This window comes from Carassius carassius, chromosome 40, assembly GCF_963082965.1.
Source record: "Carassius carassius chromosome 40, fCarCar2.1, whole genome shotgun sequence".
NCBI lineage: Eukaryota > Metazoa > Chordata > Actinopteri > Cypriniformes > Cyprinidae > Carassius > Carassius carassius.
The window spans coordinates 22,068,017-22,212,195 of record NC_081794.1 but is presented as its reverse complement, the minus strand read 5'-3'; the positions used below and the strand labels follow the sequence as shown (position 1 = coordinate 22,212,195).

Here is a 144,179-nt window from a genome sequence, read left to right as displayed (position 1 = left end):
CACATCATGCATATGTTTTTACAAAGAAAACAAAGTCATGGTTTCTGTATGACAGACTCTTAATTCTTGTGCCTTACCCAAATTAATCAAGTACATTCTTTCAAATGTAGAACAAAGAAACGAGGGTATAGCTTCAGTGAATGTATATTATATTTAGCACATTTCAATATGCAATATATAAGAAGTTACCATTGAGTAATTTATATTTTATGAACAATATTGTAAATATTGCTCTACCAAGCAAATACAGCTTGGTAAGGCAAATAACAACCAATGTATATCAACAGCACAAATTAACAATATTTTGTTGCTGAATGAATCAGTGTTTTTGAATGATTCGGTTAAGTGAATGTTAACTTACTTGCATAACTATGTAATCTGCAGAAAGTAGCTGAAAAATCAAACCACTAATACACAGACTGACAGACTGTCTGGATCATGCAAACTCATATGATATGAACAGTAAAAAATCTCAATGATCAAATCACTCTTGGAACATACTCATATTAGAGTTTCAGTGTAAATAATAAAATAAATACTTTACCAGTGATGATCAGATGATATTATTCTGATAAGAGTCATCTAAAATCAGAACAAGTGTCTTTATAGTGTCCAACATTTGCTATGTTGTGTGTATGTGTCCGTGTATAGAGTTTCAACAAAGATCTGAACAATTTCTTAATCTAAACCTAAACATTTTCAATATGAACATTTATCAGAACTTTTCAAATGATGCAAAACGACCAACAAATCTGAGCTATATCTAGAAGTTATTTTACAGCTATATATTCTGTTCGCATCACTGATAACTGTAACTATAAATATAATTCTGTGAGAACAGAGAAGTAAGTCTACACCATAACTAATAATACAGACACGGCGGAACAATATTGTTTGAATCACTTTTACAACAGTTTCTGCTGATGTATGATAAAAACATTGAGCCAATCAGAATCCATCTGACAAGCATTTAAAGTGACAACATTACAATAAACATGTTATCATATATTAGTGCTGACACTAATAGTTATATTGTTGTTGGTGCACCTTGGGGTACACCAGCCTATACAAACAGACATTTTCTTGTCTATCCTATTCTTGAAAAAAAAAAAAAAACTTGCTACGGGTTCTGTGCTAGATTAACTGAGACTTGTCATGGCACTTGTATACTGTTGTTGTTCTCTTGTTGGTCTGATTGCTTCTATTGTTCTCATTTGTAAGTCGCTTTGGATAAAAGCGTCTGCTAATTGATTAAATTTAATGTGAATGTTTACTTTATGGCACCAACTCATTTGTATCTATCGTAGGAGAAACATGTGAGACAAAGTTTATACTTGCAGGAAACACAAGTGAGAACTCCATTAAGCATCTTGAGCAATGAACAACCAACCATTAAGTCTATCCAAACAGGCATTTGTTTTCAAATCTGTATCTTTAGAGGGCCATTAGGGGATTTTGTCATTGAATTCTGACAGATTTCAAAAAGAAGAAAACGGAGAAAATCTATCCGACATAAAATGTCACTGAACTACACCCCTCACTGATTTTTTCTTGCGATGTCAAAAACAAAATTAACCCAGAATAGGATCTTCACCAGTCCCACCCCTTCATCTGCCTCTCTCTCACAGTTTCTCTTCTCCTCCTCTCCTTTAGTGACTGTCTCAGCAGCTCTAACACTTAATTCACACAAAACCTCTGATGAGCAACAAACACACATAAACCCACAGAGCGCGCTAAAACCAACAAATAAACAGAAGCATGCAAGACTCAGCACATAAAGAACAGTGCAGGTTAAGTCCACAGTGAAACCTGATCGTATTACTATAGATATACAGTATATATATAGAGAGAGAGAGAGAGGACATGACTGAAGGTCAGCTGGCAACAGGTGAACATATGCTGACACTATTATTAGTGTTCCAACAGTAACTATATCAAAACCTTCATTCTAACACCCCAGCAACTCTCTATCAACAAAACAAATGATTTGTCTCACATTGCATGACCATGACGGCAGCTCCGTCTTTCATCCATCACTTCTATGATCCAGCTAGGAACACTGTTTATCACCACGGCAACAACACTAGATTGATAACATGCAGCTGCACGTGATTTTACTCAGATCTCAAATGATTCCAGTATTATGGGTGCATCAAAGGGGTCATGAAATGGAAATAAAAATGTTTTGTGAGATTCATTCCTCAAAGGTAACTCCTCCCAAGGTTAAAATATGATTTTTTTATTATTTCAAATCATGACGATTTTCCTCTACACACCCTTTAAACATTCATATGTACTGTAAATCGAGTAGGTGTGCTCTTAAAAACTCATCTCTGTCGTTCAATCACAAGACTGATCCTACTGTGCATACTTATTTGAAACATCAAATTGTTGGATAAACATGGCTGAAGTTTATTTTTGGAATGTTTTCTTAATTATGCGCAAACTTGGCTGCTGGTTATTTCAACTCTCTTTGTGTAGAAATCTAAGGCTGTGCCTTGGAGGGAATGCAAGAAAATACATGTATTTATAATCTTTAATTGTGTTTGGAATAAACATCAAGCCAGCATATACTACAATTAAGAAGTCAAGTGTACCAGTTAATGTTTTAATGAGAATGTTATTATATTGTGTGAAGAGTGGATAGGTAGTGGTGAAGTTCACCAGTCCCAGCAGTGGGTTTCTGAAAGACTTTAAAACGGAGTTTGTTTGTTTTGTTTAGTTTTTTTTTTTTGGGGGCATTTTTGCCTTTATTACAATAGGACAGATCACAACTGACAGGAAGTGAAGTGGGAGTGAGAGGGGCGGGATCAGGAAATGTCCTTGAGTCAGGGTTCGAATTTGGGATGCCCGTAGCATAACGGCACTGTTATGATGGCACTCTGCCCTGTATGAAGGCTATCAGCAAGTGTGTTTGACAAAGAATGAAAAGTTATAAAATATTTGAAGAGTTCAAATGCAAAAGTACCATTTCAAATTTTCTGTCTATGTTCGGTTATTTCACTTCAATGGCAATGAAAAGAATCTATTCATTGCTATTAAAGAGAAATTACTAAACCTAAACATAGGAGCCTAATAAAGACGCTCATTTCAAAAGGAAATTTCAAACAGCACTTAGAGGCTTTTGCATGTAAACTCTTCATTTTAACTTTTTGGTGAAGAAAACTTTATAAGCTAACCTCCTAACCTTCATAATATAAATATCTGAAAATGCATTTCATAACCACTTTAAACAGTCTGAAAAAGTCTCAGATTTCACCGTACAATGACTTTTTAAAGTTGTAAATAAAGCAAAGATTATTGGAGTAAATACCATTTCAGTCATTCTAATTCAAAACGTCACATTTAATTCAATGCGTTACTTGCTGTGAAATTCGCTTGCAATTTCTGAATGAAAATTGCTTCAAAGGAAATCCTACACCATTTTTTTTTTCAGCACATGCACATAATGACAGACCCACCTGCTGGAGGAGCTGGGCAAACTGTGGGACACAAGAACGCCTGGAAGCTCGACGCACAGAGTTCGCTCACCGTCCCCATATCTCAACCGTCCCCGTCTCACTTTGAATATGAAAGTGCGATTGTGAGAAGTCCCTGTGAGCGATGAGAGAGAAAACACCAGCTACTTCCCCTTTTGTGCAAAAGTAGAACTTGTTAAAAATCTTGATACTTTATGTAACACTTGTCTTTATCATATATCATTTCGCTGTCTGACAGATTCCTCTGACAGCAGCGCAGGTCCACAACGCTGCTCTCCAGTCCAATGTGCGCTGGTCTTGCAATCTCACTCACCGACTTCTCTCCTTGTATTGTCTCTCCTCCTTCTCTCTCTCTCTTCGTACTCACTGCCACTTTACCATCCAGAGCTTTCTGTGTCTGTGACACTGATTTCTATTGGAAAGTCTCTGCTGTGGTGCTGAAATAGCTGAATGATTTACATAGACATAAGCACAAGCTCATCAACACCTCCCATGAACACCTCCCCACTCACTCCCACAAGCACAGAGGGCAGTTTAGTCAGAGCTCAACCATCTCGGGCATCTGAGCCATGCGTGGTTTTGAAGGGCATGTATATGTTTACTCATGGAGAATCACGAGATCATAATCATCTATAAATGTACGCCTGCAGACACGTGTGCATTGTGCTAGGTTGAGACCCTCTGAAACCCACATGCTCCCAGATTGATGCTTTTGAATCAGTGCATTTTGCATTTGTGTGGTTGTCATTGAGGCATTTTAAATACTTTACATTACAAGAAATGCCTTTCATGATCAAAAATGCAACAAAATATCTTGGAAATTAGTAAAAATGTTCTGGCAGGATGCTTTAATTCAATCTGCTTACAGCCCAGTGACGGTTATGTTGAGGGACGGGGTTGACATTCATTTTCAAAAATAAAGGTTCTTTATAATCAATAGTTGCATGAAGAAACTTTAAAGGTTCTTTATAATAGAAAAGGTGTGAGGAAAAAAAAAAATAGTTTTCCCTGAAAGGTTATTTTGGGAACCCAAAATGGTTCATCTATGGAATCACTGTGAAAACTCCCATTTGGAAGCATTACAAACTCCCATTTGAACTACAATACAAAAATAAATACAATATAAATCACCACTTTACACAATTTATATTTTCATGTGAGTTTTGGTTGAAAATCCCTATATTCTGTAGATAAACATATTCATGCTGAACTTGCAACCTCAACAGAAACGTGGTTGCATGTGCGATGTTTCTAAGAAGTATGTGTGACTTGTGGGTGCAATACTGTTGAACTGAAAGACTGCTGATATCGCTGACTTGTTTCTGGTCATGTATCATGAAACGGGAACAGAACACTATACCTCAAATAATTTCAGCTTGTCAAAAAAAAAGAAATGTTTAACTTTTTAATGACTGGAGACCAGCTTGATTGTATGAATGCTGCAAGTTATTTATGAGCTAGGATCTTTTGTTTAATCACAATTTTAAAAGGACAGGTCACCCAAAAAATTTTATTCTTGTATTTTTTTTTTTTTTTTTTTATGAAACAAAATAATGACAAAATTTTCCTTTTAGATGAACTATTCTGCTTGTATATAACAACATTTTCATCTTCAAAGCAAATGTATTACAATTATAAGATCTGACAATGTTTTGCAGCCATTAAACCATCTGGGAACATCCCCAAAACTGTGGTCTCAGAGGAGAACCATTTGGGAGATCCTGCTGGAAAGTCCACACAGTACTTTCCAACTTACTTTCCTCATTTAATCTTCTTTCCCTCTTTTGTGGGTTGACACCCTTCCTCTCCTTCCATTCACACCCATGTGTTTAATCACACAATTCCTGTCAGACTTATCCCAAATATAAAATAATCAATTTACTACATTAGTTTAGAATTTTACATTGCCTATTAAAAAAAATAAAAATCTGACCTGTTTCTCTGGTTCTGCATTCCTGAAGGTGTAAGGTAACATGTGACCCTGGACCTCAAAAGCAGTCTTAAGTATAGCCAAATAGTCAAAAACACATTGTATCAGTCAAAATTATCGATTTTGCTTTTATGCCAAAAAAAATAGGATATTAAGTAAAGATCATGTTCCATGAAGATATTTTGTAAATGTCCTACCATACTGTAAGTATATAATTGAAGTAAGTTTGGTAGAAATATGCATTGCTAAGAACTTCATTTAGACAAGACTCTTTTCACCCTCAGATTCCAGATTTTCAAATAGTTGTATCTCGGACAAATATTGTCCTATCCTAACACACATACATCAATGGAAAGCTTATTTATATGTGTTTTACTAAATCAGTTCTTAGCCATTTACTAGTGTTTCCTGACAACATGCAATAATGAAGCATGATCAAAAACTTTTATCACGCTTAGAATATAGACAAATCAAACTGAAATTATTAATTTGACATTTAGCTGAAGCTATTATTCACAGTGATTCTCAGCACACGTTTTACAGAGAGTCCCTTTAGATGGGCTTACGGTGGAGATCATTCATAAACCAACAACTGTTTGGTCTTTAACCAACATGATCTTTAACCAACAGGCTAAACCACTAAGCAAATGAGCAGATTTTAGTTGTCCTTTTGTAGTCTCCTTTCATCTAAAAATTATTTTTACAAAATGTAATTTTAAAAAGACATTTAAAAGAATAAAATCATTATAGCTGATTTTGTTTCATGTTTCTTTGAATAATAGAAAGTTCAAATTAGCAACACTTATTTGGAATAGAAATATTTTGAAGCAACTTAAAAGTCACCTGTTGATCGTTGAATAAAAGTTTTAATTAAAAAAGCATAGCTGAAGATAATTTTATCGCCACAGCTTCAACAGCAAACATTAACAGTCACATTCTGTTGCATTGACTCAGGACTACAGAGAAATTAAAAGCCTTTTCCTTTCTCTCTTTTCAGTCTTTTCTAAATGAACGTTTGAGACTGGGAAGGCACCCCGCAGCTAGAGGAAAAAAGAACAGGGGAAAATGGCATGCGAGTTGTATTTGAAAGGTTAGACAGCAGGACTTTTATAAACACAGTTTTTCCCTGGTGAGTTGAGTGCCCAAACATCAGGACCAAGACATTTCACAACACTTCTGTTCCAAAGCCTTTTAACAAGACATATATGACTGTTAATATCTGCAGATGTGCTAAACAATAAACGATTCTTTGCACTGACATGCTCAAAATTAACCCTGAAGACCCTGTGTTTATTCAGCACACCAAAATCAGTCAAAATCAATCCATTTTAAGCATTAGAAAACACACCAACATAAACTGTCAATGTTTTTTGCTTCTGAAAAATGGCATGACGGCAGAGGAACAGTACTGTAGGTGCAGACTCAGGACTTTGCCAAGAATTCTATGTGTCTGCACAGCTGAAGAGCTAGAGGCCCAATAAACGCCTGCCCGGCGTCAGCAGAGTCCACTAAGCGTTTATGTCGCTTATTGGCCCCTTTGTTTCAAAGGCCCTAAGAACTGCAAAACTGAAACAATGGATTCTGAACCATAATGGTCAGAAGCTTGGGTTTTCCATCAAATATTTATTCCAAGAACTTTTCTGCTTCATCATTCTAAAAACGAAAACTTTTTTGGCCATATGTTCCAGTCATATGTGCCCCAAATACGTCCAGTTGTACTGTTAATTAACTGAGACTACAGATGCACAAGAATTGAAAATGAAAATGAGGATAAATCAAGACAAAAGTGCAAAAGAAAAAGAGTTTCTGCTAAAGAAAATCGCATACGCACTCATATATTTAAATATTGTTTTTTAAAAGATAGATCGGTATTATATTAGCATAAGTGTGCGTGTGTGTGTGTATAAAACATAATATGGGATTATTCAACTGTTTCAATATGTGACAACAACCCGATACGTGGTACTAATCACTGATGACAAAATTAGCATATTCTGGTGCTTTGCTTTGTAAAAAAAGTAAATTGGTAGACATTTTGTGATATCCTTTAAATACAAGTTTTACACTGTCTACTCCGCACACAAACAACAAAACAAGAAGACAATTATAATCAGTAAGGCTGTCTACACTGCATTATAATGGACACGCTGGCTTGCAGTTTGGACAGATTTGTTCATTATAATAGCTGGCTTCCTGTTTTCTGGTGTTGTGATGCTCAGTTGAAGTGCAGAAATGGAAACGCCAAATAAATTGCCCCTCAAATCCAGACTGTTGTGATGAGCCAGACTTTGAGTATCCCTGTATTATGGTCATTTCCGTTCCCCAGTAGATACATTGTACATTAGGGGACAGGTGAAATTACCGATGATACTTATCAGGTATAACGATACAATGTATAAGCACAGACAATAAAAATATGGTTCAAAGGAAGGTAAGTGTAAAGAGCTATTCAGCAGTAATGAAAGGCCATTTCCAAGCCAGCCAGCAGTAAAAGCTTTCATTTAAAATCTGTGATATGATATCTGTGGGTTTGTTTTTCCCTATAGGGACGAACCAGCTCACAGAATTAATAAGCCAACACACGCACACACAACCTCATGTGACTCTTAAAGAAACATTACCCAAAATATGAACATCTGTAATCACCGTAATCGATCTGAAATCATTTACTCGCCCTTATGTTGTACCATACCTGTATTACCGTAATACAGGTTTGGTACAACATGAGGGTGAGTAAATGAATTTGAATCTTGTGTTTCAATTGAATCTAGAAATTCGGATGAATATGACTGATTCAGTTTTTGATTCAAAAATCCATTTATTGTAATAGCATAGAAAAATGATCAGTGCATTGCTTAGAATTCCTTAATATATCTTCTGTAGAACAAAGAAAGTCTTCCAGGTTTGAAATGGCATTAAGGTGAATAAATAATGACAATCTTTATTTACAGATAAACTAAACTCCTTTAAATGTACTGACAAAGGAGAAATCTATACTTGAGGCTCAATAATCAAAGCATAACCTTCAGAAAGGAGAAGTACAGTAAAAGCAACGATATTAAAATCTTGTGAATAACAGTTTAAGTTGTTTATCTTTAAGAGATGATCTATTTCAGTAGTTCATTATATCGAACCGATTTCAATAACAGGACAAATGGGAAGTGTCATGGCTGCTGGTTGCTGCTGACCTAACACTCGTATCTTTGAGTCCCAGTCGTCCCGTGCAGGGAGACTGCCGTTTCATCTCAGTTGATCTTAAAACAGATCAGTCTTTTGAAGATTTCTCCTTCTCTGGAGCTTAAGATTAATGAGCGAGTGCTAGAGAGACTTTAGAAGGGGAAAAACATATTATAAAACACACTACATTTTAGATGAAATCAAAGGTTGCATAGTGAAGGAAGGGTGAATGATGTAAAACGAAACATGAGCATAATTCAAAGTTAAAAATATATCAAAAACACTGCAATATAACCTAACCTCTGTATTTTTCCACTAATAATGCAGGCACTTTTATGTCCCAGTGGGTTGATTTTTAAGACAGCCCTTATTCCAGACACAAAGACTCTAATTATAATGTGCAAAGGTCTATGAAAATGTACACTACTGTCCAAAGGTTTGGGGTCATTATTTTCTTTTCTTTGTAAGAAAAGAATTCTGTAACTAAGGACTGAAATTGATCAAAAGTGACAGTAAAGATGTTTAAAATTGTGGGGGAAAAAATAGAATTTAAATAAATGGTGTACTTTTGAAAATTATATTCATCAACTGATCCTGAAAAAAAATATTTATATCATAGTTTATAAATAAATAAATAAATATATATATATATATATATATATATATATATATATATATATATATATATTTATATTTGATCAAATATATGTAGCTTTGGTGAGCATCGGAAACATTAAATATTACAGTATCTTACCAAATCCAAACTTTTGAACAGTAGTGTATAAAATATAACTGCATTTTAAAACTATGATAATGAATAAAATAAAGAAATACACACGTATAGAAAAAAAAAATTCTGCTGAACAAAGGAGATATTTTGTCCAATGTTGTTTTGGCCCCAACTTTCTTTAAAATATATTTTTTTTATTCTTTTTCAAAGAAAAACGTCTTCTTTAGTGTTCCACAAACAAAAAAAGTCAGTCATACAGGTTTAAAACAACATAAAGGTGAGTAAATGGTGACAGAATTTAAATTTTGGAACTTTAAACTCTAGGGAAGCATGTCACCCGAGGACACATGCAGCATCGTTCAACATCTGTTTACATCTCACTTCCTCAGTGAAACAGCAACCTTATCTATTCTCTCGGCAGGAAATGATAGCAGACAGAGAATACATAAAAATAACAGATGACAATGACATAACCTAAACCTATGCTGTAAAATATACATTGTCTCTTATTCCACAAAATATATCATGACACAAAAACCATGAGGTTTGATGGACCTTGTTTTGGTGACAACTTAGATTCAATCTCAAACCTAGAATCCCAGATTATAGTCAGTGAACAGCCTACGTACCAGAAGCCCAAACTCTCTAGGAGAGCTGAGAGCTCACAGCGCTGTAACACTTGAGCATGAGAGGTCCTTAGGAGTTAAAAGCACACTCAGTGACCAACAAACCCCAAGCATCATGAGCGGTCACTATGCCAACCACAAATAAACTCAAAGCATATACGTAAGCACTACATCTCTATACAAACTTATATAAAAAATAAAATAAAAAAAGTACAAAACTGTCACTGGGATAATACCCTTTCAAAAGGTACACATATGTGCACTTTAGATACTAAAATGAATTTTTAAGTACATTTATGAATACTATTATGTACCATTTGGCTGTAAAGAAGGTACAAAGAAGCTAAGATTTACCTTTTAGCTTTGGTACTTAGGTAGGATAACGCTCCATTGACAACTGTGTACCTTTTTTTTCTGAGAGCGCATTCATGCATCAATCCACCAGTGTGTTAGAATGATATTAAACTTAGTACAGTTTAACAGTCTTGGACGAGGTAGACAACAGATTTGGCTACTTTTATGCTTTTCTAAGATAAATCATTACTGTTTATTATTATTTATCATATATATCTGCCAAATCTCAATTACATTTTGAATGAATTATACGGAGTAAAGAAAATCTAATTCTTTCATAGTTTCAGAGTTTGATTCTATTTATTTTATGCATTTTCTTCTTAAATTGTTTATGCATTTTTTTAGGGGGGTTGGTGTCCACACATTTTCATTTTTATTCTTACATTTTTTTTTATATATATTATTTAACTTGATTAATATTTGTATTTAATATGTATTTATTTATTTGGACCACACGGCCGGATATATATCATTTTATGACATGCTTGAATTTTGTGATTATTTCTTGTCCACATCACATCTCAAAATTTTGGAGCTGGATATTTTGTGGAAATATATGCCATCTACTGGCCATTTCTTGTAAATGCACAATTTGTGATACCAAACCTATCCACCTAGGAATTCTACATCTGAAGAAAACATTTACTACATCAGTTGGTTTAGTATCCTTTTTCTTTTTTTTATAGTAAATGATAAACCGTATAATTTTACGGACATTGATGTCTATGTAGTAGGGCTGGATGATTAATCGAAAAGTAATCGAAACCGAAATTCAGAACCTCTAACCGATTTAATTTTCCCATGTCGGCTATTTTGGTTTTTTAATCCTGTTAATACTTCCCCCTAAAAAACATACTAGCGCGTGTGTAGCCACATGACTCTGCCCCGTCCAGTGGCATAAAAGCAAAACACGGAGGTGAACGCTGGTTCAACACATAGTGATGGCGCGCGAGTGGTGAGCCTTGCGTCTCCACTAAACTTTGTCAGTTGTATTTGTTTTATGGTTTGTACATTCAATCGATTAGACGGTCGGATGCGTATTATTACTTCGAGCTCCCATGTTCGCGCAGCTGCATTGTGGCACGAACACTCATATAAACAGTAACGTTAGCTGTGAAGATCGCGCGCACAGAGGAACGCAAAAACTAGTTGTCAGGGCTGTTCTGTGATTTATTACTAAAGAAGCTTAGAATCTCAAAACGTATTATAGCATATTTTTCTACTTTTGACGGCTATTTACAACCCACAGCTTCACAATAATATAGAGACAGTATGACTAATTCACACACACAATCACTCGTACTGGTACTTGTGCCAATTTATCTTTATCTGATCTTTATTTATCTGTTACACCGAGCAATAATCTATAAGAAATGTTACGAACATAGATAAAATAACTGCTGATAGTGAGCTATGATGTCAGATCGCGCTTTCAATAGGAAAAAATATCCCACCTTTACTAGTCGATCTCAACCGTCTGGCCGAGGCCAGTCTAAAAAGACGCTCAGGACAGTTGACAGAATGCTGCTGCATGTCGTCATGAAACCGTATCATTTTCACGTGTTATTAAGCCTTGCCACTTGCCAATTTAACCATTCAAAAAACTTGAATTCAAACACAAAACGCGGAAAAGCTGAACTGAGCAGCTGGTTACTCGCGCTGTGTCTCAGACAGCAACACTGAACTGAGCTCTCCTTTGTTCACACCACAGACTGAACAAAATTAGGATCATTGCTTGGTAATTGGCCAACAAAGTATTGACTGTTGTATTAAGTTTTGTTTGATAGAAAGATATGTAATGGATTACAATCAAAGTTATCTGAAATTATCAAGATGAATTTGTTCTGACAGTTTAACTCTGAGTTCTTGTCATATTTTATTACCATTTTCTAAACTATAGCAAATAAACTGATAATGTGAGAAATGTTGAAGGTGTCTGAATAAATTTTGGTTTGACTGTATGTTTAATTTAATTTACAGTGCTATTTTACATTTAATTATTCGGTTTCTGTACCTGGACACTTACAAATTTGAAAAAACTTAAAACACTGTGTAAATAGCACAAACAAATAAACAGAACGAACATACAAATTAAACACTTTAGAAACAGGGCCCACTGGTACAACCTGCACCGGGGCCCCGCTGACCCCAGCTACGGCCCTGCTTACAGTACAAACCTTGTCAGTGAACTATGAGGGCAAAAAAACAAAACAGAAACAAAATAATCATTCATTAATCGTAATCGAGGTAAAATGTTCAATTAATCGAGGTTTTGATTTTACTCGTCCAGCCCTACTACGTAGGAAACAAATTTAAAGTGAATATGTTTTGTTAATGTATGCCTGCTCAAGTGGTGGTCAGAAAAGTAGGACACCGATAGTTTCAACTTTAGATGAAGCTTAAAATGGATCTTAATATGTGCGGTCATCACTCTAAACAGTCCTCTTGATTTGCAGCTCACAAGTAAACCCCAAAATGCATAGACAGCAAAAAGTTTGGCAGGGAGAGTACATTTAAAAACAAACCTCCCTTCAGACTCTTGCTATATCTATCTGGAGCGACAGAATGCTTGGGTGGAGTTAACATCATTGAGTGACTGCTGAAGGAGGTAAGTTGAGGACAAACGCAGAGGTTTCCTGTGCAGCTTTGCTCTTTCCTGGATGTGACACTTTGCCACGTATGCAGCTGTAACTGTTGAAACGAGAGACATATCCCAGTGCCACATACCTGTCCACATACACAGGGCTAGTTAAAATTATCATTTTAGAAGCTGACCTTGCATTTGGTCTTTCTTAAGTGACAGGGAGATGTAAAACCAAGTAACTAACTGATGCACAATTTAAAATTCTATACTGCTGTAAATCTGTGCGGTATAAAACCTCCTCCTCTGATGTTAGGATCCCCTGGCTTTAACATGCAGTCAGTCTAAATCATACTCCAGACACTCCTTTACATTCAGAAATATTAATATTATTCAGTAGTTTTGTTAGTAATCAAATATCAGGATTAATAAACTAAAGACAGGAATATAAGGGTCCACAAAGTTTGATTTTCAAAACATGCTTTTACAAAAACAAAAACAAAAAAATGCTAGAAATGTTAAGGTAATTTCTAAAGCTCATGAGTTTATCAGGGTTTTGTTTTCAATGGGCCCAGGCTGTTTTATAGTCTAGCACTGTTTGTTTGGTCCTCCACCACTATCATCATGTGCGAAAACCATTTGTTTTCTGTGGCCACTAGTGTTATGCATTCCCTATTTGTTATGGTTAATATGTTGCTTCCAAGTTGGTCTGTGTTTATCTCATCTTAAAGTGACAGTTCACCCAATAGTGACAATTTTGTCATCATTTACTCACTCGCATCGGAAACCTGTGCAATTCTCTTAGATGTAACAAAAATACATGAATGTCAGTGAATATCAATGGGCTCTAATGTTGATTTGGACCTGACTTTCATTTCATGGACGAAAAAGGTTGGAAAATTATTCGAAATATTTTCTTTTGTGTTGATAAGTAAATATAAATGGTGACAGAATTATTATTTCTGTACAATCCCTTTAATATACGCCTTTTTTATTTATTCATGTTTCTAGGTATTTGTAGAATTTAATGTTGCTTTCAGTCGCTATGCTAGGTATAATAGACTTGTAGCAAGTGAGATTAACACAAACCTAATGAAATGAAAAGAAACATTTACACAACATTTACTCGAAATTCACTAATTAAATCAACTTCTTCTAATATCCCTATTTGTCAAAGGTTGTCAGTTGTAAACCTCTGCCAATTCAGACATATCTATCATCTAATGATGTTAATCTCAGATTCAAAATTTTTATTTGTCATATACATGGTTATATGGAGAGCATATGACCAGCAGTGAAATGTAAGATGTCAGATGGTTATAATACTGACCAATTTATCAGCATGGCCGATATATGACGGTTTAACACTATATTATGGTCTGTCTGACTTACTTGAATAGTGAAATTTGAGTGGCACTCATAATTATTCACACTGCGACCACCACAAAGACCACAAAACACACTCCAATCAAAAGAGGTGAAAAGACAAAGCTCATAGTTGTGCAGTTTAACGGACTAACGAACAGTCTTTTCTGAAATGACTCAAGTTGATATCAAAATGACACAAAGTACAACTGTAAGAGTGTGAATTTAAGGTGGGTGTAGTTCATTAAGTTCCAGCTGCTCATGAAATCATTTCATTGTTTTCTAGAGTTTAAACTTTAGGAAATCTGTTTGGCATAGCCTAAACGTCTAGAGCTTAAATGTTCACTGCTCTTAAACAGGTGTCACTTTACCCAGTTTATGTTTCGCTCTTGTACAAAAACAGACATTTAACCACTCTCCGCAAGCTGTGGTGTGTCTGTTGTTTTCACACAGGATATCCTGTAACATCATTTCTGCTACTCTGACATTCTACTAAAAAAGCAATGAAAGGTGGAAAAATGTCACAATGTGCACCACATAGAAATAAAGTAAAATTCGAAAAAAATCCACCTCAAAACTAATTCAAACCAAATCATTTTGGATATATACAGCAAATAAGTGAATGAGATCAACTGTGCTTGTCCTTACATTTCTGAATTTATGATGTCCAACCCTAAATATGACTTTTAAAACACATACACAAATCTCTGACTAACTTCTTTCCAAAAAAAAAGAGACGCAAAGCAAATATTTGAGTCAGTAATAACTTGTCAATAGGCTATCTTGCCAATATGGAGCCCTACTAAAAAAAAAAACTTTGTAGGGTTAACATTGTGGTATTGTCTCTGCCATTATGTTTGAAGTGTGAACTTGTTATTTAGTATCGAGCTGTACGTTTACCTCATTTAGACTAAAACAACATTATATTAAGCTGCCAGTTTTTCACTATAATGCACTTTGACACAACGGTGTCAGTCTAAAAACGCTTTATAAGACAAAACTTACCATAATCGTCCGACTCCATTCTGCAGCGGTGTTTCACACAGCTCTAGTCTTCCTCCACTACACAGTACACACTCAACATCACTTGTCTGTTTTGTTGCGCGCGCGCGTGTGTGTGTGTGTGTGTGTGTTTCCTCTTCCAGGTTACATCTGTTCCCCTCACGGTGAACTGTACACATACTTAGGCCAGGTCTGAAAACCTACTGTGCCGCTTAGATATACCGCATTTCTGGGCATCATGAGCTCGCAGAAATGCCCTACAAGTCCTCCTATTTGGGACGCTCATTAGGTTAGACACAGCCAGTCTCTTTTGCGCTATGAACAAATATTTGTCTACCTAATATTACTGCCGTTAAAGTGTTACCGTTTTTAGTTAGATTTTGCATATATGTATATATATATATATATATATATATATATATATATATATATATATATATATATATATATATATATATATATATAAACACACACATTGAGAGTATGTCTGCACTATATATATAGGCAATTATATAGTATAGTAAATTATATAATTTTTACAGGCAGTTTTTGATAATTGGATTTTCTAGTCAGTCATTTCCTGTCTTTTTCCCGCCATGTTTTATTCTGTCCAGCAGGAGTCTCCCCAACCTCTTGAGAGATTGAAGAGAGACCTTTTAAATGACACAAAAGGTTAAAATGTGACTCGGTGCACTTTCACCAAAAATAAAATCAAATAAAATAATTATGCATTTGGAACGTGACTGCTAAAAATGCTGTTGTCACCCACCAGAAACCATAAATACAATAAGATTTTTTGATGTCCTTTACAAACGTAAAATTATGTTGTAGTTTTAAAACATGTAATTTCTCCTACGCATTATTATTTTTTTTTTTGTTAAGCATATAATTTTACTTCCTAGATGGTATCTTCCTGTTGCCCATAAAATATTGTCTATTTTCAGGATGCTACATCTAAATACAGGATTGATGCTTAATATAAATAACAGAGTGGGTCCACATTATAAGAGAATAAATGTTTTGCTCTTCTGCTTTAATTTTCATCCAGTATGTCTGCACTCTCACTTTCTATTCACTACTGGAAATTGTTTAAATGATTGACAGCAGTAATTGTTATTCCAAACTGCAAATGCACAGACCCAGACAATAATCTTGCTACATTCCTAATAGGAAAACTTTTGTTGGAAAAATGCAACTCTGTGATGGGAAAAGCCAGGCTGTAAACTGTAAATCACTGTGTAAATATTCCATATAGATGTGCAGATTAGTTCACTGCTGCCACTGTTTACTAATTGGCCATTACAAGAAAGTTTAGTTGCATTGTATAGCTGTGCATATTTTTAAGGGGGACAAAATAACAAAAACACTCTTTCTGGGCAACCAATACACATTTTTGACATAGTTTCCTGGTTAAGTATTACCACAGGCACTAAATTGCTTTTGTCTGTGCCACACACCATCAAACACGCAAAAGCAGACCAAGTCGCAAAGTTTCTTTACTTCACAAAAGGCAATACCAAGCTTTTTGCTAGAACTCATTCAGCTCAGTCAACTAGTACAGCCTATTTGACTAGTCTTAGGCATGATGATTTGTGCCTTGTGTTTGTATCAAAGATAAAACAAGACTCTTTTAAACTAAGGTTTTTTTTCTTAATAGGCAATTTTTTTTCTAAAAACAAGGTACTGTGACATTTGAATACATGAATCCACAGGGGCTGCTCTGCCACGGCCAGAGAGGTGATGTCACCAAAATGACGGAGTCATTGCCAACAAACTTGCCATGAGATTTTCCAACCATTGCTTTAATTAATTTATTTTACTTCTCTCTCAGAGCAGCACATTGTGGATTTTTGCTTTTTCCTCTAGTAAGAGTGGAAACAATGAGAATGTGCCAGCTGCAGACATAGCTTCATGGCAGACGAAGGAGCAAAGAGAGCCTTTTACTACTGTTCTGAGTGGGAAGAGAAACAATAAAGAGACTTCAGCAGGTTTATGACTACAAGAGCGAATTCCTTATAGATGTGATAGCAGCTAAAGTTCCCGAGTCAGCGTCTCTGGTGTGCTTTTGTGTATTAATATGAGAAGGAAATTAGTTTTTTTTTATTGAGGGATTGTAGTTCGGTAAGGGTAAAATACATTTTAACAAAAGAGTGTGGATTAAACATCAACAGGAAAGCGGAAAGAAAAATAAACTTTAATTCTGCTTTATATATTGTATTCTGTTATACTGACAGACTGGGAGTAGCACTACGGTATACCATCCATCAATGCACTTTATAATGATTTCAAGCTTCCAAAAAGATGAAATATCAGCATAAATCATAAAAGTGGCCCATCCAATATGGAGCTAATTTTGTGCCTATATTCAGCAAACAAATGCAGTGTTTTGCAGATCTGCACAATCTGCATTGCAGAGAAAAACTAGACTTTCAAATAAATGCAAAGTTATTTGCAAATACAAAATTCTATTTGAGAGAAAATGCAGATGTATGGACAAATATAAGTATTGTGTGTTATAACTGTGAGACTCATTTGCCTTTTTGGAAACTTGACTTGATTTTCTCACAAATGCATGCAACATTACGATATAACATTTCTGTAATCTATATAGCCTACTAGTCAACAGTTTTTTAACAGTAATATTTTTAATGTTTTGAAAGAAGTCTCTTCTGCTCACGAAGCCTGCCTTTATTTGATCCAAAGTACAGCAGAAGCAGTAATATTGTGAAATATTTTTACTATTAATAACTTTGTTTTCTATTTGAATATTTTTTAAATGTAATGTATTCCTGTGATCAGAGGTAAATTTTCAGCACCATTCCTCCAGTCTTCAGTGTCACATTAATTAGAAATCATTCTTAATATGCTGATTTGCTGATTATCAATATTTAAAACAGAGGAGTACATTTTCTTCAGCATTTTTTGATGAATAGAAGGGTCCACAGATCAGCATTTATGTGAAATAAAAAGCTTTTGCAACATTATACACTATATCATTCAAAAGCTTAGTCAGTATAATTTTTTTTGTTTTGTTAAATAAATGATAGAAATGAATACTTGTATTTAGCAAGTATTTTTTTTAATTGATCAAAAGTGATGATAAAGCATCATTTTACAAGAGATTTCTATTTCAGATAAATGCTGCTCTTCTGAACTGTCTATTCATCAAAGAAACCTGAAAAAATTATACTCAGCTGTTTTCAACATAATCATAATTCAAGGTTTTTTTTCTTTTTTTAGCAGCAAATCAGAATATCAGAATTATTTCTGAATTTTTCTCTAATTTCTAGATTTTAATTGGCTTAGAAATCTGAAGATTTCAGTTTCAGTTCAGTTTCAGTTTTCTTAGAAAACTGCTGGACAATAACAAATAATAATGATTTGTTTATATACACTTATCACATAATAAGGCAGAATAGTTTATATACTGCAATAAATGCTATGTCAATTAGCACTGCATTGTTCATATACTTTATCACCTGCTGGAGAAACAACTGTTTTCATGCAGCGATAGCTGGACACTATTGCCCATATTAGGAGTTTCCTGGTATGTCTTTCTGCGCGAGAGCGCCCTCTGGCTTCGAGTATGAATGAAACACGCACTGAGTGTTTAGCGCTCTGTGATGTTCATCTCGCTTTCTCGGTCCGAAAAAAACGAATTTCCGTGATGATAAAAGTGGGGGGACACGTCCCCCGCGTAATCTACTCCCCTGATCTATACATATGTTGATACAGTTGTTCAACATTCAAAACAATGCAGGTGTATAAAAATATACTGTCACAATAATATCTAATTTTTTATTAATAATTAATTACCTTTTGTGTATTACTATATCGAAAATAAAATAAAATTGTCTAAGCTTTCATTTTTGGTACATAATATTGTCGCTATCCATAATACTTTTGCATTTTAGTATTACAATATATTGTTATACCCCTGCATTGTTTTGAATGTTGAACAATTGTATCAGCATATGTATATATTCAATATCCCGCTATCCAACAGAGGATAAGAGGTACAGAGAATGGATCAGTTTTTATAGTGAAAGACTGCCTAGTGAAATGTTTAGCCATGTAACTATTATTAATTTATTTATTTTGGAACTAATCAATCATGTTAATAACTTTATAGCAATTATTGTGAATTTTACTGACATTGTAGTAGGGTCGCTTTGTGAAACATCTAAATGGTTAATTATAGATATAGTAAGACAGAAACTCACCTGTACCCCACTCATGCTGGTCTGCTGTATTCTCTGAAAATGTAAACAGGTGTTTTGGGTCTCGGAAAACTAGCATAAATTGACCGACAACACCATCTGTTGCACCATTGCATTTGTGAGAAAATCTGCCTGCACCATTTGTGAGAAAATCAAGCCAATTTTCCTCATAAAAAGGCAAACGAGTCACACAGTTGTAACTGAATGAATGAATATAGGCACAAAATTCACTCCATAATCTAGCTCTATATTCCAAGTCTACTGAATTTATACAATAGTTTTTAGTAAGAAATAGACGTTTAAATCACTGAATGAATGAATCATTTACACAGGTTTTGTGAAATGAATGGACGATTCGTTGAAAAGGTTTGACTATTAGTCAACGAGGAGCTCGAGGGTGAATGTCAAGAATGTTTTAGAGAATAAAAAACTTCATGAATTTCTTTCTAACCCAAAACTATCACGCGGCTTTAGAAGAATCATTCTTACTCTTCATTTTTGAGTGAACTACCCCTTTAATGTTTCGGTTGCAGTGATGGCAGTTTGTAGCCTACACAACGTAATAGATGTAGATAGAACAGTATGCTACATTACCATAATAACACGATGCAAAAATGTAAGCACGTGTCTTTATATATATATATATATATGTGTGTGTGTGTGTGTGTGTGTGTGTGTGTGTGTGTGTGTGTGTGTGTGTGTGTGTGTGTGTGTGTGTGCAAATAATAAAAATTGCTTATTTTATGCTATAAAATCATTTAGGATAGGTTTTATTTCATGTGTGTGTTTGTATAAAACTCTGTCCGGATGAAAGAGTGAAATAAATCTTTTGAAGACCTTCATGAAGCGCCCACCTCTGGTTGAATCTGGTTTAAAGGGAGGAGTCCACGCGCAGTATTAAGGCATGAACCTGGTCTCTCCATGAGAACACACCCATAGAAGGCAGTGGAAAAGAAAGAAGCCTGGAAAGACCATTAAAGATAGAGCAGCAGTTCACTTCCTTTATTACCAACAAGCCCGTTCGTCTCTGAGGAATTTAACAGCAGTAGTCGTACTAATACTCTACTTGAAAGCATCTCGAACGGCGGTGGACATTGTACTTTTCGGCTGTGTGAGGGGCTGGACCATTTTTGACATTGCAGAAGATCGTCTACCTGCTTCTAATTTTGCCATCAGATATTAAAGTGAAGCAATGAAGAGTATCAGGAGCTGTATTGGCACACTTGTGGTGCTGGTACTGTTTCGGGTGGGAGATATCGCAGAAGCGTGCAGTTGTTCCCCTGTTCATCCTCAACAGGCGTTCTGCAATGCTGATGTTGGTAAGTGCGTGTCAACAATCTCAACGATGCTACGTCACAATGCAAAATTGTTACTTTAGCGAGTTTATTGCAAATGCATTTACACCACAAAGGCTGCACGTATTTTGTCTAATGCTGCACAAATGTAAAGTAATTTTTATTAGAGAAACCTGAAACTACACAAATATCCTCTGTCATGACAACAACAAAGTTCAAGGCTGCTCTTGATGCTGCTTTGTAGATGAATCGCAGCATCACAACCACTGGGGCTGAGGTGGATATTTTATTACTCATTTAGAAACAAAAATGCTGCATAAAAACAGTGCTAAAACATGCAAACCCTGACCCTCCTTACTATTAGAGGCTGCTCTAATGCTGCTTTACTTCTTTGAATAAAATGCATCATCAGAGCAGCCTTAAAATTTGCAGTATATTATTATTTTTAATTGTATTACATATCTGTTTTTAAATTATTTATATTATAATTTTTTTTACAATATTCTTATTTTTATGTTATTATTTATATTTCTTTGTAATTAATTAATCCGATCTTATATTATTCATAAATTCAAAATGTCATAACATTTATTCTGCTTTAATTTATTCTGAACTTTAATTCCTATGTAAATGCATTTATGCTGACTGAGAAACTGAACAGCACTGAATCAGTCAATGACAGTCCAGATCTTGGAGATTCTGGGTTGTGAAAATTGAAAACTTTTATTAGCCTTTTATTGGTTGTACCTCAATGTGTTGTTTATCTTGCCAGTATTTTTCTACTTATGCATCTGTGCCCAGTGCCCAGTGTGGATAACAGCAGATAGTGTTATGTCTGTCGGTCTGTTATCTTCAGCCCACAAGTACCGCTTTTCCACCAGAACTGGTGGTGGGCTGGTGCTGGAGCTGGAGCTGGAGCTGGAGCCGGAGCCGGTGCTCGGGCTAGAGCTCACTCTGTTTCCACCGACAGGGGGGCAGAACCCTCCACGTCACCAACACGTGACCGGAATTGATTGTTCGCTCTTGCCGAAGCAGCATAACAGACATGGCGCCATACTATAAACTACTGTCATGACATACATACAGACACATTTTTGTTTTTTACTTGTTGACCACTCGGTTGGCGGTTCGGTTAAATGCCACTGTTGTCATTGCCCCCGCTATCTCCTCATTAATGTTATTTTTTTTCTCATGCTACTTTAGTTTGTCTTGGATTTCCTTCATTGACCAGATAGCGAGGAGAGCATAGGTCTCTTCTGCGGACCACTTAACTGACATTTAGTCGTTGTAGTTTACTTGCCTGATCTCCGTTAACCTTTTAAAAATGGATTCCCATGTTCAAGACCAGCGATGTTTCAGGGTCAGTTCAGAACCGAGATGTGGGCACCGGCCTAGGATTTTTTTGAGTGTTAAAGTGCAACCCGGTTCCCATTTGGGCTCCAGCACCGACACCAGCCCTGGTGGAAAAGTGAATACAGTCTTCCTGCTTGAGCTGTTTGACGTTTTGAGGCCTGTTTATATCTATTTATATCTGGCTTCTCTATTTCATTCCTCAGAAACAACTCATTATGTCTGCTTTCCACCAAAAGCTTTCAACTGCTCTGAATACACAGAGCCAAAACAGTACATTAAGAGTATACAATCCAAGATTAGACCAAATCATTTTGGCTCAGTAATTGTTGAAAGCAGATTGCCTGTTGCATGGGAAAATCACAGTGAGATGCACAACAAATGTGGATGTGACACTCTTGTCTACTGGTAAAAGACTGAAACCCAAACAGGATGATGATACATTCACACTATTCTTATTGGCTTGTAGATTCACTGTCAAGCTGCAAGACTCAAAATCATCCACAACACAATACAGTGTGACTAGAAGGCCTTAACAATAAGTGTTTTTTTTCTACTTACTTGTTCATAAAAGTATTTCAGATCAGATTCGACTATATCTGCTATATATATATATATATATATACAGTACAGACCAAAAGTTTGGACACACCTTCTCATTCAAAGAGTTTTCTTTATTTTCATGACTATGAAAATTGTAGAGTCACACTGAAGGCATCAAGGGCTATTTGACCAAGAAGGAGAGTGATGGGGTGCTGCGCCAGATGACCTGGCCTCCACAGTCACCGGGCCTGAACCCAATCGAGATGGTTTAGGGGTGAGCTGGACCGCAGACAGAAGGCAAAAGGGCCAACAAGTGCTAAGCATCTCTCGGGGAACTCCTTCAAGACTGTTGGAAGACCATTTCAGGTGACTACCTCTTGAAGCTCATCAAGAGAATGCCAAGAGTGTGCAAAGCAGTAATCGAAGCAAAAGGTGGCTACTTTGAAGAACCTAGAATATGACATATTTTCAGTTGTTTCACACTTTTTTGTTATGTATATAATGCCATATATAATTCCACATGTGTTAATTCATAGTTTTGATGCCTTCAGTGTGAATCTACAATTTTCATAGTCATGAAAATAAAGAAAACTCTTTAAATGAGAAGGTGTGTCCAAACTTTTGGTCTGTACTGTACATAGTATATAATTTTTTTATACTGACTACTAACTAAGGCCTTGATTTCCTATGCAAATAGTCTCTCTATTTAATATTTTTCTCAGATGGATAGAGCTGAGGCATAAAAAATTGCAAGAATGTTTTGCATCCCACTGGGGCTTTTCCTCCCAGTTAATGGTTAATTCAAACAGCTTTCAGAGATGATTAGCTAGGTGCGTCCACCTCTGGAACAGAGCCCAAGCCCCATCTTGAGCTGCTAATAGAAGATAAGACAAATACACACAGGCCAGTGGCCTCTTAAAGTGCTTTAGAGGGCTTATAGTTTGATTAGAACCCTCCAGCTCCGGCAGAAACCATCAGAGAGCATCCGACATCTGGCTGACAGCTCTGGATGTGCCAGAGAGGAAAAAGCAATGAAAGTCAAGGACCTTTCAGAAATATGCATGGCATTTTTCAAACAGTGAGAAAAGCGCACTCTTTGGCTGCACCGCCCACCCTTGCCTCAGCTCACTGGCTTTTCCACCAGTCTTTTTGGATCAAGGAAGAAGGTTTTTTCCACCTATTTGTGAAAAGTTAACTTTAGTGGCTGTTTCGAGAGGTTTGCGTCTTTCCTGCAGTCGAAATGAACAAGCTGTAAGCCGGAAATTAATTTAGCGTTCGTATTTCATGACAGAACTGGATCTCTGCATATTAATAAAGTAACCACCCAAAATGCGGTCATTTGTCCTTTGCGGTCTGTCAGTGTTTTTGCCAGTATTCTTTTTGAATCTGTACTTGCCATTAGTAAGGTTTCTACGTGTCATCTCAGTCATGTGGATCCAGTCTTCCATTCCCTATGGGAATGACACAGCCCCATTATTTACCTGGCAGTTCACTGTTATTGAGTCATAGACAAGCACAACATGCATTTAGAGAGTCTCAACAGTGACATGATTGTCTCAAGATTGAAAACTTGAGAATAACATGAGCTGTGCCACTAGAATTTCTTCTCCTTGAGCTTTTAAAGTATGTTGTTCTAAATGCATTCCAAAGCTCAGAATTTTTATTTGTCTGCAAAACCAAAATAAATAATAAAATAAAATAAATAAAATCATTCATTCATCATACAATAAAATAGGACTCCTGGGAAATATATGTTGATCAAAATTAATCTAATCTAATTTTTTAAGCAGGCAGTGGAAACCATGGGAGCTTGTTTTCTGCCACAAAAAAAAAGGTTACTGTGACTATTTATCTCACAATTATGACTTTTTTCTTGAATTTGCAAGTTAATTAGAATTGAAGTCAGAATTGCGAGACGTAAAAAAATCAGAATCACAATTTAGAGTTTATATCCTGCAATTCTGACATTATTTCTTGCAATTTTGAGATTATATCTTGCAATTCTGAGAAAAAAAAGTCTGAATTGTTAGATGAAAAGTCACAGTTATCGTTTCATTGTTTTATTCTATAGTGGAAGTCAAAAGTTGATTCTATTAACCTTAATAAATTCTTAATTCACATTCTTGATCTAACTGTTAATAACTCACTTGTGCATGTAATTCCAAAGAAAAATGTTTTCATAATCTTAAATCAATTCCTGTTTGATAAAGTCAAGTCTTGTCGAGTCCTACACTAAATATTAGGGATGCATCAATATTAAAAATATAAGTACAGAAAAGTTAAAAAGTAGAGCCCGACCGATATGGATTTTTGGGGGGCCGATGCCGGTGCCGATATTAACTCGAAAAGAGCCGATTTATAAGCCGATATTTTGATTTTAAAAATAATCTGGATATTAGACCCATTTCCTATAAACTGCACTTACACAACATTCAATAGCAAAATATCTGCCTGTTCTATGTATGTGGGCTGTATAAACCATTTTCCAGAATGGATTATGTTAAAAAAAAAGCCTTAGATTACAGTCTCAATGACTAAACAATTGCACATCAAAAGTATATATTTTTTAATGATCAAAAAACAGTCTGATTTTAAACATTTAACACTTTTACTTTCTTCCAGTTGAAGCTGGTTTTAACAGTCTGTGTGTGTACTGTAAATAAATTATAATACTAAAGTTAAAGTATTTGCAGAAGTAGTCCCACACTTTGCTGCTACAGCATACACCTTTTTCAGCCATCTGTAGGCAGAAAGAGAGACAGAGAAAGAATAAGCATGTGTATTAATAATATCACCATGTATTATTACTCATGTCATCATTAGAATTATAATAATAATAAACTGGGATCTCCTACATAGGCAAAAATGAGAAATATATATATATTTTTTATTTGTCAAGCAATAGGTATTACCTTCTTATATTTAACAATATTATTTCAACATTTTCCTGTTATGTCTGTAAAACTGCTTTGAAACAATATGTAAAAAAAAAAAAAAAAAGCGCTTGTTCAGCTCACATTTATTTACATGTCTCCTCTGGTTTAATCATTTCTGACGCACCTACTGTAGTTACTGTAACTACACTATATTTGCTCTCACAGACACATTCACAACAGACCCGTATATCTTCTGCTCTTCTCTTTGTGCAGTCTGAATCAAAACATCGTCTTGCCTACTATTACCGGAAGATTACGGAATCAATTCGAAGTTGAATGGTTAACGTTAGTGTCATGAACACACCGCTGTCAATTTTGAGAAGAACCATCTTCAAACAAGTTAATTGCAAGCATTTAAGGGGCCTGCTAAAAAGGAAGCTATTAGCGTTAGAGTAACGTAACCAGCCTGAATTCACCAAATTGTTCTCTGGACCTGAGGGTAGCCTCTTCTTCCTTGCTTCTCTCTTAATTCTCATCAGCAGGACTAGCGCTATCGCTCGCTTCTTACAACGGGACAGATACATGTTTGCTTCTGACCGACAGGAGGAACAACAGACTATGAAAGAGCTCCCGCTAAACGTTTTTAAAACTCCGCCTACGCCATAGCGCAGCGCAAATCGCGTTGTATCTGAAGGGCAACGCTGAACCCAGCGGCAAGCGCCGTGCATACCGCGTACTGTGTGAAAGGCCCAATTACGCGGTCATTATGTGGGAAACACACCGCAATAGAATAAGAATAAGTTAAACGCTAACGTTATAGTTTGACCTCCTATTAACGTTCGCGCTCTTCCACTGATAAACATGGTATTAGCTTTGTGGCTAATCTAATATAGCAATGCATTAGCGGCTGTAAGTGATGTTACAGAATATTTTGAAGTGATAATGATAGGACCGTTAGCTAGAACTACCACACAGTTTTTATATACAGGGTATGAACTAAATCTACAATCATTTCACATGACGAACGACAGACTCACCGTCAAAACAGTAAGTTACATCTCCTTCATCTCCTTGGCTGATCGCTTTCTTCTGTAGTGGACTTCTGGCGCTGTTGTTAACTCTGGAGCTGCAGAGCTCCCTCTGGTGGGCACACTATGCAACACTCATAACATGAGTGAAGCATGAGACTCTGTTTCTCATGTTTCATCGGCCGTTATAAATGCCGATGCCGATTTAAATGCAATTAGCTTATATCGGCTGATAATATCGGCCGGCCGATATATCGGTTGGGCTCTATTAAAAAGTCATTTTCATGTTTTTACCAAGAGCTGATAAACGATCTATTTAGTCTAAATAAATTAAAAAATAAAACACCAAAAACTAAAATGAATTTAAGTGAATACAGCAATCCTAACATCATAATGTACAGTATTAAGAATCAGAGATTGAGTTCATTCTGAGATTGAGTATACAGAGTAGAGTAAAAAATAGAGTACACAGAAAAATAAATCTCCTGTATTAGCAGATAGCCAAAATGGGACAGAGATACTGGATATCCTGTGTTGCATGGATATATGTCAAACTGTGCAAATAAAATGGGTTAAAATTCATGCTGACTACAGGATTACCTTTGGCCTTGAGGATTTAAACAGCCTCATTTTCTTTGGTGTACCCAGGGTTCTTTACACTGTATAAACCGCCCAACTAAAGGCCCAGTTATACTGGTCATCTGTTCAAAATATTTAGCTGTTCAAATGTACTGGAATCGTAGTCTGTCCTGATCCCTTTTGGCAAACTGTCTAGTGACAAGCCTGGTTTCTTGTCAGAGATTTATAGACAGTAAGGGTCTCAAGGGTCAGAGAGCGGGCTGGGGTGTGGTGCTGAACATTCCTGAATACAGAAGTGATGAGGATTCCTTTGGTGGAGGTTGAGGAAGTTATAAACTGAAAAAAAGAGGAATTACCAGTGGAGGATGCCAAATGTACAAACATTTCTCACAGGTAGCCCTTTGAAAAGGTTTAGTGTACCCAAAAGCCTTGTAGCAGGACCAGAGATTTTTTGACTGCAGTACTTGGACGCACTAAAACAATGCTGGTCATTTGTGTAGAGTAACAAGGGAACAATAATGTAAAGAAGCAGACATACTGTAAAAGTTTAACATTTGTGTGTTGTGTCTAGTCATGCTATGCTGTTCGGACAACCTAAATTGTTTGCCCACACACTTTTTAGTGAGTAATACATTTAGTGGGTGGTTTGGGTGTTGTAACATTAACTAAATAACATAAATAGTAACATACCTGTAAAACACCCTAAAATACATAACTGCAAAGAATTTTTTTTTACTTAAACAGTATTATTTAATAATTTACTGTAAAAGTAATATACATTAACTAAATATTATATTAATTTAAAGTGTAAATACAATTCATACTTCCATAAACCATGCAATTTACAGTAATGTCATTGATTTATTTGTATTTTTGTTAATTAACTTCAGTTAACAGTTTTTTACAGTAAACTATTTTTTTTTTATTTGCAGTGATGCCATACCATAACCTTTGCAGTTATGCCACAGAAAAAACATTGTGGATTTCCATGATTAAAACAGCCATTTAAAAAAAAAAAATTCTTAGTGTGAAGAAAATTTTCATAATGAAAAAGGTTTCATGGATGTTTAAGTCTTCATAGATGCAAATAAACAACCTTTATTTTTAAGAGTGAGCATTTTTATACTTTTTTGACGTAAAAATTCCAAGCATTATTTCCAGTGTACCATTTGTTGCTTTACGATTATAAACATACAATGTTTGTGTGACCTAATTCAATGATGTGTCCCAAGAGAACATGCTTATTTTGGTTATTCAATTCAAACATACCTAACTAGAAAACTGCTGCTTTGATGTCATAATCAAAGCAATCAGTTCCACCTGTTTCACGGTTTAAAGATCTCCTCTGGAAACTGTCATTTTCACCGGCTCAGTGACACATGACAGAGCTCATTGACACATTTAATAGCCCCAGACAGTAGCAATAAACACCGGAGAAGAACTCACACTGCTTTTCTTCGAGTCTGCTGAAGGTGAAACCACGTTTGAGCATTGTTTGCAGGTCCAAGCCAAGCACTTGGTTTCTCTTGGTTATAAAGAAAGAGAAAAACAGTTATCAAGAACAGATTGTTAGCTGGAAAGTTTCTAAAAATACTAAAATATGCAAGTCAGTTCCAGGAAATCTTCAACCTCCCACAGGCATGATATGCTCATTGCAAACACCTTGTGCATCACATGATTCGTTTTCAGTGATGTCTGTTCACCTCATCTTTTGGATCGCACACAGAATGCAAAGGATGAGAGCTTTTGAAAGCTGCCAGACGATTTGTTTGGTTCCTACCTCACAGGAAATGCTAGACATTTCTGAAAAAAACAACAAATTAAACATCCAAATGTGAAATCTTTCTCCACATGTATTTTGATAAAATGAGAAATAAATGGCAATAAATAAATAATAAATATCTAATAATAATTTATTTAATAAATAAATAAATGGCAGTCAGCAAACCTCACACAAACAAATCTTTCTAACAAAAAAATTTGCCAGTGTGTTAAATGACTAAACTTTACACACGTCTTTTAATTACATTGCTATGCTCTCATATGGAACAGATTGAAAATTCTATCATTATTATTTCACCCTCATGTGCCTCCAAACACTACAGGAAAATCTTCACACTTCTCTTTTCCATACAGCAATGCTCAACAATGCCCCGAGGCAAGTTTAATGAAAATATAGAAAAAAATAAAGAGGAAGATGATATAAAGAATAATACCTAATATAGCCTTAGTCTACATTGGCATTTTCCATATTGATATAGTAATTCCATATGGGTTTGATAAGAAAGTAATTAAATAATGAAAAAATATTTATTTTGGGTCAACCATCCAATTAAAAGCCCTTTTAATAATCCACAAGTTTTTTTCCAGTTTATTTTATTTCAGTTTCTCGGTACCTCTAAAGTCAACCAGCACTAAGATGCAACTAAACTAGGGTGGTCACGATATCAGATTTTTCACTACATGATTATCGAGGTCTCAAAAATTCATGAAAACAATATATCGTGATATCTATAGGATTTGAATGTTTGAAATAAGTTACATTTATGAGCTGATTATTATTTTATAGTATTCCATACAGTGATAAAGGCTATTACGATTAGCATTGCAATATACGTACACATCCATATAAAAATACCTGAGATGGCTTGAAGAATGCAAAAACAGACATATACTGTTGTTATCGTGCTGATTCTCATCTTTGGCGGCATTCTACTCCACATTTAGACATGCACTCGCAAACTTTCTTAAGCACTTCTGCCAGTAGTGGGCACTAATTCAACGTTATCAATGACATACATCCACGTAAACTAGACGGAGGGAAGTTAATGAGTGAAGGGCATAAAAAATAGACTGGAACGCAGCCTTTGTCCATATAAGGGATTTCCTAAAAAAGTAATTTGTTTCATTAATCCTGTGAGTCTAATTTGTGGACTTTCTCATGCCCTCTGGTGTCGAGTATGAATGAAACTGTGAAAATGTCGCAGTATTGTTGAGTCCTGTTATCAATAGTGTACTATTCGTTTTTAAATATAAACAATACTGGTATATTGCGACACCAAATTAACATGATAATGATATTTCATTATTTGAATATCACCACCTCAATACCGGTATCGCGACACCACTAATCTCAACATTGCATTTTTTTTTTCAGAGTATTTAAATTATAGTCATTGATTTTAAAAGTATACAAACAATATTTCTTGAGAAAAATACAAATTTAAAGAAAATGTATAAATAATTTGAAAGTACACAATAAAAAAAAAAGAGGCAAAACTTTCTATAGAAGAATATGTTGTTGCTTAACCTCCTGGAACGTTCATAATTTATCGTTAAAAAGCAGTTCATCTATGGAGAAAACAAATGGGATTTTTACTTCCGTAACCTGGCTGTTGCGCTCAATTACAGTGATAAATTGTGTCAGGAGTTCAAAAAGAAAGAAATTAGTTCAAAGAAACCGCAGGCAGAGTATCCAGAGTGGAAGCAAAACAGCTCCATTCTCCTGTTAATTTTTTACTCCTGTGGTGTGAGAACCACTTTACAAATTTACTTGCCATGTGGTTGTTCCATGTTTATTTATATTAAATGTCTTTTTTAAAACATACATTTTCCTTCTTGATATTTTGTTCATTAATTTAATGCTTGGTAAGAATCTTGGTTATCTCTATCAAATTATTGAAATTTCTTTCATGTGCATAGAAGAACTTTATCATACAAGAAAAAAAACAGTGCAGCTTTATGAGATGATTGCAACATGCTATGTTGAACCATTTGGTTCCTTCATATTAAATTATTTTTAAAAGTCACATTTTTCTATTTTAAGAAACCTTTTAAGGTCCTTATGTTTATTTTTTTAATGGTAAAGACAACTAAATGGCCTATTTAATAAATACTATTTTTATTTTATACCTGTAAGGTGGAATATATTTTGGTTGTGGTGGCCCTCAGTGAAGTCAGTGAGTGTGTCTATGAAGGTAGGAGTGGAAGATGGAGTTCGGGGACTTTTGGTGCAGTGGTCTGCCTGGGCTCCGCGCTGGTCATGATTGCTAAAAGCTGTGCAAGCATACGAAAACTCAGGATGTGGCTATTTGTGTGGTGGGTATATTTTGATGGAAACTATGACATTTTGATTATGATACATGCATATGAAAGAGAGTGTGTAAGTCATCTGTGGAGGGAGCAGGCGTTGTGGGACATGCATGATTATCGGGCAACAGGAATGTGGGTCAGGCAGGAAAAATGAAGCAGTGGGAATGAAGCTGAAGACAGACACTGCAGAACATCACTACATTTGTAGTGCAGGATTGTGATATAATTACACTTTAATTATTAAACCTCAAAGAAAAATACAATTTTGATTAATACTGTGAACCTAAAGCTATGAGGTTCCCACACAGAAATCTTTCTTATTTTTAGATTATCATATAGTAGGTTTATGAAACAGTTGTTGGTGCTGACAGTTCTCTCAAGAAATACTGGCAATATCACTGTCTGTTAAAAAAAAAGGAAAAAAAAGTCTATTCATTGAAAGTCAAAAAGGTTTAAAACAAAATTGTACCCTACTGACTCTCCTTTAATGAAAAAAAAAAACAACTGGAAAAAATTTTTCCCCAAAATATAATCTTTTGTAGTGATCCACGATCTTCTCATGACCGATTTCGATTAAAAAATTTTTACAAGCAAGTTGGCAGATACCTATTGCCCTTTTTTAAAATATAGATTTGATTTTTAAGCAAAAGACAAGAACAATTAATAATATGAGTACATCAACAAGATGTTTATTTGCTCTGTTACAGACCAAACTCTCTGTAGCCATTTAGGGGCAACCACTGATCCAAACAAAGATGCTACATGTAGCAGTTTCTGATTTTAACTAGATTGTATAATTTCAAAATCTGACGCAGAAACAGTGGTTTTCGTCCCGGTCGTGGAACACTGGACCAGCTCTATACCCATTCCAGGGTGCTGGAGGGTTCATGGGAGTTTGCCCAACCAGTCCACATGTGTTTTGTGGATTTGGAGAAGGCATTCGACCGTGTTCCTCGTGGCATCCTGTGGAGGGTGCTCTGGGAGTATGGGGTCGGCGGCCCCCTGCTTAGGGCTGTTCGGTCCCTGTACGACCGGAGCAAGAGCTTGGCTCGCATTGCTGGCAGTAAGTCAGACCTGTTCCCGGTGCATGTTGGACTCCGGCAGGGCTGCCCTTTGTCACTGGTTCTGTTCATAATTTTTATGGACAGAATTTCTAGGCGCAGCCAAGGGCCGGAGAGTGTCCGGTTTGGGAACCATACGATTTCGTCGCTGCTTTTTGTGGATGATGTTGTCGTGTTTCTGGACCAGGACCTTCGGCGTGCACTGGGACGGTTTGCAGCTGAGTGTGAAGCGGCTGGGATGAGAATCAGCACCTCCAAGTCCGAGGTCATGGTTCTCAGTCGGAAAAGGGTGGATTGCCCACTGCAGGTTGGTGGAGAGTTCCTGCCTCAAGTGGAGGAGTTCAGGTATCTTGGGGTCTTGTTCACGAGTGAGGGAAGGATGGAATGGGAGAGACAGACGGATCGGTGCAGCTTCTGCAGTAATGCGGTCGCTGTACCGGTCTGTCGTGGTGAAGAAGGAGCTGAGCTGTAAGGCAAAGCTCTTGGCTGAAATGAGCTTTCTCCGTAGGGTGGCTGGGCGCTCCCTTAGAGATAGGGTGAGAAGCTCGGTCACTCGGGAGGAGCTCAGAGTAGAGCCATTGCTCCTCCACATCGAGAGGAGCCAGCTGAGGTGGCTCGGGAATCTATTTCGGATGCCTCCTGGATGCCTTCCCAGGGAGGTGTTCCAGGCACGTCCCACCGGGAGGAGGCCCCGGGAAGACCTACGACACGCTGGAGGGACTATGTCTCCCGGCTGGCCTGGGAGCTGGAGGAAGTGGCTAGGGAGAGGGAAGTCTGGGCGTCTCTGCTTAGACTGTTGCCCCCGCGACCCGGCCCCGGATAAGCGGAAGATGATGGATGGATGGATGGATGAAGCAGAAACAGAATGGTCTGACTTTAGCTGTGTGAAATTATGCTACATGAAATCAAAACAGCAGGCAGGCTGAATGAGAATGCACATTCACTTTCTGACAGTAGGTGGCACTTATGGAACAGCAGCAATATAGCCTTTGCTTGGTTCCTCTCTGGCCTCATGGATACATGTTGTATTTACAAGCTGAATGCACATGAATGCCGCCACAAAGTTGATATTATGAGTGGAAAACTTCAGATTTTCTTTAAGCCTCGAGTTTCTGAGTTGGGGGCAGGTCAGTGAAAAAACAATGGATGCAATAGTTGGACGGAGCCAAAGACTATACATATGCAACATCTTAATTGACGGTAAATTTGTTGAAATTAATCAAATCAATAATTTTTGTAATGTACAATAAATCTGGACAAATACAAAATATTATGTTATTGTATAATTACCATAGAATATATAGTGATTCAGTTTACATCATAACTTTAATAAAAACAGAAAAAAGCAAAAACACTATGATGCATTCTTTTTTCATCATTTTGTAGATGATTGAGTTAAAAAAAGAATTGCATTTTATGTAGAGAAGTGAAATCGCCATCTTGGTCTGACCAAATTGACTTGAATGCACCTGATGTCATAACTATGACTTGTCAGCCCCTTAAGTATGAATGTCCCAGGAGGACTTAAATGCAGCATCAGTTAATGGCCGTTTACATAATCATTATTGTCGTAATCATTTTGGAAAATGATTGCAATGCAGTTTGTGCAAGTCCAGAACAGAGATCAGCTGAGCAGTGTATATTCTTTTGTGTTTTGTAGAAGAAAGCAAGTTGTACAGATTTGAATAACATGAGGATGAATAATGAAATATATATATATATTTTAAGGTGGACTTTCCCCTTGATGACCCTTCTACATGTGACACTTAAACAGCCAATAAACAATTAGTGAAAAAAATACCATCCATCCAGCTAAAACTTTCAACTGTGTCATCTGACCAGAGCAAACCATCTCTGGGATGTACTCACAAGTTTCATGATATTGGTAAGTCAGGCAGCAGCCACTGTTTCTCTGCTCCTCACTGCTGGATGCTCCCAGAATCCTTTGGAAAATTGCTTGATTACTTCACCAGGAGAAGTGAGGCTTCTTTGCCCTCAAAACGTATCTGGAATTTTAGGTGCAAAACAACTTGTGTTGAAGCTTGACCTACCTTAAACCTGGAAGCACGATAAATTGGTTCATAGAAAAGACTATATTGATCTTTAGTTCTGGCACAGTGTTATCATGCCCTATAGCTCAGGACCCAGAAAGACTTGACATACACAAGCATGCAACTTGGATAGGAGGAGGAGGGGGGCTATCGTTAACTGTAAGAGCATTGAACCTTTCACATTTGCGTCTTTTCCAGCCCATAAAGTGAGCCCATGGGTGTATAATAATGGCTATGAGTGTGCATACGTGTGCGTGTGTTTTCCTTTTTCTAGTTATTTTATGTCCTTGCATCCTATATCCCCAGGCTCATATTTTCCATGGTGAGCAAGTGCCTCAAAATTTGCAGCCATTACATTTTGTTTTTCCATTTCTATCTTTGACTCTCCTGTGATATCATTCATCTATTTTTTATCCTCACATTTGAAGGCATAGTTCTGTCATTTACTCACCCTAATGTCTTTAGAAACGCGTTTGATTTTCCATAAATGGTGACCACTGCAGTCAAGCAATATTTTCACATTATGATGTTTTTATCATGCTTTTTTTGGAGCTTGACAGCCCCTGGTCCCTATCCACTTTAATAATAAGGAAGAGAGCAGCTGTAACATCCTTCAAAATGTTTCCTTTCATGTTCTGTAGAATAAATAAAGACAAAGTTTTGTAATGACATGAGGGTTAGGAAATGATGACAGAATTTAAAATTTTGTGTGAACTATCCCTTTCACCTCAATTAGCCCTGAGAGTGAGAGTAAGTAGCAAGTCTAATTCAACTTGTAAAATCCTGTTTGTCTCAAAAACTGTGCTCCATTTGTATCTCCATTTCATTGCGGCGTTTGCTTAAGTAGTTTTGCAGAAATGTTCCTGAGCATACCTCGATTAAAACAAGCTGTCCTAACAAAATACACAGCCGATCCAAACAGCAGGAAGAGCAAATCGATGCTGTGCAAAGACTGCCTGTTTATGAAAGGACAGGGTGGGGTTAAGGAGGAGCAACCCGGCTAATATGGTAATATTAAGACCTCTTCAAACTGACCTCAGGTCAGTTTTTGAATATGTTTTTCTGACTCAAACACAAGAGGTGTGGGTAGGTCGTAACTTCAGCAGCTGTAATTGGAAGCCAGAAGACAGCTGCTGCTGATGAACGCCTTCTTGAAAAGTTGTCTTGTTTCATTTTCATCTGCAGTTGATTAACATGAGACTGTGCAGTAAATCTTCTCCTTTTTTAGAGATATTTTAGTTTTTTCTGGGTTCAGTCGACGAGACAGCTTTCAGACATTCATAAGCTCTCTTTGGGTGTATTTCCAATCACTGATCAGGAGTAGGAATGTAATTTGTTTAAAAATGGGTCGACGACTCGCACATGTTCTAAAGGAAATCTTTTAAAAGCTTACTTTTCTATTGTATCTTGTTGCTGATGTTAGAGCCATATGTCCAATCAAATTATGTAAATCCCACAAAAATAAATATTTTTTTTTACAAATATTTACAATAAGGTTTATTTAACTCTGCTGTGTATAATATTAAATATCCTTTACTCTGCTATGTATAATATTTGTTGTTAATGTCAAAGTGAATGTAGTTGCTGTAGTGTTTTAAACTTTTTTGTTGAAAATTTAGTTTAAATACTTGAGTTAAATACTAATGAATTTCAAAGTTCACATTTATTACGAATTCAAAACATGTAAACTAGTGTTCAGAAGTTTGGAGTTAGGAGTAAAATGTTGAATGCTTATGAAAGAAGACTTATTCTTCCCTAAGCTGAATTTATTTAATCAAAAATACAGCAAAAACAGTAATATTGTGAAATATTATTACAATTTCAAATAAATGTTTTCTCTTTTAATATATTTTAAAATGTTATTTATTCTTGTGATGGAAGAGCTGCATTTTCAGCATCATTACTCCAGTCTTCAGTATCACATAATCCTTCGGAAATCATTCTAATATGCTGATTTGCTGCTCAAGAAACATTTCTTGCCATTATCAATTTTGAAAACAGTTAAAACTATTTTTGTTAAAACTGTGATTTTTTTTTAAGGATTCTCTGAAAAATAGAAAAATCTAAATAAAACATGTATTCAAAATATAATTTTTATTGAAAGACTTTTTATGTAAATCTTTATTCTCACTTTTGATCAATTTAATGAATCCATGCTAGATACAAGTATTAATTTCTTTCCAAAATAAAAAAAATAATCGTAATTACCCCAAACCTTTGAACGGTAGTGTACACCATAAAAAAATTACTCCATTCAGTTGGATAGAAATTAGTCAAACATTTAAAATGCATAAATAAAAAAGTAACTTCTAAAAAGATCAGTTGTGTTTTGCATCCCCACCATGCTTAATCAACAAGACTGACCTAACCAGTGAGTTTCAGTGGTAAACAACATCATGATTATGTTCGCCCACCAGCCAGACCAGCGCCAAACCTGCATTAACCTGTAAAACAGCCACTTTATATGTTCTAAGCTGGTCTTTCCAGCAGGGTTAGTAGAAGCCAGTCAAATTAGCCAGATGTAAAGATGTTGTGTGTCATATCTTCGTCCAAGAAAGCTGTGAACCAAATAAAATACATATTTCATTACAAAACACAGATTATATATGGGTTTGGAATTGGGTCACTTAATGTACTGTACTAACCAGTTGGGATCAACTGCATCAGACAATGCTTAAATAAAGGACAGCAAAACTTTGTCATTGGTGTTGTGAGGTTTGTTCGCTTTGTGAAGTACGCATCTGACATTCCCATGAAATACCCCAGAAACTTAAAATATCTGTCCCCCTTTATTGTTCTTGCCAGAGGCACTGCCAACACAAATAAATGTTACATATTGACACTGCCCCTCATTTTAGGACACCAAATGGCTGAGTACACTGTGGACATGGGAAGGACTGGTTATTTTTAGGTGAATATGTTGCAAAAAGTGTGAATTCCAGTTTATATCTGGACAATTTAGTAAACAGGTTGCCAAGCAGCGACAAGGTCCACCTATTTACTGAGACAAGTTTAGCCTTGAGGACAACATTAGCCTGTAATTGTTTCCTCATTGGTTTACTAGGCAAATGTAGACAAGACCAACAGGTAAACAACAACATTTTACAGTGATAACTCATAAGCAGTACTTCATTTCACAGCACAGTGGTGAAGTGTGATTAATATATTGACTGATCTAATAAAATTCATAATTATGAAGTTTAATATTAAACAACACTTACATAAATTAATTAGGAATATACAATGATTTCCACAACCATTTTACAGCAAGAAAGTGTATAAATACTTGAACAGAATGTTAAAACATCAGTGTTACCACATCAGTGTGGAAAAGTCTGAGAGAGATCACCAACTACAAGACACCATCCCCCAGCACTATGGAGAATAAATGACTGGCAGATGATCTGAACGAGTTTTACTGCAGGTTTGAAAGAAAAACACCCATCACCTGCCCTGAACGCCTCTCCACACAGCCGTTCACACCATTAACAACTACTGCAACCCGCTCTGATCACCTCTCCAAACAACCGTTCTCCAAACAACCACTCTCACCATTCACACCTCCTGCATCTCCCCTCTCCCCCACACCTGCAATACAGATAAGCGAGGATGCTGTGTGCCAGATCTTCTGGAAGCAGAAAAGGAAAAAAGTACCAGGCCCAGATTGTGTTACACCAGCCTGTCTGAAATCCTGTGCTGACCAGCTGGCCCCCATCTTCACACAGATCTTCAACAGATCACTGGAGCTGTGTGAAGTCCCTTCATGCTTCAAATGCTCCACCATCATCCCCATCCCAAAGAAATCCAAAATTACAGGAATAAAATGACTACAGGCCTGTGGCTTTAACGTCTGTAGTCATGAAGTCATTTGAAAAACTGGTGCTGGCCCACCTGAAGGACATCACTGGACCCTTGTTGGATCCTCTTCAGTTTGCCTACAGAGCAAACAGGTCTGTGGATGATGCAGTAAACATTGGACTGCATTATGTTCTGCAACACCTAGACAGACCGGGGACTTATGTGAGGATCCTGTTTGTGGACTTCAGCTCGGCCTTTAACACGATCATCCCAAACCTCCTCCTGCCCAAACTAACTCAGCTATCCGTGCCCACCTCCGTCTGTCAGTGGATCAACTAACGATTGCATGTCTAAGGACCCCTCTGTCAAGCTCCTGAAGTTTGCAGATGACACCACACCCATCGGCCTCATTCAGGATGGTGATGAGTCTGCTTACAGACAGGAGGTTAAAGAGCTGGCTGTCTGGTGCACTCTCAACAACCTGGAGCTTAACACGCTCAAAACAGTGGAGATGATAGTGGACTTCAGGAGAAACCCCCTGCTCTCCCCCACTCACAATCATGAACAGCACTGTGACTGCAGTGGAGTCATTCCGGTTCCTGGGCACCACTATCTCTCAGGACCTGAAGTGGGACAGTCACATTGACTCCATTGTGAAAAAGGGCCAGCAGAGGTTGTACTTCCTTTGCCAGCTGAGGAAGTTTAACCTGCCACAGGAGCTGCTGAAACAGTTCTACTCCACCATCATTGAATCCATCCTCTGCACTTCAGTAACTGTCTGGTTCAGCTCAGCTTCTAAATATGACCTTAGAAGACTACAACGGGTAGTCCGCACTGCTGAGCGAATCATCGGTACAACCCTCCCTTATATTCAAGAACTGTACTTATCCAGAGTGAGCAAAAGGGCCAGTAAAATCACTCTGGACCCCTCACACCCAGCACATTCCCTCTTTGAACTGTTGCCATCTGGTCGACGCTACAGTGCACTGAGCACCAGAACGACCAGACACAGGAACAGTTTCTTCCCTCAAGCAATCCATCTAATGAACAATTGATAATGACTGTGGAACACACTACACTATTTATATTTATATACACATACACTTCTATATATACACATACACATATCTAACACACATACTTAGTGTATACTTAAATTTTGCACATAATATACCTGTACATACATAACTGCTTTTTGTAATATACCTGCCATACAATTGTCAATTTGTATTGTCATTACTTACCTACTTATTTGTATATTTTGTATTTTTTATTCTTTTATTATGTGTTTTTTTTTGTTCTGTCACTGTCATTCTGTTGCACTGCGGAGCTTCTATCATGAAAACAAATTCCTCGTATGTGTAAACACACCTGGCAATAAAGCTCATTCTGATTCTGATTCTGATCCAGAAGCGCAGGCATTTCTCTGGGCCAAGGCTCATTTAAAATGGACTGTGGCAAAGTCGAAAACTGTTCTGTGGTCAAACGATTTAAAAAAGGTCTTTTTGGAAAACTGGGATGCCATGTCATCCAGACTAAAGAGGACAAGGACAACCCAAGTTGTTATCAGCGCTCAGTTCAGAAGCCTGCATCTCTGATGGTATGGGGTTGCATTAGTGCGTGTGGCATGGGTAGCTTAAACATCTGGAAGGGCACCATCAATGCTGAAAGGTATATCCAAGTTCTAGAACAACATATGCTCCCATCAAGACGTCGTCTCTTTCAGGGAAGACCTTGCATTTTCCATCATGACAATGCCAGACCACATACTGCATCAATTACAACATCATGGCTGCGTAGAAGTAGGAACCGGGTACTGAAATGGCCAGCATGCAGTCCAGATCTTTCACCCATAGAAAACCTTTGACGCATCATAAAGAGGAAGATGCAACAAAGAAGACCTAAGAAAGTTGAGCAACTAGAAGCCTGTATTAGACAAGAATGGGACAACTTTCCTATTCCTAAACTTGAGCAACTTGTCTCCTCAGTCCCCAGACATTTGCAGACTGTTATAAAAAGAAGAAGGGATGCCACACAGTGGTAAACATGGCCTTCTCCCAACTTTATTGAGATGTGTTGATGCCATGAAATGTAAAATCAACTTATTTTTCCCTTAACTTTAGTACTGAAGTAGTTTAAGTATTTGGTTCTTTTAATTGGGATGATTTTGGCTCACATTTTACAAAAACCCACCAATTCACTCTCTCAACAAGTTAGAAAATGGTGACATGCCAATCAGCTAAACAACTCATAACACCTGCAAAGGTTTCCTGCCTTGAAAATGGTATCTCAGTTTGGTTCACTAGGCTACACAATCGTGGGGAAGACTGCTGATCTGAAAGTTGTCCAGAAGACAATCATTGACACCTTTCACAAGGAGGGTAAGCCACAAACATTCATTGCCAAAGAAGCTGGCTGTTAACAGAGTGCTGTATCCAACCATGTTAACAGAAAATTAAGTGGAACGAAAGAGTGTGGAAGAAAAAAATGCTCAACCAACCGAGAGAACCGCAAGCTTATGAGGATTGTCAAGCAAAATCAATTCAAGAATTTGAGTGAACTTCACAAGGAATGGACTAAGGCTGGAGTAAAGGCATACAGACGTGTCAAGGAATTTGGATACAGTTGTCGTATTCCTCTTGTTAAGCCACTCCTGAACCACAGACAACGTCAGAGCCATCTTACCTGGGCTGAGGAGTAGAAGAACTGGACTGTTGCCCAGTGGTCCAAAGTCCTCTTTTCAGATGAGAGCAAGTTTTGTATTTCATTCGGAAACCAAGGTCTTAGAATCTGGAGGAAGGGTGGAAAAGCTCATAGCCCAAGTTACTTTACAGTCTGTGATGATTTGGGGTGCAATGTCATCTGCTGGTCCATTTTGTTTTTTGAAAACCAAAGTCACTGTACCCGTTTACCAAGAAATTTTGGAGCACTTCATGCTTCCTTCTGCTGACCAGCTTTTTGAAGATGCTGATTTAATTTTCCAGCTGGATTTGGCACCTGCCAACACTTGCCAAACTCTCAACTCTGCCAACTCTCCAGAATACGTGATTCTGATTAGTCAATCACAACATTCTATAGTCAAAAATATTTTTGTATTATGATGACTAAACTGTATAACTAACCATTGTCCCACCATGTGACTATTGTTTTTTACCGATATACTCATTAATATTAGTATTTCATGTCTATTTGTTTACTTGTTTGGTAAGCAACCATAGAAAAATGCATTCTCTTCTGCTCAATATGGCAAAATACACCCCTTCAGAATGACCTGATCACCCTGACTTTGCAATAATGGCTTTGACGCCATACTTGCATATACTGCATATATTTCTGCTTTTTTTGACTTGATAAAGGAATAGTTCATCCAAAAATGAAAATTCTGTCTATAATTTTCAAACCTGTCTTTTGTGGAACACAGAAGAAGACATTTTGATAAATGTTGTGTTTTTTGTCCATATAAAGGGGTCTAGTGTTGTTTTGGACCCTTTGACTGAGGATTTTGGTCAAAACGCAACAATCAACATCTCATATGACCTTTGATTACTTCTCAACTTCCCATCTAGCTTTTTCCTTGTCAATCTATAACATATACAGTATATTCTGCTTACTTCATTAATGACATAAATTAATTATTGTAGATCTTTAAATTTACAATTTATCTGTAGGTCCTAAAATAAGTCCATTTGTCAGATGAAAACACTGTAAATATAAGTTTATATAAGATGGTTTGCAGCTGTTTACTCTTCTGTCAAAGTAAAGCTGACTATGTGGACAACACGGCTGAAGTTTAGGGTTGTGGAGGGTGAGGGATTTTGTTGTGTGATAGAGAGGCTTCTTTTCATCCCCTTAAGTTCCATTCTATGTTTCCGTGCAGTACTTAAGTGAAAAAATAACAGCCATTTAAAAATGATTTAGGAAAATAAGGGAGAGCATAAAAGGCAAGAGAATGAATGAGTCAGCGCAAGGTTGTCATGTGTCAGCTTCTCTAGAAGAGGCGTCTCTGCCGCATGTTGGCTGACCTGACAAAGAGAGCTAAAGAAATGCTGGACAGCTGCAAACGCTCAACTTGCAGGAAATGGGATTTGGGTTTCGGGGCATGACTCTCTTCATATGAGAGAGACCTCTCACTGGTGTTTAGACAAGGCCTCAGATGAGAGGTGTGTCATCTATGAAAAGTCATGTGCCTTTTCATCTTTTTATGATGACGTGACAGAATCTTTGCAGGCCTTGTGTTGAAGATTGTATATTTTACTGAGTCCAAGTAGTGGTGGAAAACCATTGAGAAGATTCCACACTGAAAAACAATAATTCTTTGGCTGAACTTAATTTAGTTGTTGGCAGTGGTTTTTAAACTTTGGAAATGGGTTTTCTTAACATTTAATTAAATTGTAAACTGGAACTTGACTGGAAACATCACTAAATGGATTAAAACAATAAAATAACATGTCAAACTAATCAAACTGATTAACTGAATCTCTTAAGTGTAGCTAAAACGGTGCATGTTAGCATGATAAATGCCATTTTTACTGAGTGCAAGCTCACCACAATGGTAACACAACATAACAGAAACTTTTCTATATTCCAAAATAAATCAAATTTCTCATCTTGTTAAAAAACTCTTTAAAATCACACTTAAATACAACCCCCCCCCCCCCCCCCCCGCCAATTTAGTCTTGTGCAAGGTATGGAAATGCTCCGGATACTCACGTAACTGTTCATTGAAGACTGTTTGGGGGAACTTCTGTTAACACTGTTACTGGAGCCTGATTTGTTAATGTTTGTGTAGTTACACAAACCAAAGTTGCCCCAGAGCGCCATTTCATCAGAATCAACAACTTAAGCGTTAGCCATCGATTCATCTGCAACTATAGCATGGCCAGTTACAGTATGTAACGCTTGTTCCCTTATGTCAGTGAACCGAGGTAATGTGAGTAACCCTATCGAAAGGTAACTCCCGTTGCATCATCATTGAAGACTGGTTGGGGAACGTATCAAGTAGCGCCGTGCTATAAGCAGATGTTGAACTTCGCCTGTTCCGTGAGCTCAGCCGAGGAACACTCAGTGAGGGTTCCATAAGCCTGAACCACAAAGAGACCCAGGAACATTCTGAGGTCTACTTCAGATAACTCTCCCTACCCGAGCAGGGGTAAAATGTAAACATTAAACGGATGAGACCCGTTCCTGTAGGGCAGGGACGTCCAAATTGAATAATCTAATAAAGGTAGACAGCGACGACCAGTCAGCGGCCTCACAAATCTCCCCAATAGAGATCCCACTTAACCAGGCACAAGAGGAGGCCATTCTTCTGGTGGAATGGGCGCTCACACCCAAAGGGCACTGCAAGTTAACTGAGGCATAAGCCAGAGCTATAACGTCTACTATCCAATGAGATAGCTTTTGCTTTGTGACAGGCAGCCCTTTAGAGTGGCCTCCAAAGCATACAAAAAGCTGCTCTGACTGTCTGAATGACTCCGAGCTGTCTGAGCGACTCCTTAATTTAAACTCGCAGTGCCCGGACATGGCATAGCAAGTTGGAACCTTGTTCACCATCAATTTCAGAGAGGGCTAAAAGAGAAATGACCTGGGCTCTAAATGGAGTTGAGAGCACCTTTGGTACGTAGTTGCTTCGTAGCTGGAGAATGACTTTACAGTTATTGGGTCCAAACTCAAGACAGAAAGCACTGACAGACAGGGCTTGCAAGTCCCCTACTCACTTTACTGACGTCAAGGTCAAAAGTAGAGCGGTTTTGAATATTATGACCCTTTAGCTGGCTGTTTGAAGTGGCTCAAATGGGGAGCTCTTGAGAGCTCTCAGGACTATAGACATGTCCCATACTGGCACCGTCTTAGGGTGAGGAGGGTTGAATCGCTGAGCGCCTCTGAGAAACTTAACAACCAAGTTGTGTCTGGCAATTGTTCAGCCAGTCTGGAGAGAATGATTCGCCACTTTGGTTTTGAGCATGGAAGGGTGCACCCCTTATCCAGCAGCTCTTGCAAAATGGTTAGCACCTAGGACACGTCACATGATATCGGATCCTGGTTCCATGCTAAACACCGGTCACTGAAGACTGACCACTTGAGGGCATAGAGGTATCTCGTAGATGGAGCTTTAGCCTCTAAAATGGTATTAGTGACTCTCATTGGGAGTAGGCCTGACTCCCATCAAGAGGCCAGAAATGAAGGCTCTACAGTTCCATCTGGGGATGCCAGATCTTGCCCTGCGCCTGCGAGAGAAGGTCTCTTCTCAGTGGTATTGACCACAATGCTGCAGATAGCGGATGGGTCATCTCCAGAAACCAGACTTGGTTTCTCCAGAAAGGGGCCACGAAGAGGAGAGAGCACTTTGCGTCCCTGACTCGCCTGATAACCTGGTGTAGCAGGGCGATAGGAAGGAAGGCGTACAAGTGGATGTTGGGCCCATCGTGGGCCAGAGCATCCAGCTGTCTCAAAAAATAGATTAGGGAGGTGTCTTCCGAGATGAAAAGTCAAACTCTGCCCTTCTGAAAACTGAACAGATCATATGAACCATCAGGGGATGTAGCCCCCATTCCCCTGGAGCTACATTTACCCTTGACAACATATCTGCTCCCTGGTTCAGTCTGCCCAGCACATGAACCACTTGTAGTGAGAGGAGTTCTCTCTGTGCCCAAAGCAGGAAACATTGAGTCATCCTGTGAAGGGGACATGACATGAGGCCACCTTGGCAGTTGATATAGGCCACCACTGGTGTGTTGTTTGACCAGTGCCCCTTTAAGGCAGGTAGGAAGGTTTTCAGGGCTAGAAAAACTGCTATCATTTTGAGGCAGTTTATATGTAGGCATTGCTTGTGGGTCGACCAGGAGCCGTAAGCCAGATTGCCCTCATACAGAGCGACCTAGCCTGAGCCAGAGGCCTCTATTAAGACTTCTGGAGGTTGTTCCCATCTGCTCGCCTGACTAATACAGGTGAAAAATTTTCCAAGGAGCCACAGCTTTGATGCAGCAGTGGGTTACCTTGACACCTTGGCCCCTGCACCAGGCGTGGGAAGGAAAGCGGCCTTTCAGCCAAATTTGAAGCGGCCACATGATAAGCAGACCCAGGAGAATAAACAAGGAGGCAGCAGCCATGTGGCCGAGCATCCTGAGAAATGCCCTCAGGGGACGTGTAGTCCCCAGCCTGAAAGACGCCGTTGTCCTGCACAACACTTCTGAATACAGGTGGCTTTTGAGGTGGCCTTGATTTAATTGAGTTTTCTAACTTTATAGTGGAGAAGGCGCGCACAACTCCCTTGTCGTTTAGTCGGTGTGAGTCATAAAGTTATCCAGAAATAAAAGAGAAAAAACCGCACTCTCAAGAAAGCCTTTTATAAATTTATTCATACCATGTCTTACACAGACGCGTTTCGGCCTAAGCCATCATCAGTGTGTATCAAGAAGCACAAACAAGGACATTTTAAAACAATGCATCACATGTGAACCCCAAGTTTTCTAACTTACCATAATAGAAAGGTATATGAAAAACAACTATTTCAAATAATACTAAAACGAGTTCTAAATGAGAACTAATACAAAAACCAGTATACATTTTTTTTTATCAAATAGTATTTTAATACAGTAGATATTTTTTTGGCAGTTAAATCATGAAATTAATAATTTCCTTAATATTTTCTCTGCAGTAATCAGGGCCAAGGTAGTTGGAAAAAAAGAAGTGGATTCTGGGAATGATATTTATGGGAACCCTATCAAGCGGATCCAATATGAGATTAAGCAGATCAAGGTGAGGGATGAATTTGACAGCTGTTATTCAAATCTAACCTACAATGAAAATGTCTTGCATTGAATAAAATTATGTTTTGTTGTCCTCTAACAGATGTTCAAAGGCCCAGATCACCACATCGACGTGGTCTTCACCGCTCCCTCATCTGCAGTGTGTGGAGTGACGAATTTGGACACTAACGGCAAGAAGGAGTACCTCATCTCAGGTAAAAGATTGTCATTTCACTACAGCTGTTGTTTTTGGTCAAATAAATCCACAGTCTAAGCACACACTGCTATTGGTTACTGCCTGCACAGCAAAGCACTTGCCAGTTGGCACATGCTTCACTCAAGGCAATCCGTTTTCAGACAGGACAGAAGTTTACAAACCGTGACTTATTGCTGTACAATGTGCTGAATTTACTGCTGGGTTTCAATACTCTCCTCTTCTCTCTAATGAACTTGCTGAGCAGGCAACTCTGAAGGGAAAAAAACACAGAATATAAAAGAACGTCAAAAGATGAACACAGACAACTTCTGGTTTCCCCATCTCCGATCATTCCTGCAGAGCCCAAATTACAGAGTTGACAAGGCAGAGGTCTGTGGAGGGTAGCAATTTGCTTTTAAAGCCGAAGTTTTAGAGGAGGAGGGGAGGTAAAATAATGAGAGAGCTGATCCTGTTGTGCAGAGTAAATGCTGATGTTGTGTTTTCAGGGCACACATTTCCTTCTCCACACGGAGTAAAAACTACCCAGGTTTCAGATTGTAAACAGAGCAGAACTTCAGAAACCTTCGCTCTGGGCAAAAATAGAAAGGAGGTTGTTTATGTCATTTTCATTTTCCCTCCCATTTTGTGAAGTCCCAAATTGTGGTTAGCTACTCCTATTCTCCACCATCAGGGTTTACAAGCTTTGGCATGTAGTGTTTTTCCCCAAATTTGCGCTTTGACTCTGCAGTGACCTCCTTAATGTGGTTCAGTCATAATACAAAACAATAGATGACTAAATTAAGGGTTCAGTTTATAAACATAGCGACTTCTTATCGTGTTCTCGTGTGCTGTTATTTTGTCTGTTGGACCATGTTATGCCCGTGACTATCAGATGTTCACAGACGGTTCGTATTGTTTTGTCTGCACATTTCCAGGCAAGGGGGAGACCAATGGTAAGATGCACGTGACTCTGTGTGATCTTATCATGCCCTGGGAATCCATGAGTGCCACCCAGAAGAAGAGCCTCAGTCAGCGCTACCAGATGGGGTGTGACTGCAAGGCGAGTACTGTATATTTCTCCTGTGGACACATAATAATCATTACTGTGTCAACCTTGGTTGTGCATAATTCAGAATTTGAAGAATGGGTGGTTTCTTTCACTTTCTTTCTTTTCTTTCTCTCTTTCCATCCATTCTTCTATACTGTATGTCTATTCATCCATCTGGCCACCCCATCTATCTATCTATCTATCTATCTATCTATCTATCTATCTATCTATCTATCTATCTATCTATCTATCTATCTATCTATCTATCCATGCATGCATCCAGCTCCATCCATCCATCTATCCATCAGGTGTCTTTCTTTTCATACATCCATCAGGGCTATAAACCTTAAACCTCAAACACACATTGTTTTTGCATTTGAAAATCATTTGGTTTGGTACTTGTAGAACATTTTGCTGCATTTTTTATTTTAATTTTATTTTTTTATTTTAAAACTACTTGTTCAATAGAGCAGAAGTATTCAAAAACAGACTTATAGAGACTTTTGGGTGGACTGTTTTGATTTGAGTCAGTAAGCATCTACCAAGCTAATATTTAATTATAAAATATACAAACATTGTTTTTGCTGCACCCAGATCACACGCTGTGCAACCTTCCCATGTGAGATCAGCACCCCAGAGGAGTGTCTGTGGACAGATTGGGTGACGGAGAAGATAATTCATGGCCGCCAGTCTGACCACTATGCCTGCATCAAGAGAGGAGACGGCTCCTGCGCCTGGTACCGTGGAGTCGCGCCACCCAAGAAAGAATTTCTGGATGTGGAAGACCCTTAAAGTATCTCTCGCCCTCTTCATCACCCAATCTGAGATTCTTACAAATATCATAGATAAGGTGTAAGTTAATATCGACATAAAGACAAAACTCAACCAAATTTAAACTGAAACGTCTTGAGGCTAGATTAGTGTACAGTCTTCATTAGATATATCGCAACAAGAGACAGAATGGAGCGTAAGTAACAACCCTACCTAAGGCTGGCACCCAGAAAACACTCCCCATCGTGTGAGGGATGATCTTTAAAACGAGAGCACTTTCTGCCCCCCAAAACAGCTCTTAGATTTCTTTCTGCATAAAGACTGAATGATCTCTACAATCTCCCAAAACTGCAGTCTCTCAGCTCAATTTGCATTTTCAGTTTCTGGTATTCTGGCCTAAACCCACACGGGGTGGTATTGAAAGTATTACTTTTGAAGGTAGTGTAATTTCCCAAAGCCATGCCAATTGGTCCACTCAGATAAATGGTGAGGCAGGACTTCCCAGATAGTTCAAAGATGTGTGGGGACCTGGAAAGAACTTAAGACAGCTGGGATTTGGGAAAAAAAAAATTTAAATTAAAGACCAAAGTCAATCTTGTTAGGCATGAATTTGTGACCGAAACAAAATTGTGTTGCTGACCAAATTTCAGAATGTTGAACTGTTGTATATGAAGCTGTTCTTCATTTCACTTCCACTGTTTTTCATCATTGCTTCATGTCGTACAGTATCCTTCGCATATACGAAAAATGAAGGAATAACAATGCAGGCATCTATTATTCTGACGATAGTTCATAATTAGTTATAAAGTCCTCTCCAATTAGATGTTTATGCACATTTACGAATCAGACATCCCTAATTTGTTTTGTCAATATGTCTTGTCTCAAACGCCGAGTCCAATTTATGCATTTATTCCTCCGTTAATAGTTCAGTGATGATACTATTTAAACTTGTTGCACTTTTTAAAGACAAAACCAAGAGGAACGTCTCCTCTTTTTTTGTAATTTTAATTTTCAATGTTTTTGTTATTGATTTGCAAATGCTTCATCTTTAAGAATTACAGCATCAGTTATCTAAGGTCCTAGTGAGCTTTTTTATCTTCCGTATTGTTCTTATTTGATTATGTACCCAAAGAGGTATGCAAGACTTTAGTTGCCATGGTAATGGGAAGACCTTTCGTTTTGCCCTAGAGTAAAACAAGGCTGATTGGATTGGCATGCAAAGAGACAGGCCTATAGCATGCACTGAGAAAGAGGAAACAATGAGTGAGGTTCCTTCCTCCTGTGATGTCAATAAACTCAGGAGTTTATTGGCAGCTTGAGAGGAAGGCTCAGAGTTGGGTTGTTGCAGCTGTCACCTGATTGGGCGTTGCCAAGTCACGTGATTGACTGAGGGCGAGGCATTAGAATACTAGTTGCTAGGCGCTTCGTCAGGGTTAAGCATGTGGTCCGATGTGGTCATAATGATTGAGAGAAAGAGGGAGAAGACAGACTGAAGTTGAACTGACGAAAGCAACAATAACAGCGTTGATCGATTTGAACGATAAAATGCATCACAATCACTGTATAAAATCAAAACCAAAATCATTTGTATCGACAAAGGCAGCATTCTTATGAGTAATCATTCGATTCATGCCTTTCTATTTTGGCTATCAGTGTTCCAGCATAAATGTACAAAGTTTTTTTTTTTTTTTTTGCTTAAGTGTGATTTAAATTAAGATATTTGTTTCAATATCCTCACATCTTTCCTCATACCAGAAGCGTTGTCATAAACAAGCTTGAACTCTTATGAATAGTCTATATAAATTTACAAGGTTAATGTTTAATATGCATCGAGCTATAACTACTTAAACTGCTTTGTATGAATTGTTATTGAACTTTAATGGCGTTAAGTTAAATGATTTTGTTTCCGCGTTTCTACTTTTTTAATGTGTTGTTACCTTTGATTTATATGATCATTGTGTTATTTTTTACCAGTCTTTGTCTTTCTCTTTTTTGATTTACTGAAAGAGCAGGAATGTGAGATCTAGTGTCTAAACCACATGATAAAAGTTGTGGTAGAAGAACCAGACTATGCATGTCTTTGAAGCTTTCTGTAATACCCATGTGGACGCTCACTTGACGGATAAATATACAGTATTACCAAATAAAACATTAAACTACATCAGCTTGTCCCATTATTATATGTATATTTCTGCAAATAATCTTCCGTGTATATTTCAGCATACACACACACATATACATACATGTATTCATTCATTTACGATTGCCCATAAAAAGTGGTCTCTAGTGGCTTAATAGTATATTTTATCCCATCAGTGTAAATATTTGACAGAAGTGCTGCATATTTACGTTTGCAAAACTTTAATGATCAGATACTGCCCTCATGTGGCAGGAATGAATATTGAGTGCACAGTTCTAGATAAAATAAACACAAGGTTCACTTTGGTTCAACTCCCATGAGTTATCACAGACCAGGGGTTTATTTCAACAGCTGTCTGTTTACTTCATCATCTTCTACTGATGAAAACAAGTACAGAACTCCGATAGTTCACAGTTAGGACAGGCTATTGACCCAACGAGCGCCATGAATGTTTTTTTAAGGCACACTCAGTAACTGTGAAATACTCTTTCAAACTGAGGTTTATTAGACTGTACTTCCCCGAACTTTATGCTTGTAACTGGTATTTCAAATGTAAACACTTATGATCTGACTGTATATTCCTAAATGTCTGACAGATTAAGAAAAACTTGATAAAATGATTTCACTGATGGCTTTAGAGGCTATTAAAGGATTAAACCTTTAAAATAAACTCTTCCTGAGAGATGTATGTGGTAATGACAGTGTTTGGCATCAGAGAGAAACAGTTCTCAGACTTTCCAATCTGTTCCAGATTATTCAGGGTAGATCGTATACAACAGGAACGGATGACAGGGCAACTGGACCAGGTTTATCCAATGTCTATAAATCATCTGTAAAATGTATTTTTACAGTGAATTCTGAGTCACAAATCAAATTGTCTGGGCCAACTGTAAAAAAAAACTATTCATAAATTATACTTTAGTGCATAAAAACCTTCTTTCTAGGTTATGAAACAAAACCTAAAAGCTTCTTTTAAGCAACTTTTTTAGCAATAATTGTCAAAAAGAGCTTCTGATTGGCCAATGATTCGTGCATCCAGTCTGTGATTCGCCAGCACTCACAGTCCCTTGTTGAAGTAGACATAACTGACACGGTCCCCATACTGAGAAATGATGGACTCCCTGAGCTCAGGTTCCAGTTTGGATACAGCCATAGAACTGCAAATCAAAGTGCAAATGATTAGTTTGGTATGGCTCAGAGATCACGGTTATCATGAAAACATCTGAATGAAGCATTTTAAAGAGAGATAATGGAAGCAGCAGCTGCAAAAAGTTGCATGAATAAGATAAATGTCCAAATCAAAATATATTTGCTCTAGTCACTACTGGTTATTAAAGCGTAGGGTGAGTAAAACACAGGCTAATTTTCATTTTTGGGTGAACTAACTCTTTAAAACTGTAGATGTTTAGGTTTCTTTAGTAAAACAAATTTGGAGAATTTTTTCTCTGCATCAATTGCTCACCAGTGGATCCTCTGCAGTGAATGGGTGCCGTCAGAATGAGAGTTCAAACAGCTGATAAAAATGTCACAATAATACCAGTTTGAAGTTAAAAATCTCTTAATGATGGATTTGGGTTTTACAAACATGCGGATTTCACTTCCCAAGATGTTAACTGATGAAATTGAGTTGTGTGGATTATTGTGATGTTTTTATCAGCTTTTTGAGCTCTCATTCTGATGGCACTCATTCACTGCAGATGATTCAACAAAGAAACCAATTTATCTACATCTTGAATGGCCTGAGGATGAGTACATTTTCTGAAAATGTTCTTTTTTGAGTGAACTATTCCTTTGAAGAGATACTATCCCTTTAAAAAAATAAAAAATACTGAATGGCATATACAATATATGCAATCTTTACCATCTCTGAGGAAAGAGTGAACATGCTGCAGGCACCATGAAGATCAGACTGTGAAACAGAGAAGGGCATGTTATCATTTCTTCTACTGAAACAAGATCTCATATATTTGGCAATCCTTGCTATTTTCATAATAAGAAATGTGATTACTTACAATACGCCAACCATCATGACTTGCAGTGGCCCATGAAGAAATGTGATTTTCTGCAACAGATTGGAAGAAACAAATAAATGCAAATATGTTTAATATAAAATCACATACAGCAAGGGGTTTATACTGTAGCCTTTATAGCAGGAATCCCAATATAATATAATGAACAATAAAAAATAAGATTATCTTTGTAAGACTTTTAATAATTGTAATTAAAAACATTATTATGCTACACATAGCACGTTTAACCATTAGCTAAAATTCATTCAAATAATTAAAACCATTTAAAACCTGTACGCATTGATGATAACTGACTGTTATATGAGAATGACTCAAGAGATGGTCAGCTTTGAGGTCTGAGAGAGAGTGAATTTATAACAGAAACACCTGCAGATCATAAACTGGCTATTTTATCACTTCTCCTTTCCATTGCATGCCCCTTGGATGCAAAACAACATCATACTCACCTGCATGAATCTGTGTTTTTCAAGCCTCTGCATAATAATGGGGAGTATGACTGGAAAAAACAAAGAAAGCAGATCAGGATTCAGCATTGACTTGTGGGTGAAGTGAGGGCTGCTTTATTTTAGCACTGAGATCTGATAACTCCGGCCAAACTCTTTGCACTTACTCATGCCTGGCGCTGCCATGGTAACCCGAGAGATGACCACCTGTGTGATGCCCTTGACAGCTGCTTTCTATGACAAACACAGACAGTATAACTTTACAACATGTTTATCATTAAACTGATTATTTTAAGCACTAAACGCATTCAGATCTACTGTATTTAAACTAAAGGTTTTGCTCACAAGTTTACATACTCGGGTATATATGAACTGTAAATTACAATAAATTGTTAAATCAATAATAGATATCTTAGATACAATAGAAGATATACAAGGATGTGATGTAAAAATTAACAGTACGTAGGTGTTTAATTTCTGTTATTAATTTGTCATGTGGAATATAAGCAGTTTCTTCAGGGCAGTACTAAACAAAGAATAAAATGTTGTATGATATCATTTTCTAAACTGATACACATTTTACAGATTCTGCAAGGAGAAAAGCTGTAACTAGTTTGATCAGGTGAAATAAATGCTCTTCACCCTTGAGTGGCCCAGCTGATTTCCATCTTCATCTGTCACAGCAATGCCATTCAAAATCTCCCTGTATAAGAAATAATAAACCGGAATATAATAATATCTGGACATGTGAACCTATTGAGTAAGACATGCTAAAATAAAAGATGGTAGGAAACATAAGAGGTCTCACTGTTGTCTCATCATTGGAATATTCACACAGTTAGCCGCGGCCACAGCAGCGAACGGCACCCAGCGTGCCACGAGTGGAGGAGCTTTCTGAGGAGACAAAGGTTAAAGATGCTAAATAACACATGGATGATGTATAACCACTGCAGATATGACTGGCAAACTGAACTGATGACGGCAGAACAAAGAGAATTTTCATTAAAGAGACTTTATCTACTGTATGAAGCTCTGTTTTTACTACTTAGTAAATATATTAATATAATTTATTTAATGTTTATTATATATAATTAGTTTTGTATGTTTTTATTATTAGTACTATGTGCTCTACTGCCTGTGTTTGTATATAGATGTGTGTGATAAACATATTTATTATTAGATATTCTATATAATTCTATATAATTTGTAATTTAATGTATTTTATAATATAATTTCTATATAATAATATTTGTGGCTGTAGTTTGAAAACAGCGCAGCGTTTTAAACTGTATCCTGAAATACCACTGTAAGTACATTACTATACAGGATTTTTACACAGAGTTGGGTAAGTTACTCTAAAAAAGTAATTAATTACTAGTTACTAGTTACATTTTCAACAGTGTAATTAGATAACTATACAAATTACAAGTTTTTAATTACTTATTACTAATTACTTTCTAAATCCTATATCAACCTCGTCAAGTTAATGATACAGAGACAGACAGGAACGATTCTTTTATGGGTAGGATTAAGGATTTAGAATAAGCTCTTGCAGAGTAAGACTCATATGTGGTAATAATAAACACCCCCAATATTCCAGTAATATTCATGCTAATTACCAACTACCGGTAGTTAAAAGTGAGAATTGGACACTAAAGTGTTACAAATATTCTTATTAACTCATTAAAGTATTTAAAGTAAGAAGGGTACATAAAAGCATGCATTTTAAGGTTAGACTTTAAATTTTGATGTTAAATCCACTATTGTATTGTATATAAATGTTGTACAGTCTATACAGTATTACGTTCAATTACATACATAAGAGTAATAAAAAAATAAGAGTAATCCCTTACTTTTACTTTTCAAGGGAAAAGTAATTACATTACAATAACTAATTTACTTATGATTTTACACACTAATTTATATTACAATATTTCAGTTTGTAAATTTTCTATTGTAATCAGCTGCATATCACAGATCCTGTCTGTAGACATAGAGTATCCCCTTAATTATTTATATGAGGCTGAGTGATACCTTTGTGTAGAGGTTCAGCCCGACCGCAGTGGCCAGCGCTGTGCTTGTTGCAGTCACATAAGCTACTCCAATCTGCCTGAGCAAAGAAGATACACACAACACAACAAAACCCCATATCTGACGTTTACAGAAGCTTATCTGTTATTTCAAGCTCCTTCCCAGGGCATCTGTTAATAAATCACTAGGTATCACGGGACAGTCACATTTTAAGAGATATACTCTCTGAAAACCTACAAGATCTTGCAAGTGAGTAAAGTTCAAAGAAAGAGGTCACAGGGACTTACTTTGGTGTGATGGGGGAGGCAGCATTGCGATTGGTGTAGTTGACCAGAGCATTGAAAGACTGGTTAACCCACTGCCAGAACACTACAGCAGGAACTGTCCTACAAAAAAATAAAATAAAAAAATAAACTTAATTGTTAAAATATATAGTCCATATTAGAAATATATTATAAAAACATATTATAAATGATTATAAATATATATATATATATTAGAAAAAATAAAAATTGTATTTCCAGCACTGACCTGTAAAACTGAAGCATGAACCCCGTGATGGCCATACCTCCAGGCACCTGAAATGACATTCTCCCTATCAGGTTCATCCTGTCACCTGTGTCAGGATGAAATGCAGAGTCATACAGCTTCTTGGCATAGTGAAGCTGCTCCTCTGTAGTGCCAGGAGGAACAGAGCCAGCTCTGGGGGGGGTTGACAGAAAGTAAGAAACATCAAGATGAGAGATAGATCACCTCATCAAATCAATCCATTTCTCACCTGCAGCTCTCCACTAAAGCTTTGGCTTCATCTAGTCTGGAGTCAGGCAGCAGAACAGTGCGACTGTCAGTGATGTTGAAAAAGTGTTTGAGACGGCCCATGAACGTGGATTGATCCCAGCGTGGGGCGTCGATATCAAAGCCCTTCAGAGTTTCCATGGTTCTCTCTCTACTTCCAAAGAGCCCTTAATGAACAACAACAAAAACAAGGAATATTTGATAGTTTCAAACAAGAAACGCATTGATCATTTCCAGTTCCAGTCTACAGAGAATAGATTATGCTAAGACACAGAACAAAACAAATGTGACATTTCGGATGAAAATCATATTCTGATGAGACTAAAGTAGTCTGAGTTTGGCACAAACTAAATGCAACTTTAGATACACAAATGGTGAATTTTTGTTGTTTAATGTGTCAGTCAAACAGATGCTTAAATTTAAAATGTGCTTTTCATTTGCTCTCTTCATTAATATCTTTTTACTACTAACTGGTTTCTCATTTAACAAAGCAGCACATTTCTAAATGCTATGATATGAAAGTCAAAACCAAGGCTCTTGCTGTGAGGCCAGCTATGCAAACAGATGTCTGGATATCAGGAAAAAAAGCCTTGACCAATAATCTCGACTAGGAATAATAAGTGATAAATGGACTCCTGTGAATCTGAGCAACTTATAACCAACTTAGTTCAGTCTTAGTTAAACATCAACAAAGTTTCCACAAATCCTTAACAAGTAATTTCTCTCAAACAAAATGACTTAAAATGTAGAGGATACTATAACTATCAGTAACACTGCATCATCAAGTGTACTTTACAGTCTGCATGTTACTTTTTAAAGCAATGTTTTACAAAAAAAATTGTTTTTTTTTTATAAAAATGGAAGAAATGCATATAAAACCAGGTGCAAAGCAGGTGAAGGTGGACCAGATTTGACATTTGCAATGTCACTATTTACTGCAGGGAATTGAATGCACAAGTGCACAAAAGGCAATACACGAAACAAGCAAAGAAATAATTACTTTCAATGGGTCCCAACTTGTCAATACCATTTTGATAACATGTTTCCTTACCGATTTAACATGACTTACTGTAAGTTTAACAGAAAATGTGTAAAACATATACTGTGAATAAAATAAAATATCATGAAACTAATAAAAATATGTACAGATATTCAGATAACTATAGCAACTAGGTTAGTGTGTTACTAAGAAGTTTAAGGAAACAGACCTCGACATGTTATTTCTTAAGTGGCTTAACAAAGTATCCTTTCGCTTTTAAAACGTCAAGATTTCTTAAACATTAAGCATGAATTTTTCATAAAACTAACAATGCCTGAAATTACATTATACAAAGTAGCAGCTAATTGAGATCTGTATCATTAAGACTGCAAGGTGTGCAGCAGCTTGCATCAGTTCATGTTCACTGTACACAAGCACCCGGATGAACGCTGTCAAAACAAATCAGACAAAACCACAAATATCAAATGTGTCGCATGAAAATACCTTTATAAAGTAACGTGACACTCCTGTTTATATGTCGTGGCGCTGCAGTAGTAGTAGTAAAAAATGAAGTGGGTTAATAAGCACTGTGATGTGGGCTTGCAACTGTAGACGAGCACGTGGCATTCTACCTTCAAATCACTGAAGAGAAGAATCTCCTCCCCTTTCACTGTTCAGACTCGTTTCGGTAAATCGGTTCTCTCGAACAGTTCAAGTAGTAGATTCATAAAACAGCTGATTCAGCTTTTGTTGTGCGGAATGCATGACCACATGCTGTAAAAAGTGTTTTCAATAAAAAATAATCGACAAATCCTGAGTGTGGCTCAGGATTCATGTAGGTTGTCTACAAACCGGAAGGTTGGTGGTTCAATCCCCGGCTCCACCTGACCAAGTGTCGAGGTGTCCTTGAGCAAGACACCTAACCCCAGCTGCTCCCGACGAGCTGGATGGCGCCTTGAATGGCTGACACTGCAGTCGGTGTGTGAATGAGTGTGCGAATGGGTTTAGGGAAGTCGTGGCCTAATGGTTAGAGAGTCGGACTCCCAATCGAAAGGTTGTGAGTTCGAGTCCCGGGCCGGCAGGAATTGTGGGTGGGGGGAGTGCATGTCCAGTTCTCTCTCCACCTTCAATACCACGACTTAGGTGCCCTTGAGTTGAACCCCCAACTGCTCCCCGGGCGACGCAGCATAAATGGCTGCCCACTGCTCTGGGTGTGTGCTCACAGTGTGTGTGTGTGTGTTCACTGCTCTGTGTGTGTGCATTTCGGATGGGTTAAACGCAGAGCACAAATTCTGAGTATGGGTCACCATACTTGGCTGAATGTCACTTCACTTTCACTCCAAAATGTTTTCGGAAAAGCACGACTCTCGGTTCAATGAGTCATTAGTTGAATTAGGAAACATACTACCCTTTCTGCCATATATTTATATGAATGTACGAATTGTAACAGAGCGTTTGTTATTAGTATGCAAATTCAGTGGTTCAGATCAGTGGTGCTGACTCGCGAACTTCTCGAAACGATTCAGTATGATTCGTTCAACAGAAATGGTAAATTCTCTGACTGACGAATTTTCATATTCACAAATGTTAATTTTCCTGCAAAAACCCTGCTTTATATCATTTAAAAATGGAACGCTATTGATTGAATATATTGACTTTCTATTAATCAAGTAATTTCTTTAATATTTTTATACAGACGTATTAAGATCCCTCTATTGTACAAAATATTTGGGTTACATTCTTGATTTTCTGAAGTATTTATAAAATTTTTATGTTTTTATTATTTTACTAATAAAAAAATGCCCAACCAATTCGTTCTGATACATTTACATTTAATGTATTATAACATTATACATAAAATTAAAGAAAATTAAATGCTTTTACTGTTCCACACATCCTATTTGATCTGTGTGCACAGAAACATAAATGTTATCTGTTAAGGATAAAATCAGCTCAGCAGCTTATAAACATCATTGAAATCGGTAGGCTTAGTACAATTAATTTCAAAATGAATGTACTTGTTTATGCCAAAAATGCATTAAACATTAAAGCCATCATAGTTTAAATCGGCTGGCAGAGCTAATTGTTTTCTGTGTTCTACGTCACACGTATTTTTTGCGTACCACGACATCCCCTCTTCCCCTTAGTAACCCTCAGCGGCGTCTCAGAAGCTCAGGAGGCAGTATTACAAGATGGTGAGTTAAAGCGCTTACAATAAACAAATTCTTACCTGTGGACGCTTTTTGTTTGAGATTCAACATTCTCATCTCCGTCACATTGTAAAACGGAGTCATGTTAGCTGTGACATCTAAGGAGAATTGTGGATTTGTTGTAATCAAGTGGTATTAAAGAGGAGCAGCGGTTCTCGGTCGTGAGATTAACGTTAGCTTGCAGGACTGTTAGGTGTCACGACTGTTCGAGAATCGAGAATCTTAAGTCTCTTTAATGCATGTTTTATAGGGGAAACTGTATAAAGATTTGTTTTCTTTAATTACATGTCTCTTGAACATTCATTGCTCCTCTTTGAAACCTGTTTGTTGATGCTCGTGCTTATGACGTCATGCTGAATGCATTGCATGAACTAAGAGCATTGTATAATCTGCGCTTTTTTCTTGGTTTTCAGGGTTTGTTATCAATTTTACGGAAACTTAAAAGTACCCCCGACCAGGAGGTGCGGATATTGCTTCTGGGGTTGGACAACGGTGGCAAGACCACCTTACTGAAACAGCTGGCATCTGAAGACATCACTCACATAACTCCAACACAGGTGATATAATTACTTCGAGTGTCTATAAGTACTTTTGTTCCAGGACATGTCCTGGCCGGAATCTCTAAATTCTAAAATGTCCTGGGTTTGGCTTTGTTTTCCTGTTGTTTTCAAACCTGACTGAAAAGTGATTTGACCAATAGTGTGCAGGCATTGTACAAAATCGTCCAATCATGGCTTGCAGACAAACTAATGAAAATATGCATTTATATAATGTATGAGGACTAAAGAGCATCTCGAGGAAAACAACACCAAATCCCAGACATTTTAGGTGATTTAGATGTCTTGGCCAGGACATGTCTTTGGAAAAAGAGGCGTATGGTCACCCTGTGGTTACAGAAAGCCAATTAGAGTTAATGCATGTGCAAAGTCATTTACTGGATCAGCTGCATTTTATTACCAAAGCAGTTTTAATAACTATTTTTCTTTCTCTGTAGGGTTTCAATATCAAGAGCGTCCAGTCGCAAGGATTCAAGTTAAACGTGTGGGATATCGGTGGTCAGCGGAAGATTAGACCTTACTGGAGGAACTACTTTGAGAACACAGATGTACTGGTAAGATCATTTGTCCGATTACAAGTCATCCCACAATCCACTTTGATTCCAAACACGGTGTTAATTGGACACTCTTTTTGATTTCAGATTTACGTTATTGATAGTGCAGACCGCAAAAGATTTGAGGAAACCGGACAGGTCGCTATTCTTCCTTCACTATTCCAAGCAATTTATGCTTTCAGTGTTAAAATAAGTGAATTGATCTGCATGCAGGAGCTGGCTGAGTTACTTGATGAAGAAAAGCTCAGCGGTGTCCCGGTTCTCGTGTTTGCAAATAAGCAGGACCTGCTCACGGCAGCCCCCGCGTCCGAGATAGCAGAGGGTTTAAATTTGCACACTATCAGAGACCGAGTGTGGCAGATCCAGTCCTGTTCTGCCCTCACAGGAGAAGGAGTACAGGTTGGTTTGAAATACATTTTGTTGTTTGTCAAATTTGACTTCAAAACAGTATTTGGACTTTCTGACTCAAATGTTGTTTCAGGATGGCATGAACTGGGTCTGCAAGAGTGTGAACGCTAAAAGGAAATAGAGCTGTTTTCCAAGCAGGAGGGAATATAACCATGAGTCAGTAGGTATAAGAAATGAAGGCATCACTTCAGAACTATTTAAATTCACTTTTGCCTCCTGCTTTTGTCCAGTATCCATCCAATGAGCTCAAATTATTAGTATCCTTTCATTAGTGTTTTAAACTCAAAATTAAGAATGTACAGCCATGTTTTCTTTGGTGCATTTCAAATCTTAATTCATTCTGCCTTCATTTCTTGAGATGAATGACTGTTTTTATATTGGATCTTATAGTTATTCAGAGGATTTTGTTACTGAGAAATTTAAAAAGTGACAGCCTTCATCATTCAGTTCAGCCGTTGTCCTTCCGCACTGGCATTATTCACTGATATAACACTCTTTTTACTCCATTGAAGATCATATTTTTGTAATTTGTCCTGGGAGTAACAGAGATAAGAATTACAGTACCCAAATGCAACATACAACAGACATCAGTATATACAAAATTAAAGGGGACCATCAATAGGATGTTTTTGATAATTAAATGTAAATAATTTTCCAAATATCAAATTATTTTCTGCATATATAAACTGACAAATTTTACAAATCCAGCATTTAAGGATTTCTTAGAGCTCTATAATGTAAGTGGCCTGTACAGCTGTAATCCATACATTGACAAGAGGATGTCCATCGTCATCACATCAAGATTATTTCTGTAGCGTCTCTGAATGTTGTGATGTGTGTGAAATCACTGAAGTATCCTGAGTAAAATATTGAAAACATGCAAGTGTGATGATTTATTGGTTGAGAAGTAACCATACATTTGTTCCTTTGTTTGAAGTGAAATGGAGTCATTGCACCAATGCTGATACGTTTGGATATGTCAAACACACACACACACACACACTCACATCATATGGTGTTGACTTGCCAAGACACACTTTACATACACCTACACTCATGTAATATTGCTTGTTATCCAATGCCATTCTGAGACCACATGGTATATTTTGTATGCCATTATTTTTACAATAAAGAGTCAAAAGACACATTTTTAATAAAAACAGATTTATCCTTCAGAATACATAAGTGTTATGTAGGTGGCACTATTGTCCATGTTTACTATTCTTGCATTATTTAGTTTCCTAGTTCCTGATATTCTATTATTTCATTGCTCTTCTAATGGTGAACACACACTACCAGTCAAAGGTTTTTTTCAACAGTAATTTTTTTTTGTTTTTTTAAAGAAGTCTCTTCTGCTCTCTAAATCTGATTATTTAAATACAGCAAAAACATTCATCTTTGATGAGGAAACAGCATTTATCTTAAATAGAAAACCTTTTTTTAACATTATATATGCCTTTATCGTCACTTTCGATAAATATAAATGTAAATAATTTCTATAAATTACGCCACCCCCCCTCCCAAAAAAAAATTATACTGACTCCAAAGCTTTTGAATGGTATAGAGTATAATGTTACAAAAGCTTCTTTTTTTTGTCTGATAAATGCTAAACACTGGATCTTTCTATTCATAAAAGAATCTTTAAAAAATATATATTTTAAACTGGTTTAAATATTGATGATAATAATAATGATAAATGTTTCTTGAACAGCAAATCAGCATATTAGAATGATTTATGAAGGATGACAATAAAGACTGAAAATTTAACTTTGATCACAGAAATAAATTACATTTTAAAATATATTTAAATAGAAATTAGTTATTTTAAATGGTAAAAAATATTTCACAATATTACTGCTTGGATCAAATTAATGCAGGCCTGGTGAGCAGAAGAGTATTCTTTAAAACATTTTACTGTTCAAATACTTTTGACTGGTACTGTATATATACGGTATATAGTGCCATTCTTCATATATATACTAATTCAAAAGTATACTATCATGTATGCATTATATTGTTTAGGAGTGGCAGTAAAGACAATGTTCATAATGTTGCAAAATATTTCTATTTCTTTAAAAAAAAAAATTCCCTCAAAAAATCCTGAAGAGATATATCATTCACCATTAACCGTACGAAATGTGTGTGAGCTCCAAATCAGGATTATAAGAATGATCTCTGAAAGATCATGAGACACTGAAGACTGGAGTTATGATGCTGAAAATTCAGCTTTGTTTGTCATAAATAAATGGTGTTTTTTTTTTATCTAAAAATGCACAACGTTTTCTGTGAGGTGTAACTTTATAGGTTTGGTGTAGGACAATAGAAAATACAGTTTGTACAATATAAAAACAATTACGCCTATGGAGAGTCCCCGTAAACCACCAATACCAACATGTGTGTACTCCAGGGAACACATATTCACTGTTAACTACTAAACTGCTAATTTGCTGTTTCTTAATGTTTAGTAAAGTGTTACATTTAGGTAAGCTAATACTGAAGGGTTAATGGATCTAGAACATGGCCATGCAGAAAAAAAGCAAGATATGTTTAAGTGCTTATAAACAGCCAATATGCTAGTTAAATGCATGCTACACTCTATTTTTCCTGTTATTATTCAATGTAATGGTAATTACGTTTGCTCCCACAGACACAAATGTATTTTTTAATTAAAAACTTCGAACTAACCATGATTACGAAGCTGCCCACAATCAGTAGATTTTCTTTTGCATTTACATTTTTAATGGCCCAAAAGCAAGCCTTAATCTTAATTGAATCGATTCCAGTTAATTAAATCAAAATGAGCTGGTCTGAGTGCGTTAGATCTTTAATGAGCAAAACGAGCTCTGTCCTTTAAAAAGAAGAATCTAATTTTGTCTCTAATGTTTGTGTAAAGCAACCAATGACAAGCAGAAACATTTGTAGCAGCACCCTTGCCCCCCCCCCCCCCCCCCTCCTTCTCGTTTGCTCAATTCTGTGCGTATTTCTTCAGTAAGAGCCATGAGTGACGACCATGCTAGCTGAATAGCTAACAGCCTGTGTGCCTGAATAAGAACACACCATACCACTCCCTCCGGTTCCTGCACTCGGCATCCTTGAGTGACATTCGCAAGCTGACACGTGCGCCCACAGTAAAACGGGCAGGCTCTATTAAGCCTGAATTAATCCTCCACCAGCCAGCTCTTTGAGACAGGCAATTAGATAGGCCTCTATACCTCCTTCTGCATCCTAGTGTGAAGGACCCAGCACTCATCCAGCATTCTTATCCACAGGCTTTTCCTTCCATCTGGCCCTTAGACAAGCCAGAGTAGAAAGACAGTGCCTTTTTGAAGTGAGAGGCCCCTTTCTCTCTGATTTAAATTGGTAGTCTTGAAGTGTGGGCGTTTTTGATGGATGGAGGCAGCCAGATATCTTCGTGATGGGTAACAAAGTTCTGGGAGAATAGATTATCGTGGGGAGTAAAATGAAGTGTCAGGGAAAGAGGCATAATTAGCATTATTCTGGTCTGTTTGGTTCCTTTTGATTATATTCGACTTCACGTAGAAGCAGAAATGAAATCCAAAGCCTTTCCGAGAGTCTTCTTTCAAAAGAAACCGCAGTTGCACCTGTAATCCAAAAGAGCTTGTGAAATTCAAGCCTTTTACTTAAGGTATGTCATGTTTAGGTTTGGTCAGAAATTGGGATGATTTTTCCTGTTCATGTAATAAATGCTCCCTAAAAAATTATTTATTTTAATTTATTTAATTTATTTAATTTAATTGAACTTAATTTAAATTTTATTTTAATTCTGACAGTATTTTTACAAAATACCTGAAAGATAATTAATAATAACAAATAAATAAAAATTCAAATTAAATTTAAACATTCATAGTGATTCAATAATGAACAGCTTCTAGTTTTAGAACACAATAATGTCTAGCATTCAAAATAGTTTATTTTAAAATAATAATAAAAACATTAATAATTTTTTTTATAAAAAATAGCATAAATTAAATTAAATTAAATAATAAAGGGTTAACCAGAGTGGGCACTTCTCCTAGTGTTGAATATTGAATTATTCCTGAATTATTGCTATATATATATATATATTTCTATATCTGCTAAATGCATAATATATATATATATATATATATATATATATATATATATATATATATATATATATATATATATATATATATATATATATAGTGTTATTTTTGTGGCCTCTACAAATAAGCTAATAAAATTATCCAAAATTATCTTATATACTGTATATAACTTTTCACTGATAGTGAATTTATTTCATGTAGCTATAGGAATAATGTACTTTCTTTATCACAAAATAAACATTGAAAAACTTGCATTATTGGTCCTGATCACCCATTTTACTATAATGACAAGCTGACCTTGATATTTCCCATAACTTAAACCACATGCCTGTTCTAAACTCCTCAGTTAGCTGATGCTACTATGACAGAAATGCAGTAGTCCAGGGTTGGATTAGCGGCCGATCACACCTTATCTAAGATCAAGAGGCTCAGACCAGCTTTCTTGCAATAACATCCTGCAGTCTACGTAACCATAGCAACTCAGAGGGACTTGAATGTGCCTTTAAAGTTACACAAATAAAAGGGCAACATTGATTTTTATCTCCTTGATGGTATATACTCTTCTCATTTGGCTTCATTTATTTCTATTCTGACCATTCTAGATTTAAACATGCTCAGATATTATCTTGTCAATTAAAGACTTGGGTTCATTCCTTTAAACAGATTTAACATATTGCCTGTAACACCTCTAAATGTATAAAATTATCATACATTTCAATGTATTACTATCTATTTATATCTATATCTGTATCCACATATATATTTATATATATATATTATAGATTTGTGGACAGAGTTTGTTGCATGGCCTTATCATCACACTCACAGACTCAAACACACACAGCGGTTTAATCGTCAGTTCAGACAGTAGCACCTCTGTTATTGAGTGCCATTAAAATACTGGCTGTCAGAGGAGTGCAGTGAAGGAGACATAATTATGCACCTCAGCCAGACACAAAAGGCCCAACACCCACACAGATCTCTTCTTCCAGGACAGAGCAGTCAAGCTTTTCCACACGGGACATGGTACGGTAGATCATCGGGATCATCTCGGCAGATTCAGATGTGCACCTAATGACAGCGTTATCATTCTGGAAACACATGAAATGTTCTGTAGGTCTGTAGTACACTTTTTTGGATGGTCGATAGCTGTTTTTCCTGACTGCATGCCAACATATATAAGTGTGTGTGTGTGGGGTGAGGGGGAGGAGTTAGCACAGTACATTTCTTGTTCCTTTTTTTACTGTGCATTTTGATGGGAATCGGGGAGCTGTTTTGCAGCTGCTGCATGAATAGAACCACCCCGAGGCCTTAGGAGCCATTCTCACAGAGCGCGTTCTCTCATTCAAAAGCAGCTAGACGCAGCGGAAGCAGACCGAACGCAGAGGTCTGAAGATGTGCTTTGAAAAGTTGAACTGTTTTTGACTTAAAGGGGTAATTCACCCCAAAATTCAAAAGTTGTCATTATTTACTCACCCTCTTGTTGTTCCAAAACTGTATGAATTTCTTACTTCTGTTAAAAACAAAAGACGATATTTAGAAGAGAGTTGGTTACCAAAAAGTTGCTGGTAGCCGTTTCTGAAGAAAAAGCATGTTGAAGCTTGTTTAAAGTTTACTGCACAATATTTAGACAAACCTGTAAAATACTAGAAGAATATAGTCTGGTCAGATAAGACAAATGATGGCACTGCACATCACCCCAAAACATCATGGTGTAGCACTCGCAAAATTCAAATAATTAAAGAAAGGATGAATGGAAAAATGTACAAGACATTCTTGATAAAAATCTGCTGCCGACTACCAGGATGATGAAGATGCAATGAGGGCGAGACAGCAACGAGACAAGGATCCCAAAAACACTAGCCAAAGAAACTCTCATTTGGTTTCAGAGAAAGAAAGTAAAGCTGCTAGAATGGCCCTGCCAATCACCTGACTTGAATACAATATGCAACTAGTTTCTCCATACAGGAGGCGTCTTGAAGCTGTCATTACCAACAAAGGCTTTTGTATGAAGTATTAAAGAAATTTCAGTAAGTGTGTTAAATACTTTGCCCCTCGGTCATTCCATTTTATAACACAGAACTAAAGTTCTGAACTTATTTGTATTGTTTTCTTTGTAGGTATGGATTACTTGGGTTGTTACTGACATCTGGTGAAAATTTGATGTCATCAGTACCTTTAGAAATATATTTACTGAGAAAAATGGTGATACTTATTTTGCCCGCTGTAACTATAAAAAAACCAAATAATAATAGTAATAATAAAAAAATAAAAAAACAATAAATAAACTTTGATGATACTATTCAATTTTAAAATAAAAAGTGTGTATTAAAATACAATTATTAAAAAAAAAAAATACAATGCTAATATTTGCATTTACCGGTACATCTTTTTGAAACCTAAAATCAACAAGCTTGATTTTAAGTAAGTATATGCACTGCCAAGTGAAGCGCATCAGGGAATGAATGAAATGTCACAATTTTCACTCATGTGCACCCCTGGTATGATTAATAAAGACTTTTTGATTAATAAATCAAATTATGATTAATAAACCCTATGCACCTTATTTTCCCATAAGAGTGGGCGCGCCCATTTGTATGTTTTAGTAAGTTATAGTGTGCATTAGAGCTCTCTGTAAAAAGTGAGCTCTAATGCACACTATTACTAGAGCATCATGCTGACTCAAAATCCCACACATAACATTAAAGATAAAATATGTTCTGATTGGCTGTTTGCAGCTTTACAGCGTTTTCGCGTTCTGCGTGGATAGGCGAATTGCATATCACTGGAAATTTCTTGTATCCTGCCACGAAAAAGCTCATTTTCAGGAAACCCGTTAGGTCATATGTGTAGGATATGTGTTACAGCTTTCTTAAGTATTTATTATAAAGACCATGTGTCTTAAACCTGCAGAACATGTGAACGTGTTTGAGCTCACTTTTTATTTCTCTTAGTTTTCTGACTAGTTCACCCCCTTTAGCATCACTGAGGCTGTCAAACAGACAGAGGGAGAGGAATGATGAAAGAGATGCAGCGGGAGGAGAGGCGGGAGAGAGAAAGAAATAAAAGCAACGCCAGGAGAGACACACAGGTGTCTGTGTCAGATCATTGGGCCCAGTGAGGATTGGCAGAGGAGAGGGGGGGGGGGGGGGGATGATGGTGCTGGTGTTAAATTACAGTGGGCCTGTGTGGAGGGATGATCTGGGTCACAGGGTTCCCAGCATCTCCACTGACACACACAAGGGAGTGGAGCTCATCAGCACCATCCTGCTGTTCATTCTTTCGACAGACAGAATACAGGAGAAAACAGACGACACAGTGCTGCCACACAGGTATGATATTAATGGAGCGCACTCACAAAATGTCCATGCCATAAATAAATGTAAAAACATCTACATTGACAATGAGAAGTTATATGGAACAAATACAATACAAAACTCAAATATCCAATCTCTTGGAAATCTGTAAAAAAGCGTAACCCCTCCCTGTGCTGGAAGTAACTAATCCCTGTCCATTCACATCAAACAACAGTAACATTTATTACCAACTGAGAGGGAAAACAGCCTCTGTAAGCAATAGCCAAGACATTAATCCAGCCAGGGTCACAGACAAAAAGCAGAGATCTATTAAGTATTCATGACAGGCTGAGCATTGCCAAATCCTTCTCAAAAGGAAAATTAGGCAAAAACAACTGGCATTCTTCTGTTTTGAACTAAAGGTTTAAAAACACTGGTATTAATTGAGTCTTTAAGTCAATACGAAATCAAAATTGACTCTGTTTGCATTCTTAATGCACATTCTTGGTCTTATATTGCATGATTCATCAGTGCATATTATTTTCATAATCTTTCATCAAAATTTAATAGCTTGCTCCGCCTCAGAAATGACTTTCCTTGGCCTGTCCCAAATGTTGCTCTGGGGCCTGTGTTGCTCTTTTGAGTCCACACTTAGAGGTACAGTATTTGACATAATGCTGCATAGACAAGTTGGTTAGTCTGTTGTGGTGCTGTCATTATACAAGCCCAAAAAAATTAAAAAGATCAAATTTGTTAACATTTATAATGATGCAGCATGTTTAATGTTTTCCACAATTATCAAATTGAATAATATAACTATTTATTTCTGATTCTGGTCAGAAATCATGATATTAATATAGTGACAGTGATGAAAACAAATTTGCATGGGTTGTGAAAAATAACATTATGAAGATTAAATATTTTAAGATGATACCTAACAATTTAATTTTGGTCAGCGCTGTTAATGTTAACTAAAAGTAAAAGCATTAAAAATAATTAATATGGAAATATTAGATGGAAAACACTCTAAAAAAACGTACAATTACAAATGCTTTCTTAGTGACTGAAATAAAAAAATAGTTGAAGTACTGAAATGAAAACTAAAATACTGAAACAAAGTTATACTGAAATAAATTATTTGAGCACATAACAAAAATAAAATTAAAATATAAAAATAAAACATAAAACTGAAATAACAGTAGATATTGTACAACAACAATACAGAAGTAATTTTAGAAATAATTATTACATTTTCTTGTCATATATATATATACTACAATATTTTATAACTGAATATTATTTAATGTAAAATAAGTTAATCAAATGGAAATAAAATTGCTTGTGAATGCCGTGTTCACAAAACATCCAAAACTGAGTTGCATCTTCCATTCTTTGCAGCTGGTGGCCCCCTCCTTGCAGAAATGTTCAGCCTTTTAACATTGCACTATTATCACTGCACATTTCTGCCGAACCAAAAGCATCTCTTTGATTAATGTCATTACCACTTCTATTAAATCATGTCTGAAATCATTAGCTTCAATGGGCTTAGACATCTGTCCTGGAGCTAGCAAATCGCCAGTTAAGACATCTGGCAAACTCACTTTCATCAGATCCGCTGTCACGTCCGTGAGACATCAGAGCGGCTTTCTCAGCCTCTCCCGTCATGACGACCCACTCCCCCGTCATTCTTCCAGACTCCAACAACACATTCCCAGCATAAGTGGGCAGACGTGGTGGTATGACAAGCTTGATCGTTCAGAAGGAAGCAGTCATCCTCTAACTAACATTTTTTCTTCCAAGAGTCAAAAACTGCCTTATTGACATAAACATAGATTCATTCATATGGAGAAATGCCCAGAGGTCATAAAATCTCTTTCGCTAATGCCCTTCCACACACACAAACACTGCAAGCAACTCACCGCAGGGGCTAGGCGAATAATTTCATGGTGCCAGCAGAGACAGATTCCTCTGAAATATGACCAAAGGCATTTCAACAAGATATGACACACAATCCCTCCTTCAGCACCGTTGAGGGCTGAAAAAGGACTCGCGATGAAGAAGACTGTCTTCAGGCAGGCATCAGCAAAAAAAAGGTGGAAAACAACCTGTTCCTGCACTCTGAGACACAGTTAAAACAGCCCAGTGTGCAAAGATATTCTTGGCTTCATGGGCAAAGTTTCCTCCTGTAAAACAGTTTCACTACGGATTGTTTCTTTCTCGTAAGCACAGCTAAGGGAGCTCACAACAACAGTGAGAGCCAACACACACAAATCACAGTGGCAGTGGACTGCTGTGGTATTTTGGACTGTGAAAACCAGTTTAGAGAGAAAAGAGGGTATTATTTCCTAAGAGCAAAACTTTCCATTAATCTAATAGACATCAAGTTTCCTCTGAGACCTTCTAATAGAAGCCTCAAAAGCAACTACTGAATATAAAACCATAAAAACCAAAAGAGAACTTGAACCAAAAAAAGCGTAAGGCATTAAACTGATGTACCACACCCAGGGGGAAAAAAAATGCTGTCGTCTATGATAGATCTCTGCTACAAACACTGAAAGGCAGATGATCATGATAAAGTTTTAATAATCATTCTAATTCCATGTTAAGTCCACTCCACAGCTTAATGATACCAACATGTTATATAGGAACCATACTGTCTGAATCACTTTCAGTGTTTTTTTTTCCATAAACCATAAATCATTGAGAGCCAATCTGAATCCACCTGACTTTAAAGAGTTTGAGCATTTAAAACAGCAGATGACGAAACTATAACTCTGTGGATGTCTATGTACAGTAGTTATCGTTTTTGGAGTGAACTGGCCCTAATGATAATTAAAACTATAAAGCTTAAATAATCTTTCAACTTGCATGAGAGGGAAGTCCACACCACAGTCATAGTGATAACAAAACAGAGGAACAATGTTGTTGGAATCACTTTCAGAATGTTTTTTTTTTTTTCTAGCAAATGTACGATAAAACATTTACAGCCAATCATAATCCACACAGATTTACAGAACTTGAGCGTCATCCGTGTGGGAATTAAAATAATTATTGTCAGAGTTATCATTCTTGGTGTGAAGTATATACAGTATTTTCCGGACAATAAGTCACACTTTTTTTCATAGTTTGGCTGGTCCTGCGACTTATAGTCAGGCGCGATTTATTTATAAAAATTAATTTGACATGAACCGAGAGAAATGAACCAAGAGAAAACATTACCGTCTACAGGTACCGCGAGAGGTAATCCTTTCTCTTGGTTCTTGGTTCTAAATCCAAAAAAACAAACTTTCGTTATGTCGAGATAACGAGAAAAACAAAAAGGAAAAAAATTATAATGCATGGCCGATTAGAACTTCCGTATAAATCAGTGGTTCCCAACCTTTTTCAACTCGCGGCCCACATAACCAAACACATGTTTGCGCGGCCCACTGCAAAAAAATTAACTGACCCCGCTATTGTTGGGTTAATAACTTAGCACTCAGAAGCTAGATTGTTAACTGTATTTATTGAATGAACTAGGGCTGTGCGATATGGACAAAAATTTAAAAAAACTATTGCGATTTCTTTGATCAATTTAGAGATTTTGATTTTAATCACAATTTTGACACACACAGATATGCTTTACAGTCATAAATGCATTCAGGATTATTTTGAAACATATTTCCAAAAGAAAACCAATTAGAGCTTTATCAAAAAGTTGTGAGGTCTCTAGAACAGACATAAGTCAAAATAATCGCTATAGTAATGGTATAACAAAATAGACTTATGACAAAAAATATATTTACCGGTAAATAAATAAATCCAGTGTCCAGGGACTTTTTCATTTTTTGCCATGCATTGTTCATAGAGCTCATTAATTGTAGCAGTGCCTCAGGTGTTGAAATAGATTTCTTATACATTATACAGGTTCACACGTACTGCGCTTGCAGCGTGTATACAGTATGTGCGGTGCAGAAGCAGTAGCGAGAGCGCATTAATTTAACGCGAAAGCACATTAAAATCTCTCCGCTCACACGCAGATTTCCTTTGCTCTGTCACAAAACCAGACGTGCTTGCTCAGATACACGCTGCTCTCGCCCGGAGAGAGTGTGCGCACTTAAAACGCGTCTCCTATCACTTAAACTGCATCCTGTGCACTCACAACTCTCTCTATGCTCATGTGCTAGATATTAATTATTTTGGCACGTTTTTATTTCTAGCCTTTTACCGCGTGCAGTGTGAAAGCTCTGATCCGTTAACATGGGCTCGGAAAAAAGGCGCATCACAGACAGTGTTTGAACCTTGAGTTACGTAGGCATATGCCCAGTCTGTTCTGTTCTCGCGCTAGGCCTGCTGCATTCTGATTGGATCTGATAGCATACTGCGGGAGGTCAGGGCTGTGGAAAATCATGCTATAAAGCGATTTAGAAATCGTGCACGCTCAAATCGTGATTTCATGACAATTTCTATTAATCACCCAGCCCTAGAATGAACTGGCAATGAACAGAAAATAACTCGGGCTGGCACCGCTCAGCAACACGGGAAAACCAGATCCAAGCAGAGCTCTGCAGCGGGAAGACAGTCAACGGAGCTAGCAGTCAGGAGGGAACATGTTGACAGCCATTTATGCATGTTTGAATTTGTTGTAATGTTATTATGTTTTTGACTTAGACATTTTTACATATATTAACAATATTATTATTTATTTTAATAGTAATTGGCGGCCCACTTGCAATACCACCGCGACTCACAGGTTGAAAACCACTGTTCTAAATAAATGCGACTTTTAGTCCAGTGCGACTTATATATGTTTTTTTCCTTGTCATGACGTATTTTTGGAATGATGCGACTTATACTTAGGTGCGATTTATAGTCCGAAGGTACTTAAAGGGATAGTCGCCCCCCCCCCACACACACCAAAAAAAATAAAAACCCTGATTTACTTACCCTCAAGCCATCCTAGGTGTATATGACTTTCTTCTTTCAGAGAAATACAATCGGTTGTATTGAAAAATATCCCGGCTCTTCCAATCTATGATGGCTGTGAATGGTGGAGATTTTGAAGCACAAAAAAAGTGTCTATCCAACATAAAAATTGCTCCACATGGCTCTGAGAGGTTAATTAAGGCCTTCTGAAGTTGTGACACATTTGTGTAAGAAAAAGCGTGTATCTAAAGCGTAATATCTAGCTTAAGTTCCGCTAACTGTTCAGATGTCAACAGATGTCAGATGTCAACTGTACGCATGTTCAGAATCACGAGAGGTGTTCCAGCAGATGACGTAGGCAAAGCGTAAGCTCCGGTGAGAAGTGACAGACGCAGAAGTGCACAGGAGATAGTAAAACAACAAATTAGAAGTACAAGAAAATTGTCAACGTTTTCTTAAGCTTAGGGGAGACTTTTTCTTTGCTGTAAACCAAACTTGGTTCTCACGAGACTAGCATATTTTCAGAGTTTCTGCTACACCTACATCCTACTACTGCTTCATCCACTGGAACACCACTCTCTTGTGAACGTGTGTATGAAATACACACAAAGTTTACAAAACTTTACAAAGTTTTAAATATGGATAGAGGGACTTTTTTTATCCCCCTGGAGCCATGTGGAGCACTTTTTTTATCATGGATGGACGCACTTTACTTTTTTGTGTTTTAAAATCTCAAACCACCATTCACTGCAATTATAAAGCTTGGAAGAGCCAGGACGTTTTTTAATATTCACTTAGGATGGCTTGAGTGTACAACCCGAATTCCGGAAAAGTTGGGACGTTTTTTAAATTTTAATAAAATGAAAACTAAAAGACTTTCAAATCACATGAGCCAATATTTTATTCACAATAGAACATAGCTAACATAGCAAATGTTTAAACTGAGAAAGTTTACAATTTTATGCACAAAATGAGCTCATTTCAATTTTGATTTCTGCTACAGGTCTCAAAATAGTTGGGACGGGGCATGTTTACCATGGTGTAGCATCTCCTTTTCTTTTCAAAACAGTTTGAAGACGTCTGGGCATTGAGGCTATGAGTTGCTGGAGTTTTGCTGTTGGAATTTGGTCCCATTCTTGCCTTATATAGATTTCCAGCTGCTGAAGAGTTTGTGGTCGTCTTTGACGTATTTTTCGTTTAATGATGCGCCAAATGTTCTCTATAGGTGAAAGATCTGGACTGCAGGCAGGCCAGGTTAGCACCCGGACTCTTCTACGACAAAGCCATGCTGTTGTTATAGCTGCAGTATGTGGTTTTGCATTGTCCTGCTGAAATAAACAAGGCCTTCCCTGAAATAGACGTTGTTTGGAGGGAAGCATATGTTGCTCTAAAACCTTTATATACCTTTCAGCATTCACAGAGCCTTCCAAAACATGCAAGCTGCCCATACCGTATGCACTTATGCACCCCCATACCATCAGAGATGCTGGCTTTTGAACTGAACGCTGATAACATGCTGGAAGGTCTACCTCCTCTTTAGCCCGGAGGACACGGCGTCCGTGATTCCAACAAGAATGTCAAATTTGGACTCGTCTGACCATAAAACACTATTCCACTTTGAAATAGTCCATTTTAAATGAGCCTTGGCCCACAGGACACGACGGCGCTTCTGGACCATGTTCACATATGGCTTCCTTTTTGCATGATAGAGCTTTAGTTGGCATCTGCTGATGGCACGGCGGATTGTGTTTACCGACAGTGGTTTCTGAAAGTATTCCTGGGCCCATTTAGTAATGTCATTGACACAATCATGCCGATGAGTGATGCAGTGTCGTCTGAGAGCCCGAAGACCATGGGCATCCAATAAAGGTCTCCGGCCTTGTCCCTTACGCACAGAGATTTCTCCAGTTTCTCTGAATCTTTTGATGATGTTATGCACTGTAGATGATGAGATTTGCAAAGCCTTTGCAATTTGACGTTGAGGAACATTGTTTTTAAAGTTTTCCACAATTTTTTACGCAGTCTTTCACAGATTGGAGAGCCTCTGCCCATCTTTACTTCTGAGAGACTCTGCTTCTCTAAGACAAAGCTTTTATAGCTAATCATGTTACAGACCTGATATCAATTAACTTAATTAATCACTAGATGTTCTCCCAGCTGAATCTTTTCAAAACTGCTTGCTTTTTTAGCCATTTGTTGCCCCCGTGCCAACTTTTTTGAGACCTGTAGCAGGCATTAAATTTTAAATGAGCTAATTAAGTGGATAAAAGTGTAAAATTTCTCAGTTTAAACATTTGCTACGTTATCTATGTTCTATTGTGAATAAAATATTGGCTCATGTGATTTGAAATTCCTTTAGTTTTCATTTTATTAAAATTTAAAAAACGCCCCAACTTTTCCGGAATTCGGGTTGTAAGTAAATCATGGGGAAATGTTAATTTTGGGGTGAACTATTCCTTTAAGACCTGTTCACACCAATAATAAATAAGGAACTATATAACTGAAAGATACTTTCAGTCACCTTGACAACATAAAAAGCATAAAAAAAGTGCCTGAAGATGCAAGCTACTGTACTGACAGTAGTCAAGCTAACTATTTGAAAAAGCAGTTAGCTACTACAAGCTAAGCTACTAAAGTAAAGATGCTAACCATAATGAAGGCATTTAATGCAATACTATCATAATAAATAGCAACGTTGTTTGAAAAATGTCATCTTAACTATGTAAATATAGCAATTAATATCTTTTAAATCATCACAAATCATATAACTAAAGATATACATGGTCAAACAGCTGAAACTGGAACCACATACCAACATACTACTCTTGCTTTTTCTGCTATATGAATGCATGGTTGGAGTAGCAAGAGTAGTATGCAGTTGCAAATTCGGCTAGTTTCTTTTTTCCATTTATATGCTAACCAATTAACCAGTTATGCCAGCTTTACATACCACTTGCCCATTAGCCTGCCATCTACTTGCTGCCAAGTCACATAATGTATTTTACACACCATTATGCCATTTTGGTGTAGCTTTAATTACCTAGCAGAGGACTGATGGTGGATGTCATATGTAAATAACTTTATAAAATTTACAAACTACACAGTAGATCACATATGCATAGTTTAAGTGCACAGTGTAGGCTGTATAGTTCATTTGTGACACTGGCCAAATATATGGTTTACCAGTTAGCCTGCTAGCTTAGCTATCACAGCTACAAAAGTCCCATTTTGATTATCTACAGGATACAGGATTTTTTTTTTTGGGGTTGGGGGGCAAATGACTTGCTGGATAAATATTTAGAAAACAGCTCTTCTGCTGTCATGCCAATTAAAAAATGCAGCTAAGTTAATGGTGCTAATAATGGTGCTACTTGTTGCCAGTTACTCCCCTAAACTAATCAAATGTCATGCTATTCAGATGCTTATATTAACACGCAGGCATTGGCCTTCATTTTACCTTGAATCACATTCAGAAGTTCTTCATCAGTGTGACAGCTGTGCTCTTCACTAGCAAACACAGTTATATACAGTCTTTTCATACAGAAGCTGTTTTTGTGCAGTGTATTGATAAATTGTGCAGCCTTCAGAGAAGCCAGATGTTTTTTTATTTCTTTTTTGTTGGTCTATTCTGTGCTCCAGCCTACAAATATCTTTGCCTTTCTTTTCTGTTTGCCTTGTGATGCACTAAAAATGCTGAGCTGCTATGTAGTCAGGCATCTGACATTCTTTTAAGAAAGAAAACGCAAGGAGGGGGAGACAAAACCCCGCTCACTCACAGGTTATACAAACATCACCAAAGACTTACTCTTGCAGATACGCACACACACACACACATACTCACAGCACCTTGTTTCACATGTAGCCACATGTGAGAGGCAGGCATCCAATTCAGATCACTTGGATTTAGTCACGCAGATTGTTAATAAATCTTTGGTTTTCTTCACATACACATGCACAAAAAAAAAAAAACTGACCAGGCCTTCATTTATGTCAGTTGCAAGAAATACATTAATTATTTCCATTGGCTTTGTAGAAACAGCAAATGTCAGCATATGCAGATCACACCCATATTTTTTTCACTATTTGCCTCCAATTTTTCACACGCCATTGTAAATGCACTGACAGGTGGCTGTGTCTACATTATGCTCAAGCTAGTGAATCCCTATATGCATAAAACCTCACACTGAGCTTTTAAAGCTGTAGCAGAGAAACATGCATTTAAAACGGTTCTTCTGGAAGCACTGTAGTTCTCATAATGTTAGTCATATCAAGAGTGAGTGGGTCACTGTCGGTTGAGAGATGAAAACAATGAGAATCTAGCCAACCCTGACCTAAATTTCTTGTCTAGAAATCAATAAAACTGAGGCAAAGGGCATTTTGACTTTGACTCATTTGCGTTTTCGCTTTCATTTTATTTGAGGAGTTTTAGTTTTAACCACCTAAATCTTTTTCCAACACATTGAAAATAGCTTCACAGGCTTTCTGAAAAATAAAATACAGTGCATATTTTTCAAATTCATTCGCATCTATCGATTTATATCTACATTTATGCAAATAATTTGGTTTACATAGATATAAACTGAGTGTCTGATGTAAGTTTTACTATAGTGATGTTAGCAATGGTAGACTTAATTATATGAGTATGCATAAAGAACTTAAGGTTAAGATTGATTATACAGCACAAAAACAAAGAAACTGAAAAAAGAACTTCATAAACTTGAAATTAGCATTTATTTGAACAAGGATCTTTCCAAATTACAAGTCTTTCTTTTTCATTTCATAAAATATTTACAACAAAAAATCCCTCCATTTTATCCCAAGAATTCAGTTAGTTTCATAACGCTCATTGGTCACTGTTTCTCTTAAGTAGATCTAAAAAACAAAATGAAAACCAAAAAAAAAACTTCATCCCGGTTTCAAAAGTCCTTTTATAACTGCTAGCAGTTTTATTATTTTTCTACGAGTGCTCATAAACTCTTTTCCACATGCACTCACTAACAAACAGGAAGCCAGAGGCTCTGTTGCTTGGAGCCGGAAACGGCATGAAACACAAGGAAGAACAATTACAGCATTGACAGTAAATGCGGAGGCATCAAGTGCACCATGACCCTCTGAACACAGGCCGTTTCGTCTTCGGCTGACATTTTTGCGCTGAAGCCGCTGATGAGTCAGATATAATGAGAGGCCACGGGTAAACGAAAGAATGCGAAACCAATGCATCCTGCATTTAACATACAGGATGTACAGGGGAGTGTTTCTGTGGCTTTGAAGGGCGTGAGAGAGACACAGCACCGTATGGATGGGGACCAGATTGAAGGTTGTGGGTGGAGGTGCTTTCTCTGTTAATTTGGAAGCCTAAGGAGAGGACTGCGAACCAAGGTGAAGGGCATTTCCATTAAAAAGCTGCATTCAGTAGGGAAGGTCAAGCGAAATGGCGAACAATGGCGGCGATGACAATGCTGTGCTGTTCCAGTTTCCGGGTTGGTTAAAAACGGTTCAAATTAACATGTGCTTCTGCCATTTGTGACAAATAAAATGACCACAGACTCCAATTTAAACCAAATGAAAGCTGAAATATGGAAGGCTGGGAAACTATACAGACTGCACATGGGTGTTCTAACAAACGACAACCATGTGAAGTTAATAAAACATCGTGGGCTACAATTCTCTCAATAGTAAATCATCTTAAGTTTCATTAAGAGCCAACTTAATGGTTTTACTGCTGACTTCCATCGTTTCGCCTTATGAGTCAACGGTAATTGCGAAATTTGGGTCTTACAAAGAAAGTGCAACATTATTGATGATTCAACAAATGACAACATCCTCCATTTCTGCATCTCTTGCAAGCAGAGTGTTATTTTTAGAAGAGAAACTTGCGTTCATGGTACATAATCAGAACACCATTCGTGCCTAAATAATGTGCAAAGCTATGCTTGACTTTGTGATATTAACTTTCTTTTTCGCTGCTCTCGGACTTCAGCAGTTCATTCTAAATGATTGATGAGGTCTGCGTATAAAAATGCCCCACATGCATCTCTTTAAGACATCTCTCAGTGGAAAAGGATGCCCCATCTGGTGACTGGCAGCAGTCACTGGAGCAGGGGTTAACTGGTGACGTAATGCTTGGTGGAAGACTGGCCGTAGAGGCTGTAGAAGTCAGTGTGCCTGTGCGACTGAGATGCGTCGATCCAGTCACGCATGGACAGGCTCTGGAGAGACTGGGACATGGCCGGGGCCGAGGGCAGAGGGGCGTGGGAGTACTCCTGCGAGCTCACTGGCCAGGGGAAAGAGCTGGATCGAGGGTAGGGTGGATGTCCGCGGTGGTTGGACACCGAGGGCACCCCTGAGCAGTAACAGTTATCGACCGTGCACATCAGGATCTTCCGCGCTCCATACTGGGGCAGCTGGGAGGAGCTGCCGTTTGGGTAATGGGAGTGCTGGAACACCGATGCAGAGTGTGGTAAGGGTTGAGAGCCGGAGGCTGAGCTGCTGCTTCCTACATGTTGGGTGGAGCCACACGGCCCTAGAGCATGCTGGGAGGACTGACCTTCGCCTGGGGCAGAGCCCTGAGTGAGACTCAGGCATGGCTGCTTGGCAGCCGCAGGGCCTGATGAGGAGGAAGAGTCCATGAAGCTAGCGCCAGCTCGACTGCTGCCGCTGCCTTCGGGGAACGCCACGGAGTGCCTGCGCTTCTCGCACAGGTACGCTGGAATACTCTGGAAAAAGTTTGCTGGAGCGCTGAACGGAGCTGGAAATGAGAATGATGATAAAATAATTACAGAACTGGTTCATTATTTAAAAAAAGCAGTGGATACAACTTCAAAAGGTTTTATATAATTAATACTTGAACATATGTATTTTTTTTCATGTATACCTTCCAGCATCTTGCAGAGGTTCTTCTCTCTTTTAGAAATTTCAGACAGAAAGAGTTTGGAGTTGAGGCTGCCCACTTTGTACGATGACAATGTGCTGCCCACATATGACTGAGACCTAGAGTCCAAAAAAATTAGAGTTAATGTCTATCCACAACACAATGACAGGACAGGATTGATGACTAATGAACGCTATGATAATGATTCATGTATGGAAACTCTGCAGTGACTCACCTGTCCATTAGTATTTTCACAGATTTTGTGTTCTAAAAAAACAAAACAAAGATATTATATATAAATTCAATAATTCAATTCAGAGTTCCTGCACATAAAATACAGCTAATAAAAAAAGAAAGATAAAACAACAACAATAAAAACAGACTATGTAAATGTAAAATATGTATTTTCACACAGGCATTTTCGTCACATTGTTTCCTATACCCACTCTCACTGTCTCTATTTATAAGAGGTAAAACATTCAAAAATAAAATTAAAAAAATGCTATTATATAATAATAGTACATTTTACTAGACAAGATGAAAATAATGTATTTACTATCATAATTATACATGTAGTATGCCATTTAATAGTAGGAATAGTATGAATTAAATATTAATTTTATACTGCATTATATTATATTATAATTAGAGTGCCAATAGTATCATTTTTTGCACTTTGTAAAAAAGACTCTCTGGGATAAAATACTATATATGGAAATTGTCTGTGTATCAGCATCAGTACTTTATTTAAAGCTTTATAGTGGTAATGAAAACTGACAAATATAGATACAGACAGCAAGCAGGCCCCGCCCACCAGTGTTGTGTGTGGGTTTTTGCAAAACCAATTCCAGAACGGATTCTTTTTTGCAAGTCAACTGAATGCAAGAAGCTAAAATAAGACTGCAGTGAACAAGCAATTCAAGGACAAGATGATGATAAACGCATGTCTGCCTGCAGCAGACTGACAGCTTCATTAGAATAACAAAGGAGTTTCTTTGGGAGGGGAGGGGGGGGGTTATAGCATATCTCCCTCCCCAATAGAATTAGTAATTATGCTAACTGGTATTTGTCCAAACATTTCCTGAACATAAATATTTTTGAAATCACATAGTTTAGCTCAACACTAACAAATAGATGAATCTGACTTTATATCTATAAATCTAAACAACAAAACCCAACCTAGAAAATATCATTCATACTTAATATATCCTGAATTCCAGAGAGGTGAACTGTGTATCCAGCACATGAAAAATGGATGCCCATTATACACAGGGCCAAAAATTTATACTATTACACTGTTATAGCTCACAATAAATCTGAGTTCACTCATAACAGCCTGGCAGAAAAATACTCTTCATCATCCTCACCACGACTAAAGGCAAAGGCACTTTAAAACACGGTTAAATGTCACCATTAATAACAAACACAGGCTGTGTAGTATCGACAACAGCAATAAGTCAGGTCACCTTCATAAAACCGATGTCCTCTGCCTTATCGAAAACCATCTGGATGGAGCTGAGCAGTTTCTTAGCCTCTTGCTGTTTCTGGTGAAGCTGCAGGGCCTGCGCCGAGTTCTCCTGGCAGAACTTGGAATGGGCCTTATCCAGGACCTCCAGGGTCTTCCCCAGATCCTCCTCCAAGAGCTGCTGCATTTTCTGATACTGCAGCTGCACCTCCTCCTTCAGGTGCTGCACTTTGTCCTGAGGTTCCACAGATCAGCACAAAACCATAACTTATTATGCAAGTCTTGTTCTGTCTTAACAACGGAGGCTAAGCAGAGACCGCATCTGATATGGATGATTAGGAAAAGCTTCTGAGGAACTGGATTTGTTATGGTACAAGAACTAGGCATAACCTTTATCTCAGACCTGTACGAATGTACTAATGTGGTCATTAATCACAGTAATAGGAAGAGAGTCTTGTATTAAAAAGCTAAGTGTTTAATTCCAAAGATTGCAAAGCAAAGGATGCAGTTGTTCAACTAAAAATAATGTGATTGAGCAGTGTACAGTATGAACATTTCACACTTACTTCCATGAGACATTTGTCAGATTCTAGTTTGTAGAGCTGCTCTTCTATGTCCTGAACCCGGTCCTCGATTCGATCCTGCTGTTTAATCAGCATTTGCTGAAATACAAAAAGATAAATCAGGGCAATACTGTTTTGATTTGACTAAATTTTTATATCTGGGCATGTTGGGATGATCCAAATCAGCTGATGACTCTAAACCATTATAAATACATAAACAATTCCATAAAAAACAAACAGTGGAATAATTAGAAACCATTTTCCACCACAATCAACCATTTTGCAACAAACTGCTCCTAGTTTTAAAAGAATATTGTCAGTATAAAGACCATGCTTGAGATTAAATACAAACTGTATGGAAAAAAAGCAAGGTAAATGCCAATTTTTGTATGTCCTTTCCAATCTGCAATGCAATTTGTATACAATGCAATTATGCAAAATGTGTAAACATTATTTGAATATTTTGGACACATAAAATGCTAGCTATGAAATTACCCAAGCCAATTTCATTCCTCACTTTAACAATGTCATCTCCACCACTGCCGTTTCCAGAATATTATGAAATTACATGACCTGAGGTGGAGTGGAAATGGCAATTTGGTGAAAATGTTTATGGCTTTCAGGACAAAGGAACTTCCTCTGTATGCATGACAGTGTATAATAACAAATTAGTGCATGAAATGTGCGTTTCATGAGAACAGAATGCTAAGAAGAACGATATTTAATCGGTTTCATTTGCATACTTCAAAACAACAACCATTTCAAACAGCAAGATTTATCAATTGGTAGAGCAAATTAAATTCTAGTTTTCAGTCACTTACATAAAAAAATTTAAATTACAAAATCTTATGCCATTCTAGAAGTTTAATCGGAGACACTATTAAAGCATGTCTTAATATCATACTGAAAAAGCAAGGAAGAATCACAGAACTACTGTAATAACATGTTTCTAAGGAAACTTTTGATGGGTATTTGATAAATCACAATATTCACAATGTTACTTAATTATATATATCACCAGTAAAAAGAATAAATCTACAATATTTAGTTCAGCCCAAAGATCATATATAAACAATAAGCAGCTATAAAGGTAATATTGATATGGGAATCAGTGTTCTGTATGTCTAATGTTGTAATATAAATTCAGTTTGAATGATAAACTAAGAATTCTGGAAACCAAAAAATCTATTTAAGTCTTATTTTATTGCTAAGACAATGACATAGATAACCATTGAACAATCTAGTATTCTGGTTAACTAGCATATTCTTTACTTTTAAAAATCTACATAAAGAATATGAAAATGCAGCACTGAGACCAAAAGATACAAAGTCAGTTCTGTTGTGATGGCACAAATGTAACTTTGCTAACTTCCTGTTCCTTTCTTTTCAATGAATGCAACTGTCAAGGCCCAGCGGAGAAGGGCTGGTGGCTGAAGAGGAATTTCAATTATTTTCCTTTCATATTCAATGGCAAACAAAGGGGAAAAAAAAAACACAATCAACAAACGACTTGCGATGCCTGACAGAAGTTCAGTGGTACCTAAGGAACAAACCAAATTAGTTTTAATTAAACAAACGCCTTGTGCGAGAGGCAGTCACCAAAAAGAAGGTGGGGGTGCTGTCATGGCAACAAAGCTTTTTTTCCATATCTGTATATTCTGAGGGGAATATAAGGGAGGAAAAAGGAGGAGGAGAAGGAAAGACAACATAGAGGAGAGCCACGAGAAAGAAGAAAGGCTCATTTCACACCGTCTTTCCCCATTTTGTCTTTGTCTGCGTCCAAGGCATAGACAAATCGTGTTGACCCTGTGAGTGTGTATTTTGGAGCAAAGCTCCGTAATGAATGCAGGCTAGCTCACAGATAAAACTGCTTCCTGTAGAAAGAGGACAAACCTCGACCACATCAAGCCACTTTATGCTCAAGAGCCTACAGGCAAAGAACAGGGCTTGTGCTGCCAAAGTTGACTGAGGGCAGGTCTAATTCAGTTGCATGACGTCAAATTTTAATAACTTAAATAACTTTTAAACAAAACAGGTATTCTCGTACATGCAAAAGAAGCCAATTTTGGTATTTTTCTTCACACTTGAGAGTAATGCTGTTATATAATTCTGATTCATATCAGCTACAAAGAGTAAAAAACAAAAGGAATCAATGTCAGTCTTCAGAATGCAGCAGTACAGGACAAACGCAAGACCCAGAGAGGGATGCGCTGCAAACTAATGATCTTCAATCACACCGTCTGACAGATGCTTATAACAGCTGACTGTACCCTCTGTGCCAAATGAACTACATCAATCACTGCCGATGATACGCGCAGCCAAACCTTTTCCTTTCAACAGATTTTGTTTGTTGAGCATATGACAAATTGGATCCACAATCACGTGGTACTGGGTAAACGGACTTGTTTTCATGTATCTCAGTTGTGCATCAACCGATTTTCTTGTGGCGTAAATCCATTATCAAGATTCGGATCCAAGGAATTGGATTTGGCAGTGAATCAGATTCATACAGACTACACTAACCTCTCTGCATTACCAAAAATGACCCATATTTACAGTACGATGTGTAATATTCATTTTAGCACAGCAGGAGATCTCTTGCATATATTTTTTACAGCAGTGCATCATTTAAAGCCATATGGAGACATTTTTTCCCTATTAAGTCACTTACTGTGGTAAGAGGTAATAGGGTTAGTTCACCAAAAATAGAAATCTGGTGAAAACCTGCATCCTGAAATACATCTTAATGGGTTTTTGTCCACACAGTGAAAGTCAGTTGGAAAATCCCACTGAATTTTATTGTAGAGGCAAAAAGGATCTTCAAAATCTATTTTTTTGTTCTGCACAAGATGTGACATGATGAGGGTGAATAATTTATGACACTTTAAATTTTGAGTGAACTATCTCTTTAATCTGTGGTGAAAATACTGTGAATTGGGCGATGTGCTTCATAATAGCCAAAAATACGTGTTTGGTTTCTGACAACACAAGTTCTGAAACATCTACTCCTTTATAAATTGGTGTATATCTACATCAACAATCAGGCACAGAAGAAAGGTCAAGAAGCAGAAAACCGCATGGAGACAGAGAATGTCTTTGAAGCTCTAGGATCTAAGACCATGGCCTAATTGTAGTGACTGATGAGCTCGGGCTGCCGGCAGAAGCCTGGAGGGTGGAACCTAATACCTCATGGCAGCGGTGCTGCCTTGCCATCCAGGACGGACCTCTCTCAAGGGGGAATGGGGGTAGGGTGCTCAAAATCCCTGTCATTTCAAACCAGCGTCTCTTCTGCCAAGGTCAGAGTGAACGAGGCAATAGCAACCTTGCCCTGAGCTACAGCTCCAGACAGAGCCATTCTGCCTTGTAGCAGATGAACGTGGAAGGACAAATGGTGTCCATCAAAGATGGCAAACTTAACATTCACAAACAAGGACTACCTGTGAAAAAGAGCTCTGGAAATCCCAAAACATCCTAAAAGGGTATGGTTTCAGTTTCAAGTAGCTTAGGCTACGACACAACCAGGGTTCATTTTGTAGATTGATTGGTCATTGCTAACATGTCCTGTCACAGAAATGCCTGAGACAACTGATGGCATATGATTTATATAATCATCATGACTGGAAATTATGCTGACAGCTTGCACATCAATCAAATCGGAGGCACACTGCTTTTCTTCTTACACACATAAAGCTACTGCAAATGGGAAAAAGCTTCATTTGTAACACATCCAGCAGTTACTAAACAGATTTGTTTTGAGATATTTAATATAATATCAGAGCAGTTTCCATTCTGCCTGTTAATTTTGGTTTTAGGTTTATGGAAAGGCTATAAAAACATCTAGAGCATTGTGCAATGCTGATTATTTTAAACAAGAAAACCCAGGTTGTTTTGTTGCAGCAAGGAAAATGCAAGGGGTTGTTAGGGTTAAATTAAATCCAAATCTGGCCTTTTCCCTCATCTGTGCCACAGAAAATAAGACTCATCATTAAATTCTCCAGTCGCAGTCCTCCCCCTCCCCAAAACGCCACGCAAGGATGCACCTGTGCTGGGAAGATAAGCCCAAAGGAGAGCTTCGGTATTGTTTGCCGCTCTACCCAATTGTTTATCATTCAAATGGAAGAAAAAAAGGGGGGAAGGGGACAGAATAGTTAGCATCTACACCGATAAACCTCATCGTCGTCTCCGCCAGATCCAGAAGTGAACCACAACCATTAGTTGGAGGTAAAACAACAGAATGTACAAAATAAGACAAGAAGTTGAGGCCACTTACTCTGATATCATTACGTCTGACTTCTATATCGCACACCGCGTGGCCGTGGTTGGTAGCACATCTGGAGAAGCAGCAGTACTGGCAGACGGCCACATGCTCGGTTTCACAATGATATAGTCTGTACTCGTCGTGCTGTGGACAGCTCCAGGCCCGCACGTCCTCAGTGTCCACCAGTAAGTGTCCAGCATTGGAAGAGGGCTGTTGGAGATGGGTCTGTACGTGGGAATGGCAGCAGGGCGCATTGCACCTGAGGCAAACCTTCTGGGCTTGAAGCGGAGGGCCGCGTCGACACAGAATGCAGTGCAAAACTGCTGGCATCTTCTCAACGTTTAATGCGTTAAACTTCTCCACAATGTTGGACAGTTTGTGGTTCTTCTCCAGAGCTGGTTTTTGGCTGTAGGCATGGTTGCATTCGGGACACCGAACCATTCCTGTATCTTTAGACCAGGCCTCGTTGATACACATGCGGCAGAAGTTGTGTTTGCAAGGGAGCTGAACCGGCTCCGAGAACACGTTCAAACAAATAGGGCATATGAGCTCCTCTTCCAGACAGTTCTTCCAGTTCTCAGCCATCTTTAATGCTCACAAGTCAAGTTAAAAACTGTATAAAATAGGTCTTCCTCTGTCGATACCTGAAATGGGTGGTGTGGGAACCACAAGGACCTTGTTTTATCCCACAGACCTCAACTTTGTGCCAATGAGAGTGCGAATACTCTAGGAAAATACACTTTGAGCACACTTTAGCTCAAGGCAACATCATTACACCACCCACTTCTTCATTCGTTCGTGTCAACTGTAGGCGGCGGAGATAATTTTGTTACCACAGCACTAAAGTGGACTTATTCTGTCTTGTGACTTTAAATGCCAACACACTAGTTCATATTCTGACGTTACTTGTATGGCCAATTCCTGCGCCCACTAGTTATGTACGACGACTATGAATAATCCAGTCTGCTGACAGCTCCTCTTTACTAGGTTAAAAACACGTTGACAGGCTGTTTTTCGAGAACAGCTTCTAGTGAGAGACTAATAAAAGCTGTTGAAAGTAAATTATTATTCTCACGACAAGGCTTTTGTTGTTTCTGTCCGCTGCTATTTTGACATAGTATCACACTGACATGGATTTTATTCCCAAAGAGGATTATAATGGTTCTGCTAGATCTCCATACAGACGTGCGTTACACTTTACATTAAAATGTTCATATCGCACATCCCCGCGGCGTTATATATTTGAATTTCATAGAAAACAACGATCATAACTAGAACAATCGGTCAATTTTTACACATATGTGTAGACTCCGCGCATCCCTCATTATAACAAAGGAACATAGAGAGAACATACACTGGTATGTAACCAAGTCTAGAGAAACTGGTCTGCCGAGTGCCTTTACTTTGATATCTCTTCAGGCGAGGAAAAAAATTAAGTCTTATTCCGATAACTTACACCTCCAAAATGAACAGACAGTCTTTCAGATTTTAAAGCGAAACGGAGTGATTCTCACTATTGGAGTCTGTCAACTGCCATCTTGCGTCCCTCTTTAAAAATGAAAAAGAAACCGTCTATGTTTCGCCCCCATCAAGCCTCTCTCGCTTTAGTGCTCAAAAGAAATCAAAAGTGGATTACAGGCGTGCGTTTCTTCGTTGCTTCCGAGTTCTATCGCGGCCGATTGCTGAGAGAGTGCATCCATGAGTCGATCCTCAGAACGGGCCGATCTCACCATGGTATTATTTATGGTTTTCTCCTCTTCTCTCGTTCAGGCTTTAATGAGGGTTGGAATGCAGGGACAGAAAAAGAGAGTTTCAATACACACAGAGCTTCACACTCGCTCCTCCCCTCCCAGAGACCACTCCGCCAATCACGTGACTCCATCACCCATTTGACATGCCAAAAGGAGGGGCTTCGAGCAACGAGGCGGGGCTTTGTTTAAAAGATAAAATAAAATAACCGGAATAACGCGAAGATTAGTGGGCATTTTGAAATATCCCAGTGACTTGAATCGTTCACTAAAATCAATGATTCACTGACTATTAACTACCAATAATAATTAATAAACTAACTAATAATTATACATATATACATATATATATATATATATATATATATATATACACAGTACAGACCAAAAGTTTGGACACACCTTCTCATTCAAAGACTTTTCTTTATTTTCATGACTATGAAAATTATAGATTCACACTGAAGGCATCAAAACTATGAATTAACACACGTGGAATTATATACATAACAAAAAAGTGTGAAACAACTGAAAATATGTCATATTCTAGGTTCTTCAAAGTAGCCACCTTTTGCTTTGATTACTGCTTTGCACACTCTTGGCATTCTCTTGATGAGCTTCAAGAGGTAGTCACCTGAAATGGTCTTCCAACAGTCTTGAAGGAGTTCCCCGAGAGATGCTTAGCACTTGTTGGCCCTTTTGCCTTCTGTCTGCGGTCCAGCTCACCCCTAAACCATCTCGATTGGGTTCAGGTCCGGTGACTGTGGAGGCCAGGTCATCTGGCGCAGCACCCCATCACTCTCCTTCTTGGTCAAATAGCCCTTGATGCCTTCAGTGTGAATCTACAATTTTCATAGTCATGAAAATAAAGAAAACTCTTTGAATGAGAAGGTGTGTCCAAACTTTTGGTCTGTAATGTATGTATATATAAATATATGTTTTTATTAATGCACAGTATATAAATTAGATTTTATATTTTTCAACTTTAAATTTTGTTTACTTTTTAGTAATTTTGTTTTGTGCTTGTCATTTTAATTTTATTATTATTTTAATTTTAGTTTTAATTTTGCTTCTAGTAGTGATGTTTTCTGCAATTACACAACCAGCTGTGAGTAGATCATTCAGTTTTATTATTTTTTATTAACATTTGCGTGTCTACCAATCTATTGGTTCATGTTATAGCAAGAAAAAAAAAAACAGGAAAGCCGTCACAGACTTCAGTGAACAAAAATTATAATTTAGTGCTTGGAAGTGAACCAGAATGATTCATTCAAAACATTTGTTCAAATCAGTGATTTGTTCATGAACAAAACACTACTGGATCTGTTTTGAGTAATGTGAAAATAGTTTTATAGATACACAAATATGGACCCACTTTTATTAATGAGCCACATTTATAAAAAAAAAAAAAAAGTGTTTTATTTTGCAAATTTAGATTTGTTAAATGGGTGGTTTAATTTGGACCTTGATTATCACAAAAAGATCAACAATTTAAAATCATACCAGCTCTACTTTCCCATTACAAAGGAGTGAATAGGTTTCATTGAACAGCTTACATTCGTTGTTGTTGCCCTTTTAAGAGGAGCTTCGTCATCACCAAAAACATGCTCTGTTCAAGGGATAAGTGAGATGGGGGATCACGGGGATTTCTTATTCGGGCTGTAATGACATGAAGTTGTTAAATTCGCTGACATAATCCAGTCCTTCCCACATAGGAAACTACTCAAACTACTCAAAATGTGACGTAGACGGTACAGGAAAAAAGAAGTCACATTCAGAATCTCTAATAAGTGTTTTTGAGTTGACGAGCAGTTGCTTGTACTGTAAATGTTATTACACATTCTTCTACACAGAAAGCTGAAGGCTCTCGAGGCTTTTTGGTATGCTGTCTCTTCATGGGAACCAGTTATACAAAGTAATTTGAAACCTGCACCTAGCTAGTCATGTGGTGCCTCAATTTTGTTGGATCATTCAGGTATTTATATTATACACCAAGTGTATACTTATTTATCTTGGTTGTAGGCCTATACAAATTATATTTTTTTAGTTTAAAATGGGTTAATGCTGAACCAGTAACTACAAATTTGCCTCAAAACATTAATTCAGCAAAGCAAAACATGCCAGTACTATTATAAAACATTTATTTTCAAGCAAAGTTATTCGAACAATGGTCAACAGCACTATAATAACTTCTACAGCCAAAGCCACAGCTCAGACTCTGACACATTTGTGTAAACTTTGAACATTTTTTAAAATAACTTAAATGTTTCCTACAATAAATAACCATGAAATATGAATAAAATATCAGATGCTAATTGCGCCCCAACCAGTAGTTGACAAACAAAAAACTAACCTTATAAGGTCTAAAATATTAAGACGTTTCTTTTTTTCTTCTCAATGATCATTCAGGAAATGCAATTTCAAAAATTGTGTTTTTACTAAAAGTTATGAATATAAATTTGGCAATACAAATTTTAATTTGGAAAACTCTTGTACAAAACTATTTCTATAACTTTGAGAAGTCAATTTGTATTTTAACGTCAGAGTGGCCAAGGAATTAATTACCATCTTGACAACTCTGCCTCTAAAACACAAAAATAAAGTGAAACTGGACATTTGGTACAAAAATAAGGTAGTTATACATACTAGTACAAAACAGTCTGCATTTAAGTTCATGTGAACTATAATATTCATACTTTTTCAGTAATATTAATCACTGATAGCGATGAGTAACAATGAATTGCAAAAAAAAAAAAAAATGATGTTACTGGCCACAAAACAACTTCAACATCTGGCCGAATTACAAAGACAATGTAAAAGTCCTGACACTATCAAAGAAACACCACAGATATCCATGCAATTCCGTATCATGTATCATGGATTATAAACCCATATAACTATACACTGAAACTTCAGAACAGGAGGTTTGGGGGCAGTACGGTTCAATATGGTCCCAAACCACAAAATTGGTTAAACTGGCAATTCATTTTTGGTCACATACTCAATATAAATACCTAACATTTAGCAAACATAGTTAATTAAGGCAGGTTTCAATTGTATGGGACCATACATTCTCTCTTGCAGTATTTGGCATCACTATTCTCCACTCATGGTCTATTGGCAGCACGCCTGGCCTTGGGGAGTGTCCACGACTCATCTTTCTTTCCTCTTCCTATGCATACAAGAACATTAGATAGCCTTGACATCAATAAGGTGGCTGTGTTGGGCACCTTGCCTTAGGGTCTTGATGTTTTGTAGTCTTTGCCCATGCAGAGTGAAGCGAGACCAGGCCAACAGCTGCAGAAGGGCACAGGAAATGGGCACAAACACCAGCAGATAAAAACAACCCTGACGCAGTGGCACAGGGACCACAGCAGCGGCAATCGGTACTTCTGCTACTGAGTTCCTCTCAAAGATGTCATATCCTGGAAAATGATAGGGGATGATGAGACACAAATGCACTTTTTGAATCCTGAAACAAGTGTTATCAAGGTTTCCACAAAAATATGAAGCAGCGCAACATTTTTCAACACTGATAGGAATAAGAAACATTCTTTAAAAACAAATCAGCATATTAGAATTGTTTTTTTTTAAGAATCATGTGACATTGAAGACTGGAGTAACGAGGCTGAAAATTATCACAGTAATATACTGCATTTTAAAAAAAATTATTAAAATAGAACAATTTGAGAAAAAAATGCAATACTATCGCTGTTTTTACTATAGTTTTAATTAAATAAATGCAGCCTTGGGAAACCCAAGAGTCTTGACTTTTTTTTTCCAAAAAAAAAAAAAAAAAAAAAAAAACCCCAAACATTCGAACAGTAGTCTAATAATTTCAATTTAACCCTAACAAAATATGTTTGGTGAATTTTGTTCTATAAAGATGTGCTTATACTACAATTAAAACAAATGCAATTTGGATTAATATTTTGATAACTCATTAAATGTCACATATTGTTACATGCATGTTTTTACAAATATTTTTGTGGCCAATCTAATATTTTTGTATATAAAAAAAAAACAACTTAAGATAATCTTAAGATAAATTTTATATGCATGTTTATATATATATATATATAAACATGCATATAAAATAATATATGGCGTCACAGAAGAAATACAATGCAGGATTTATTAGACAGATTCTTCATTGTTGGCTCCTGAAACATGAAACATTTGCTTTGTTTTCCCTCATTTGTAAGTCACTTTAGAAAATGCATCTGCTAAATGATTAGATGTAAATGTTACGTGTAATGCATATTTAGTCACTGCACACACACCTGTGTAGAGACACAGCAACCAGGTACCAATAAGAGGGGCAAAGGTCTGGCCAGGCTTGGTTACCAAGGCAACCATCCCAAAGAGCAGGGCGGAAGCTGCTTGTTGTCGGCGGTTCAACACAAAGTCCTCATCCACTAAGTCTGTGATCACCAGGTTCAGAAGTTTACAAGTGCCCTCAGTGAAGACACGATTACTGTGGAGAGATTCCAACAATGCAACAAAATTATAAACATAGATAAAAACAAATGAGGAAAGATCGTCTAAATCTGTTCTCAGTCTAACAAGAATCCTTTTATTAATCAATTAGTGTCAACAACTGAAAATGTGATGTTGGTTTTGTGATTTTTTGTCAAAGTTATAGACTAGCACATAAAGTCATGCACATAATTAAGCAATTTTACTTAACTGTAAACGGTTATTTTTTTTAATGGTGCTTTTTTATATGAATAAATATTGATATGCTTTAAAACATGTATCATTTTCCTCATTATCACCACCTAAATTATTTGTTATTGCTCCAAAACTGAAGACATTTTACTAAAATTAGTTTAAAATGGTCTAAAATGAAAATATAACATAACATTAATATAACATGACAAAATATTTCGTACATATAAGGACAAAACAGATTTTGCAATGTCATGCCGTTCACAGTAACAATACAGAGAAGACGTGTGTTTTCTGTCTGTTAGCATGGATAAAAGTCCTTTGTTTTAAGTCTTGAACCAACATGGATTTGCTAGCAAACAAAAGCACACCTGCTCCTTTTAAACAAAATCCAATAACTGAAACATTCATAATGTTTTGAATTTCATATCACATAAGAGGCAGAACACCTGCAGTCTGAAGCTGAAGGGCTCGTGGAACGTTCATTTCTCACCTAGCAATAAAGATGCAGAGCAGGTAGACGTGGTCCGCCCCGGCTAAGAGCATGACTACACTGAGACCCAACTTCAGGAGGAAGAGCCCGCGGACAACCTGATAGACACCCAGTCTTCGGCACAGCGTCAAAAAGTAGAGATTGTTTAGATGAGGTGCAATGTAAGAAATGCCTGTGTCACAGGAAAATAACATAAGAAAATTTTATTTAAAAAATTAATCACGGTTTTCATGGTGACCCTGGACCACACAACCAGTCATAAGTAGCACGGTACATTTGTAGCAAATAGCCAAAAATACACTTAATGGGTGAAAATTATCAATTTTTCTTTCATGCCAAAAATCATTAGGATATTAAGCAAAGATTGTGTTCCATGAATATATTTTGTAAATTTATACAAACATAAAAAAGTATATACACTGCCAAAGGCCAAATTCATTTTGACAACTGTAAAGGCGATTTTCTCAATATTTCCCTTTTTTTCTTGCACCCTCAGATTCCAGATTTTCAAATATATTTTCCTATCCTAACAAACCATACATCAATGGAAAGCTTATTTATTCAGCTTAATTAAAAAAAGTCCCCTTGATAATAATAAGTGATATTTCTTGAGCCCCAAGAATCATGTGATACTGCAAACTTGAGTAACGACTGCTGAAAATTCAGTTTTCAGGAATAAATGGCATTTAATAATATAATAATATAATAATATATTTAATAATATATTAAATCACAAAACAGTTGTTTGAAATTGTGATAGTATTTCATAATTTGTGTGTAATAATTTATTGTATTTTTCATCGAATAAATGCAGCCTTGGTGAGCATAAGAGACTTCTTTCAAAAAGATTATATTACATAGCCGGCATTGCTGTGTTCACGTGAATTATTTGGTTTGGTCTTACCTAGCAGGAAGGATCCAGTTGAGGCAGAGATATGGTCTGACAGGAGGTGCTCCAAAAATAGAGGAAAGAAATTGTTGTTGAAATGGCAGTGGAATACCTGCAGATGGTGGGGTAAAGGGAAAAAACACACATATAATTGGTTCTCTAACTGAATTATAACAGGATATACCACTTTAGCTTGGTCTTTTGTGCATGTTTGCTCGTATTTACCTGTACAAGGTTCATAGAAACAAACCACATAAAGTTCTTGTGGTATGACAGCTGCTTTAGATATTTCCCAAGAGTGACTGGCTTCTCAGGTGAGGTAAAAGGAGCCAGACCGACACTCAGTCTATGAGGACGTCAACGAGGATGAATAATCCAATGGGAGCCAACAAAAGAGAAGAGAAGAAAAAAAAGATGAGGGGAAAAGTTATATGTTACCCTGGACCACAAAACCAGTCTAAATAGCACAGATTTTTCTTTTATGCCAAAAATTATTAGAACATCAAGTACAGATCATGTTCCACAAAGATATTTTGTAAATTTCCTTCCGTAAATATATTTAAACATAATTTTCAATTAGTAATATGCATTGTTAAGGACTTCAGCTTTAAAGGCGATTTTCTCAATATTTGGATTTTTTTTTTTTTTTGCATCCTCAGATTCCAGATTACCGGTATTAAGTTGTATCTTGGCCAAATATTCATATGTTGCATTATGTGAAGATTGTATAGGCTGTAATACACTAATTATATGGTTCTTTTTTGTACAAATAATCGTAATTTTCTTGAATATTGTCTTATAACTCTTTTTTTGTTTCATAGTAGAAAATAATATAAGAATGTGATTAATATGTGGTAAATGATGGCAAAATGATCATTTTTGGGTGAAATATTCCTTTGAGAAGCTGTGCTGGTAACACAAATACTGAATGTTCACATCAAGCGCTCTCAACATTCCTCCCATGACTGAGGCAGTTAACCCCAGGTTGCTCCACGGGGACCGGCTCTGCAATTAGTGTGGTGTAAATTGCCTCCGATGAAAAGTAACTGCTAAACGACAAGTAACATTTAGCACGAAAATAAAAATTACGCTCTTACTCAGTGAGTGCTTGGCTCTCATTCTTGCGTAGCTGGACTTCGTTCTGAAACCGATGTCGCAGGAGACGTGAAACCACAAAAAAGCCTAGCATTGAGAGAGTGGCTAGAGCCACGCAGAAGAGTCTGAAGGAGTAGAAGTTTTCCTTGTTCCAGAAGGAGTAAGACAGGAAGACGGACAGAGAACCCATCGCACTGAACAAAGAACTGTGGAAGTTGAGGCGTGTGCGGTCATGTGCTGACACGGCCAGGTCGGCCAGGAGAGCGTTGTGGTTGAGGTCGACCACCGTGAGGAAGCCATCGTAAAGGCACAGGCAGATGAGGAACTGCAGTCCAGGCCAGGTCCAGGCAACCCAGAAGGAAAGGAACGAAAGGGCAAAGAGAGGCCCGCTACGGGAGAGTGCCTGCAGACGCTTCAGGACCACCTCAGGGGACGTGATCTGGGACCCAGACCTGAACAGTCAAACAAAGATTTAAATGAGACATGTACCTACTGAAATATGGATTTCCAATTTGAAGAGAGTGAATAATCTTACTGAGGAGAGCTCAGGAATGAGCGGTCACTCAGCCAGCCAAAAAGAGGGTCGTTCAGGCTATTCCATATCAGAAACACAGTCTGTGATAAAGAAATGATATAACAAACAGAAAAGAAAATGTTAAAAACAGCAGCATTTTAGTCAAATATAATGAATAAGAATTTCAAACATTTGGGGTCTGTTATTTTTTTTTAATGTTTTTTAAGTCTCTCATTCTCACCATGTCAGCATTTATTTGATCAAGAACACAGTAAAAATAGAAATATTTAGAAAAATTATTACAATTTAAAAATAACTGCTTTCTATTTTTTACATATTGTTTGATTGTGATGGCAAAGCTGAATTTTCAGCATCATTACTCCAGTCTTCAGTGTCACATGATCCTCCACAAATTATTCTAAAATGCTGATTTGGTGCTCAAGTAACATTTCTTATTATTATTCTATGGAGCCAAAAGAGTCTCAATAAAGATAAATGCACACACTACATTCACATATGCACACATAGGATTCATACATGCACACACATAATTCATAAATACACACACAGGATACACAAATGTGCACAAAATTCACAAATGCACACACAAAATTTAAAAAGCACAGAAGATTCACAAATGCATACAAAATTCAGAAATGCACAAAAAATTCAGAAATACACACACAATTCAGAAATGCACACAAAATTCAGAAATACACACACAATTCAGAAATGCACACAAAATTCAGAAATACACACACAATTCAGAAATGCAAACAACATTTACAAATGCGCTCAAGATTCACAAATGCACAGGACAAGATTCAGAAATGTATTTCTGATGCACACACACATATATCTTGATTTACAAACTGCTTGCGGTCTGTGAACTTCACTGCATTTGTGTGTGAATTTTGAGACTCCCCTGACTTGGCTCCACAAACAAATGCCTTTTTTTAAACAGGGAATGATCTGCAACCAATCAGATATCTCCCTTGTTTTAGCCAATCACAAGAACGCACCCCACGTGGGGGATTGTTTACTTATAAGCCAATCAGCGAACGACTCACTTTCCTCAGCGAACAACTCCCTTTCCTCACGCAGCGAACGACTCACTTTCCTCAGCGAACGACTCACTTACCTCACGCAGCCGGGTCCCACTTTGCGCAGCCGGACACCCACTTTGCGCAGCAGGAGACTCACTTTCCGCAGCCGGAGAGTCACTTTCCTCTCGCAGCGAACGACTCATTTTCCTCACACAGCGAACGATTCACTTTCCTCACGAGTCACGCAGCGAACGACTCACTTTCCTTCACGCAGAGAGCAACTCACTTTCCTCAGCAAACGATTCACTTTCCTCATGCATCGATCAACTCACTTTCCTAAGCGAACGACTCACTTTCCTCACGCAGCCGGAGACCCACTTTTCGCAGACTCACTTTCCTCTCGCAGCGGACCACTGACTCTCTCTTCATGTAGGGACCGAATATTATAATTAAAGTGACTTCTATATTGCATCCAAAAGAATATTTAGATATATTTAAATATTCAAAAAGATGTACGTTTTTTTTACTTTCATTAATATTTCAATAAAATGAAATAATTGCCTATTGCAAATTTATGAATCCATGGTTAACTTTTTTTCTGCAGTCACTGGGCTATATGTATTGAGACATTTTTAAATTTATATTTTGTAAAAAATAATAAAAAATAAACCTGAATTGTAATCTAAACATCTGTATTTTCATACAATTTCATAAATAAGTAGGCTATAATATGCCGCACCACAGGCATATCGAGCTGTGTGAATGTGTTCATGTGATTGGCTTATAAGTAAACAATCCCCCACGTGGAGTGCGTTCTTGTGATTGGCTAAAAGAAGGGAGATATCTGATTGGTTGCAGATCATTCCCTGTTTAAAAAAAGGCATTTGTGTGTGGAGCCAAGTCAGGGGAGTCTCAAAATTCACACACAAATGCAGTGAAGTTCACAGACCGCAAGCAGTTTGTAAATCAAGATATGTGTGTGTGTGCATCAGAAATACATTTCTGAATCTTGTCCTGTGCATTTGTGAATCTTGAGTGCATTTGTAAATGTTGTTTGCATTTCTGAATTGTGTGTGTATTTCTGAATTTTGTGTGCATTTCTGAATTTTGTATGCATTTGTGAATCTTCTGTGCTTTTTAAATTTTGTGTGTGCATTTGTAAATTTTGTGCGCATTTGTGTATCCTGTGTGTGTATTTATGAATTATGTGTGTGTATTTATGAATTATGTGTGTGCATGTGTGAATGTAGTGTGTGCATTTATCTTTATTGAGACTCTTTTGGCACCATATTATTCATGTTAAAAGCTATTGTTAAAATTGTGAAAAACATTTTTACCATCACTCTAGATGAACTTAATTAATTAATCGTTTCCTAAAAAGTCTTATTTCTTAAAAAAAATACAAATAAAAAAACCTTAGTGACCCCAAACTTTGGAATGGTAAACATTTAAAAATATATATATTTAAAAAAATAATAATAATAATAAATCTTACATAGACATTTTTTTTAAAGAATTTTTTTAAGATTTAAGAATCTTAAGTAATTGAAGATACCATTAAACAAACCTACCTCTCCCACCCAAAACGACAACTTGTCAATCTTGTAAACAGACACAAAGGTCTCCACATAATACAGTAAGAAGACATTGTGGAGAATGGAGACGAACAGAGCCAGGGAGCCATAAAGCACAGCCGTTGAGACGCCCTGGCAGAGGCCCCATACCCTCTTTCCCATCCTTTACTACTTCTCTCCGCTCTTCCTGCCCACGCAGCACTCTACAGGTCCCACAGGCCGGGCAGGGTGGGCTCATCACTTTATCCACCCCTGCAAACAAACACAAACCAACCAGTTCAAACCCATGCAGTCTATTATTGTGTAAAATATGAGTCAGGGTAATGTCTGTCGGCTGTTTTTAGACTGGAAATTAACATTACTTGAATCAGATTCAGGGAGCGCAACTGGACAATGGCCGAGCCAATGTAAACTGAGCATCTGTATTACATTATTTTACATTTACAATTAATCATTCAGCAGACGCTTTTATCAAAAGCGACTTACAAATGAGAACAATAGAAGCAATCAGATCAACAAGAGAACAACAACAGTATACAAGTGCCATGACAAGTCTCAGTTAGTCTAGTACAGAACGCATAGCCAGGGTTTATATATATATATATATATATATATATATATATATATATATATATATATATATATATATATATATACACAGTACAGACCAAAAGTTTGGACACACCTTCTCATTCAAAGAGTTTTCTTTATTTTCATGACTATGAAAATTGTAGATTCACACTGAAGGCATCAAGGGCTATTTGACCAAGAAGGAGAGTGATGGGGTGCTGCGCCAGATGACCTGTCCTCCACAGTCACCGGACCTGAACCCAATCGAGATGGTTTAGGGGTGAGCTGGACCACAGACAGAAGGCAAAAGGGCCAACAAGTGCTAAGCATCTCTCGGGGATCTACTTCAAGACTGTTGGAAGACCATTTCAGGTGACTACCTCTTGAAGCTCATCAAGAGAATGCCAAGAGTGTGCAAAGCAGTAATCAAAGCAAAAGGTGGCTTCTTTGAAGAACCTAGAATGTGACATATTTTCAGTTTTTGTTATGTATATAATTCCATATATAATTCCACATGTGTTAATTCATAGTTTTGATGCCTTCATTGTGAATCCACAAATTTCAGTCATGAAAATAAAGAAAACTCTTTGAATGAGAAGGTGTGTCCAAACTTTTGGTCTGTACTGTATATATATATATATATATATATATATATATACGAAAAGAAAGAAAAGTGCTAATATTAGTTGGTTAAGTGCTGGCGAAAAAGATGAGTCTTTGAGGTCATTCCACCAGCTGGGCACAGTCCAGGAAAAGGTCCATGAAAGTGATTTTTAACTTCTTTGGGATGGCACCACAAGGCGTCGTTCACCTGCAACGTTCACTTGCAAATTATCAAGCAGCTTTTCTCTTTGTTTTAATGATTCAGCACTTTTGCTGGATATGAATCTGGAAAAACAAGCTAAAGCAAGATAAGACAGAAACCTTCGGAGCTAAAATAAGAACAATGTCGGGGAAAGTTAGGGGAAAAACATCACCAAAGATGCTTAAATCACAACTTTTACAAGGTTAGTCAAGCAAATTATGGTTATTTGGTATGAAATACTAAAACATATTTAATTAGCTTCAAAACAAGTCTATTCTCAAATCAAAAATGAATCAGGAAATACCAGTACAAAAAATAGGCTCTCTCTTAAAAAAAAGCTTACTTATTTTCCCATGGAGAGTGTTATGGGGAATTTGGGAAAAAGGCAGCCCATTTTCCATATTCATAATAACAAAAACAGCCTGGACTGCTTTATAGAGTGTCATGTGAGCAATTGTTCAGTACTTTCCGGGTCACACCTCCACACTGTGCCTGTAAAACCATTCCTAGCAGAAAAGTCACCATAAATCCCACGGAGAAGTGTAATTGCACATGAACTTTAGATTTTAATGAGCTGGATGATCTCATCCCAGCTTCAATGGTGACAATAACAAATATTGTTATTCAGTCCAGAGATTCCTCTGGGGTCTGATGAGAGATGTAACCTGAGCAGCATTAGTGTAGGCTGAGGCCTGCGATTCCTATCAAATATTGAACACTTTCCAATAGAAGGGTGGAGCAGACTGTATTGTGCCAGAGTCATGTGAATTTCCTCACGCACAGAGAATCCTTTATTTCTTTAACGTTGGACATCCGTGACAGACAACCTTTTGCAAATATCACCAACTTTGACCTGGCACACACGGCAGAGCAAAAAGTAAATTACAATGCTTTCTGGCTGGCACATCTGATGTTCACATGCTTAGCAAGCTCACACAAGTCCTGGGATTCGTTGAAAACACCCCCCTCTTATAGTTAAAATAACTTTAAAATAACCTTGCCCCCCAGCTCTTTGAGAGAACAATGAATTACAGTTCTGCACAGTTAAAGTACCATAAACATATGAGTGAACTTGTTACTCCAGGCCTGATTTCCATCTGATCTAAGCTGAGAAGCAAAACACATGTCACTGGATCGCGTTGCATGCATTGATTCTCATCTCATCTAATCTCATCTCATCTCATTTCTAAAGGACAGGTGGCTGCTTCCCAGCCGATACGATTCAGCAATCTTTGATCCAACAAGAGATCAAGTGCCACGGAGCAAAAGATCAACGTTTTGGCAGCGCTTTGTTACGGTGACAGGTTGTCCACCTGTGTCTGTTCTCCAGAGCAACAGGATGCGTGGGAACTATTCTCACATAGATGGAAAAGTCATTTATTTGACCGAAACATCAAACATTCACACCCTTTTTACACAAATGCTTTAGCACTAAAACCAACAACTAAATAGCTTTCAGAGAACTCTGTTTGTCTGTATTGTTTTCAGTCAGAAGAAAGATGTAAAGTTCTGTAGCAAAGTTAGAATAACCATTAGAGCCACATAGGAGATATATATATATATGTGTGTGTGTGTGTGTGTGTGTGTGTGTGTGTGTATATGTATGTATGTATGTATGTATGTATATGTCAGATATTATGTCATACCCTATAATTGAGTAGAATGAAGCCTTTTTTAAAAAGTCATCAGAACAATGGCACTATTTTATGTGTATTTATTAATTCAAGGGTACAACAATTCATGTGGAATCATACAATTTCTTAATTATTTAATATTACCATATATAAAAATAAAAAAACATGCCACACATTATTTGTCATAAGCTATAGTTGATTAGAGTGATGGATCTTCTGATTTCTTTGGAACAGTGACACTTTATGTATATTTATCAATTCAAGGGCACAATAATTAATTTCAAATTACACAAACAATTCCACAATTATTTAATATTGCCATACACACACAAAAAAATACAAGTCACATATTTGTATTATTTGTCATAATCTATAATTGAGAAGAATGAGGCTTATTTTTTCTTTGGAACAGTGACCCTTGATGTATATTTATTAAGTCAAGGGCACAATAATTCCTTTAAAATCCCATAAATAACACCACCACAATTTTATATCTCCACATATCAAAAAACACATAACATTTTTATTATTTGTCATAACCTATAATTAAGTAGAATTAAGCCTTTCCTTGATATATATATATTTAAAGCTGTTCACCAAAATATGTGTTTTATTAACATTAATGTATGCAACTCATATCGCACGTACTCCATCTTCTCCTAATAAACAATTACCCCTGAAGCATGATTAAAAGAGCCATCGATCACACTGTCAGACTCCTGACACCTGTAAGTAAATATGCAATACAGGCATAAACATATTACCGATTCAAAACACTTAAAACACAGAGCTGTTTAAAAAGAGAAACTGAAAACGTTGGAATGGCTGCTTCAACTCGACGATTATGCTTCGATATTTCATTTAATATACCATAACTTGTTTAAAAACATTCCATAACCGAATGTTTACGCCTTGAATGATACGTTGTTACATTTTCACTACCATAATGATACAATATTTCACTAGCAGAGCTGTGCTAGCCGCTGACATTAGCGACTCTACTCATAGTGAGTGTTTGAATTTGATCAGAGAATCATTATAACTGATGGAAAATCACTCATATTTTATTAAACTATGAGTCCGATCCGCGACGTGACACTTTAAACCTAAATTAACCTTTTAAACTACTAATCCTGCTCTAAATTAAGATCGCTAGCAGGCTATCCGCTTTCATTTCAAGCAATGCGACGTGTACCAAGTCACAGCCCACAGACGAACCCACTCAACCAGCTGATCAGAAAACAGACGAACTTGTCGAGTCGGAGATTTTAGACATGTAGGCTTTTAGACACTTACCATGTGAGTCTGATATCAAAGCTGCAATCACCTGATGATCAAAACAGGCGCTGTAAACGTTTCTAGGTTTCACAGTTGAATCGAAACGTGTCATGTGTTGGACGAGGAAGCCCGTGACGTCATGAGTCTTCCCTCCTCCTCCTCCTCATCGTCCAGTTGCCATCTACACATAGACAGCCACTGATTTAGTAACCTGGGAATATTGATACTACGTTGTTGTGGCCATTTAAATGGCACATAATTTTCACTAGCAGTAAAGTCTGTAAAATAAATAAGAAGGAAATGCAAACATGAATGCACTATTCCAAGATGATAATGGCCACGTTTTCATATTGTATGGGCATGCGAAAAACTGATAATTTTGGTGACACTTTATCTTAAGGTGTCTTTTTTACAGTGTAATTAATTTTGAGTCATATTAATTAACTGTACTTTATGGTTAGGATTAGGGTTTGGTTTAGGGTTACTTGCATGTAATTATGAATATATATAGCCTAATTTATTATAGTGAGTACATGTAATATGTGTAACAAGAACACATTAAAATAAAGTGTTACCCTATTTTTTATTTACGTCGTAAGAAGTTTCATAAAAAAGTTAGAAATAAAGTAAAGCTCAGGCCTTACAGAGGCCTTTTTCAGCCAAACCAAATTATATTTAAATTATATTATATACTGATAAATTCTCGTGATTATATATAGCATTAATCTCAATTAAACAGTATGAATTTAGCTTTGTATTGTTGTATATAGAATAATAACATATACTGTAAAGTCATGACTAATATATATATATAATATATAAATATAAATATATTTAAATTAATTTTATAAATTTTATATGCATGTTTATATATATATATATATATATATATATATATATATATATATATATATATATATATATATATATATATATATATATATATATATATATATATATATATATATATATTTTGTCACATTATGTGTCATTTTTATGGGAAACCATAACAAATACCATAAATATGAAGAAAATAGAGTAAGACATTTTCCACATTAAAATATAGGCTTATGTATTATTTATGAAATGTATGTAGGTATAACTCGACAATATTTAAAATTATATTCCATAGTAACAATGACACAACACTTGAAACAATTCCAAAACAGGAACATTGAAATATACCCTTCTCCTGAGATTAACTTTTCAAGTAAAATATATCTATTGTATAATTTTGTTTAACCAGCATATATCCAAATAAGCACAAATAAGACTGTATTATTTTAGAGTACATTGATATTATTTTATAGAGGACTTTTTTTTAGAGGGCAAGAAAATGGAATCTAACATTAATTTAAGAAAAAAAATCGCTGCTAGAAAAAACAAGTAATGACTTGTCACTGAAATACAGCTATTACGTCCTGCCTCCCATGTGACAACTACACCGGCGTGCCCTGACATGCTGCATTTTTTATATTAACCTCTAGATGGCAACCGATACAAATGAAACGGCTGAATCCGTGTCGCAACGGTCGCACATAAATCTCTGATGAATGCACAAGTCCATTGCATTCTCAAAAAACTTTAATAATATAAGATCATGTAAACCTATGCATTAGTGAAGTGACACTGCGACACAAAGCGGTTAGGCGTGGTTTCTCATGAATATTACCCAGAGAGGCGTGGCTTGGCTTCACCTGGGACTGCTCTGAGGAGCTTGCAAGCATGCAGCGCAGTACACAGTCAGATCACTGAAGCAGAGGCATCATTAGCAGCACAACAGGGAATCCAGTGGAAACACAGGATGACTGATGCTTACTTGTTCTGAAACAGTCAGGTAATTTAACTACAGAGCTTGCGATGTATCCTTAACATTTTGCATACGCTTTTTTATTACATCTGTGTAGTTGTCATTAGTAGGTATCTTTGCGCATAATCTGTTGTAATGTAAGCGGAGTCTGCTGGGATCGCTACACGCAGGTGAAGGTGACTGGGAATGAGTGCCAGAAGTGCCCTTTAAAAATACTGCAGTGGTGTGCAATCTGATGTAGATCTATGTATGATCTATCTATCCAGTATATGCGTTTTGGAGGTGTATGCTTTGCACCAACAAATCTGGTGCTCTGACACCTGATTTGTATAAAGTGAACGGTTCTGAGTGATTTATCAGAGGCATCACAGAAAGCAGTTTGAGCTTCTTCTTTTTACTGGAAGTTGACCAGGGGGGTGAAAAATGCATATAATTCAAATTTGCTTCAATGTAGCATTTTTATTAGGAAGTCTACTTATATAAAACTTAATAAATACAACCCTGCTAAATTAATATTAATTCTTTATAAAATGTAGACTTAATAAATTGTTAGCATCCATATGATTTGTGTTGTATTTAGTTGGACCAGAGGTTGGGTTAATACTGTTTATGTCCTTTTTACCTGTGCTGTATTAAATAATATTTTTTTTGTATACTTTATAATAATACAAGTCAAATTGCATATCCGTGCCAGAGTTTGGTAGGAGTGGGTAATATTTATTATTATTAGTTAGTCCATGTTATCAGAAGTGATTACACAGTTTTCTTGTTCTTTTGAGGGTTCTCTTAACTCTTATAAGTATTACTTTGACAAACAAACCATGAAAACGTCTTTAGAAACAGTGCCATTGTTATTTGATTTAATTAACCCAAGTAAGACAGATAATGTGCTCATTAATGGCATCAAAGTAACAGTAACTTGGTCTAACGGTAATCTTGTCCCTAACGCACTCAGAAGGCCTAATGAATTCTTGAATGGTTCATTCTTTCCATTGTCAAATCAAACATGTTATTTTACTTATCTCAGCATACAGTACATGAGAAACCTACTGTACAGCTTTCGTAGAGGAATTAGTTATAATGTCTGATGGAATGGATGCATGAACTGTTTTGACGCATAATTATAAGTAGCATTTCAGGATGCAGTAATCAGTATTGGAAATTAGACTTGAAAATCCTTATTAAGTCAAAATCTCTCACGACTCTGTCAGTGCAGCTAGACTAGATTAAGTGCAGATGGAGAATTAGTGAGATATGCCATAAGATCCCACATTTGGGTGATTGGAGGTATTTCTTCACCATCTGTGGAAATGTCAGACTGGAAATATAGTATTTATATTGTTCAACTGACAGATGGCTATATCAGAAATGATTCCTTTATGACACTCTGCGCTTGATGCTTCTCTATGTACTGTCTACTACAGTATTATGCAGGCAGGCAAATTTACTTTTCCAGCCTGTGATGTGATCAGGTTGACGTGTCTCTTGTCCATACTACCCCAAGCAGGGAGCTTATTGTAACAGGAGAGGTGTTAATGCTTATGTGTTTATGGTACAGTATATGTCTGAATAGATGAAGTGATATGCATGAACCAAGCAGCCTTCCAGTGAGGGACAAGAAATTGGAGCAAAGCAAAACCATTTATATTCACTTCAATGGTGTATATAGTGGCTGCATCTATTGTATCTATATCCTCAGCATCCATATCCATTCCACCATCAAGCAATACCTCATACAAAGAATTTTTGTGACTCACCAAGTGTTTTGAAATGAGGTTTTCTCACTATAAAGTGAATCAAAAGCTACAAAAATTGCTTTTCAGGCAGTTCTCCAGAGCCAAAAAAATGTGCATCCTCCACATAGTGCATTATGCCAGAAAAAAAATATTTTGAAGGAATAGTTCACCCAAAGATGAAAATCTGCTGAACACTCATGCCATCCAAGATGTAAATAAGTTTACATTTAGCATTACATCAGTTGCTCAACAATGCATCCTCTGTAGTGAATGGGTGCCATCAGAATGAGAGTCCAAACAGCCTATAAAAATAACACAGTCATTCATAAGCAATCCACATGACTCCAGTTCATCAATTAACATCTTGTGAAGTGAAAAGCTGCATGTTCGAAGTAAACAAATCCAACATTAGTATGTTTTAACTTTGAACCATCGCTTCTGGCTGAATTAGAAATTCCATAATCCATGATAGCAGTAGCAGTGAAAAAGTCCATCCCCTGTTGTCCTTTCACATCACAATCTATTTAGTGTCTAACTGTTTTGAACCATTTTTGCTTGTAAATTCTGCATGATCTGTGCACATTTTTCTCCTGATTCAGACATACTTTTTTGATGAAGAAAGCAATGTTATGGAAAGAGGACTCATATTTTGACCAGAAGCAACGTTAAAATCTTCTTGATAGATTTGTTTATTGCAAAACGGCAGTTTTTGGATTATTGTGATCATCTGTTTAAACTTTCATTCTGACGGCACCCATTCACAGCAGAGGATCCATTGGTGAGTAAGTGATGTAATGCAAAATTTCTCTATCTCATCTCATCTACATCTTGGATGGCATGGGGGTGAGTACCGGTACATTTTCAGCAATTTTTCTGTTGAAAATGACTGACTAGACCTCAGCGCGACCAAGCGAAAGCTTTGTTTTATTTTATTCGAAGTCAGCTCTTTAATATTAAGCATTTATTGCTATTTTATATTCTTCATGTTCTTGGAAAGTGAAGTTTGTTTCCTTTACATTTGATGCAGTTTTATCCAACGTTTTTGTATGTATTTCATCAGGTTGTGTTCTTCCCAATAAACAAGCACCATGCTGTATCAGCTACAGGAATGTTAATAGTTTTGCACATTTTTATGCGATTGCCTGAGGCTTCTTCATAACTCTGTGTAGTTTGATAATAGCATTTGATACAGTAGATGTACATTGCACTATAAAATGTTTAGTAGATGCATTTGTGTATGACGTGTTTTCTCATCAAGCCATCTGCTCTTGATGTGTGTCTCAGGAAGGAAGAGACTCACTCATTTTTTCTTGCCAATGCAGCGGGAAACCTTTGACAGAGCAAGGATGAGTTAGCAGCCCATGACTGCACTGCTGGAGGCGGGAGCTTGTTCTAGTGAATCAGCATCAATTACACAACAACATTATCTTCAGCAAAGTACTGCTGGAGGAACCTGCCTGGATCTCAGCAGAACCTCAGTACATCCTGTTGATCATGCGGCAGGCCAAACAGCCCATCTTCATGCTGATGGTGCTTGGATACCTAATACCTGTCATTTGGGGTTTTCCATTTGGACCGGTTCTTGATGTGGATGTCACCCCCAGGACAACTGTACATGTTAAAGGTAAGATTCTTTACATGTATTTCGGTGTTGTGCATCATTCAGAACTGAATTGAGAATGCTTTTTGTGAGTTCTAGATTTTTCAATTTCCTCATATCATATAATTACTTAATATCTGATTTCACATCATGATAGCATTAACTTTATCATTTAGCCTACTTTTTTTTTTCCAACAATGTTTTTTATTAATTTTCCAATAAAAACAAACAATAACCGAAATAACAAAAATGATCACCAAAAGGAAAAAAGTTACAAAAACATTCCAAATATGCTAATCAAAGCAGCAGTAATTAAAATAAAACGAAACAGAATAAAAATATGTCACACTCAAAACATTAATACCTGTATCCTCTTATTTCTTAAGGAAATCAATTAAAGGTGCCCACATCTTTTCAAATTGCTGTGCTTTACCCCTTGTAATGTACGTTAACTTCTCTAAAGTAACACACATTGCCATCTCCTTGATCCAAGAGTGTGCAGAAGATATTTCAGTCTCTTTCCAACTCAAAGCAACCATCCTCCTGGCCTGTAGGAGGCCAAAGTCGATAAGTTGTTATTGATAGGAAGATGATCTGGGTATATCCCTAGAATACAAAGTTTTGCAATGCACAGTATTTGAGTTTTTGTGATGTTACTTAGGGTATCATTTAGCCTACTTAGTTTCACAGGCTGTAGTGCTGGAGGCTATGGAAGTTCTCTGGATATTATTAAACAGCCCTTCTCACTTGTCATGGCCCAGTTCATAAGATTCACACAGCAGATGCCGTGAGAATATAAAGTGAGGTTAGGTCACATTCACTTCTGTGAGGATAGCCTGGACTACCACGTGGGCTCTCAGTGTGTGATGAATTTGATCGTGTACAGGTATGTTTCTTTTTTGGAAAGAAATTAACACTTTAATTTGGCAAGGATGGTTTAAATTGATCAAAAGTGACAGTAGACATTTACAATGTTACAAAAGCATTATATTCCATATAAATGCTGAACTGTTATTCAGCAAAAAATCTGTTTTAAACTGTATCCTGGAGATGTAGTGGCTACTTCATGCCAAATGTGTGTGGTGTTTCAAAGAAGTCAGTAACTAGTAAAATGGTTTGTGTGAAAGCCTTGAGAGGCTCGAACAAACTCATTAACCAGGCTTTATCAGCACCAGACCTCACTGATGCTCCTAAATCTGTCAAAACTTGTTGTCTTTATGCTTTATCACCACAGACACACACCATCGTTTAAGCCAGCCACTATTTCTGGCTGGTCGGGATGCTCGAACAAATAGAGCAATGTTTTGATAGCACCACAGAGCCAGTGTTCACATTTTTAGGTGGAATTAGCCTATGCATGATCAGAATTTGAGATGGGAAAACATTTTTTACTTAATTGCATGGAACATAATTGACATACTTGTAAAATGATTGAGAATGTTATGACATCTTTACCCACTCAGGTGCTTAAACTGAAGTGTTGCTAAAGTTTGCTGCTGCATAATGGCTCATACAGTTCATTTGTGCTCAGACACTGCAGATTTTTCATTTTAATTTGCCTTCATTATTGTATTTTTTTCCTTGCCCTGGTTGACTCTAGTCCTTGACCTATATTTAGGCTCTCTTGGGATGAGAGGCAGAGCTAGAGCATACAGAGGGAGAAGTAGGAGTGTACAGACATGTATGTAAGGGTGTTGAATCTCTGCTAAATCAACTTTTGTCTTACAATATGTCTATTCGGGGAGAGAGCTACAATGTTGAATTCAAGTAGAGATATTTTTGTGGGTGTAACATAAGGTGCTGACTTGTTGTAATGGTTTGCTGTAGTGGATTTGAGTACATGGGGTGTTTTCTCGAGGGTTTTGTAGTGCTTAGCAGACCTGAAGTAACACTGAAATGATATTGAAATGATATACGTGTGTAATTCATCTGGGGTAGCAGGACAAAGAGAAAAGTGCATCTAGGGTCTTTAGAGATTTTTGAAACTGTCTGCTGCATGTCTGTATATTGAATGTATAATAACTTAAGATGTTTCATGTACAGTAATTTTAATTAATTAATTTGTTTGTTAAAATAAGTTACACACACACAAACACACACATACATAAAGAATACTTTTTTAATTTAAATTAGCTGTTTTCTATTTTAACAGCAATTGAACTATTTTTAATATAATATTATTTAAAAAACATTCAATATTATTATAGATTATTTTTTATACTATTTTTTATTAATATAAATATTTAGTAAAATAAGAGTCCTTCCTATCGCTTTTGATCAATTTAATGCACCATTGCAGAATAAAAGCATTTGTTTCTTTCTAAAACATGTGTATGTTTTATATATATATATATTTATATATGTTTAATCCTTTGTGAGAATAATCTCTATAAAATAAATCCTTATCCAGCTATTTATTGCAAACAACTAAAGCAGTCTTGGAAATTCATTGGTCAGAAGATGTGTTTTTGTTGAACGTTTTCTAAACAAAATCACAGTATGTGAGTTATCGTGTAAGGTCAGGACAGATTTCAGTCGAGGCAAGTGCTGTGGAAAAAAGCTAGATCTATATTTACTGTTCGAGCAGAAAGGTAATATTTCTTGAAAACCCTGAGGTTTACAGAAAAGGCACTTAAAATACACGTCTAACATCCACTGTTTGTTTTAAACATGCTTTGAGAGTAAACGCTTTCCTCTGGGATTCATAAAAAGGTAGGCAGGATAAACCAAAACCACGGAATCCAGCCCTCTGATGGAGGGGGTTTTATCTGCGTAGGGGTTGCTGTTGTCTTGGTGACAGGATTTGAGCGGTGCCATCTAGTCCTTTCTTTTAATACAGAAATAACGTCAATAATAAACACACATTTGGGGTTGCTTACATTGGCATTATGCTACAGATTACATTTTACATTATGCAAAAAGGGTTCAGTGTGTCTGAGATGGATTTTTTTGTTCTGGGAATGAATTACTTGTTTATGTTTTTTTCCCCACGCATATGCTTCCTGGTCGTTTTTCAAACCAGTTTTGATTTCCTTTCCAACCAAAAAATAAATTTCCCTGACAAGAAACAACATTAAAACAGCTGACTCCTCCTTCTTTGAAGTTCTTTTTGTATTTTATGTATTACGTCATAATTATGACTCACGATGGTTGACTAATCAGCTATTTTTATCTAGATGTTTTTCTTATATTATTTTGTTTTACTACTGTTAATTAGCATGCAAACACTAGATGTTGCACTTTTTTTTTAAGACACTAGCTATGTCTGAAACTGCATACTGTCTGGTTAGTACAATATTTGAATTGAAACTAACTTGGTAACCTTTAAAGGGGTGGTTCGGGATTTTTGACATCGGACCTCATTTTTAGGTCAGCCTGGTTGTTATTCATCAGTGGAAACATTTTTTTTTTTAAATTATCCAGTCCTTATATTTGGATAGTTGGCCAATGCTAGGCTAGCGCAAGTCAATGGGTATATGTTAGCCAGCCATTAAAAAACGTTTTACCCACTCCACAGTGCACCAAACGCAAATCAATTATAACACTAGACTATCGATGCAAATGTCCGTTGAGAGAATAATGTTAGAAATCAAACTTACCTTTCATCTCAATGATCCTAAAGGAACTAGTTTCTCAGCCGCTGCGGAATTTTACTTTGCTCCGGCTCTACTTTGCTCTGCTTATGTGATGTTAGTAATGATCAGTGTGCCAGCGGCAGGTAAATACACTTGCGTCATGTGTGGACCGGCTCACTCGGTTGCCTAGGTAATCAATATCACTCCGCTGCTGCTGTCGACAAGGCTTATGATTACAGGGAACAAATTATAACTAATGCAATGTGATGAAAGGTAAGTTTGATTTCTAACATTATTCTATCAACGGACATTTGCATCTATAGTCTAGTGTTATAATTGATTTGCGTTTGGTGCACTGTGGAGCGGGTAAAACGGTTTTTAATGGCTGGCTAACATATACCCATTGACTCGCGCTAGCCTAGCATCGGCTATCTATCCAAATATAAAGACTGGATAATTAAAAAAAAAAAAATGTCTCCACTAATGAATAACAACCAGGCTGACTTAAAAATGAGGTCCGATGTCAAAAATCCCGAACCACCCCTTTAAAAAAGTATGTTCTTAATAAGAAAGAATTTGGTTAGAATTAGGGGTGATGAGACACTTATCTTACGAGACGTGACGAGACACGAGACTGGGTTCACGAGAATGAGACAAGACAAGAACCAGCAACATTTTGAAATCAACTTTTTGAAATGAAACATCTATTTTAATAAATGTTATGCCGTAATAAACACTGCAGAAGGCTTTGCCACGATCTCAACTGACAAGTAATTGCACAAAAATTATAAATAGTATAAATAAAAATAAACAACACAAATATCCCTTTAAAGTGGAAGTGAACCAGTCAGTCAAGTTTATTATTTAGTAAACTGATTTCCACATATAATTAACACGATTAATGTATCTATTTACAGTAATAAAGCAGTGGTTCCCAAACTGGGGGGCGCAGCAAGGCTGAGGGATAGTTAGGGCCCTATGAAATCCATTTAATTTTTCCTAAATTCCCATTCATTTCAACTCCTTTTTAATAGTTAAATAAAATTGTATCAATTAAAAAGCATGTCTAATTAATCAAAATCATGAAACATTTTCACATTTAACTGTCATTTAATCATTTAATTATTGAAAATTAAGAAAACTTTAATTTTTAATTTTTTACAAACAAAGGGGATTTATTTTTAAAATTAAAACTTGGAAAAATGTTGTGTGATTAATCCTTAAAAAATTATGTTTGTTTCATTTTTGTAGTAGTAGAAGTTACTACATAGCAGTAGATTACATAGCCGGCAATGTACTAGGGGTGCAACGATACGCGTATTCGTATTGAACCGCGGTACGCATTATGGACCGAACGGTTCGTTGGACTAATTAATTATATTTGGAAAATAAAAAAAATTGTGAAATATAATGATATGCGTTCAACAAGGTAGCCCAATAACCCAAACGACGTAACAGGCAACGCCCCTGACACCCCCGAAGAAGAAAAAAACACCAACTTATATGTTTATGTTAGGCTTCTCAGTCAGGCGCTCGCTCACTCAGTAATACACGCTGAAGGCTCGTTGCAAAATGGCCAATGCGTTTAACAGACCAGAAATAGAAGATCCTCCAATAACCAACAGGTCTGGTGTTTGGGTGCACTTTGGATTCCCTGTAAGCTATAATGGTGATGGCAAGAGAGTGGTGGATAAAAAAACAGCGATATGTTGCATCTAGGGTACACCAGCGGGAATACAAAAAAAAAAAAAAAAAAAACGCCAGGGGGAATACTTGAAACATGTCAACTCATTTACGCCGACATCACCTTAGTGTGTCAGTATCTGGGAAAAGACGAAAAAAAGGCGAAACATACACGCAACAAACTATCCCCGCAGCATTTAGACAGACATTTCCAACGGATTCAAACAGGGCAAAAGACATCACCACGGCGATTGTTAGGCTACATTTACGTTATAGCCGCGGATATGAGACCTTACTATTTACCATTCATTCTATCATCACCATTATAGCTTACAGGGAATACAAAGTGCACCCAAACACCAGACCTGTTGGTTATTGGAGGATCTTCTATTTCTGGTCTGTTAAACGCAGCGCGTACTGAGTGAGCGAGCGCCTTACTCTGTAGTGGAAAACGTAGGTTTTAAGAACATGCTTAATGTAATTGAGCACCGTTACAATATTCCTTCACGAGCCCATTTCAGACAGACCGTAATTCCTGCTTTGTTCCAAAAAACATAAGCCCTATAGAGAACCAATTGAGTAAAAACACACTCAATATAAAGAGTTATAGAGTTCCATATAAAAAGCTACATCTTTGTATTTGTTCATAACTACTACAATAATATAACATTTTCATTTTTTTTTATAAGGAGCTGTTTTTGTTTTATACAGTATGCTGCTAAGAAAACACCATAGAAGATGGGTAAAGAATAGCTCCATCATTGTTCAATGTAAAAAAAAAAAAAAAAAACATACTTTGTTAGTTTTAATAAGTAAAACATTTTTTAAAAATCAAGGAAATTTATCTGCCAATTTTTTCTTTTTGCTGTATCTAAAACTTACCGAACCGAACCGTGACACCAGTGTATCGTATCGAACCGAACCGTGAATTTTGTGAACCGTTACACTCCTACAATGTACATTTTACTGAAGAATAGTAACGTGACCGGACTTTTATTTTGATGGGTTGCCGCCAATACCTTTACAGTTCTGTGTAAGTGATGCTAGTTTTACTCAAATCAAACGGTAAGATGCTCATGAAGTCACTCTCAGAGCAGTTTTGGAGAAGTTGTTACTGTGTTTCCACCCTCATTAAGAGAGACGCAGATGCTGAAATCACCGCAAGCATCAGGCGTGCTTCTGTGTAGTAAATGAAACTCGTGTCTGCGCCATTCATTAACAGAGACACGCAGAACACGCAGGATTCATATTTAAATCGACTTTTGCAGCTATATTTTTATAGGTACATATCGTCACTTGAATTAAGTGTAATGATCTATCTTTACTTTTAAATGTAATTCAAAGTTTGACAAATTCCGTGACATTCCGTGAATTCTGTTTTAATGACTGGATAAAGACTAAACTGTGTAATTTTCCCACTTATCATGAGTCCACTTGCCTGAGTGAACATAAAATATCTTACATACCACCACAGGTGAAAGGGCCAGTGTAATGCAAATATATTTGAAAGGTCCGGGAGGATATCATCACGTTCTCGCGAGACCAGTCAGATCTTGCGTGCCACGAGATCTCGTTACACCCCTAGTTAGTATTAATTAAATTCAGACGCACTACATCCGCCATGTTATTACTGGCACCTGACTTATCAGCGTCAGTTGTGTCGCTTCACAGCCATTCACAACTTCTCTTCCGTGGCTTCATGGGTTGGTAAAGTTTCCAATGAATGCACACTACAGAATATTATTGGAAGTAGCAGGTCATTTATGTACTTTTCACCTGATGTTTTTCTGAATACTATGTACTTGGACATACGTACTGTTTTTGGCCATGGAAGTAAGCATATTTGGATGCAGCAACTGTCAAGTTAAAAAATTGCCAACTTTTTAAAACTCATCTCAAAACCCCTGCATTCTGTTATTATTCTCAATTTTATTTTTGAGGTATCGCATCTCCTCTGGTAGCCCCGCCCACTCTGAAATCTCATTTCTCTAGAATTCCAGGTCACCTGTGATTGACAGCATTCTCACTTTGAGTGTGGACAGACCTATTACTAATCACTGGGAACTTGGTTTACACTTGGTTTGAACTTTACCACAGTGTTGATGATCAATTATCTGCCAAGGATTGGAACCAATCAATGACCATTACTGCTTTTTTGACAAAGTGTTTATCAAAAGGTTACTGTAATGGCCTTCCCCTTTAATTTTGTTTTGCTTGGCCTTACCACTAGATGGCGAAATACCCTTATTGTGTATATAAGGGAGAGGAAACAAAGCAAGAGTATTTTCACGTTTGTTCTTGAGCTAACAAGCTTGAGAAAAATGGTTTAAGCTTTAGTATCCCTTTGGCAAGCAGAGCGAGGTATGTTAGTTTGTTTTTCATGTATTTCTTTGGTGTCATTTGTTGTTTAATTTGAACAATGTTAAATGTGTAGTGAATGTTTGTTTGTTTTTGAGTTTATTTTGCTTTATTTATCTATTGTTTTTTGTTTTCTTTGTAGTTTTACGGTGCCACCATGCTGTGATACAATTGTAATGGTGCTATGAAGTTAATGTGTAAACACAGTGTTGTGATGCATGGAAAACATTTGCAACAAGGAATTAAGACAACGATCACTTCAGCAATGAAGTTTATTGCATCTTAAAATAAATCGAAGGCACCCGTCAAAAACTCTCTGTTTCTTTTCTACGAGCTGAAGGGCCGCTACAGTAAAACTCGCTGCTACACATGAGGTTTCATCGTGTTGCTGTTGTTTCATCGCGTGAGTGGGACACTGGACTTTGCATCTAAAGCGCTGATTGAATCACGTTACGTCAGTCCGAGACGGATACCTCATCAGGATTGTAAAATTACACAGTCAGTTGGAGCGTGGCTCATTCATGAACGTTTGGATGGTGATCGCATATCAACGTTACTGTTACAGATGAAAAGGTAAACTTTCAGTAAAAGAACGTTACATGAAGTAAGAATGCAAATACAAGTTTCTGGACTGTGTGAGTTGAAATCTTTACAATTAAAGACACTTTAGATGTTTAAAAATGTTTTGAATTTTATAGAGAATTGACGTTCAAGATATGAAGTTGAAGGAGTTGTGAAATATTGATTATGATGTTGAAGTTATTGATTTCAGTCTTCTTTATATAAGTTATTGACTGCCACAGGTAAATGCTGGGTTTTATATTTATGGTAGCCTATATGTCACAAGCACGTGTAAAATGTTGAATGTCAAAGAATTCGTGATCGTGTTGCATATATAAATTGACTTATTACCATTGCTGATTATTTGAGTGTCTAAATTATAGATGTCTGATATGAGTAATGCATTGCTCTCAAGTTTGTAGACAGACAAAATGGAAGACACAGTTGAGCAAATGGCAGCGCAAGCAAGTCAAAAGTTAGTTCCTGATAAGGATTTAAATATTTCTAAAGAAATGCAACCGGTTAGATCAAGATCAAGTTCTCGAAAAAGAAATCGTACAGAGAAAGGCCTAGAGATGCATAAACAGGAGACCCAGAAGCAAGAGAAAGCTTTTAATAAAGCTTATGACTCCTGGAAGCAGACCGCTAAGGAAACTAGGTCTAAATTGAAAGTTTTTTGCACATATGAAGAGCTTGAACATATTTTAAAGGACATTCAAACTAAACATGATGTAGTCACCCAGCATTATGCTCCCTTATTGCGCAATCAAACAACAACTTCAGAGATTGTTAAAAGAGTAGATGTTTGTGCCACACTAACTGCAGAAATTTCTGATTTGGTGAGCAAACGAATAGAAACTGTTGAGCAGATCCAACAAAAAGAAGTTGTAAAGGAGAGACTAAGGCAGACATTAAATAAAGAGGAGTATGCATCTGTCTTTGGTTACACAAACACTGATACCATCATCTCAGAAAGCCTAACAACATCGGAGACCTTCTCCAGAGCTTCCAGTAAACGAGCTGACGCAGAAGCTGAACTCGCAGCCAAAGTAGAACAAGTGAAGGCTATGCAAGAAATTCACAATCAGCAGGCCAGATTACTTGAGATGGAGAATGACTGGAAGCTGAATGAAGCAAGAATGCTAGCAGAGGTGAAACAGAAAGAATCAGAGATGCATCGAAGACTGGAAGAAGAAAGGACTAAGCTGCAGATGCTACAAGCAGATAAAGAAGTCAAGGTAGCCGCAGCTCGAGTGAATGCCTACAACTATCATGAGAGTAATCTTGAAGTGGAGGAGGAGGGGAGAGGTAATGCAACGTGGTCTGGAAGGAGAGCGGCTGGAACTCAACCCCAGCTGAATCCTCAGGTAGATTCAGTCCATCCTCAAGTATTTCAAGAGGTAAAGACAACTCAAGAGACTGAGAACTTTGCTCAAGTGTTAGCGAACTCTCTAAGCATAAATCGATTACCTGTCCCAGAGCCAACGACTTTCACTGGTGATCCTTTGAAGTTCATTGATTGGAAAATGTCCTTCACAGCACTTATTGATCGTAAATCAATTCCTGCAAGTGAGAAGATGTTCTACTTGAAAACCTATCTTGCTGGAGAAGCTCGAAAGGCTGTGGAAGGTTTCTTCTATAGAAATTCTCACGATGCATACCAGGGCACCTGGAAGGTCCTTGAAGAGCGGTATGGAAACCCGTTCATTGTTCAGAGAGCCTTTCGAGAAAAACTTCTGAGATGGCCTAAGGTGGGAGTAAATGACCCACTTTCCTTAAGAGAATTCACTGACTTTCTACAAGGCTGTGTTGAAGCTATTCCGCATGTCAAAGGTTTGGCTATTTTGAACGACTGTGAGGAAAACCATAAATTACTCAAGAAATTACCTGAGTGGATTGTACGTAAATGGAGCACAATTGTGGTTGAAGAGTTAGACATGACTGGTGATTATCCAAGTTTTAAACGATTTGCTGAGTTTTTGCAGAAGGAGTCCAAAATAGCTTGCAATCCATTCACTTCTCCACTTCTACTGAGTTCTAAAGTTTCAGATGAGGAATTTCCCAAAAGAGTCAGAGCTTTCAACACAACTCAAGTTAAAGATTCAACAAGAACAGAATTCAAGACGGTATCACCATGTTCTGTCTGTAGGAGTGAAACGCATAGCATCTCTAAATGTCCTATTTTTGCAGGAAAGCCCATGGCTGACAAAAGGTCTTTTATTCGTGAGAATCATATCTGTTTTGGATGTCTGAGAAAGGGGCATATTTCCAAAGACTGCAAAAGACGGCATATTTGTGGCACATGTAGCTTTCGCCATCCAACTTGCTTGCATGAAGATAAAATCAAAGGGCCTGTGAATGTATCAAGAATGGGGTTCACTCCTACGGACGTGCAAACTAATCAAGAAGTTCAAAAGGTTATGTCTCATACGTGCTTCTGCTACCTCTAGCATTGTTCCTGTTTTTATTTCAACAGTGGATAAGCCACAAAATGAGATTCTCACATACGCTTTACTTGACACACAGAGCGATTCGACTTTTATTTTGAAAGATTTTCTAGATGAGCTCCAAGTAAGCAGTCAAGCAGTGAAGCTGAGACTTAGTACAATGACGACCACAGATACAGTCACCCCAAGTAACAAGGTTAGTGGCTTACAAGTTCGAGGACTCCAAGGTGGGAAATGTATTAAAGTACAGCAAGCCTATACTTGTGACTTTATTCCCGTGGATAAAGCTTATATTCCAACGAGAAAGACTGCGTTGCAATGGCCTCACCTCAGGCACATTGCCAATGAGTTACCACCACTCCAGAGCTGTGATATAGGATTGTTAATTGGATATGATTGTCCTTTAGCATTAGCTCCTTTAGAGGTCATTATTGGCACTGAAAATGAGCCTTTTGCGCAGAAAACAGAGTTGGGTTGGAGTATCATTGGCCTTTGTAATCCCCACCTGGACAGACAAGGAAGTCAAAGTTTCATTCATCGAGTTTCAGTGAAAGAATTGTCAGTTCCATCAGCTAATGATGTTTTAAAGGTACTAGAGTCAGACTTCAATGAGAATGGTTATGAGGATAAATATGTGTCCCAGGAAGATGTCCGTTTTATACGTCTTCTTAGTGACAACATCCAACATAAAGAAGATGGACATTTTCAACTGCCCCTTCCTTTCAAGAGCATCAGCCCTCCTTCACTACCTAATAACAAGAGGCTTGCTATGGTACGTTTGCAGCACTTGAAGAAGAAGTTGAAGTCAAATCAACAGTATTTTGATCATTATAAGGCCTTCATGAAAGAAATGTTCAGCAAGGGAGATGCAGAGATAGCTCCTGTAACATCTGATGAAGGAACAGTGTGGTATATACCCCATCATGGTGTTTACCACCCTCACAAACCAGATAAGTTGAGGGTGGTATTTGATTGCTCTGCAAAATTTTGTGGTATTTCTCTTAATGACACCCTTCTCACTGGTCCAGATTTGATAAATTCTCTGGTGGGAGTACTTTGCCGGTTCAGGAAGGAAGCTGTTGCGGTGACATGTGATATCGAAAAGATGTTCCATCAATTTCATGTTCCTCCCGATAATAGAAACTATTTGAGATTCTTATGGTGGGAAAATGGAGATTTGGAAAGAGAACCCAAAGAATATAGAATGACTGTACACCTTTTCGGCGCCGCTTCATCTCCTGGATGTGCCAACTTTGGCCTTAAATACCTTGCAGAGCAGTATAAGTCTGAGTATCCCACAGCTTCGTCATTCGTGAAGAAAAACTTTTATGTTGATGACGGTTTGACTTCTGTTCCATTGATAGAGGAAGCGAAGGAATTGATTGTCAAAACTCAAACTCTGTGTAAGCATGGAGGGTTACGCCTCCATAAGTTTAATTCAAATGAGAATGAAGTTCTTCAGAGTGTGAATTCCACAGAGTGGGCAATAACTACTAAACCTCTTAACCTGACTCCTGAAATAACCGGATACGTTCTTGGCATTCAGTGGTCTACGAAAGATGACACTTTCAGTTTTGACATCAAACTGAAAGACCAGCCTGGAACACGTCGAGGTATTTTGTCAATTGTTGCTTCCTTGTTTGACCCTATTGGGTTTGTTGCTCCTTTCCTGTTGAAAGGAAAGTGCATTTTACAGGAGTTGTGCCGCAGAAATATTGGATGGGATGATCCTCTTCCTGACAACTTATTCCTACGGTGGGAGGAGTGGAAAAGTAGTTTTCAGGACTTGAAAGATTTCAGCATTCAAAGATGCTATCATCCACCATCCTTTAGTAAAATTGTCTGGACAGAACTGCACCATTTCTCTGATGCAAGTAACCTGGGGTACGGTGCATGTTCCTATCTTAGGTTCAAGAATGACAAAGACGAAGTACACTGTAGTCTTGTAATGGCCAAAGCTCGAGTTGCACCCACAAAGATCAAAAGCATTCCGAGACTGGAATTGTCTGCTGCTGTAGTTTCAGCCAGAATGAGTGTTATGTTAAAGGCTGAACTGGAACTGAAGATTGATCAAGAGTTCTTTTGGACCGATTCGCAGGTTGTTCTAGCATATGTCAACAATGAAGCCAGATGGTTTCATGTGTTCGTTGCAAATCGTGTGCAACTAATCCGGGAAATTACAAGTACACATCAGTGGTATTATGTCAATACATCTGAAAATCCAGCTGATCATGTTTCGAGAGGTCTTCTTGTCTCAGACATATCTTCAACAAATTGGATGTCAGCACCCAAATTTTTATGGGAACAAGAAGTGTGTCCACCTCCTAATTTCTCAAATAATCTACTAGTTCAAGCATTAGTGACGAAGGGTGGTGTTAGTTCTGACTTTCTTGAACGATTTAATCACCTTTCTTCATGGAGAACTCTCATTAATGTGATTACTAGAATAAAAAGGCTGGCCTCAAGTCAGAAATATCTTAACAACATTGTGACTGTGGAAGAACAAGAAAAGGCATCTGAGGTTGTTATCAAGCTCGTTCAACAACAGGCTTTTCCCCAAGAGATAAGAGCAATTCAAGGAGGGAAGGTTCTTCAGAAATCAAGTGTACTTTTTCATCTCGATCCTATTTTGAAAAGTGGTCTTTTTCGAGTTGGAGGAAGATTGAAACAGTCGTCTCTTAGTGAAGAGTTCAAGCATCCAGTGATCTTGCCGAAAGACAGCCACATCACCAAACTCATTTTGACACATTACCATGCCAAAAAATTTGTCATCAAAGGAGGTATCAAACACTCATGGAACTCAGAGCAAATGGGTTTTGGGTTATCGGTGGCAGTAGATCAGTATCTAAATTGATTTACAAATGTGTACAATGTAGGAAGCTAAGACGGCCAGTAGAAGAGCAGCAAATGGCTGAGCTTCCTAAAGAACGGATTGAAGTCTCTGCCCCTTTCTGTTACACTGGTATGGACTGTTTTGGTCCGTTTATCATAAAGAAGGGTCGAAAGGAGTATAAAAGATATGGTCTTCTCTTTACTTGCCTTTCTTCTCGAGCTGTCCATATCGAGATGTTGGAAGATTTGTCAACAGATATGTTCATTAATGCTCTAAGATGTTTCCTAAGCCTCCGGGGAGCTGTTCGTCAACTTTATTGTGATTGTGGTACAAATTTTGTGGGAGCTAGAAATGAACTTCGAGAAGCTCTTAAAGAATGTGACGCAAAGACACTGGAGGCGTTTCTTGTGGAAAATCAGTGTGAGTTTGTTTTTAATGCTGCTTCAGCTAGTCACTCTGGTGGTGTCTGGGAACGCCAAATCAGGACTGTGCGAAATGTGCTAAATGCTACGCTTTCTCAGTGCTCCGGCAGACTTGATGACTCTTCTCTTAGAACGTTGTTTTACGAAGCAATGGCTATCGTTAACAGTCGACCATTAACTATAGATGGAATAAATGACCCCAGGTCACTGGAACCAATAACACCAAACCATCTTATCCTAATGAAGTCTAAGACTGTTCTTCCTCCTCCTGGGAACTTTCTGAAGGAAGACATGTATGCTACAAAAAGGTGGCGCAGAGTCCAGTACTTAATTGAACAGTTTTGGAGTCGTTGGAAAAGGGAGTATCTCCTAAATATTTCCACACGACAGAAGTGGCACGTACCTCGGCGTAATCTTGAGATTAATGACATAGTCATCATCAAAGAGGACATGCTGCCAAGGAACCAGTGGCAGTTAGGTAGAGTAGTTGAAGTCATTCAAGGGAACGATGGCTTAGTCCGACGAGTTAAAGTTCAAACAGGAGAACGAAAACTAAAGACTAAGTTAGGGCATCACCCTAAACCTTCAATCATTGAGCGACCAATTCAAAAATTTGTGGTTCTACTTGAAAGCGAATGATTCATTGATAGGGACTCGTGCATTAGACAATTGGGTTAAACACAAGGTTAAAATGTTTTTTTTTGTTGTGTGTTATGTTGGAAAAGGGTCACTGAAGGTTGAAATCATGTATGATATTTGTATGTTTTTGTTTTTGTGTATCATAACATGATTGGTGGGAGTGTAATGGCCTTTTGTTTTGCTTGGCCTTACCACTAGATGGCGAAATACCCTTATTGTGTATATAAGGGAGAGGAAACAAAGCAAGAGTATTTTCACGTTTGTTCTTGAGCTAACAAGCTTGAGAAAAATGGTTTAAGCTTTAGTATCCCTTTGGCAAGCAGAGCGAGGTATGTTAGTTTGTTTTTCATGTATTTCTTTGGTGTCATTTGTTGTTTAATTTGAACAATGTTAAATGTGTAGTGAATGTTTGTTTGTTTTTGAGTTTATTTTGCTTTATTTATCTATTGTTTTTTGTTTTCTTTGTAGTTTTACGGTGCCACCATGCTGTGATACAATTGTAATGGTGCTATGAAGTTAATGTGTAAACAGTGTTGTGATGCATGGAAAACATTTGCAACAAGGAATTAAGACAACGATCACTTCAGCAATGAAGTTTATTGCATCTTAAAATAAATCGAAGGCACCCGTCAAAAACTCTCTGTTTCTTTTCTACGAGCTGAAGGGCCGCTACAGTTACTGAAACAGATCTATAATGATCTCACTTTCAATTTATTGAGACGAAAAACATCTATTAAATGTAAAGTCATTTAATCAAGTATAGTGGACTTTAATGTTTTCAAATATAAAACTCAAGTTTCCGAAGAAAAATCTGTGCTTATATTACTTTATTTTGGTACACAGTACAATACAGATCTCTGTTATTATTAAAGCAGTATGCAGTGGTACTGTGAAATTACTAATAAGATTAGATATATTTAATATAACGAAGCTTGACTGCGGTTGTTTAATGTTGATCACGTCTGAAGTTGACTTTTCTCACCCAGTGTCAGTTTTTATTTAGTCAGCGCTAGCCCCCTAGCAAACACAATTCCGATTGGACACATGAGCACCGCGGCTGCCCGCCCAAGTTTGTTTGGACCATGGTTGGAGTGAGTCAACAGTCAAGTCACACACACACACACACACACACACACAGCTGCTACAAAGATGCATGTGTTTGTAGCATGAGGTGAGAGCTACAATACTTAACCCTTGTAGTGTGTCCTTGAGCCAAACACAGCCACCCACACACTGTCATTTTTTCATATGTCATATCTTCATAGTCAATCATACTTGAATATAAGAAGAATGCAAGTTCATACAGACATTGCATGTGCAATTTGCATATTACCAGCTTGGCACGATGGTTGTGTGGTTGAAACTTGGTTCCAGTGTTCATTCTAGGGAACAGTAAACAAACCACACACACTGCAAGAACACAACAGGAGGCCTTGGGCGCTGTGTTGACTCTGCTCATGGATTTGTTCCCTCATTGATGCACAGAGTCAGTCTGTTTTTTATAGGCTGGTGTGGTAGGGCAGTTAGTGCACTAGCAGACCAGAGGCTATTTTTCATAAGACCCTTATTAGCCGTTATGATATGAATTATTAGAAATTGTGATCATGTAGTGCTGCAAATAATTAGACAGATGAAAATGTATTTTATTTATACATAGTGTGTATGTTATCCTAGAGTAAATTTGTTTTTTTAAGCCTAGGATCATCTTATTTGTATAGCACTTCTAATCAGAGAAATCCATCTCAAAAATAAAAAAGCAGTACAATCAGCATCAAGTTCTTCATATGAAAACAAGCTAAAAAAATATTTGACCATATTGCCATGATTGACTAATTAAAATCAAATATTCCAGAGACAAACAGGTCAGATGTTCATAATATAGGGCTTTCTAATTATTGCTGGAAATGTATATTGAAATTTCAGCTTTTTCGCTTTTTTTTTTTTAGTTCTGATAAGTGATTATAAAAGTAGTAGTGGTATTTCTGTGGATGTGTGTGTGTGTGTGTGTGTGTATGAGTGGCTGTATGTACATGGTCCAAGGACACACAGTGTGCTTTGAGCTCAAAGGCTTTTGTGTGATCCCTCAGTTTATCGTCAGATCTGCACTCATCACTGTGTGTGTTACAGTCACTATCTTTCTCTATCTACACAGTGAGACACAAGGATTAACAACACACACAGAATGTCGTCACTTAGCCTGAAGTCTTGAATCGTGTTTGCTTAACTTAATATTTTCTTTCCTGTTATGAGTAATTTTAGCCTCTGGCCGTCCCCAATGCACAGCAACACATAGGTCTGTTCCGACCTTTCCTTGATTGACAGTTTAGAGCCTCATGACCTTGACTTTTTGGTTTATACTGTCACTTATTTTCACGCTAGCTCAAACACTAGACCAGTACTGCTTGTTTTGGTGTTTTAAAAGCTACTAGTATTAATATTTGTAAAATATTTCTGTCATAGCTCGTAATGTGCATCTTTATGCAATGTTATATAAATAACCAGTCTGTAACTATATTAATTTAAGTCCGAGTTAGTTGTAAGCTATGTGTATGGGAAAAAAAATCCCGTCTCATTTGATGTTTGCTGTTCAAGATGGTGCCGCTGTGTTCGGATGCCATCCAGGTCACTCCGCTTAGATTGTGTTTTTATTTACTTTTTTAACTTTCTTTTGCTCTCTCTTTTTAAACATATATTGTCTGCACTGATCACATTTTTTATTTTTATTTTTTACTTACATTTCACTGCTGGTCATATGCTCTCCATATAACCATGTATGTGACAAATAAAAATCTTGAGTCTTGAATCATTTGTTTGGTAAGAAGACAACACTGGAATCGGACTACTGGTTGTGCTGTATGTCTTTGTTCAGAAATTGGACTAAACTGGTTAGTCTACGTTTTTGATTCACTAAAAAGAACTGTTTCGGTCGGAAACTGGACTACACTGGTTGCACTGTATGCTTTTGATTCATAAAAAAATAAAAAATAAAACACAAGAGAAAATCGGTCTACTACTACTATGGTTTTGGTTCACTAAGAAGAACCAGCTCATAAGGGAATATGAAAACACTGGTTGTTCTGTATTAGAAACTGTAGATATACCAAAACAGTGCAGTCATGTTATTATGAATGGGAAAAAGTGCTACTGGCAATATGGTGGAAAAAGCAACGCCTTACAGAAAAAGAGCCAATCAGCTGTTAATAGTCATCATGTCATGCAGTTGCTGTTAGAGGCTCTGGTTGTTATAGAAACATAAACTTAGGGCTGCACAAGTGCGTTCGCTGGACCAACCTAAAATAGAAGCTTTTTTAATGCTATTTAAGCATAAGAAACAACATTTATGGGACAATTTATCTAAGAGTTTGTTGCTAATTTGAAATATTCTTTAAATGTAAGTATGGCAAGCAGTTTTTGAGATTTCAGGATTTCCCCATTAAAAAAAAAAGCATTCAGAGGTGCTGCAAAAATCAGATTTTCCTTGAAAGAGACTCTCTGTATGCTTTTGATTCACCAATCAGTGCTATTCATTCTGTAATCAGGAATATACTAGTCACACTATTTGTTTTGTGTTGATGATATAGTAGCGGCGTCTCTCCGAGTGTTTAGGTATGCTATTCTGGTGTGAAGTCTTTAAACAAATGTTTCTTTTTGTACTTTGTTTAAAAATATAATGGAAAATATGATGGGGCACATTTCTCTTTTAAATTCTAGTCCCAAATACCTTGGTATTCCATGCTTGCATGCTGGATTTACTGTAGATTGTTGCTGATGCTGACTTTAGCACTGTGTTTGGGGGGGATGGGAGTTTTGAGAGGTAAGAAAGGGGCATTTGAGGGGTACCATGGTTGATATTTGGCCTAATACTGCCAAGTCTCATCAGCATAGCCCACCCATCTCTCAGTATGGGGCAGGAAATCTCAGCACGCAGTGCAAGTCCTTTACCCTTCAGAATGTGTCTGGGTTTACTTTATGCCCTTAATTTGAGGAAGCAAACCACCCAAATATATCAGTGTCTCAGAAAGACACATTATGATTGCGCATGAAAACAGGAAGTGTTATAAATTCAGGACTTTTTACAGCACCTTTTTGCTTTCTCTGACCCTTTTTATTGTGCCAGCATATTGTACTTTTTTTTTTACAGTGAAGTCTGATCTTAGTTTAAAGCAGAGGCACATTAATGCAGTTCATGGTCATGTTTTCTTTATAGCCATTCAGTTTATTCATAGCTTGCTGATAATGATTTAGCTCTCCATCTGTTTATCCCAGTTCAAATAGTTCCAATAATAGACAAATGAGTGTAGAGCTATGAGTGGGTCTCTGTTGTTGGCACGATTTAGTCATGTTTTTCCCTGTTTTTCTAACTGGGTCTCTTTCTCCATTCGCAGGGCTGCTGGGTTGTAATCATTTCCGTGGAGCTGCAGTGAACTACAGTTCTCTGTTACTGGAGGACGGACCAGGGTTGTTGTATGTTGGGGCCAGAGAGGCCATTTACAAACTGGACACCTCTAACATCTCTGACACCAGTATCTCTCTTTCTGTGAGTTCTGCCTTTGTCACAATATTTTCAATATGTTTCATTCCTCTTCCTAATGCAGCTGGACTGATCATAGTTGTTGTTCATGTCTGTATAACAGCTTGAATGGGCAGCATCTGCAGAACAGAAGAAGCAGTGCCTGAGCAAAGGAAAGAACAATCAGGTATTGCCATTCTTGATGTGTAGGATATCCTCACATAAATCCCACAGCTCAACTCAATGTCATGTGAATGATTCCCAAGGAACAAGTACTGGAAAAATGTATTAGCCTGAATTCACTTTAAGCTGCTTTGGATAAATGTTACTTCCAAATGGATATATAAATGGTAAACCACATCTAAAGAATGAAAAGGTATACTTTTTTGTGATACATACTGTAGATAACATTTAGGAAACCATATGTCACATACTCAAAGGTTCTTGTGCACATTTGACACAAAACAAGATGAACATTGATTTTCTTGACAAAAGCAAAACTGATGGTGGTTTTAGTGTAAAGAAGTGAGAGTGAGAGGAAAATATTATCCAATATAATCCAAAAATGATGCTTTATGAGAGCATAAACTGCAATCTAAAAGTACCGGTAAACAGTTTTACCGATATAAATAATAAGAATCAAAAAGTTTATTTTGATATGTTGCCTTTGCAACTAGCTGAAACATTTATTTTATTTAAAGGGGTCATGAAATGAGAAATCAAAAATCACTGCCTGTTTAGCCCCACCCACTGATTCATGCACTGATTCAAATAAAAAGGGAGGCGAATGCAGGTCTGTGCAAAATTCAAACCATAAATATGGCTCTGAAGACAACAAGATGCCTTATAGTGCCAAGTTGTGGAAAAACAGCCTAACTTCTGATCCCAATGTTAGGAAAGAGTGAATTTTTTTTTTTTTAAATGAAGATCCAGACTGCGGCAGTAACAACTTGGTCCTTTGTTCACTTCATTTTACTGCGGATTCATTTATAAACAAGGGCACAATTTGACAAGATTTTAAGAAACATTGAAACTAAAAGATGATGCTGTGCCAGCTATATTGGATCTGACAGAAATGTCGCACCACACAAGTGTGAGTAACTGTTTTATTACGTGGTTACTATTGCTGGATCTGTTTGTACAGTTTGATATGTACTGAGTATTTATGCATTTTAACCTAAATCACAGCAGCGGCCATATGTGAAGGACGCAGGCTGTCAAACATCTGTTAGCCAATCATACCAGTGGGCATTTTACTCCCGAATCTACAATCTGCCACGACTATTCAAATGGAGTATTCTGATGAGGGGGGTCAAAATAGGACTCTTAAACAATAATAAACATTTTTGACTATTGGCTATTGGTTCTCTACACAGAAGTCTGCGTATGGTACTGCATACGTTTTTTTTTGTTTTTTGAAAATTAAAGAGTTCTATAATAAATTCTTCCTTGTTTTATCACAGACTGAATGCTACAATCATGTGCGGTTCCTGGACAGATACAATGACACTCACCTGTACACCTGCGGGACGCATGCCTTCAGACCACGCTGTGCTTACATAGTGAGATGTTTACCTCTCTCATTCTGAACTTCATATTGCAAAGAAATTGTGATCAGGAATGTTTTATATTCTAACAAAAGATTGAGCATGGTGCTTATAAATCTTCATGTTTTGCTCAGGATGTGGCACGCTTTACCTTTGCTCGTTTTGAGGAGGGAAAGGAGAAATGTCCTTATGACCCTACTAAGGGCTACACTGGTTTCATAACAGGTAAATGACTTGGATTCATAAGCTTATTCCATAACTTGAAGGTTTCATCTAGTGTGACCTATAAGATTTGCTGTTTCAGATGGTGAGATGTACTCTGCCTCCCAATATGAGTTTCGTAACATCCCTGATATACGACGCAACTTTCCCTTCCCCAACTTGCGGACAGACGATTCCCCAACAAGTTGGCTGCTGGGTTAGTTGAAAATGTTTTGAAAAAGAAGAATATGAATGGTTACTAATGTGCTTTTTTACTTGTGGTTTTTAACACATTGCTATTTGATGGTCAAAAAGTCATAGCCATTTTTTACTCAAAGAATCAAAAAGTAATAGCACTCCTGCCTTAGTAAGCATCACTAATAATTCAGTACTTTTAGGCAAAAAGTTTTGATCCAGTTAAAACGCAAGATCCCAAAAGAGTCACGATATTTTAATCAATAAACACTGTACTTTGAAAATTCTCAGACACACAATAATATCTGTAAGACCCATAATTGGTCCATTGTGGTGTGGGCAGCAGTTAATGCTGTTGTGCTTTCTCGTAGAGTCAGATTTTGTCGGCTCAGCATTACTCCGAGAGAGCATCAACAGCTCCATCGGGGATGATGACAAACTCTACTTCTTCTTCACTGAGAGAAACATAGAACCGACAGCTTACTCCAGCCAGACCAAAGTGGCCAGGGTGGCCCGTGTGTGTAAGGTAATGTTTGGGATATATTTTGAAGAGGAACAGATCTGTATTTTTCAAATCTGGTATTCAAATTTGCATTAACAAGACATTTTCACTCCTAAGTACAATTCAAATAAGCTAAAATTATTCAGAGTCTAATGACAGTGTCAGTCTGACCTCATGTCGCCACACATTCCTGGAGTTTCTATGGTTTGCCACTGTTGCCGGGCAGATAAAGCCCCACTACCCAAACTATCTCTCTCATTCGCTTTCCTTCTCCCACACATGCTCTCCCACCTGCATTACTCTCATCTCATTTAGTGTCTTCATTTTGATCGGATAAACCACCCAGCATTTTCCCCTCACCGTTATATCTTCATTTATTTCACACCTGCTTTCACTCTGCAGCTAACACTTAACGGCTCTGTGAAGCAGGTCAGGTCCCTTACTGTTTGACGTACTGAGTTAGGAGGGAAAAAGGCTCCAGTCCAAAGTAGGCCACACTGCATGCGCACTCACATACACACACACACACACACACACACACACACACACACACACCTATATGGCTGATCACACACGTACACATCCATGCTTATAGACTACTGTTCAGAAGTTTGTGGTTGTATTTTTAATGTTTTTTAAAAAGAAGCCTCTTATGTTCACCAAGACTGAATGGCGAAAATCACAGTAAAATTGTGATTTTCTATTTTTAAATATATTATAAAATTTAATTTATTCCTGTAATTGCAAATCTGAATTTTCAGCAGCCATTACTACAGTGTCTTCAGTGTCACATGGAAACATTAACGGTATTATTTGAAATAGCATTACTAATCTTGTAAATGTCTTGACCGTCACTGAAAAAAATTCAAAAGTTTTTAGTAAGTAGTTCACAGCCTTTAGGTTAACTTAATAAAATTAGTAGTGGTTGTGAAAAACTTTGTTAGCATTTTAAATAGATAGGTCTCACCCCAATAAACAAAAGTTTTGTTGTAAGTTCAATCAAGATATTAAAGAACATTTTGACGATATTGTTTTAAATGAGTCCAATTTGTCTTCAAAATTTAGCCAACCCTACATTAAACATCTTCTGTTGACTTGTGTTCAGTGGGTGAGAAATTATTTTAATTAAGCAGGTTCACCAAGGGGAACAGTAATCACCCTTACAGAGATTAGTGCACAAAACAACAATAAAAGTTAATCGAATTACTAATTAAGTACAGCAACAAACTATTAATACTAAGTGTCCCTATAGATCACCATGCTATAACCCTTAAAAAAAATTGTCGAAGAAATGTGTTTTTCACAAATAAAGTCTAAATAGCAATTATATGTAAGCTACTCTGAATATTGCTTTTCAGTGTTTACACATCATAAATCCATTCCATATTAATTAAGAAAATATTTCCTATCAAATTAACAAAGCATGCCTTGCTGTGATAATTGCAATAAAGAGCAGGAGGGAAATGATTATTTTGCCCCAGATGTCTTCCTCAGCCTGCATGAGCATATGTAACATTGTACATTCTCTCTGTTTTTCCTTTGTAATCTGTTTCTCTTCATTTCAACTTTGACATTGTTTGTCTATACATACATACTATATATCCTTATAGTTTGTATGTATATACAGTGTACATTTTTAGAAATAAAAAGAAGGACATTCTGTCATTTTCAGTGAAACACATATCTGATACTTAGATCATGTGACAACATCGCTAATAACTTTTGTTATGGAGAAACTGTACAAAAGGCTCTATTTCCTTTACTCTTAAATTTGATCCATCCTCCGTTCTGGTCTTTCTTCCCCTCGCCTGAATGTGAACTGACACCACAATTAGCCTGAAGGTCCTCATGTTACTACTAAAGTCAGATGGAGCATGTTTTTGAGCAGAATGCTGTTCGCACATTTAGGACAGCTTTTTGTGCCCACAACTGCGTCATTTCAAGCTGAATGTTTAATTCAGGAGAGTTTCACATTGCAGTGCTTGGTGCATGTGAACTATTCTCAAGGGAATATGTGCATTATGCAAAAAGCCATGGGGTGGTTTGGTAGAAATTCCCCAGATAATATTTTTTTCCTTCTCAGTATACCTCTGATTTGACAGTTGACAGGGATTGTGGTGTGATATATATATATATATATATATAAGCTATATAATCGTAATTTATCATTTAAACTCAATTATGTCACATCCCATTAGATTGTAAGATGGGGCAATATTGTGTTCATTATTTGTTAATATTTTTACAGCTACTTTAGTGTGACTCATGTCCCTGAGGAGTTCGCTTTAAAAGAACTGCAGACTATACACATATTATGTATAACCCGAATTCCGGAAAAGTTGGGACGTTTTTTAAATTTTAATAAAATGAAAACTAAAGGAATTTCAAATCACATGAGCCAATATTTTATTCACAATAGAACATAGATAACGTAGCAAATGTTTAAACTGAGAAATTTTACACTTTTATCCACTTAATTAGCTCATTTAAAATTTAATGCCTGCTACAGGTCTCAAAAAAGTTGGCACGGGGGCAACAAATGGCTAAAAAAGCAAGCAGTTTTGAAAAGATTCAGCTGGGAGAACATCTAGTGATTAATTAAGTTAATTGATATCAGGTTTTTGATATCAAAAAATTGTGGAAAACTTTAAAAACAATGTTCCTCAACGTCCAATTGCAAAGGCTTTGCAAATCTCATCATCTACAGTGCATAACATCATCAAAAGATTCAGAGAAACTGGAGAAATCTCTGTGCGTAAGGGACAAGGCCGGAGACCTTTATTGGATGCCCGTGGTCTTCGGGCTCTCAGACGACACTGCATCACTCATCGGCATGATTGTGTCAATGACATTACTAAATGGGCCCAGGAATACTTTCAGAAACCACTGTCGGTAAACACAATCCGCCGTGCCATCAGCAGATGCCAACTAAAGCTCTATCATGCAAAAAGGAAGCCATATGTGAACATGGTCCAGAAGCGCCGTCGTGTCCTGTGGGCCAAGGCTCATTTAAAATGGACTATTTCAAAGTGGAATAGTGTTTTATGGTCAGACGAGTCCAAATTTGACATTCTTGTTGGAAATCACAGTCGCCGTGTCCTCCGGGCTAAAGAGGAGGGAGACCTTCCAGCATGTTATCAGCGTTCAGTTCAAAAGCCAGCATCTCTGAAGGTATGGGGGTGCATAAGTGCATACGGTATGGGCAGCTTGCATGTTTTGGAAGGCTCTGTGAATGCTGAAAGGTATATAAAGGTTTTAGAGCAACATATGCTTCCCTCCAAACAACGTCTATTTCAGGGAAGGCCTTGTTTATTTCAGCAGGACAATGCAAAACCACATACTGCAGCTATAACAACAGCATGGCTTCGTCGTAGAAGAGTCCGGGTGCTAACCTGGCCTGCCTGCAGTCCAGATCTTTCACCTATAGAGAACATTTGGCGCATCATTAAACGAAAAATACGTCAAAGACGACCACGAACTCTTCAGCAGCTGGAAATCTATATAAGGCAAGAATGGGACCAAATTCCAACAGCAAAACTCCAGCAACTCATAGCCTCAATGCCCAGACGTCTTCAAACTGTTTTGAAAAGAAAAGGAGATGCTACACCATGGTAAACATGCCCCGTCCCAACTATTTTGAGACCTGTAGCAGAAATCAAAATTGAAATGAGCTCATTTTGTGCATAAAATTGTAAACTTTCTCAGTTTAAACATTTGCTATGTTATCTATGTTCTATTGTGAATAAAATATTGGCTCATGTGATTTGAAAGTCTTTTAGTTTTCATTTTATTAAAATTTAAAAAACATCCCAACTTTTCCGGAATTCGGGTTGTATATCGTGTCATTCCTACTACACTATTGAGTTAATAAATATGAGCCATAATTTTATATGTAATTTGCTTTGATTTTCATATCAGTTGTTTTTTTTTTCATTTTACGTTCACAGGGGGACATTGGAGGGCAGAGGTCTCTTCAGAGGAAGTGGACGTCCTTTCTCAAGGCCAGACTGGTGTGCGCCATTCCTGATTATGAGCTTTATTTCAACGTGCTACGCAGCGTTTTTGTCGTCGAGGGAAGCAGCGTACACGACAGTGTCTTATATGGTGTTTTTGGCCTCGAGTGGTGAGAAAATTCATTGAGATTGAATTTGTGAACCTGCAAAAGGCTGTGTACCATTCAGAATTGAGTTGTGAATGCCTTTTAAATTCCAATTCAGATGCTGAATGTGAATAATGGTAACAAACAGGATGCAAAATTGTAATTTGAACTTGAATGTAGTGAAATATAATTTAAAATAAATAAAATAGAAATGTAATCTAGGATTGATCTAGGAAGGCAAGATATAGATAGATAGATAGATAGATAGATAGATAGATAGATAGATAGATAGATAGTAATTCAAAGCAGTCAAATGTGATGTTATCACTTCAAGTTATAATTTTGGCACCACTATGATTTTGCTTAATTTAAGGCTGCCATTAAACATTAGCCTTCAGTTTTAGTGGGTTGAAATGTTTTACAGTGAGAGGGGGTGCTGCAGTCTCATTAAATGAGATGTGAACTGAAGTAGCATTAATCCTCTAGCATGTGACCCTGTTATCTTCATTCTCAACATTTTTTATGACTAAAGGATTTTAGCATGAGAGCCATCTCTATGTATTCCCATGTGTTTTTCTCGCTATAGCAGGGACACTCACAGTAGTACACAGGGCACTGGGCCAATATTTGAATTGGCAGAATCGGGATAGAGAGAGAGAGAGAGAGAGAGAGAGAGAGAGAGAGTATGCAGAGTCATGCTACATTAAATTGTCCTTTAAATGTCTACAGACTAGTTGGTGACCAAATTCTCCCATCAAACCAGTTTCCGGGTAGTAAACAGGACCGAGCACTGAGTGGCAAACCCTTTTATCAGCCTGAAGGGAGTAATAACATCATTTTTTTTTTTGTATGTTAGTTATGCCCCTCTGCAATGCAATGGGTTTGTTTTCGTGTGCTTTATAAGCTCTACCTTTCTCCATAAGGATACAGGTTCAATGAATGTCATTTGTAAATTTAGACAACACTGCTTGAAATATGACAAGTTGATTTCTTCTTCATCCATCACACACAAATGAATTAGTAAATAATCAGTAAATTTGCCCAACAGCATGTAGAAATTTTATTTTTTAGCAATGTTTGCAATTCCACAGTGGTGTCACTGGCACTCTGGATATCAGACTTAAGGTCATTGCACACTTCGTACGAAATTTTCTCAAATAAATAAGACCTCATGTTGTGTCAAACACGTTTATACACTGCCTCCAAAACTTTTGTCTGTCATTAAAAATAATTCGGTTCAGGTTAGATTTTCTGCATTTTCACATCCAGAGCATGCATTTTTATAGGAAAGGGTGAAGAAGAAAGGACGGAAAAATGCATGCGAAAATTTCAGACTCTTTAGTGTTTATTTACAGTTAATTACTAAAGAAATATTCTGGGTTAAATTTAAATTGACAGAATATATGAAATGCTGTTGACTTACAACAGACAACAATTTTGACACAATTGTGCATAAGATATTTGTGTACAATGGAAGTGCATGTGGCAAGGCATCAGACTAGAATGAACAATAAAATACACACTGAGCCGGTTTCATAAACATAGCCATTATGTAAGAACTAGTTTGACCGACTCAAAGTTAGTAAGAGGTAATTAGTCTCTCTTTAATGTTTCAGATTGGGCCAAGCTACCATTTTGTAATTGACTGTAAAGAACTATAAACCAGTCTTTAAGAAAGCAAATGAGATGATTACAGTTTTTAAGACTAGTCTATGCAGTTTATGCAACTGGCCCAACATTTTATAATTCTAGTCACAACATTAAATATGATACTAATATGCTAAAATGTTACAATAACTTAAAATGATGTACAGTATCTATATCCTGATTAATCACAAATCACAAAATAAAACTGTTCCTGCTATCATTATTATAAATGTAGTGAAAAAAAATGACATTTAAAATTCAACCATGTGATCTCATCATTCTTATTTCATTCTCTTTCTCACTGCCAGGAGAAATGTTAAGATGTCTGCAGTGTGTCACTATTCACTCAAAGATGTCCAGACAGCTTTTGACGGGCCGTACATGGAACTACAGGACACCAAATGGAGGAAATACACTGGGAAAGTTCCAGAACCGAGGCCTGGCTCGGTGAGATGCACTAAATCAAAGCAATCCTATAAACTGTTGCCTTCTAGTATCTGTAATGTAGAAGTAGGACAGCTCTTTGGGACTTTTATTGCATTGTTTCTATTTTCACTCTTCTGAAGAATGTTATGTAACAGTGGCCTTGTTTCTCTTCAGTGTATAACTGATCAGCATCGGGCCCTGCTCATAAATTCCTCCCGGGATCTCCCTGACAACGTACTGAATTTCACTCAGAGACATGCTTTAATGTCCAGACAGATCCAGCCTGTGGGAGGACGTCCCGTGTTGCTCCATAGGGGGGCAGACTACACTAAGATCGCTGTAAAGCAGGTTGTGGGTTTGGATGGATGTGTCTATGACATGCTCTTCATTGGAACAGGTAAGGGTCCATTTCCTTTATTAGTTATTGATTTGATATTGAGTTTAAAGAGATAATCTTGATTGATTTTTGATTGTGATATGAAGATGGTAAGATTTAATGTTAAGAAGTTGTCTCTTATGCTCACCAAAGCTCCATTTGTTTGAACAAAAATACTGTACAAACAATTTGAAATATTATTACAATTAAAAAAACTATTATCTATTTAAATATATTGTAAAATTAAATGTATTTCTGTGATCCAAAAGCAGATTTTTTATCTTCTTTTATGGGAACTGTGATACATTTTTTAAGAATACTGTGACGAATGGAAAGTTCAGAAGAAAAGCATTCATTTAAAATTGAAAACTGTTGTAAAATTAGTATTTTTTTATATTTTGAAATCTTTATTAGGTTTCATAGCCTGAAACTTTGTGCTTCTCTCCAGATGAGGGCTGGTTACACAGGGCTGTGAAGATCAGAGACCGTGTTCACATCATCGAGGAGCTTCAGCTTTTTGAGGAGAAACAACCAATCAATGACATGGTGATATCACAAAAACAGGTAGCCCATGATGCACCTACAATAGTAAACATTAAAAACTAGCATTTAATCCAAGTGTATAATACAAATGCTTATGGATCCCAAACAAATCTTATGCTGTCCATTTTTGTTCAACAGAACAGCATCTATGTGAGCGCCGCCTCTGGAGTGGTGCAAGTACCCCTGTCATCCTGTGAGCGCTACACCTCCTGTCATGACTGTGTGTTTGCACGAGATCCATTCTGTGGCTGGGATGGTAGAGCGTGTGCTGATATAGCGGCTTATGCTAACAGGTAAAAGCAGACATCTGGTGTTTTTAATAATAGACATTTATACATACTGTTACCACAGTCTAAAAGTAATTTTTCTGGCAATGGCTGGTGATTTAAGAAAAATGAATGCACAATGTAATGTCACAATATCAGAAACTATTATTAAATTTTATTGGCTGATATTGGATATGATCTCTGCTTATTTTTGTATATATTTTTTTCAAATAGTGTATATTTTTTCTATAGTAGCTTTTTTAAAATTAGATTTTTTTTTATCTTTATTGGATATATTTTATGCTGTGATTGATGTTATACCAAAATTAACTAGCATACATACATACATATTTTAGTTGTAGTTATGTTTTTGTTTTGCATTGTCTATTTGTACTCATTTATTTTTTACAAAGCAGTATTAATAAAATTAGTGAAATATGAAAATAATTTTCAAAATTTTTAATATAGTATATTTAATATAGTGCATTCCAAAAAAAAAATTTAAATATATTTTTATATACATATTTTTAATTTTGGATTTTTTTTATCATATGTAGTTAGTGCTGTCAAATGATCAGTCACGATTAATCGCATCCAAAATAAAAGTTTTTGTTTACATAATATATGTGTGTGTACTGTGTATATTTATTATGTATATATAAATACACATCCATGCATGTATATATTTAAGTTTATACATTTAAAATATTTATGCATATTATTAATTATATGAAAATAAATATATACATGGAAAATTTTCAAAATATATACTGTATATGTGTGTATTTATATATACGTAATAAATATACAGAGTACACATACATAATGTGAACAAAAACTTTAATCGCAATTAATCTTTTGACAGCACTAATATATTAATATTGATATAAATTATATCATATATAAACGTATTTAATATATAAACGTAACATATTTTTCTTACATATATACATGTATATGTGTGTATTTATATATACATAATAAATATACACAATACCTACACATTTATTATGTAAACAACATTTTTTGTTTTGGATGCGATTAATCACGATTAATCATTTGATAGTACTACATGTAATATTTCTTAAATATTTATTTTATATTAAACTTATTTTGCATAATTCTTTTACAAATATATTTGTTCTTATGTCAGTGGATGTAGATGTTTGTTTTGCATATTTATGTTAAAAAAGTGAAAGTCACTGAGTCACAATTATGAGCCAATCTTAAATAGAACTACACAAATGGGCAATATTGAGAAATTATCAACTTTAGGTGTCTTAAATCTCCGATAAATAAAAGTTGTTAGAAGATGCGCATCAGTGAAAGTCAGACTATTGTTCTTACAATGTGATTTAAACCACATAATGTAAGAATTCCTAATAAAGTTAACAGCCAACTGGTGAATAAAGTGACTAATTTTCTTGCTAAAGTCAATTTTTACTTTCATTGGTCTCCTGGTGTTAATTTTCAGACACAGTGTCCAAAACACATTCACGTTATCTTCTGCATGCTTCGAGTAATGGTTTTAATAAGTGCACCTCTGTTTCCCGTAGGTCCAGTCTCATCCAGGACGTCCAGTTGGGAAGCAGAGGCTGTACTAACATTACAAGCGATGGTGTGTTTGCATGTGAATAACTTCTGAGCAGCCTAGTCAGGTGACTTTCAAACGTAGACTAATAATGTCTTACATTTTGTCAGGTTTCGTCATGCACCGGACTCGTGCAGTGATGGCAGGAGATGATGTGCTGTTACAGTGTGAGATCCGTTCTAACCTGGCCACCCCTCACTGGACGCTGAACGGTCGGGAGCTGCTAGGTTACGGCGTAGACTTCGGCTACCGCACTGGCACTGATGGACTCCTCATCATTGGTGCTCAAAACCAGCAAAGTGGACACTACCGCTGTTACGCAGTAGAGAACGGCGTCTGGATTCCTGTTCGCAGCTATATGGTACAAGTCCAACCCGTTCTGCCCCCTGCATCGCATCTCTCAGGAAGCCCGACGGCTTTACCTGAAAATTTCTTTACCACCACAACTGCGCCAACTCTGAGTCCTTCCAGTGTTCCTGCGGAGCAGCTTCTGTCGCCTCCACCGGCTCAGTTGCCTTCGAGACCGGAGTTACAGACCTACAGACACATGGAGGCCATGTATATCTCTCTGGTGGCTGTTCTCGGCGGGCTTTGCCTGGTTCTTTCGGTGGTCCTCCTGTATGTTAGCTTCTGTGCACGCAACTCTCCCACTGCCAGAAAGTACTCCCAGCAAGCACTGTCCATAACAACTGCATCCGAAAGAAAGAGGAGCTCGCACTTTGAGCTCAAAACCATCTCAAGCCACTGCAATGGCAGAGCGGAGGGCCATAGCAGAGCGATGTCAAGGGACGGAGAGTTTCTACAGATCATTCCAGCGGACATCCAGACCACACCTAGTAAGGAACCTCCGCCCGCGCCACCACTTCCTATGCCGCCGCCCCTGCCCGCATCAGAGTACGCCAACGGACTGTCAGCCACGTTGCCTAGCGTGCTGAGAAAGATGAACGGGAATAGCTACGTACTCCTGAGGCAGACGGACTCGGAAATGACGTCTCCGCTTTACCACTCTTTCACCGAGGAGCTCAACAGGATTCTAGAAAAGAGGAAACACACACAGTTGGACATCCAACCAGATGAGAGCTCAGTGTAGCATGATCTCGCACCACTGCTATATCGCCCCCTTGTGGTGTGGAGGCTTACATTTTGTACAAGACCCAAGAGAACTGTGTGTTGTGAAGTTCTTTGTGATCTCGATGTACAACTTTAACTTATTTGGTTTGGTGACATTGAGAATCGTCTTGTGAAAATATATTTGTGAAAATATTGGTCGACTTTACGTCAGATGTAGCTAAAGACACCTAGACTGTGGACCTCGAAGTGTAAAAATCACAAGATGGACTTCAATCGAGAACGTCCGAGACTGAATTTGGTTATGTTGTTTTGTTTTAAAGGAGAAGTAAGAGACTTGAGAACACTGTCCAAAGACTTTCTCAGCAAAGCAATGCATATTTGTACATAATTAATGTGGAATTATTGTGTAAATGCAGACGTTTACAGATTTTTTTGTTTTTGCCTAATTGCACCTGATGTACATAATAATCATTTTATTATCAAAGTATAATAAGTCGGAACTGCTTTGCTCGATCAATAATCATTCAGAAAGAGTTTGGTTTTTGAGCCCGTTGTCAACATTTCATGAGTGTTCTTGAGCATTGGACTTTTTAACAACGCAATTTCGCACTAGATTGCAGTCAGATTGTAGGAGCAGTGAGTGTTAGCACATGAATCGTTGACATCTACAGATACAGAGGCGGTCATTTTCAGAGCCACTCGGCTGTAGAATTCAACGCCTCCTTCAGGGATGAGTTGGGTTTCTCTTTGGCAGTGCGTCAGAAAGAGTGAATAGATCTCAAAAATGGAAGAAACGCTCTCTCTGATACACGATTTCCCTGTCAAATGCTGTCCAGCTTTGACAGAATATCCTTTTTATATTTAAATGAAGGAAGAGATGCTCACAAAGGGAAGTAAAATCCAAAAAACTTTAGAAGTTTGGTGAGTTTGCATTTAATTATTTTGAATGCATGACAACAGTTGACCATTTCAAACTCCAGAAATAAATGTATTTATATTAGGGCTGTCAGTTTATTATTGTGATTTATTAAAATTAATTTTAAAAAATTGATTCACTACAGCTCAGATGTTTGGGGTGAATTTCTTATGCTCACCACGGCTACATTCATTTGATCTAAAATACAGCAAAAAGAATAATATTGTGAAATATTACAACTTTTTAAAATAACTGTTTTCTATTACAGTATATTTTCAAATCCAATTTATTCCTGGAAAAGCTAAACTACATTTTCAGCATCATTATTCCAGTCTTTAGCATCACATGATCCGTCATGATAATTTGGTGTTCAAGAAACATTTCATAATTATACTAATGTTAAAGACAGCTGTGTTGCTTATAATATTTTTATGGAAACCATAATACATTTTTGCAGGATTCTTTAATGAATCAAAAGTTCAAAATAACTGATTTATTATTATTTATTTTTTTAATATAATTAAATATCTTGCTGACCCCAAACGTGAACAGTAGTGTACTGTTTATGATTTGCTATTATAATAATTGAATAATTTTTATTTGGGGGGCTTTTCTCTGCAACTGAGTAACTGACATTTATTTGATTCAGTAATCAGCATATTGTAATTAATTAGCTTATGTTTAAACGGACAGGCCTGATATCTATACAGCTGCAGATCTTATTTCTGCTGTGTGTATTGTGTCCCTGGTTTTGTTCTGGTTTGTAAACAGTGTTACACAGAGCCGTGTTGAGTCAGCTCTTGTCGTTTCTCCCTAGTGGCTTTCCCAGCTCGTGCTTGGGCTCGTGTTACTCAGTGTTGCTGACAGGAACAGTGCTGCTTAGCAAGGACTCAATCAAGATGCAGAGAGAGATGTGGAGTCTTTTCTCAGAGCAGCAGAAAGAGTAGGGAGAGACATGATGTGCTTGTCGTGAAGCTTGTATACACGAGTGCTGCCACACTGACTCGATGTGCTTCAGCTCGTCTCTTGTTCACCTTCTCTCACTTTTCTTTCATTCAGGTGTTATTTTGCATCCATGCACTTCAACCACTTGTCTGAAGATCCACATAACATTTCTGATCAGTCTTCCATGAGACGTATTTCCGCTGCATATGAGCATCAGTAAAAATGAGATTCTGCCTTTTTGGTCCACTGATATAAATACATTGTACAAGACAAATTTTATTGGGTTTTTGGGTTAAACAGGGTACTGCTGATCAAATATTTAAGGTCCGTTTTTATAGAAATTAATACTTTTATTCAGCAAGGATGCATTTACTTTTTTAAAAGTGACAGTAAAGGCATTTAAAATGCTACAAAAGATTTCTATTTATATAAATAATTATCCTTGTATATATATAAACAATAACATAACTTTTGCCAAATTATGACAATAAGAAATGTTTCTTGATCAGCAAATCAGAATAATTTCTGAAGGACACTGGACACTGGAGTAATGATGCTGAAAATGTAGCTTTGCTGTCACGGGGATAAATTACATTTTAAAATAGATTCATATAAAAAAAGAGTTATTATAATAAAATTTCACAATAGTACTGTATTTTCGACCAAATAAATGCATCCTTGATGAGCACATGAACGTCTACCAAGACAGACGTTTTTCTTCTTTCGATTTCATGTCGACTAAGTGCTGTATGCATATGGTGTACTTCTAGTCATAAACTGTGATACATCATGATTAAAATATTTGCTGTCATTGTGTTTGTGACATCCACTGCTTTATAATCGCACAGAACGTTTTGCACTTCATATTTTCCCAAGGTTTTTGCTATGCTTACATGTCAGTCACACTCTGTATCCGTGGATATATCGTTTCACTATTTTAGAGCTTATACTTACAAAATGATATCTGATTGTTTACATCCTATTTAAGTATTTATTATAATTGCAACTGCTTCTGTATCTTGTGCACCCCAAAGGTTAAAGATCAGTTTGCATGCAAGTCCTCTAAAAAGAAACCTCTGACTAACCTGAACCTAATTTTGTGTCACAGTAGGAGATTTTAACCAGATCCCCATTTGTATCAGGCCTGTTGGTATGTCCCCAAAGTATCCGTTACTTAGCAACACAGCTCTTAATTTAGAACTTTCTTTAATCCACATAATAGGTCAAGCTAGTTTTCACTGGGGAAAAAGATGTGATCAGAGCACTGGTCTCATCTGCTTGTAATAAATGGGACACAATAAATATACTTCTCTCTTGTGAACTAATTCATTAAAGCATGGCTTACATTGATTAAATGCTTAGCCTCGGGTTATCTTGCTAGGTTACTAACCGGTTCATCTCTGTGGAAGCTCAGTTGTTCCACCTTGATGTTCAAACGACAGCCAGAAGAAAGCAGCTAGTCATGTTGTGCACTCAGTGTCATTCGTAGTTGTCAGTAACATTTTGTTTACAGAGTTTAGTTTGCTGGTTTTTTAAATGAAGTGCCAAAACCGTTGATACTGACTACAGCCAACATATTCTAATGTTCCCGCCCCCCCCCAACCTGATCGAGGTCTGTGGCATACTGTTTCTTGCTTCTTTGCCAGTGATGTGTGGGAGTGAGAAAAGCTTTGTGTCGCTGTCACTGTAGATTAAACGCACACAATTCATGTCAGTTTCTCAGCTGCTGGAATCAACAGGACTGTAACCACCAGAGATATTAAGGGGGGCACTTGTGCCCTAATATTAAGAATAAAAATCAGCCAACAGGGAGATCATTTATTTTCAAATCATTACATTTGGTAACCCACAAAAATATGAAACGTATAAATATGTGATTATAGTCTTGCAATAATATTATTTCCTGTTTTTTTTTTTTTCCTGTTATTTTAATATAACTGAAGTACTACTATGCATGTTTTAATCATTTTTTTAGTACAAATGAAACAAAAATCAAATTAGAAATGTTGGCAACTAGCTGAATTTTTTTTTTTTATTAGTTGTTTTAATTAAAGTTTTGTTTAAACTTTATTTTAAGGTATCTTTGTTATGGTATAATTATACATTTAAGTACTGAGTAATTTTAGTTAACTACATGTTCTTACTAAATGTGACCCTGGACCACAAAACCAATCATAAGTAGCACAGGTATATTTGTAGTAATAACCAAAAATACATTGAATGGGTCAAAATTATTTATTTTTCTTTTATGCCAAAAATCATTAGGATATTAAGTAAAGATCATGTTCCATTAAGATATTTTGTAAATTACCTACTGTAAACATATCAAAACGTAATTTTTGATTAGTAATATGCATTGCTAGGAATTCATTTTCTCGATTGTCTCAATATTTAGATTTTTTTGCACCCTCAGATTCCACATTTTCAAATAGTTGTATCTCAGCCAAGTATTGTTCTATCATAACAAACCATACAACAGATGAAAGCTTATTTATTCATCTTTTTGAAAAATCTTTTTGACCTTTTTTTATTGGTTTTGTGGTCCAGGGTCACATATGGTTAGGGTTAGAATTATGGTTTGGGTTACTTGCATGTAATTATGCAGAATTTATTGTTATTATAATAGTAAGTACATATAACATGTAACAAAAACACCTTAAAATAAAGTGTTACCATGTTTTGTTTACTATAATAACTGCAGCTGCTACAATACCTTACTAACAAAGTTCTTAGTAACAAAGTAGTTTTCCGAGATATCAAGATTTATTAGTGCAGGGGTATTTGGGTAACAAAATTCCAAACAAGTGAGGAAAAAAGCATATGGAGTCATATTTTCAGTTCAGAACTTTATTTCCAAAAGAAAGTTTTGTATTTCTCATCTTATAAGGGGTCAACATAAATGTGAAAAGCAATTAATCTTATTCAATCAAAATTTCATTGTTATATAACTTTACCAAGCCACAAATAATTTGTCATAATTAATCAAACAGAAACAACATGATTTTAAATGTCTAATAACAGGTCACTACTGAAAATGTTGTATTTATGTTGATTTTGTGCTGAGGCAGAGGTTCAGGGCTTTTTCAATAGGTCAGAACATCAAGCAGAGAATAAATACAATGCAATGTCCTTATTTTGTCTGTGGGCCGACTGGATGGATGCTGAGGGGTCGATTTGTGAAGGGGTGCCACTGGCCCTGGATACTGGGACTGTCTGTGTGGAAGGGTTTACGAATGCGGATGATGTCCAGGCCTGACTGGTTGGACAGCTTGGTTATAAATTCTGCAATTTCCTGTGATGTTTTGTTGGTGACCGTCTCCTCCTTCACATTACCATTCACTGCACAGATCAAATAACAACAGTAAGTGCACAGTTTTTTTTTTGACATTTTATAACGTCAAATCATAAACATTTAGTAACACTGCATGAAACGACAAGGTCAGACTTACAATACTCAGCTACTATCTTTGGAATTCTGCAGGACTGAGGGGAGATATAAACCACAGTTCCTGGATTATTCTTGGCAAAATCCACAACACCTTCTTCAATGAAATCCCTGGAGGAATAGAAGTGATTTTAAGTGACTAAGTGATTTACAATAAGCAAAACACAAATAATGCACAATGTCAAATGTTCTCACTGAAACATGGTACTTAATCTACCACTAACTTAATTTACCATCAGCTGCACTAAAACTCATCCTAAACCCAAGCAAATTAAAAAGCTTTCACTTTTTCTTTGCAAAATAATTTAAAATAATAAATAAATAAAACTAGAAGTATTTTTTTAATCCCATATTTTAGTATTTCTTTTTACATAATCTGTGATATTACACTAACAAATACTAATAAAAGATTAACAAACAATTAACAA

General features: G+C 37.0%; 8 protein-coding genes across 11 annotated transcripts in view; 3 read left to right on the top strand and 5 right to left on the bottom strand.

Annotated features, from left to right (window-relative positions):
- The window catches only part of cyth1b (cytohesin 1b), a 62,269-nt gene extending 46,879 nt beyond the window's left edge, over positions 1–15,390 (bottom strand). Inside the window, exon 1 of one of the 3 annotated variants that reach the window (XM_059532620.1) lies at positions 15,248–15,390. In XM_059532620.1, coding sequence (XP_059388603.1) covers positions 15,248–15,266 — 19 coding nt within the window. In that variant the 5' untranslated portion in view covers positions 15,267–15,390. Of the gene's footprint in view, positions 1–3,461; positions 3,865–15,247 lie in introns of those variants that run through there. The other 2 variants (XM_059532623.1, XM_059532618.1) reach the window with 2 other exon arrangements.
- Positions 15,391–20,354: 4,964 nt separating this feature from the next.
- On the top strand, positions 20,355–50,061 carry timp2a (TIMP metallopeptidase inhibitor 2a). Its single transcript, XM_059532617.1, has 5 exons — positions 20,355–20,783; positions 45,795–45,895; positions 45,989–46,100; positions 47,017–47,141; positions 47,724–50,061. The coding sequence occupies exons 1-5, from the start codon at positions 20,657–20,659 to the stop codon at positions 47,919–47,921; spliced, it is 663 nt and encodes a 220-aa protein (XP_059388600.1). The 5' UTR covers positions 20,355–20,656; the 3' UTR covers positions 47,922–50,061.
- Positions 50,062–50,341: 280 nt separating this feature from the next.
- LOC132122397 (sideroflexin-2-like) lies at positions 50,342–56,978 on the bottom strand. The gene is made up of 12 exons (XM_059532615.1): positions 56,823–56,978; positions 55,323–55,506; positions 55,076–55,246; positions 54,832–54,930; positions 54,548–54,623; positions 53,322–53,407; positions 53,156–53,216; positions 52,681–52,747; positions 52,517–52,566; positions 52,053–52,102; positions 51,902–51,949; positions 50,342–51,197 (listed from the first exon to the last, which is right to left on the bottom strand). Exons 2-12 carry the CDS (start codon positions 55,478–55,480, stop codon positions 51,098–51,100), a joined length of 966 nt encoding a protein of 321 aa, XP_059388598.1. The 5' UTR covers positions 55,481–55,506; positions 56,823–56,978; the 3' UTR covers positions 50,342–51,097.
- A 1,437-nt stretch (positions 56,979–58,415) lies between these two features.
- On the top strand, positions 58,416–60,930 carry LOC132121802 (ADP-ribosylation factor-like protein 3). Its single transcript, XM_059531556.1, has 6 exons — positions 58,416–58,513; positions 58,942–59,085; positions 59,523–59,639; positions 59,727–59,777; positions 59,853–60,038; positions 60,121–60,930. The coding sequence occupies exons 1-6, from the start codon at positions 58,511–58,513 to the stop codon at positions 60,166–60,168; spliced, it is 549 nt and encodes a 182-aa protein (XP_059387539.1). The 5' UTR covers positions 58,416–58,510; the 3' UTR covers positions 60,169–60,930.
- Positions 60,931–77,048: 16,118 nt separating this feature from the next.
- Positions 77,049–87,350, bottom strand: trim8b (tripartite motif containing 8b). Its single transcript, XM_059532614.1, has 6 exons — positions 85,506–87,350; positions 81,239–81,334; positions 80,674–80,907; positions 79,443–79,474; positions 79,211–79,326; positions 77,049–79,084 (listed from the first exon to the last, which is right to left on the bottom strand). Exons 1-6 carry the CDS (start codon positions 86,076–86,078, stop codon positions 78,441–78,443), a joined length of 1,695 nt encoding a protein of 564 aa, XP_059388597.1. The 5' UTR covers positions 86,079–87,350; the 3' UTR covers positions 77,049–78,440.
- A 2,773-nt stretch (positions 87,351–90,123) lies between these two features.
- On the bottom strand, positions 90,124–101,972 carry LOC132122395 (transmembrane protein 180-like). Its single transcript, XM_059532613.1, has 9 exons — positions 101,826–101,972; positions 97,518–97,772; positions 94,922–95,001; positions 94,389–94,838; positions 93,517–93,637; positions 93,307–93,403; positions 92,403–92,574; positions 91,522–91,715; positions 90,124–90,663 (listed from the first exon to the last, which is right to left on the bottom strand). The coding sequence occupies exons 2-9, from the start codon at positions 97,680–97,682 to the stop codon at positions 90,428–90,430; spliced, it is 1,515 nt and encodes a 504-aa protein (XP_059388596.1). The 5' UTR covers positions 97,683–97,772; positions 101,826–101,972; the 3' UTR covers positions 90,124–90,427.
- Positions 101,973–103,489: 1,517 nt separating this feature from the next.
- Positions 103,490–139,449, top strand: sema4gb (sema domain, immunoglobulin domain (Ig), transmembrane domain (TM) and short cytoplasmic domain, (semaphorin) 4Gb). 2 transcript variants are annotated; one of them, XM_059532611.1, is made up of 15 exons: positions 103,490–103,644; positions 106,676–106,977; positions 125,857–126,008; positions 126,106–126,168; positions 127,445–127,543; positions 127,663–127,753; positions 127,833–127,946; positions 128,296–128,450; positions 132,374–132,549; positions 134,481–134,619; positions 134,773–134,995; positions 135,423–135,538; positions 135,656–135,810; positions 137,340–137,401; positions 137,485–139,449. In XM_059532611.1, exons 2-15 carry the CDS (start codon positions 106,848–106,850, stop codon positions 138,462–138,464), a joined length of 2,655 nt encoding a protein of 884 aa, XP_059388594.1. In that variant the 5' UTR covers positions 103,490–103,644; positions 106,676–106,847; the 3' UTR covers positions 138,465–139,449. The 2 variants fall into 2 exon arrangements, with proteins under 2 accessions (XP_059388594.1, XP_059388595.1); XM_059532612.1 differs by having other exon boundaries at positions 103,537–103,644; positions 106,638–106,977.
- A 3,688-nt stretch (positions 139,450–143,137) lies between these two features.
- mrpl43 (mitochondrial ribosomal protein L43) overlaps positions 143,138–144,179 on the bottom strand; it is a 1,477-nt gene continuing 435 nt past the window's right edge. The window contains exons 2-3 of the mRNA XM_059532610.1: positions 143,756–143,862; positions 143,138–143,645 (exon numbers count right to left, since the gene is read on the bottom strand). Coding sequence (XP_059388593.1) covers positions 143,437–143,645; positions 143,756–143,862 — 316 coding nt within the window. The 3' untranslated portion in view covers positions 143,138–143,436. The remainder of the gene's footprint in view (positions 143,646–143,755; positions 143,863–144,179) is intronic.

What these genes read in the sequence shown, in the direction of transcription:
- timp2a (XM_059532617.1), top strand. Translation starts at nt 20,657, where the DNA reads ATGAAGAGTATCAGGAGCTGTATTGGCACACTTGTGGTGCTGGTACTG. An exon ending in GTTCTGCAATGCTGATGTTG is followed by an intron (nt 20,784 to 45,794) that starts GTAAGTGCGTGT and finishes TTTTCTCTGCAG; the next exon opens with TAATCAGGGCCAAGGTAGTT. An exon ending in ATGAGATTAAGCAGATCAAG is followed by an intron (nt 45,896 to 45,988) that starts GTGAGGGATGAA and finishes GTCCTCTAACAG; the next exon opens with ATGTTCAAAGGCCCAGATCA.
- LOC132122397 (XM_059532615.1), bottom strand. Translation starts at nt 55,480, where the DNA reads ATGGAAACTCTGAAGGGCTTTGATATCGACGCCCCACGCTGGGATCAA. An exon ending in TTCATGCTTCAGTTTTACAG is followed by an intron (nt 54,931 to 55,075) that starts GTCAGTGCTGGA and finishes ATTTTTTTGTAG; the next exon opens with GACAGTTCCTGCTGTAGTGT. An exon ending in GCCTCCCCCATCACACCAAA is followed by an intron (nt 54,624 to 54,831) that starts GTAAGTCCCTGT and finishes TTCTTTGCTCAG; the next exon opens with GCAGATTGGAGTAGCTTATG.
- LOC132121802 (XM_059531556.1), top strand. An exon ending in CTCACATAACTCCAACACAG is followed by an intron (nt 59,086 to 59,522) that starts GTGATATAATTA and finishes CTTTCTCTGTAG; the next exon opens with GGTTTCAATATCAAGAGCGT. An exon ending in TTGAGAACACAGATGTACTG is followed by an intron (nt 59,640 to 59,726) that starts GTAAGATCATTT and finishes TTTTGATTTCAG; the next exon opens with ATTTACGTTATTGATAGTGC.
- trim8b (XM_059532614.1), bottom strand. Translation starts at nt 86,078, where the DNA reads ATGGCTGAGAACTGGAAGAACTGTCTGGAAGAGGAGCTCATATGCCCT. An exon ending in TCAGACGTAATGATATCAGA is followed by an intron (nt 81,335 to 85,505) that starts GTAAGTGGCCTC and finishes TTTGTATTTCAG; the next exon opens with CAAATGCTGATTAAACAGCA. An exon ending in CCTCTGCAAGATGCTGGAAG is followed by an intron (nt 79,085 to 79,210) that starts GTATACATGAAA and finishes TCTCATTTCCAG; the next exon opens with CTCCGTTCAGCGCTCCAGCA.
- LOC132122395 (XM_059532613.1), bottom strand. Translation starts at nt 97,682, where the DNA reads ATGGGAAAGAGGGTATGGGGCCTCTGCCAGGGCGTCTCAACGGCTGTG. An exon ending in TCATTCCTGAGCTCTCCTCA is followed by an intron (nt 94,839 to 94,921) that starts GTAAGATTATTC and finishes TTGACTGTTCAG; the next exon opens with GTCTGGGTCCCAGATCACGT. An exon ending in CTCTGCATCTTTATTGCTAG is followed by an intron (nt 91,716 to 92,402) that starts GTGAGAAATGAA and finishes ATCTCTCCACAG; the next exon opens with TAATCGTGTCTTCACTGAGG.
- sema4gb (XM_059532611.1), top strand. Translation starts at nt 106,848, where the DNA reads ATGCGGCAGGCCAAACAGCCCATCTTCATGCTGATGGTGCTTGGATAC. An exon ending in CAGAACCGAGGCCTGGCTCG is followed by an intron (nt 134,620 to 134,772) that starts GTGAGATGCACT and finishes GTTTCTCTTCAG; the next exon opens with TGTATAACTGATCAGCATCG. An exon ending in ATAGCGGCTTATGCTAACAG is followed by an intron (nt 135,811 to 137,339) that starts GTAAAAGCAGAC and finishes TGTTTCCCGTAG; the next exon opens with GTCCAGTCTCATCCAGGACG.